This window comes from Nipponia nippon, unplaced genomic scaffold, assembly GCF_047370975.1.
Source record: "Nipponia nippon isolate SJK-2023a ecotype South Korea unplaced genomic scaffold, ASM4737097v1 scaffold_10, whole genome shotgun sequence".
Lineage (NCBI taxonomy): Eukaryota > Metazoa > Chordata > Aves > Pelecaniformes > Threskiornithidae > Nipponia > Nipponia nippon.
Window position 1 is genome coordinate 21,385,656 of NW_028262291.1, and position 144,179 is coordinate 21,529,834.

The 144,179-nt window shown below is 38.5% G+C and overlaps 2 protein-coding genes across 11 annotated transcripts; both read left to right on the top strand.

Moving 5' to 3' along the window:
• The first annotated feature begins 2,570 nt into the window (after nt 1-2,570).
• On the top strand, nt 2,571-73,226 carry PPP6R3 (protein phosphatase 6 regulatory subunit 3). 10 transcript variants are annotated; one of them, XM_087745914.1, is made up of 28 exons: nt 2,579-2,947; nt 10,249-10,377; nt 20,044-20,214; nt 20,592-20,704; nt 30,496-30,623; nt 32,853-33,085; nt 34,595-34,781; nt 35,686-35,823; nt 36,335-36,400; nt 36,726-36,838; nt 37,502-37,615; nt 38,331-38,460; nt 40,351-40,503; nt 42,514-42,663; nt 43,187-43,251; nt 45,839-45,954; nt 46,340-46,425; nt 51,522-51,608; nt 55,249-55,346; nt 56,922-56,976; nt 57,693-57,823; nt 59,027-59,145; nt 60,584-60,737; nt 62,099-62,205; nt 63,153-63,306; nt 66,410-66,427; nt 66,750-66,872; nt 70,498-73,226. In XM_087745914.1, the coding sequence occupies exons 5-28, from the start codon at nt 30,612-30,614 to the stop codon at nt 70,547-70,549; spliced, it is 2,661 nt and encodes an 886-aa protein (XP_087602040.1). In that variant the 5' UTR covers nt 2,579-2,947; nt 10,249-10,377; nt 20,044-20,214; nt 20,592-20,704; nt 30,496-30,611; the 3' UTR covers nt 70,550-73,226. The 10 variants fall into 10 exon arrangements, with proteins under 10 accessions (XP_087602047.1, XP_087602040.1, XP_087602041.1 ...); XM_087745915.1 differs by lacking the exons at nt 10,249-10,377; nt 20,592-20,704; XM_087745918.1 differs by lacking the exons at nt 10,249-10,377; nt 30,496-30,623 and having other exon boundaries at nt 2,580-2,947.
• A 53,545-nt stretch (nt 73,227-126,771) lies between these two features.
• On the top strand, nt 126,772-135,573 carry GAL (galanin and GMAP prepropeptide). Its single transcript, XM_009473903.2, has 6 exons — nt 126,772-126,951; nt 127,154-127,234; nt 127,911-127,965; nt 129,399-129,485; nt 132,806-132,883; nt 135,243-135,573. Exons 2-6 carry the CDS (start codon nt 127,154-127,156, stop codon nt 135,293-135,295), a joined length of 354 nt encoding a protein of 117 aa, XP_009472178.1. The 5' UTR covers nt 126,772-126,951; the 3' UTR covers nt 135,296-135,573.
• The last annotated feature ends 8,606 nt before the right edge of the window (nt 135,574-144,179 follow it).

Below are 144,179 nucleotides of genomic sequence, written 5' to 3' on the forward strand. Positions count from 1 at the left end.
TACCTATCCTTTAGAAGCCAGCATCTTAACCTGTCTTTCAGTATTTAAAGTGATAGAAAACCAGAGGAATCCGAAGCAGCCTATATCCTAATTCAAAGTTCATGAACACCATACCAGTGTGAAGTAGAAGATGTGGACTCCCTCTGATCTGCAGGCAAAATTCAGCCCTTACTCTGAAAAGGAGGGTACAGAGAGAGAGAGAGAAGCATGCAGCTTTACCTATTACATCTTCCCTTTGTCTACAAAACAACTTGAAGATGTTTTATGCAGACAGACTCCCATTAAGACCCTACTCTTGTAGCCCAAGATTTGAGCCCATTTCTAGCTTGACTCACTGTTTCTCTCCTGAAAGAGACGCTGCTTTCTGCAGCAGCACCCTCGATATTTATGTCTCTTTGTAATATCAATAATTTTGTTTTAATGGGAACAGATCTGCTGAGTTGGTCATTGATTTGCAGTAAGATGTAAGTACAGCTGTATTGAGCTTAACTTTGTATGTCAGATGATCATGTGAAAGATGTGAAGATACATTATTCAAAGTGGAGTTGCTTTATCCTAGACTGCTGATTCATAATGAAGTCAAAGAAATGTATTGTTTTCCCTTTCCTTTAGTATATGAAATAAACACAGCGATCTGTGCTACCCTTCAGTTTTCATGTGCTCTACATGAGGTGCTCACAAGAACTACCCTATCACTAAACTATCTTTTCAGCTCTGCTGTTTCTTCCCCCATTGTAAATAAATAAGTCCTTGCCTTAACCATAACATACCTGTTTCTTTTCTTAAACATATTATGACCAGTAACTATCAGAACGAATATATGTAAATATTTAAAAAAACACCTCATACATGATTCGCGCTTACTCGTTATAATACAGAGCTCTCTGCCACCATTCACAGAAAGCACACACTACTCTCACAATGGGCAAGGCAAATGCTAGCATGACAGAAAATTAGCTTTGGTGAGCCTGTACTGCACCATAACCCCCTTCAGCTACTTGCTTACACACATTGATGAAGAGCCGCTAACGCCATGCAAGCCTCCGAGAAAGGGAGTGCTTTTCAAGTCCATGATGGCAATTGATAAGAACAACAGGCTTTCCTGGCTCTGTTACTATATTAGGAAGAGAGGCGGAGAAGATGCGGGAGCTGGGACTTGCAGACAGGCTGTCTCCGTTCACTGTAGGAGGCGTCTCCCTCCTCTACACGGTGGTCACTCCATGCACCTTCATTCACAGATAAGCAGACATTTTACATACATAAACATCACTGCCAACCCTAAACTTTTTTAAACAACCCCAAACACACAAAACATAGAGGGCAGAACTGCCATGCTGTGTCAGGCATGGTGGCTCAGGCTCAGCAGAGCCCCCTTCAGCTGCACCTTCCCTCCTGGGAAAACCGAAGTGGGTCTGGGCAGGGGGGACCAGAAATAATTGCAGGTGGCGACCAGGCCAGTACTGCCGCCCCAGGGTGCAACCAGACATTTTTGGCACTCCCTGCCTTGCTGGTGCCACCTCCAATCAGCAGTCCCCCCCTCAGCTCTTCAAGAGCCATGCGCAGCAGAAACCAGCCAAAAACACATTGAAACCTAACAAAACCACACTGAAACCCAGCAAAACCAGTTGAAACAAGACAAGGTGGTCACCTGATGGTGGCTCTGCTGCCCACAGGCAAAGTGCCATTGACCACGGCCGGGTGGTCTCCTCCAGGGACAGGGATGTCATCCTGCCAGTGACATTTTGAAACCTGGAGGGCTGCCCTGAGGGGTGAAGGGGCAACAGCTGGAGGGGTCACTGCCATTTTGGGCAAAGGTAATGTGGGAGGTTTTGTGAGGGAAGGCTGCAGGCACCCTGGCTGCCCAGAATGCGTTCGTGCCTCTAAGACACAGGGCACAAAACACCGCATCATAGGTGTTTTTTTTGCCAGCTGTGGGGCACACAAGGCTGCCTGTTCAGCTCTTTGTCACGCAAGCTTTCAAGCAGAGGCCCTTGCCAGTGGGGTTTGGCCAACTCGGGTTGCAAAGCTGTGGTCCCAGCCAGCAACATGCAGAGAGGGTGGCCAGGGCGCAGCATCTCCCCTGGTTTTCACACACGTTTATTCTAGTCCACTTCAGTTAAAACATACTGCCGGTTCTTAGGTGGAGTTGGAAGCCCCATGAGCACCTGCATGGAGGCTCAGAAAAAGAAAAACCCTGCTTTTGGAGACTGCGGGCATCGATTCAAGTACCTCTCGCATGCTAACTGAGTGCTCTACCATTGGAGCTGACTCCTCTCCTCACTAGTGCCTACCTCCCCCCAGCCCGCCACATCGCGCCCCCTCCACGCACTCCACCGACTTGTTGTCAGGCAGCTTGTCGCCCGCGCCGCGCCCTGAGGGGCGTGGCTCCGCGCGCTGGCCAATGGCGAGGGGCAGGGGGTAAGGCTACAGGGAGATCGCCACCAGAGGCGCCCGACCCTCCCACCACGGCCTCCTGCTAGGTCTGAGCGCCTCAGCTCTGGATTGGGCGGAAAGGGTTTATTTTTAAAAGGAATCTGCTCTTTCTATTGGGCGAGAGAAACGCCTGTCAGGGTGACGTTGCCTTGTTGCTAAGTCGGGAAGGTGGGACGCGAGATGCACCCGCCCCATGCGTTGACTGGCCAACAGGAAGCCGAGAGCCCGCCCCCTTCCCTGATCGACCCTGTTGCAGTCGCGTAGCTGAGTGACTGACATCCGCCAGACTGCCAGTGAGAGGCCGAACTCCGCACACTGCCCAATAGAAAGGCGCAAGCCGAGGAGGAGGGTGGTGCCGGGGCGGTATGATTGGCAGGCGGGGCGGAGCGAAATGAGGGCTCGCAGGAGCTGATATGTCCGCCATCTTGGAGCGTCGGTGATGGTGGCAAGCGGTGGCTTTCCCGCCTGAGCGGAGGCAGCCTGGGGCCTGTGGTGGGGGGACGTGCTTGCTGAGGTATGGGCGGGATAGCAGTGAGCTCTCCCTGCCGCCGCTTCGAGCGGACCGGTGCTCCGGTGGCGGCTCTTCTGTGGCAGAGCGGGCCTGGCTCCTGCTCCCCTCCGCGCGAGGGGCTCCGGACGCTCCTCAGGTGCCGCCGGGCTGGGGCCTGCTGGGGCTGCTGGGGTCTGTCGTATGCGGCGCCCCCTCGCATACGCACCACTGGGCCCAGCGCGCCCGGGCCTGGCGCGACGGGCCACGGCGCGGCTGCGGGGTGCCGCGGGCCTGGGCGCGGTGGGGAAGGCCCGGGCCGCGCTGGAGGGACCCCTGCCCGCCCGACGCCTTTTTCTTTTCGTGGCTGTGGCGTTGGGTCCTTAGGCAGCTGCCCCGAACCTTCTTCCTGGCGTCCGTGGCACTTCATCCCGGGTGGGGAGCCGGCCGGCAGCTGCGGAGGGGCGGGGACGCCGCGGCCGTTCCATGGCAGCCTTTGGGCGCGGAGCGGGTCGTGGCGCGGTTGGGTATGGTGGGCGGTGCATTGTTCCCCGGTAGACCGGAGGAGCCCTAAACTGAGTGAAATGTTTTGTCGAAATGGAGGGAAGCTGTTTGCACTACTCCCTCCCCCGGCAGTCACTTGTGCTGTTGCTGTAACTTACAGAACTTTATCCTGACTATACTGTCATCTCTCAGATAATAAAACAGATAAGTCTTGCTGATAGCTAATTTTGCATTCACTTTCTTTCTTTAAAATCAGTGCTTCAGTTTTCCTGTGAGGACGCTGCTTTTTTTTTTTTTGGGGGGGGGGGTGTTTGTGGGGGTTTTGTTTGTTTGGTTTTGTTGGGTTTTTTTTTTAACAACGCACTGTCTTTCAATTAGAATTTTTTAAGAGCATGGCAGTGTTTGGGTAAGCTTTAACTGCTGTTAAGTACATTTTGGCAAAATCTGACTTTGAACTTGCCAGTTCTTTTGTTTTGCTTTAGTCACTAAGAACTTCTTGAACTGTAAGAGGGAATTAGTGTTATAGTCTTGTATGACATAAATACAACTGAGACTAAAGATCATCTCTGTGAGGATAAATGTTATTTAAGTTAGAACAGTAGGATGCTTTGAAATAGGTGTGTTGCTATTTTTAAAAAGTGTTCTGAGTGGAAGAGTACAGAAAACTTACAAGTGGGTGGATAGCTTTAGGAAACGTTCCTTGTGAGACGTTGACCACTTAAAAATGAAAGGTTGTGTTACTGCTAGTGATATTACTTAGGTTTAAAATCTCCTTTAGTGGAAGGAGTCTAAATGTACTCTAACAGTGTGGTGTGTTTGATTTAGGTTTGGGTTTTTTTTTTTGAATTGATGAGTGTTAAGCTGGTTTAAAGTTTCCAGGTAGTGTATAAAGTAACTTGTGAACTGCACGAATACATGTGTGCTTTTTTTTTTTTTTTTGGAATGCTGAAAAATGGGAAGTCTCCCTGTTTCAGTGTTCCAAATAGATTATTGCAGTTATTTGAACTGCAATGTATATTCTCAGTACAACATACATTCTAGTAAGAGTCTATGATTACTTAGCTCTGTGTTATTATGTTTCCAGTAGTGAGGCATGGACTAGTTGTAGTTTGCAAGAGTCTTTATTATACAAATATAAAAGAACACTACAAAATTATCTTTCAATATATAACTTGTTAATGAGATTTCATGCACATGTGGTATCCAGTCTGCATGTTTATTTCTTGACAGTTTGTAGTTCTAAGTACTTGTTTAAGTTCATTATAAGTGATTTTGTTTCTTCCATGATATTGCTTGAATATAGGTGATACTACTTATTTGCTTTCTGTGTGAAAAGCAGAATGAGTATGCAATATTGAATGCTGCACTTTGGGTTACTAAAGGAATTTATTTTCTAATACTACTAGAAGATGTTATTTTGTCCAGAACTGAAGAGGTCTGTTTACAATGAATGTCTGTTTACAGTGAAAACACTGAGTTAAAGTGAAAGTTGTAATTTAGAAATTCAGGAAAAGCAGCCTGTTTAACAGGAATGTCTTTAAGTAGGATAATGCATTATAGCTTGTTTGCAAGCAATTTCAATTTATATGTAAACTGCTGTGACTGTAATATCTTCAGATTTTTTAAAATATAAATCAAGTACCCATTATTATTCCCTTATGGAATTAAAGATACTAAATAGTTTAGATTGTGTGTCTCTTCACAATACTGCCTGCAAACTGTTCGCTCTACTTCTGTTGACTTGCTAAAGTGAAAAAATGTGACTGTTTCCCTCAGAACCCTTCTTGCACTTAGCAGAGGTGATGCTGTAGCCTGTATACAATCAGAGAATCAGATGATGTTCTAAAAGTGAAATTCAAATGAATTAATAAAACAGAATCTGAATTTAGCAGTATTAAAGGGGAAAATTATGTATGTAGTTTTGGTATTAACAGATGGTCAGAGAGTGAACTCTATTGTTAAGGCTTTGATTCTTTATTCAGCTTAAGCTTGAAATGCATGTACTATGAAATGCTAAAGAGCTGCCTCAAAAACAACCAGTATGGGATTGAAACAGTCAGAAGGGAGAAATGCTTTGAAGAACTGTCTGGTCCACTCTCCTTTCTCTCCATTCATGTCCTCTTTTGTCCAAGTGCTTAAAAAGCCTTTAAGTATTTACTTAACTCTGCAGTTAATTAAGATCACACTGTATCAGTATATTGGAATAAGACATTTTCTAGCTTCAGTGTCCCAGCATACTACACAACATCTTCATAGGTAGGAGGCTTGCATATTCACTTCTCACCTATAACTGGGTTAATTTATGGCCTTTGGAAGTTGTGATGGAAACCATGGCTTTTCTGCTTGGGCAGAAGAAGCACTAGTATGAGCATAGTGATCTGTTTCTGTAGTAAGGTAGGATGCCTTAAGCATATTGTCTGTCATCTAGATTCAGCTCTCATAGTAGCACCTTCATCTGTGACCCTTAAGATTTCTGAGTACTCTGTTATTTCATATGCCAGGTTTAGGACTATCCAAATTCTAGAAGACCAGATGTCTGATTGGATTATCCTAAGAGCAAGATGTGGAGCCATTGTTTTTAATGAAACTTTCCACAATAATAAAACAAGTAGGGTTAAATGAGAAATAATATCTTGCTTGTCTCATCTTATTTTGTCAAGTTTGAGGAGGAGAGCAAAGAACTCGGGAAACTATTTAGTGATCACATTTGAGCCTGATATTTTCGGGGTGGGAGGCAAGCCTGAAAGATCAGTCAGCAAATACACAGAGAACATGAACATAATGTTGAAAGCTTTGTGTAGCATGTTTAATTGTTTTTGTGGTGTGTCAGGGTGCCAGCATCTGTTTTAGAAACCATATGCTACTAAGCAACTGAAGTAAAATGTTTTTCTACTCTTGGATATTATATGCAGCTCTTTAGCTAGCTTGGGACACTTCTCAGGAAATGGAATAGACTGAATTGATAGGATCGGGAAAACATTTGGTATAAGCTGTTAACAGCTTGCTTGTTTATGGAATAATTCTTCACGCAATATTGGGAAAAAATATGTTACTGTAAAATACAAGACTCTTCATGACCTTTGTTTATTTAATAACTTCCATAAAGTGCTAAGAAGCATGTTCAAAGTGGTATATGTGATTTGGAGTGGGTGAAAAAGTTCCAAACTAGCCCTTTGACTGTTCTTTCTTCTTGCTGTTACTCTATATAGTCATCCTGTAATCCTGTTAAATGGATGTATCTTTTTCCTCTTCCATGGAACTTAAAAACTTGGAATGCTCAGTGACAGAATCTATGCAGTGTGGAATGCCAGAAGGACCTCAGCGTACAACTGTATGGAACTGTGAAGCTGTAATATACTCTGCTGGAGTGGTGGTATATAGAATCATAGAATTGTTTAGGTTGGAAAAGACCTATAAGATCATCAAGTCCAACTGTTAACTTAACATTGCCAAGTCCAACACTAAACCATGTCCCTAAGCACCACATCTACCCATCTTTTAAATACCTCCAGGAATGGGGACTCAACCACTTCCCTGGGCAGCCTGTTCCAGTGCTTGATAACCCTTTCAGTGAAGAAATTTTTCCTAATATCCAACCTAAACCTGCCCTGGCACAACTTGAGGCCATGTCCTTTTGTCCTGTCGCTTGTTGCTTGGGAGAAGAGACTGACCCCCATCTCACTACAACCTCCTTTCAGGTAGTTGTAGAGAGTGATAAGGTCTCCCCTGAGCCTCCTTTTCTCCAGACGAAACAACCCCAGTTCCCTCAGCTGCTGTTCGTAAGACTTGTTCTTGAGACCCTTCACCAGGTTCATTGTTCTTCTTTGGACATGCTCCAGCACCTCGATGTCCTTCTTGTAGTGAGGGGTCCAAAACTGAACACAGTATTCGAGGTGTGGCCTCACCAGTGCTGAGTACAGGGGGATGATCACTTCCCCAGTCCTGCTGGCCACACTATTCCTGATACAAGCCAGGATGCTCTTGGCCACCTGGGCACATTGCTGGCTCATATTCAGCAGCATATTTGATATGTTGTTAGGCATGTTGGCAAAATGGCTAAGAAGATCACCTATGAAATTGGTAGTGAGGATTTGGTTAAGGATGTGAAGGGAGGCAGAACTGAGTAAAGAACATGTATGTATGTACAAGGAGAAACTGCCCCATAGTGAGATTTGAGGGTTAGTTAGTTTCCTTGAAGGAACTTTTGAGAACATTCCTATTTCATTTTGAATGAGATGATTTCAAGCATTTGTACACAGTCTAAGTTATACATCTGCAAGGAGATGGAGCACATGGCCTAGTGGTCTCTACCCTGTGTCCACTCGGTCTTCTGGAAAATGAGCACTGAAAGACCATAGGTCAGCTCTTGTCACTTGTGCCAAAAGATACTTTTAGACATGGAGAAAACTCTAAAGCCTTTTTATGATGACCAAGCAGGTCCTGGGCGAGGCTTGTGAAAGGGCCATGTGATTTCCAGTTTGGTAACAAAACATGGTTGGAATTGAGGATGGAAACTTCCAATTTTTTGTGGTAAGAAAATTTTATTGAGTTTATTAAATATGTTCTAGAATATACAAATTCCAGTAGTAAAAGTATTCATTGTTACTATGTATCAAGTGTATCCTAGACCTCTTTTATCCCTGCTACACGGTGGCACAGTTCCAGCCTTCAATGCCTATAGGCAGAATTTCTAACCGGGTCCAATTATATAAAGTAAGATTCTATTTGTGCAAATTTAACTTCTGCTAGAGGTTTTTGGAGTGAATCTCATTATTTCCCAAACTAATAGTAGAGAGAAAGATGCTTTCTGTAAATGTATGTTATGCTTCTCTAGAAGAGCAAAGCATAAGACCCTAGTCCCCAGTTAGGTGATGCACATTTCTCACTTGTAGTAGTGCCCTAATTGATAGATTAATCAAAAGCAAGTTAATAGAATTTCAAGTTGCGCTTTATACAGCGGCTGCGGGCAATGCTAGTACAGATGTGATTACAACTTTTTTTTTTCGTTGTACTGTAACTCGTTTGAGCAGTTGAGTTAGACCAGAAAACAAGGGAGTAATAGACATTTCTAAAGGTTTGGCTTGCTACAAATTGATATTACTTCAATGCTACTTGCATTGTGAAAGGAGCATTAGCTGCTGCCTCCACAGGGTGGATTTTTGCATCTTTGTAGCAGAGTGGTTATACAGTTAGTGTTTCTCATATAGAAACTGTAAAAATACAATGCTATTTGCTTTTATTTTGTGTAAGTATAGTGGAAACCAAGTCTTGTTGGTTTTTTGGCAAAAATCATAGGTAAGGTCTTGGTGAAAAAACTCTTCTTTCTGTGAAACACACTGTAGCCTTACCTTGAAAGCAGATGTAGGGCTCTCTTCATATTCTGCTGTTATATGTACTACTTTGACCAGTTTCCAATAAAAGAGCTCAGCTGGAAACTTTAAGACTTATTTGAACCACAGTATTTCACATTATTTCTTCTGTTACTGCCTTGACAGACTTGCCAGATATCCAAGTATCTTTGGAAGCTAACTCTTCTAGAAAATAAGTAGCGGATTACCTTTGTTTGAAAAGTTTAGCTGCTGTCACTGAACATCTTGAAAAAGGATGGCAAGTCTAGAGACTGCTAAAACAAAGCTGTAGTGGTGGCGGGAACAGACCCACTTCTGGGTAGGTGGGTTTCCTGCTGGTGTTGTAAGTGGCTTGCATCTACAGGAGACCAACTTCCATTTCATGTTGATAATGGTCAGCAAGCATTCCAGATGGAAGTCCATTTGAAAATTGCAACAGAATAGGGGTTGTATTCCTGTCTTCCATATTTGTCTTTCTGAGTTCTTTCTGGCTGTTATGAAGGAATTTGTCACTGTTCATGGCAATTCTGAGGGCTAATTGCATTTTGGTAAGTGTTTTTTCCTGCCTGTGACTGACAGTTCTAGAAGTTAGACTGAACTGGATATGAAGTAGTCAATTCTTCCTTTTGGCTGTGATAAGCAAGTGTTCATCAAAAGATGCTTTTATTTGTGTACTTGAGGCTGACGATGGGCTCTTTGTTATAGCTTCAAGCCACATTTAATGGCAAAAAGATGTTGCATGCTGAACATTGTATTTAGATGAAGTTTGTCTGGTAAAGATAACATTAGTGAGAGGTCTGCATTTCTTAATGGTTAACATAAAAAACCTAAATGCATCTTTTCATGCTGCTTGCCCTTATTGTAGTGATTAGTGTGCTGTTTTTGTTTTAGCAAGTAGCACTTCAAAGAAGGGAAATGGAGGAAGATTTAAAGGCAATCCAGATAGAAATCCAGTAGTTGATGAAAGATGGTGTAAGACCACTGCACAACTTGTTCAGCTCTGCAGGTTGTAAGAAAAGATAATTACTGTTACGGCTGTGAGTTGATAGTAGCATTCAGTGCTTAATTTTAATCAACTGTTAGATACTTGTAAAACTTTACAATTCCTTTTGACGTTACTGAGTCCTTCCTGTTGCTTTACCAGTGGTGTTATGGGATGTCTTTCCTCATTTAAAAGAGGACTGCTTTGCCATCAGATTATGAAAGCTGTGTCTGTAACTCTGTAGCTTAATTGTTTTTTGGGCTAAGTCTCTCTTCTAGAGTCACTTATAATCCAAAATCTCATAAATTTCTCTGTGAGACCAGTAATGTGTGATTGGGGATGGAACTTCAACTTTATTCTTTCTCAACCTATTGCAAATGTTTGATTGCTTTTATTTCTCAGTAGTTGTGCCAGGTGCAGTTGTCTTATTAATATGATTTCAGTCATAGATGGCATGTACCTTTTTCTTTTTTTTCTGTGGCTTTCTGTTCCAGTATGCTCTTCTGCTGTACTTAAGTATTATTTATTTATTTTGAGAGCCAAAAAAAACCCAAAACCTCAACATGACTGAACTGAGTACCAACCACACCCGGCTTGAATGCTCTGCTTCAAAAATGCAATCTGTAAGTACAAATGAATCCCTAACTCTCCAGTTACTGAACAGGGAGTTTAGTTGCCTGGATTGGAATTGTAGAGATGGGATATCGAAGGCAGACCAAAAAAAAATTCTGAATGTCTTACGTATGTGGGTGTCTGTGATAAAAGATTCAAAGTCTGAAAAACCCATAGGTGGTTTGATATCTTTTGTAATATAGGAAGCACACATGGGTGTCCGGTATCTTTTTCATTATAGGAAATCAGCTTACTTTTAGGGCATAACAGAAATTAGTGATGTTTATTCTTGTACAATAGCTTTTTCTTTGAAATACAGTAGTCCAATCCTCCCCTTCTCTGGACTCCGGAATTCTGAAGTTTAACTCACACTCCTCAGAAAAATGTGCTAGCCATAAGGCTGGAGACTAGAATGCAGTGGGTTTGCTTTTTACCCTCCCATGTTGAAGTTGTAGCCCCATGCAGCCAAGAATGAAATTTATTAATGGATACAATAGAGAATTTGTAACTATGGTACTGATCTCATCCTCATGAGAGGGAGGGATTATAGATTATCTCAATGTCTATAATTTTTTTTAATTTATTGGAGATTGTGAAGATTATCGATGTGATGATTAAGGTCTTCTCTGGAAATGTGAATTGGTAACTGTGATGTTATGTAGTGGAACTACTAAGCAGCAGAATGCAAGTAAAAATAGTAAATGAGTTTTACTGTTAAGTGGGTTTTTGTAGAAAAAAGTGATCTCAATTTTTTTATTATTATAGGAAAAACTGCAAGCAACAGCCAGTGAATCCATCCCCTCAAAACTAAAAGCAAACTGACAAGTTAAAAATAAAGAAAGGAGATGGCAAAGAGATGTTGTCCTTTTTTTTTTTTTTTTTTTAATTGCAGGTAAACCACGTATAAAGTTTTGTTTCTAGACTTTCAAGCATTTCAAAATAATCTCATTTCTGTGTCACTTGCCACACTAGTGACTTGACTTTATGGAATGGTAATAAGACTTACTTCACAAAATCTGTGTGGAACCCTAAATGTTACTTAAAAGGATAGAAGACCCTTGTGGTTTAACCCCAGCTGGCAACTAAGCACCACACAGCCACTTGCTCACTCCCCCCAGGTGGGATGGGGGAGAGAATTGGAAGGGTAAAAGTGAGGAAGCTTGTGGGTTGAGATAAAGACAGTTTAATAGGTAAAGCAGAAGCTGTGCACACAAGCAAAGCAAAACAAGGAATTAATTCACTACTTTCCCATAGGCAGACAGGTGTTCAGCCATCTCCAGGAAAGCAGGGCTCCATCACGTGTAACGGTTACTTGGGAAGACAAACGCCATCACTCTGAATGTCCCTCCCTTCCTTCCTTCTTCCCCCAGCTTTATATGCTCAATATGATGTCATATGGTGTGGAATATCCCTTTGGTCAGTTGGGGTCAGCTGTCCCAGCTATCTCCCCTCCCAGCTTCTTATGCACTCCCAGCCTACTCACTGGCGGGGTGGTGTGAGAAGCAGAAAAGCCTTGACTCTGTGTAATCACTGCTCAGCAATAACAAAAACATCCCTGTATTATCAAGGCTGTTTCCAGCACAAATCCAAAACATAGCCCCATACTAGCTGGTATGGAGAAAATTAACTCTACCCCAGCCAAAACCAGCCCAAAACTTAAGTTCAGGTCTTAAGTACATTGACTTGTAAGTTTCTGCTCAGCAGAGTATTGCTTTTTAGGGCTATATCATATAATGCCGTTATAAATGCTTGACTATTTTAAGTTCTGAGCTAGCATTTTAAATGGCTTGCCTTCTTTGAAACTTTGTTCTTTGAAACTTTGTTCTTTAAATCCCTTGAGTAGGCATGCAGCACAGAAGTATAACTATAGAGTATCAATGCAGTTTTTGGTAACTCTTTGTCTTGGATTTGGATTAATTAAAACATTGTTATTTCAGTAATTCCTAGTAAGTAAAGTAACACTTCTTGGTTAGAGTTGAGACCTCTTCTTGCAGTGGGAGAAAACTGTTGACATATATTCCCTTCCCTTCCCTAGAGAAGGGACTGGTAGGAAGGAATGGATGCTAGAAGTATTTTGGTGAATTACTGTGTTGTAGCCCTGTCTTGAGAAGGCATGAAGAAAATGAGAGAGGAAACATAGCCAGCTGAAGTAAGGGTCATTCCAAAACAACATTATATCCCTAAACTATGGCTTGTTGCTTGAATGGCTTTTTTAAACTCCGTTTGCATGTATATATTAGTGCACTTATATTGCACAGCTGATGATCACTTCAGTGTAAAGATTTAGAACATGAAAGTAACCTTCCTTTGAAAACAGTTTTCTTAAACTCTACTAAATCTTCGAGGTAGACTTGCCCTGTAGTTTGCCACTTGCAACTATGGTAGAGTTTTGAAAGACAATGTGTAACAAATGTACTCTTCTGATGCTCCAGAGAGAAGCATTGAAGTAGAGCTTTGAAAAGATTATTTTGAAGACTACAGAGAAAACAGAGTAGGTTTATCATTTCCATACAAAACTTAGGCTTTTTCTTCGTAAGTAGGGTGTGTGTTGCAGTTGGAAGAAGGTGGCTTATTCTGTTAGCAATCTTTATTTTTCTAGTATTGTCCATTAAAATAGAAGAGTTCTGTGAGGAAGCCATAATTCTGTTCAGTGGAGGCACCAGAGGCATCTGTGCCTGAAAAATGTGGTGTAATTGCAGTGTGCATGGTTTGTGAATGCATAGCATGGCAAAACTCAGATTACTGGAGTGATTTGCTCCAAAATATAAATTGCCTGGGGGGTGGGGGAAGGAGGAAGAAAGATAGTATTAATTTAATAGCCACTTCAAACTCTTATGTGCAAAATGCCTTCTCAGTGATCTTTCATTATTTTGCTGGATTTCTAATGTCTTTTCTAGAACCTATTTTTGCATATATCCAAATAAAAATCATAATCATTTACTAAACTTAGGTAGGTGAGACTTGGTGAAATCTAATTCAAAGCAGTTTTTTTTTAGTTTTGTAAGCTAAGTCTCTCAGAAAAATAAAGCTAGTCATGCCTCTATATGGGGCAGGGGGCTTTCTAGCACTTTATATTACAAAAAATGGTAGTAAAATGCTTGCGGAGATTATTGAATCTCTATTCAGTTGTCTTAATCTTTGAGTGATAAGGTAACCCAACTGTTTGGCATCCAGCAGTTAATTGACATTTCATATGTATTAAAATATTCTTCTTTTCCAACTAATTAACTTCATCCTCGCGATATCTGCAGAGATGGGGAAACAGCAAAACAGTCTGTACAACTGAGTATACGGAGTATGTTCTGTGAAGGAAAGGAGAGTGTTTTTACTTGGTTAAAGGCTCAACTAAAGCCATAACATGGGCACTAAACTAGGGAAGATTCCAGATGGCACTAAAGAATTTCTCTAAATGCAGATACCAACATTTAGGTAAGCAAGTATGGTAAAGTAGCATCACTTCCCTTGTATCCAGGTGCTGCTGCTATATTTTATTTCTCTTGCTTGACATTGGAATAACTTTTCTACTTTTTTCCTAGAGGTTGTATTGATAAACATGAAAATTTAGGGATTGTAGAAATAAGTATAGATGGGGCTTAAGGTTTTTGGTAAGTGAAGTCAAATTAGTAATCTTTCCCCAAGAGTAAATAAAAATCAAGGATTTATTTTAACCTGCTTAAATTAAAGATTAAAAGAGGAAATATCTTCAATTTTTCTTTTCATGCAATTGGACCTGCACACTCTTTGAAGAGTGTTAGGGATTCCAACTTTCAGTTTGAAAAGCAAAACGTGTTTGTGATACTGTCGTGTTAGGGGGGTATTAGCCTGTGTATGCATGCAGGGTGGGTTGATTAGTTCTGTCAGTTTTTGCAGGATACGGTAGCACAGAAATCATAAGTAATATATTTAGTGGCTCAGTTCTTGATATCCTAATTAAAAGGGCAGTCCTGCCTGACATCTTGAAAATGTGCAGCTGTCAACTTATTTTAATGGTTCTGTAAACCTTAGTATGAAGTAAAGCAGAAGATAATCTTGCCCACAGGCTTTAACTAGTGCAGTTCAGGTAACCCGCAATGGAAGTGCGGGTTACCTGAACAAGAGGTCCAAGGAACCTTTAATGAAAGTGAAATAGTCAAGCAAGAAGTGACAAACAGCCTTGGATTTGAATTTGCTATCTTAATGCAAGAGTCCACTCTAATTCTGGCAGCAGCTATAGCTGACTGGAGCTTCAGGAGGCAAAACATTGGCAGGCTCCTAGAGGCTGCTGGCTTACACTTCTGAACTGTGGATGATCTTAAGTACTCTTTTTAACAAGACTAAGATTTTGCATGAAAAAGAAAGCTCATAACAGACTTGAATGCACTGTCTGTACAGAAAGAACACTGCTGTCCTGGTTAGAAGTTGCAGAGGTAAGCAGCTTTCTTCCACCTCCATGTATGCACCTCAAAATTTTATTTGTGTCCAACTTTCAAGGTCTAATCAGTGAGGTGAAAAGGGGATAAACTTGTTTATCCGAACAGTTAAAGGTTGTTCAGAGAAAATGGGTATGTTTACATGGTACACTACGGTGCCTTGCTAGAAATGTCCAAGCCAGTTATGCATATGCTTTTGTTTAGTGTGCCATGCTGAGTAGTGATTTGGGTTCAAAAGCTGTGTGGCCAGTTAGCATGCTGTTGTACTCAGCTTAATTAAGGAAAGTGAGAGACAGGGCTGAGTAGCTTTGGTACAGCAAAGTGTCTGATGCAGCTGTATTACCTTCTAGTAGCACTGCTTCTGGTCCTACCTTAGGGAACTCTTTATCATACTGTTGCCCAATACTGGGCATGTTCAAACAGTGGTCATCTCTAGACTGCTCTTTTTCAATAGTGTTCCATCTGGTTAGGGTGGAGTGGGGCAGATTGAGTGAAATGCTGAAAATTAAAGCTGTGGCTCAAGTCGTGCACAGCACCAGTGCAGCCATGGTAACTGTATCCCTGTGCTCTGATGGTAGTGTCTTAGACTTGAAAAAAAAAAAAAAATCCAAACCCACACACACTTTTTAAAATACTAACTGGAACAGAATAGAATAAATGCTTAAGAAAAAGAAACCTCTGCTAAAATTCATACATTTGATCTTAAGGCTGTCTCCTTAAGTTACAGTAGTTTTTCCTTAAATGTTCAAACAAAAAAGTGTACTGCTGAAGCAGTCAGTCAGCATTCCTGATTTTTACATTTCCGGAGTAGCAGTACAGGAATTCAGGACTCATTTACACTTGCAGATGCTCAGGTGTTTGAGAAAATGGTAGAAGTGATGTTGAATTGTCCAAATTCAGACTTGCGTATCTTGTTCTTATTTGTCATCAGATTCAGAAAAACTTTTACTCTGCAATGCTGCAGCAGGCCTAAGGTGATACAATTTGGGGCAAAGATGGAAGAGACAAATCCTAGTTCCTCTGTCCTTAATGGTCTGTTCCCTCTTCCTTGGCCATGCTGGCTCTGGTGATTGACAGACCCTTTGAGCTGTTTCAGCGTGTGGACTTGGCAGAAAAACTTCTTCCCTTCTGCGTTTGTCATCTCTTAAAGTACATTTTTTCACTCAGAAATGACTTGGCAGAAGTTTGACCAGTGTCAGGGAGCCAACAGAGGGAGACTGCACAGCAAGGGGTAGTGCAGAGCTTCTTTGCATAGCCAGCTTAGCCTCCTGTAGCGCTCCTGTCAGAGACTGGATGGAATTTCAGTCCTGGTCCTCATTCTGAGTGTGGATGGTAACATTTCAGCATAGAAATGTACCCTCTAAGTAGGCTGTTTGGAACTGATAGCCAAAGCATTCAAAGTTTAAGTCCTAGCATAAGTGAGCCACTTGTTATAGTGTTATCATGCAGATTTTTTTTATAAACTTCACTAGCTCACAAATTAGAATTCTGGACTAGATCAGATGCACTGAGTTCTCTGCCCTTCAGCTGTCTCCACCCTACCAAATTGATGGTGGTGGACAACATTTTAAGGCCAAGTTTCTTTTCTTTGAAGACCATCTCTTCAAGGCGTTGCTTAAATAAAAGTTCTTGGGAAGGCATGTTCGTGATTAACTTCTGTAGTAAGCCTTAAGACGTGAGTGTTCTAAGGAGGACAGGTTATTTATTTTTCCCACCAGACATTTGGAGAGGTGTGGCAAGTAACAATGATGAGTCTTAAGTGATGATTTCACAGTGCTCTGCCTTGAGCATTAACATTAAAAACAGTTTTCTATTGCTAGACTGTAACTTCACTGGGGAATCTTTCTGGGCCAATAAGCCAGTGGAAGAAGAGAGAAGAATCTACTATTTTTTACTTAAGCACAGTGTTGTATAAAAACACTTGCATTTGTTCTGAGTACAATATGGCCCAAAGAGGGAATAGAACTAAACCATGCAGTGGCCTATGCTTCCCATTATTAATTGCAGTCCAGACACCTTTATTGTTCCTGAAGAGATGCTGGTGTTCTGCTAGTGTTTTTTTCAAACTGATTGGCCCCATAATTGAGGTGTAGGGGCTACAAAATGAAACTGGAGTTTTTTCACTGAGGTTTTTTACATTGCAAAAAACCTGATCTTATATAGCAACTTTATTTCAGATACAGTAGGTTACATAAGTTACTGTTTTTAAATGCATGGAGTGAATTACTGTAAGAGCAGCACAATTCAGTAGCTTGCAGTTCTTGCACTTTTTTACCAGGATGCACAAATGTTGCACTGGTTTCTATAAGCAGAGAGACCTGTTTAGTTTCAGTGTTTGGGCCAATAGAGATGCATGGGAATGGTTTTAGAAGTAGACGTGTCCCAGTCCATGCAGCATTAATAACATTTGTTTCGTCCTGTTTATGGCAGCTGGTCACATTGTGGTTAATTTCTCTATCTAAAAAAGTGTAAATAAAGTTCATCAGGTAATACTTCAGAACAGGCTTTACCATGCTCTTGCACTTCACATGAAGATGGATGCTACTCTGAATAGTTATGCCTTGCTTTGGTTTTCAGGTATATCAGATAAACATGTGAGCATGGATATGTTCTAGTGATGATGAGTTTTCATGGTTTTATGTTTGAATGGAATATGCATCTATGACAATACTTCTATCCTGCCTTTTGCATGTTATCTTCAGGTTTAAATTTTTGATACCTTCCATCATGGCCCCACTTCTCCTTGACAGAAGTACCATGTTAATGTGGATGAACTATTGCTGGATGTGAGCCATCCCTGGATGTAGGAAAGCCAGATTTAAATAGACTTGAACCTCATCCAATCAGTTGATTCTTTTTCTTATTAAGTAAAGAACTCATGTGGTTTTTCTTTTTTTCCTTTATCCATACTACAGTCCCTTTCAATACCTAATCTGTGCTGCAGAGGGGAACAGTCTGAGTCAATAAACCATGTGTACCACTGAGTGGAAGTCATTCTTTAAACCATACTCTCTACTCTTGTAGATTCTGAGGTGGACTGAAAAAGTCCTGATTGACCAGAGCAGGCTTTTGGTGGAACACCCTTCCGAGGGTATGCTGTAGTACTGCTAGTATCTTGTTAATTTTGATTACACTAGTGTTTTTATTTTCCTGTGTAATCCTACTGTATTGAATTCAGAAGCTGACTGTTCTGGTGCTAAAGAATGGTGTTTAGACATGGAAGTTTTCTTTTCAAACAGAAAGAGGAATAGAGAAGTATCAGAAAGATATCCTTGTAAGGGGAGTAATAATAGTGAATTTCATTTGGATGGTTTTACTGGCAATTGAAATACCTGTGGACAATATCTTAAGAATTTGTAAACTCTTCTGAAAGTGCATGAAGCTAAGCAGGCTTCTTGTTTTGCTCCCACATGACATAATTGAAGAAGCGATGCTCTCTCCCTTCTTGGAGCTCTACTTCTAAACATAGGTGTGCATTTGAAATGCAGAAATGATAACCAAGGAAACTTTAGTAAAGCAAACTAAGTCCAGTAAACTTGTTTAATTTTTCTGCTCTAGTTAGTCACTTGACTCACAAGGGATTGGCAAATCTACTTGACATGTAGAGCTGAAGGTCTAAGGATGAAAAACACATGTGACCTTTGAAAGTATTATGGTCAATGTATTACATTGACCTTCAGTTCATGTGTATGTTGATTACTAAAATAGCCTTAGAGAAAGTTGTGCTTATTGTTTGTGTATGTTAAGGCTTGGAGTCTTTGTGCTGTTGTGAATAAAACCCAAATGTGTGGCTTTTGGTTCCAGAATTGTTGGAGATGATAAACAACATGGTATTTCAAGCCACAAAACTTACTAACCCTAACAAAGCTAAGAAAAAACACTTTTATTGGGTGATTGTTTAACTAGAATGCAAGAGTTTTAGTTCAAGAGGAATTTATTTCTAGTATATATCTTTAGGTTAACAGAGGCTCTCTTAAATCATCTGCAAAGATCAAGAAACAGCTTTGAAGACATAGCTTCTTATCTTTAACATATAGAAGGCGTAAAGTTAAATCATTCTTCTCTTTGACAGAATACTTGAAATGCTTGAGGTGTGTGGTTTGCTTGGTGTTTTGTTTTTTTTTTTTTTAGCTGAAGATATATTTGAAAAACTCTGATAGAGCTTTTCAGCCAAATACTAGGTAGTCACTGATATGAAGTAATGAACATGCTACTATATTTGCTAGCCTTCTTAGTTGCTAGAACTTAGAAGTTTTTTTTTCCGTGAACAATATTACCCGTGTTCCCAAAGGAAACAAAAGTCTTGTCTTGCTTGAAACCTGTGTTTTAAAAGCAAATTCAAAAAGCCCTCTGTAACTGGTGGAAAGGGAAGGAAAATTTTTGTATTAGAAATTAATCTTAGAACTGTCAGAAACAGCTACATCAGAAGGAAGCATCAATTGATAGGATGCTTTTTCTTGCCTATTTGGTCTTGACCAAAGCACAGGCAGGTAAGTGTCATCTGCAGCCAGTTATGGATATCTAATTAAGCCCTTTAATGTTACTTTGCTTTACATTGAAATAATTAAACTATCAAAAGCAGATGATGAATTTTAGGTGACTGAATGCTATCTTAAAAGAGGTGGTTACTTTGTAAGTCTGTATGTGGACTGTATTGTTTTTTTCTAAGTTAAACTGATTTCAAATTGAAACTGGCTGAATTGTTTATATAGACATGCCAAAATAACTGGCATTCTTAGTGCTTGTACATTTATTTCTGTGCAGGTTTGTGGATAAATCAGATGTTAATATAGCAAGAGAATAGTTATGAGGAGAGAAAAGTGCTGCAAAAAACATAAAACAAATAAATGGGTATTTCAGATCTTCTAGATCTGAAGATGTTACTTCATATGAAATTGCTAATAGTTTATAAAAGAAGAAAAAAGTCTGGATTTGTATTAGATTCTACAGTCAAGTGCAGATTATAAAGGCAGTTTTATTTCAGTGAGGCAATGAAGTTTCTTCCTTTGTCTCCCAAAAGTAAAGGGGGATGGTTAATTAAAGTCGGTTTAAAAATAAATAAGTCTTTCAGATGGCAGGCTGCTTTTGAATTTATTCTCAAGAGTATGCTGTACTGAACTGACACTGTTCTTCCCAGCAAGTTCTTTCCTTCTTCAGTTTGTATGTCTTATTCCCTGTAAAGCAATGCTTAGTATTCATGCAGTTATTGAGCTATTGAGTAGAACCTGTTAACAGTATTAAATTATAAATTTTTTTTTGTCGTTGTAGGAAGAAATCTGCTTCATCTAATTCAATCCTAATTCAGTCCTGCTAATCTGCTAATACTGTAGATTGAAAGATTTTTTGCTGTTACCAGGATACCCTGTAATGGGCCAGAAGCCTGAGAGAATACAAATCGTTCTGTTTTTTTAACTTTTAAAAAACTTTTGTGTTTAACAGGTAAGAAACTATTAAACTTCACCTACAGCAGTAGATTTAGCTTCTGCATCTGTAAAGCCTTATCTTAAATTTTAAGTGGTTCCTGAATGCTTTAAGTTTTTCATGTCCCTGATGTCCGCTAAAGGCTTACCTAATTTCTGTAGGTTCACATTTACCACCTTCTAAGCTGCTCTTCCTTCTGCAGTTCAGAGTTGGTGGCCATTCCTTCCCTTTCCTTGCAGCTTTTTTCTGGCTACTTTCTAGCTGGCTGTTTCTAACTTTGTCTTCTAACCCACCCTGCTGTTGCACTGTTGTCTTTCTCTGCCTGGCTTTGATCTTACAATGAGAATCAAGGGTTGTCTAGACACACTGTTGTGGTTATTCTATTTGTTTTACAGGGAACATATTTTAAAGTGTTTTGGTTTTGTGCCAGGAGGTGTATCTGCTGCCCAGCCTCCAATTCTTTGGAAGAGTTTCAAAGCAAATGTGTTCATGAACTGACATATATTAGGTATGAATGATGTTTAGCACTATAGGTTATGATACTGAAATATGGTATTACTGTCTTCTGCAATTGAATTTTTGGTATTAAACTGCATGCTTCAGTGTAAATTGTCTTCTGGGTAGCTATGCATTGTTTAGCTTGCTTTTTATAATACTATGGAACCATCTGCTTTTCTCAGTACATAGATATCTTCATTTCCATTTTGAAGATAATTGGGAGAATTCAAAATATGAAGAATCTAACTGAATTCTGTGACCAGTGAATATTTTAAATGTCTAAATGTTTGGCTACTGAAGTGGAGTTACTAGAAAATGATTAATCTTTTCTACTTGGGCAGGGGAGATCAGTGTCTAATTTGTAGTTATTGCAGGTAATTAAGATCTATAGTAACACATATTAACCCATGGTTTGAGATAGCGTGTAGGAATTGACAAGGATACACTTGTTGCTTGGTATAAAATTGCTCTTGTAACTTCACTGCAAACTGTAGATCGCAGTTGATTTTTGTACTTTTGCTGGACAGTTATGACCTCTTGAATTTTGAGGGATTGATGTCTTTGAGTAAACATTAACTAGTTTGGACTTGTTTATGTACTTCGGCATGTCAAAACACTTGATTATTGGGGCATTCAGTCATAATGGGGGGGTGTCTATATGCACATGATGGATATATATTCTCTATATATTATGTAAAAAAAATACATTTATAGTTCTGATCTAGATAGAAGTGCAGCTAGTGTGCATAAATATGGAGGCTAGCGTGATAAATAAGAGTGAAAGTGATTGCATTTCTATCTCGGTTCTTAACTATTCTGCAACCACAGCAGGCTCCCTCTTCCCTTGTCAGATAGGGGAGTGAAAGTCCCTACTTATTTGATAATTTGCCTCCTCATTAGGAGGAGGAGGAGGCGTCAGCTGTTAAAGAGGATGTTATGAAAATTACTGTGGCTTCATACAGTTTTCTGATGTGTTTCTCTCCCAGTCAAGATAAGACTGCCACATGGTGTCTTTTGCTTGCATTTCACTCAAGAGTATGTAGTTACCCTCTGAAAGTATAGTAGTTAGCTGAGGAGCACATGTGCTGTACATGAGTATAATGGCTGCAAGGAATTGTATCTGTAGTACACGCTTAAATTGTACAATAGTCAGGGAACATGCTGAAGTTTCTCTTTTATTCCAAAATATTGTTTGGTTACCCAGGAATTCTTGATGGTATTTAAAAGAAGGTGCAGTGGTTTTGTTTTTTGGTATGTAGGTGAAACTTTACTTGCAAATAGTTCAAAACACTGAAATGTTGCTAGCTTATGTACAAGGAATGCTCCCCCACAATTCCTGAATCTTACAACTTAATGATGGTAGGGTCTTACTAAGATGATTACAGAATCATACAATGGTTTGGGTTGGAAGGGACCTTTAAAGGTCGTCTAGTCCAAACCCCTGCCATGAGCAAGGGACATCTTCAACTAGATATGGTTGCTTAGAGCCCTGTCCAACCTGACCTTGAATATTTCCAGGGATGGGGCATCTACTACCTCTCTGGGCAACCTGTTCCAGTGTTTCACTACCCTCATCGTAAAAAATTTCTTCCTTATATCTAGTCTGAATCTACCCTCTTTTAGTTTAAAACCATTACCCCTTGTTGTATTGCAACAGGCCCTATTAAAAAGTCTGTCCTCATCTTTCTTATAAGCCTCCTTCAAGTATTGAAAGGCTGCAATAAGGTCTCGTTGGAGCCTTCTCTTCTCCAGGATAAACAACCACAACTCTCTCAGCCTTTCCTCATAAGAGAGGTGTTCCAGACCTCTGATCATTTTTGTGGCCCTCCTCTGGACCTGCTCCAGCAGGTCCATGTCTTTCCTCTAATGAGGACTCCAGAGCTAGATGCAGTGTTCCAGGCAGGGTCTCACCAGAGCAGAGTAGAGGGGCAGAATCGACTCCCTTGACCTGCTGGCCACGCTGCTTCTGATGCAGCCTAGGATATGGTTGGCTTTCTGGGCTGCGAGAGCACATTGTCGGCTCATGTCCAGCTTTTCATCCACCAGTACCCCCAAGTCCTTCTCTGCTGGGCTGCCCTTAATCCATTCATCCCCAGCCTGTATTGATACTGGGGGTTGCCCCAACCTAGGAGCAGGACCTTGCACTTGGCCTTGTTGAACCTCATGGGGTTCACATGAGCCTACTTCTTGAGCTTGTCCAGGTCCCTCTGAATGGCCTTCTGTCCCTCAGGTGTGTCAACCACACCACTCAGCTTGGTGTCATCTGCAAATTGCTGAGCGTGCACTCGATCCCGCCGTCTATGTCATTGATGAAGATATTGAACAGCACTGGTCCCAATACAGACCCCTGAAGGACACCATTTGTCACTGATCTCCACCTGGACATTGAGCCGCTGACCACTACTCCGGATGTGACCATCCAGCCAATTTCTTATCTATCGAATAGTCCATCCATCAAATCCATGTCTCCAATTTAGAGAGAAGGATGTTGTGGGGGATCGTGTTAAAGGCCTTACAGAAGTCCAGATAGATGACAGCCGTAGCTCTTCCCTTGTCCACTGATGTAGTCACTCCATTGTAGAAGGCCAGTGCATTGGTGAGGCAAGACTTGCCCTTGGTGAAGCCATGCTGACTGTCTGAAATCACATCCCTGTCCTCTGTGTGACTTGGAACAGATCTTCCTAGAAGCTATGCTATGATCTTCCCAGGCACAGAGGTGAGGCTGACAGGTATCTTTCACTAGATCAGGTTGCTTAAAGCCCCAGCCAACCTGACCTTGAACACTTCCAGGGATGGGGCATCCACAGCTTCTCTGGGCAACCTGCTCCAGTGTCTCACCACCCTGATGACCAGAGGCAGTTCTGTCTGTGTGCCCCAGCCCCTCACCATCTCGAAGGCTCTGTGCTGGGCCCCCACCCCATACATCAATGTCTTTCCTGGACTGGGGAGACCAGGAGGGGACAGAGGAGTCCAGATGCAGTTGCGAAAGTACCAAATAAGAGAGGGGGAAAGCGTTTTTACTGTTATTTTCTTGTTTTATTGTTTTGGGTTTTTTTTAATTGTTTATTGCCCAAACTTGAAAAGACCTCTTAATGAAGCAGCTAGATGGGACCTTAATGCTGCAGGCCAGCACTTCTTCCTGGCAGAACTGTAGTCTTCTGCTTCTCTAAAGGAACAACTGTCTCTAACTTCTTTGCTCAATCTGTTGCTTTTCTTTGTGCACTGCCGTGGAGTGTCTGGCTTCATCTTCAGCCACCCATTGGGCAGCCTTCTCATCCTAAGACTGAAGAAACCCCACCTCCAGGCCCCAGGGACCTCAGTGGCCCTCCGAGGGACTCCTCCTGTTGCCCTGGTACAGCAGCCCGGTGGAAGCCAGGTTGTCTCATCCCCTTTCTTGGGGCTTAGGGCAGAGGAGATGGCACCCCTTCAGGAGGGATGGGGAAAGAAGCAGGAAAGAGAAGGGCTCACATCACTGGTGGCAATCAACAAAATAATTGTTACTGCTGGGAGATGGAATGGGTGAGCCTGCAGGATAGCCAGGTGCAGAGGCTGGGTGCTCTCAGCTAATGCCAGGTGCAGAGGCTGGGCTGATGGTAGGGCACTGGCTGGGTGCTCCTGTGGTGCTGTACTGATGGTGTCATGGGGGGAGCCCTGGCATAGTGTAGGGGTGCCAGGGGAGCCATGCTGGAGGTGGATCTACTTCCATTAGTTCTTCTTGATCTTTGAGTGGATCCACCTCCATGGGCTCCACACCATCAGCCACATGAGTGATGGCATTGCTACCATGTGGCTGATGGTGCCCCCCCTCTGGCACTACCTCCTCTTCCTCCATGTCTCCTGCAACCACCTATCTGCCTTCCCATGCAAAAGTGGTGTTGTGGTTTAACCCCAACCAGCAACCAAGCACTACGCAGCCGCTCGCTCACTCCTCCCTTGGTGGGATGGGGGAGAGAATCAGAAGGGTAAAAGGGAGAAAACTCATGGGTTGAGATAAGAACAATTTAATAATTGAAGTAAAACAAAATAGAACAGTTTAATAGGAAAAGCAAAAGCCATGCATGCAAACAAAGCAAAACAAGGAATTCATTCACTGCTTCCCATCGGCAGGCAGGTGTTCAGCCATCTCCAGGAAAGCAGGGCTCCGTCACGCATAACAGTTACTTGGGAAGACAAACGCCATCATGCCCAATGTCCCCCCCTTCCTTCCTTCTTCCCCCACCTTATATACGGAGCATGATGTCATATGGTACGGCATAGCCCCTTGGCCAGTCTGGGTCAGCCCCCCCTGGCTGTGCTCCCTCCCAGATTCTTACGCACCTGGCAGAGCATGGGAAGCTGAAAAGTCCTTGACCAGTGTGAGCCCCACTTAGCAACTACTTAGCACTACTTACACTGATGTTTTGGTTCTTGCTATCATCGACATTGTTCTCATCCTAAACCCAAAACACAGCCCCATACTGGCTATCAAGAAGAAAATTAACTCTATCCCAGCTGAAATCAGGACAAGTGGGCAGCCACTTGCCTTCCTGCTGTGGGACCTCTTTGTTCCAATCATCCTTGGAATCTGAGAGCCTTGAAGCTCAGCGAATTGTGGGCCAGCTGCTGGTGTCCCTTTATTTATAGGGCCCAGAACAAAAGGCTCATGCGGTGGCTCGTGACATCAGGAGGCCACTGTGATGGCAATGTATGTGGCCAAATATGGCTGTTCTGGGAGCTGGGGGGGCTGTGGCCTGAAAGATGCCCTCATGTGGGAGAAGGAGGAGGGTCGGGGCAGGGCTGAGGGCCCCTTTCCTGGGGATTGCTACCATGTGCCATTCCGCTGCCCCTTAGGCACAGGGACTGCCCTCCACTTCTCCTCGTGTGCCTGGGCTCCAGCCCCCTCCTCATCCTGTGCCTAGGGTCCCCTGGACGAGATGGTGGCAAGGGTGTTCCAGGAGGGTTGGAGGTCCTCAGTGCCCTTCCACTGACCCAGCTCCCTGTGCCTGACAGTGGCTGAAAGGAGGCGAAGCATCCAGATATCCCACAGGTGGGAAAGGGAGGTGCAGCCAGCCTGCACAAGGTCTCCCAGCACTCTGTAGAAGAATTGTTTGTTTTGTTTCCCTTTCAGTATCTTTTCTAGTTTGCTGTGTCCTTTTGGAAATGGGAGGACTAGGTCTGTGCACAGTATTTGAAATATGGGTGCAATATGTATTGAATTGTTGAGGTAAAGGTGTTTGTATTTTGTGTTCTATTTCATTCCTTTTAATTTCAAACCATCTATTGGCTCCCTCCTCCGCAAAGTTTCTTTGAAACTTCACTAGCTTATAATCATAAAAATCCAATTGTTACTGTAAATAATGGAGTATTTCTCAAAAACAAATTTCCACTAGGGTTTGCATTCGTGGCCTGAACAAGCTGTTCTGATGCTGGAGAGACTGCTACATCTTACTTTGTGTTCACATGAGATTTTTATTCTGTCAAACTGATATTTTGTTTAAGAAATGTAGAAACTGTACCATAAAAACTCTCCTGTATTACTGCTCTTATTTTTTTATTTCTGATTGCTGGATGTAATGTGAAGTAATATAGTTAAATCTAGGGACTTGGAACAGTAACTTATATCTTTCTAGCTAGTAACACACTGAACCTCACTGCTTTAATTGAAAATAATTTTTTTTTCAAATAGTTTATTGGGTAGGTATGGTCTCTATTGTATTATTTGAAGTATTTAGAAATAAAACTAAGGAATAATTAAGAGCAGAGTTTTTATACTACTTAAAAACCATACTATTTTAATGGGATAGAAGATAAAGAATTCCTTATTTGTCCTGTGAACTCTCAATGCAGAAGCAGCAATGTAAGCATGTTGCTGTATATGAGAGATTCTTTCTTGCACTCATCAAGTAGAAAAAGTGTGGAATTCAGTTACAGCATAACTGTATTACTATAAATTACCGTTACTTTATGGAAAAGAACTGGTTTGGTCCAGTTCTTCAAGCTAGAAGGCAGGTGTCTTGGTTTTTTGGTATTATTTTGTTCAAATTGCCCTCGATTCCAGAGTATGCAGATGCATAAGTGCTTAATTTTCCGACGTAACAAGTCTTGGGATATTTAATGCTTTGAGGAATTGTGACGCAGCCTGCAAGGGACAGGCAGTTGTAGACAGCAGGTTTACAATGGGTGGTGCTCTCACTGAGTGAAACAGGCAGTTTAAAAAGTAGCCGCTACAGTGTCTTCTCTGTCAGTTTGAGTGACTGGTAATTCTGTTTAGCTCTAAAATTTTTCCAGACATGCACTGGTGCTTAGCTTTGTTTTGAACAGATGGTCCATTTCCAGTGTCAAAATAAGCACTTTATAAATGTTAGTATGGTGTCTAATTACTGTCCATCCTTTGGAGAAAGGAGATAAAACAAAACTGGTAACTAATTAAATATACCTAGGGATTAACTGGTTGAGGTTATCTGAAGCTGGCAGGAGGGCATGCTTAGCATTTTAAAGGAATCACTTAATGCATTTAAAGGTCTTAAAAATGTTGGTAAATTCTCTTCTAATAATAAAAGCATAAGAATTTATCTTCATCGTTACTTTGTCCTTCCCCAAACCTACCTACCTATTTGGTTTTCAGAAGGCAATGGATTGTTTGCATTGGAAATGCTTTTATCGCTAAGAATCATGGAATTGTTTAGGTTGGAAAAGACCTATAAGATCATCAAGTCCAACTGTTAACTTAACATTGCCAAGTCCAACACTAAACCATGTCCCTAAGCACCACATCTACCCATCTTTTAAATACCTCCAGGAATGGGGACTCAACCACTTCCCTGGGCAGCCTGTTCCAGTGCTTGATAACCCTTTCAGTGAAGAAATTTTTCCTAATATCAAACCTAAACCTGCCCTGGCACAACTTGAGGCCATGTCCTCTTGTCCTGTCGCTTGTTGCTTGGGAGAAGAGACTGACCCTCACCTCACTACAACCTCCTTTCAGGTAGTTGTAGAGAGTGATAAGGTCTCCCCTGAGCCTCCTTTTCTCCAGACAAAACAACCCCAGTTCCCTCAGCTCCTCCTCATAAGACTTGTGCTCTAGATCCTTCACCAGCTTCATTATTGTTCTTTGGATATGCTCCAGCATCTCAGTGTCCTTCTTGTAGTGAGGGGTCCAAAACTGAACACAGTATTCGAGGTGTGGCCTCACCAGTGCTGAGTACAGGGGGATGATCACTTCCCCAGTCCTGCTGGCCACACTATTCCTGATACAAGCCAGGATGCTCTTGGCCTTCTTGGCCACCTGGGCACATTGCTGGCTCATATTCAGGTGGGCTTCTGACCAATGTTCCTAGGTCCTTTTCTGCCAGGCAGCTCTCTAGCCACTCTTCCCCAAGCCTGTAGCGTTGCATGGGGTTGTTGTGACCCAAGTGCAGGACCTGACACTTAACCTTGTTGAACCTCATACAGTTGGCCTTGGGCCATCAATCCAGCCTGTCTAGATCCCTCTGTAGAGCCTTTCTACCCTCCAGCAATTAACACTCCCACCGAACCTGGTGTCGCCTGCAAACTTACTGAGGGTGCACTCAATCCCCTCGGCCAGATCATTGATAACGATATTGAACAGAACTGGCTTCAGTACCAAGCCCTGGGAAACACCACTTGTGACTGGCTGCCAACTGAATTTAACTCTGTTAGCACCACAATTCTTTGGGCCCAGCCATCCAGTTAGTTTTTTACCCAGCAAAGAGTACGCCCATCCAAGCCATGAGCAGCCAGTTTCTCCAGGAGAATGTTGTGGGAAACCATGTCAAAGGCTTTACTAAAGTCCAGGCAGACAAAAGAAATGCAAGACCTTGAAAGCCTGTGGTGGCACCAAGGACTCCTTTGATGGTTGCTGTCCTTGCATCCAACAGTTAAGTTGTCCTTGGCTAGTTGCTACACAAGAGTTGTAAAAACTTGTTTTGCTGAAGTAGGCTACATAATTTAGGATGTGTTTCAATCATGGAAAAGTTTGTTGGTGCAAAATAACTGATTTTTTTTTGTGTGTCTGTGCACTTGAACCCTATAGTAAGAAAATATGATACATAACAAAAATTGATGGTTACATTCTGAGTTTATTTTTTTATAATGCAATCCTTGTTATAACTCTCTGTGTAGCATTTCTCAGACTTTCATATATTACAGAATCTTCAGCTTGACACTGATACTGTTTTTTTTTTGAAAAAAAGTTTCTCTTGCTTGAAAAATGAAACTGGGTATTGCTGTAAAATCTGTGAACTTCCTACTGGAAGCTCTGTGTATATGCTTTTAACATCCGGTTGTCAGGTAAAAGAGCTTTCAGTTGGCTAGCTGCGGTACTTTTACTTTTCTTTCTGCACTGGTCTAGATCCCTATGTCTGCTTGTATCTACCAATACTCAACTGTTAGGTAGAAGTATGAGGTACCAAATTGGAAGTAACTCCTTGCAAAGTATGTTTCTCATGTTTTATCTAAGTATGATTCTTAAAAGTTTAACTTAAACGAGCAGCTTGCTTTAATAGTTTTCTTGCATCCAGAAGTCCCTTCAGTAAATTTTTAAAGTAACAAGTCTGTTTTGCAAAAGGTTCAATATAGGAGACATTGCAAAAATTAAACTTATATGCTTCTCTGACTGGAATTCACGTCTTTGCCCTGTAGCTTGAAGACAGGAATGTCTGTATTCAGGAGAGGTGTTTGACAGCTATGTCAACTCAAAGCTACAGAGAAACTTACTGATACAATTGTTACCAGCTTTTTTTGATGGAGATGCTAATTAAGCATTTGGCCTCTCGGAAAGAAGGGCGGACTGGTTACTGTTAAACAACATACACACAGTGTGGTTTTCTTCAGCTGTAGTAGGCAGAGGACTTCAATTTTTTTTTTCTGGTCTGAAAGAATTGCTTCTAAGCTTTATTTCTTCCCTTTCACAAACAATTCAAGTGAGAATTTCAGTTACCTGTATCTCAGAGCAGTTGCCAGGCTTTCTTCATTTTGGTGAACTGCTTTCTTTCATCTCGGATTTAAGTCAGGTGTTTACTACATAGAATATTATTTCAGCATTCGTTCAGAGAAGAATCTTAACAATATTAACTAAGAAAACAAAGTAATATTTTTCTGAATGCTTGGTGTTCCTTAGGATCTTGAATCGTCATAATTTGTGCATCAGCAAGTTGATGTAAACTTTCAGAAGTACTGTTTTCATGAATTGGAAGTCTGTTGGTCTTGTTTGCTGGGAACTTTCAGAGATTATGGCAAGTTAACTCAAGTTACAAAAGATAGTCAAATATCTGCAGCAGCATTACTGTCTGTAACACAATTTTTCTTTCCACATCTGAGAGCTGAGAGTTTTTAGTCTAATCTTGAGCATGTCTCGTGTTTGGTAGTCTTTTGCATCTTGCATTGACTCCATATGTTGTGACTTTTCTGCTCATATTGGCAATGGAGCTGAACATTGGGAGTAACACAACCCAGTTGACCTGTGGAGTTTATTGTAAATTTTCAGATAGTGAAATTTTCGGAGGAGCACTCCTGATTTGTGGACATGAGGCCTAATTCTGACTCTGTTAATAGGACTGAAATTTGAAAAAGCATGAAGATAATTCAAAATTTCAGAATTGGTAGGTTTTGGGAGGGGTGGTAGAACAGTAGGCTGTGGGAAGAATAACAATAACTTTGTTTTTAAAACTTCCATTCAGAACTATGGTAGGCTGATTCTGGATTATCACCAGTGATAACGCCTAAGAAAATTCTCTTCTCTTCAGGGTTCCTGGACTTCCTTTCTGGCACATTTTATGTTGTTTATTTTTCCTTATTTCAAAGGACCTGGGCTCCTGTTGAAAAGTGATGGAATAATCTGTGGCCGGCACCTGACATGTTGAGGGAGCACCCCCTAAAAGAGCTTGCCTGGGAGACAGTTTGTGAAATAACACAGTAACATGTTTGCAGTAGTATGCCTCTTTTTTTGTTGTTGCTATTTTCTGTTGTTGAATTTCTCCTGAAATAAGTAACACAGAAATACATTGAAGCTACTGAAATGAGCTTTAATCACTGCAGAGAGATTGACGTCTGGAATTAGCATTGATAGTGGTTACTTGCAAAGATGCTCTTTCACTGATTGGGGCAAGGGAGGGATTTGATCTACTTTCTAGATGCTTAAAAAAAAAAAACAAACAAAAAATATGCGGTGACTTTAATAATGCACTAGTTTAATTTGTCACTGTAAGTCTGTGTGTAGCCTGAATACCCACAAGCTAGTGTTTTTAATAACAACTTTGTATAACTAGATTTAAGCTAATTTGTGAGATCAGGTGTTTTGAACTCTGCTTTTAAGTTTACTAATACTTTTAGTAGAAAAGAACTTTTTTCTGTTTTTTAACTACTTAATCCTTGCATGGGATCTCAGATGATTATAAGTACCAATACTGCAATTGAAATTATCTATACCTTTTCCTGATTGATTTTGCTTGACTCCCATATCTTTAAACAGAAAGCTATGTAATCTATGAGCAGTTCTGTATGCTTACAACTTCTGACAAAAGGCTAAGCAAAGTGGTATTAAGTGATCTGTGTGTAATGGTTAAAGCAACAATGAAAACTCTAAAAGCAATTAAAACTTCTCCATAGTGAGTATACCAGGCTTTTCAATATTTAGGCCAAATACTGAAAGTCTTGCTAATGAAGAGAGTCATAAGGGTTTTGCCTGGATCCTTGGACTTGTATCTGTTTTCTAAACTGCTCAAGTACTAAATTTGACACTTTACTGTTCTAAGTAGCTGTAGTGTGCATGCTGAATCCATTTTAACTTGAAAATAAATGCTTAAAGCTGTCTACCTCTTAGTTTGTGTAAGAATTAGATATATCTGTTTTAGTTTTTGTAGGTTTTTATGAATGTATGACAAGTATAGTTTGATTATTGTCTTTAAGCTTACTCCTGCATACAGCCTGCAGCTTACAGAAGTGTTCTCGCTAAAATAGTACTATTCACCTACATTCTCTGCGGTAACTACATGTCCTCGCAGCTGATGATGCCACTAATGCACAGCAGTAATTAACATTGGATTAATCCTTCGCACTTGGAAAGCAGTTACTAAAGGAGCAAAAGGAGTGTTTCTTTCCTTATTTAAATGAGTACTCCTCAAAACCATGGTGCTTCCAACTGTGAGGAAAGAAAAGTTTCTCTTACTGTTCTCTATTATCTGTAAGATCTCTTTCAATCCACTTAAATTCTGCATTCACATAAGACCAACTGATACTGTGTCAGAGGTTAAATGTCATGTAAAAGCCCTGTTTTGGAGAGAGGGGAATGGAGTGAATGCTTGTAGTGAGCTTAATGAGAGGTGAAAGCAGGAGTTTATTGGATCTATCATAGACTGAAATGTTCGTTTCTAACACCACAGTTGTCTCAGTTGCAACTGCTTGCAAGGTGTTGCTTCTTAGAGCAACAGAATTAACATGGAGGTGCCAAAGGTTAAGTTGCTCATCCTTATACATTTCTGTTATGACCTTTTACAATGTTTCAGTGGTTAGGGCCACGGCCATTTCACATGTTTGCGTAAGATATTTTATTGTCCCTTGTTCTTCCTCCCATGTCTAGTTTGTGGAGGGAGGTACAGTGTGAGAGTAGGTCCTGTGTTAGAACACTTTGATGTGTGCTGCCTGAAAGTTAAAATTACTATAATTCCTCCACCTTTATAAGTGTTTTCTCTAGTGCATTTATGCAGTGCCCACTTTTATCTTCTCCCAGCTCTATTAATTGCTGAGCAAGTTGTTTTTAATCTGAGACTTGGTGCATAGATTAAAAACAAAGGTTGGGAAGAGCAAATTCAATAAATTGAAAAACAAAGTTATCCTTTTTTCTTTAATGCAGATTAGCATGTTCCCTTCATGTAAGTAAAACCCTGGAGCTGACTGACTTTATCTTTGGATGTTAGAATATTGGCTATTGCTAAAGGTACAAAAATTACTACGGAGTATTCAGTCATCTTTAATCAAGCCTGATTTTGTAGCTTTTGGTCGTCGGCATCTACTATTGTGTCTCATTTGAGTTCTAGAAAGTTTCTATGCATGCAGGTACCTTTGGGGTTAAAAGGTATGAAATACCACTATGAAGTGTTACTACAAATACTGCTTAAATAGATTTGTAAACTTAGTGCTTTGTGTATATTCTTCTTATCCAGACCAGCATGTTTTGGAAATTTGATCTCCATTCGTCATCCCACATAGATACACTTCTAGAGAGAGAAGATGTAACACTGAAGGAATTGATGGATGAAGAGGATGTTCTGCAAGAGTGCAAGGCTCAGAATCGCAAACTTATCGAGTTTCTGCTGAAGTCAGAATGTTTGGAAGACTTAGTTTCATTTATTATCGAAGAGCCACCTCAAGACATGGATGAAAAAATTCGATATAAGTAGGAAAACTTTTGGGGGTGGGGGAGACTTGGGAAGGTGGAAAGAGGGGTAACTTAATCCAGTTAATTTTATAGTGTGTTTTGAATCCCTGCATGCTGGTGTGTAGTACAATACTGGTATCTTTAGAGAAAGTTTGTTTTCAAGGGGCTTTGTAGAACTTTAAAATAAATCATTCTGATATTTGCATATTTTTTCAAATGGAAGCCTCTTATCCACAAATGCTTCCAAAACCAAAGGAGGCTTACAAAAAAAATTCAGAGCTCATATGAAGAATCTTGTAGTTGTGACTGTTAAGAAAATAGTTGAATGAAAAACCCTGTTTACGTAGTATAGTTAACTGTTTAGCTTTGTTTTATTGATGATTGATAAGATGTTTTGAAGATGCTTCTTAGAAGGTCTGTAGCATTCCTTGGAAGAATGTACTTACCATCTAATTGCTGGTGTTTTCCTTTGCAGAGCTAGAACTGTAAGAACTGGGTATGGCCATGACTTCAGCTAGTTTGCTGAGAAAGTTCAAACTCAAAAGTCAACCTAGCAATTTGTATAAAAGCACTTCTACCATTTTTGGCCTATTTTAGAATTGTCTATGCAGAAAGCCGCCTTTTTTCTTAAAACAGTGTGTAAAAAAAAAAATAATGTGAAATAAGCTACACTTGTAGTTGCAGCACTTCACCATTTCTGGTAAACCAAGCCTCCTGTAAGTGTTTCTAGTAGTTTGAAATTGAAGCATCTTTCACGTAGAAACCTTAAGCTGCTGATGCTGTCAAAATTACCTTTAGTGTGAGTGGGTGATAGTACTGTCAAATGCAGGAAATTACTGGTCTTGATGGTCTTTTAGTTTAATTACTCAATGTTCTGAACTGTACTGTTGTACACAGACTCTGTGTCATGAAGCAGTACTAGCTAGTTTTGCGGGCTTTGTCAGACTTTGACTAGTTTGCTGAGTTTCTACATAATTGATATATTTGTATATATGAAAAATATATAAAAATCCTGAAGCTATTCCTTTTGACCTTTTTAATATAATCCCTGTTATATTAGAAAGAGGCAAACACACTGCTCCCTCCCCAGTATCAGTCCAGTACTGTCAGTCTGCTTAACTTCTTGGTAACTAATTTTTTTCCCGTCAAAAAAAGAAGTGGCTTCTGAAATGAGAGATCAGTAGTGAACAGATGGGTTTAACGATAGAACAGATGAGTTTAATGATGGAACAGATGGGTTTAACGATAGATCTTAAAATAAAAGCTTGCCCTTTCCTTTCCCCACTTCCCCAGTGTTGTCCTATCGCTACTGAAGAATGGAGTAGTCCATTTCTTAAATGAAAGAAGAGAGCTTGTAGGCTTGCATGTGCAGTTATGTTACCTTGCAGTGGTTTGCTGCTTTGATTAGTGCAGACCAACCCTGCTTGAAAACTTGGTCAGAAGCCTTACCAGGTTCTGAATTCAGAGCTGGAAGTATGACAACTTTGAAGTATGAGTGATGGATAATTTTTTTTGCCTTTTTCCCAGATACCCAAACATATCGTGTGAGCTGCTTACATCAGATGTCTCACAGATCAATGATAGGCTGGGAGAAGAAGAATCCTTACTTATGAAACTGTACAGCTTCCTCTTAAATGAATCTCCTCTAAACCCTTTACTGGCCAGTTTCTTCAGCAAGGTGCTAAGTATTCTTATAAGCAGAAAACCAGAACAGGTAAATATTTACAAGCTCTCCAATTTAACAAGTGCTCTAATAAGGTTGTAGTACTCAGCAATGCTGCTTTAAGACTGCACATTTGAGGGATAGCAGTGGAGTCAAAAAAGAGCATTCAACTTCTATATTAGCTGAAGACACTAAATTTTTTATGGTATGCACAGGGTTAAAAAATATATCTGGATGAGTAAGATGTATTTGATTCAGATTTGCCTGAGCTATTTGTGCAACCAGTGTGTGAGTGCTTACCTTTCGGCTTAGCTTAGTTCAGTATTTTATATGGTGACGCTTGCATTAATTGTTGTTAGAGGTGAAGGTAAGTGAATTGAGTCAGTGGGAGTGGGTCTGATTTGTTGTCAAGAATTGTCATAGAACAAGGTGAAGAGACATTTGGAGTTGTTGTTCAGAAATAATGTTCAGTACAACATGTGTTCATGTGGCCCAATACTGCAAACAGCTGCAATGACTGGCTCTCGTACCTGAGCAAATTAAGTTTGTGACTCTGTTCTGTGTCTTTAATTTAGCAAGCTCTGTATTTGTATTATGTTAAGGTTTTACTGTGTTTATCTTTGCTCACTAAACAGGGATGAGAGTAATTCATACCAAAATGGAAAGCTGACTGTGCATTGGATTATAAGTAGTTTATGGTCAGCAAGTTGGGCTTGAGAGGAGGCCCAGGACACACTGCACATCGTATGGATCTGTCCTGTGTCACTTCTGCTACTCTATACATGTGTATTATTTTATCTTGCCTTGTACTGCAAGCTTTAAGTGGCAAAAGTGTTTAAGAAGTTCTCGTTTATTTTCTTCATTTGGTAGGAGAGAGACATGAAAACTGGTTGGTGTAATTTACCATGTAAAATACAGATAAGCAAATGTAAGCTTACTTCTTTTTAATTTCTAGATTGTGGATTTTTTAAAGAGGAAACATGATTTTGTAGACCTCATTATTAAGCACATAGGGACCTCTGCTATCATGGACTTGTTGCTCAGGCTACTGACTTGCATAGAGCCTCCACAGCCCCGGCAAGAAGTGTTAAATGTAAGTAAAATGTCTCAAAGGATTTTTGTTTGAAGTGTGAACTGTAAGATGACTTATCTTCTGCTGGTTTTATTAAGTTTATTTCTTACATGTGCCGAAATTAGATGTGTGGGGGTTTTTTTGCTTGGAGCTGCCAATACTTTTCCAGTGGAGCCACAGTGCTGGTGGAGACAACTTAGAACCTGAGTGGCTGGACTCTTCCCCTGGTCTTTAATATCTAGCTTACAGCTGCCAGATGCAGTTTTAAAAATATTTTGAACCTTACTTTAACACTTTTTTTGGCATCAGAAAGTTTATCTAAAAATTATACCTAAGACTGTTCTTTACATTTGCTCAGAAACACTGATTTTACTATTTTCCTTTTTTCTGAAGTGTTAGTTCTTGTTTAGAAATATTGACAGTATGACTCATGGCAATTGTCAAATGACTTCTTTTAATTTCATTAATTATAACTCATTTAATTCATTCACTTGGATAACATTCTTACTAACAACCACAAATACTTTTACAGTGGCTAAATGAGGAGAGAATTATCCAGCGGCTTGTGGAAATTGTACATCCATCTCAAGATGAAGATGTAAGTATTGGTCCGTTGCTCTTCTGGGTCTATCTGTTCAGCAAATTGCTGTATGACATAGTGTTAAACTTTGTTTTACTGCTTTCTGCTTGCTTTTTTAAAGTAAGCTGATTTCAGTATTTAAGTATATATTATAGGTTATAATTACATATATATATATTTTTATATTATATACATAGGTTCCCAACCCCTGCCCCTGGTTCTCCGCCCCTGCCTCCTTATTCTCTCCCCCCTCTTCCCCCCAGTTCTGTCACCTTTTTTAATTGAAGAATTACTGGCCAGCATGTTACTACTCTTACAGTAAAAAGCTGTTTTTCTGTTACAGAGGCATTCAAATGCATCACAGTCACTCTGTGAAATTATTCGTCTAAGCAGAGACCAGATGTTACAAGTGCAGAACAGTTCAGAACCAGATCCACTGCTTGCAAGTCTAGAGAAGTAAGTTAGTTTGCTGAATTTGTGATTTTATTTTCAGTTCATAAAAAACACAGTTTTTTACTTTTGACCTTGCAAACCTTTAGAATTTTCTTGGCTACCTGTCATCTGTCTGTATAATCTAAAATAACTCAGAAGTAACCAGAGCCCACCTGGAGGACTTTCTTGGAGAGGGGTTGTCTCATTAAAATATTTCCTGTGCTGGCAAAGTTAGTGGGATCAGACATGTGGAGGTCAGTTTGCTATTGTGCAGAGTACACATGGGAGACATTGACTTTCATCTGTTATTTGTTTTAAGTTAATCTAAGTGTGTGTTTCTGCTAGAGAAGATTCTTCTGTATTCCCTTCTTCATTTTGCTGGTTATAGGTTTAGGTTTGTGTGGCTGTTATGGCAAGCTGGATCAGGTGTTAGATCTGACTCAAAACTCCCTTTTTGTAGTGTTGGTGGTCAGATCAAGAAACTATATCAGTGGAGGGAATAGGAAAATATGATTGGGGCAGTGAGGATGGGAGTGATTGTCCTAGTGGTACCTGCTAGCTTGAAATAGGTACTAGTTTTCTTTGTATTATCCCCTTATTAATTTTACATGGGCAAATGGTAGCTACTTCTGTTAACAGCTGTATCCTGAAGTAGTGTTACATCTGATGCCAATACTTTCTTTTCAGACAAGAAATCATAGAGCAGCTGCTGTCTAATATTTTTCATAAAGAAAAAAATGAATCTGCAATAGTCAGTGCAATCCAAATACTATTGACCTTACTTGAGACAAGACGACAGACGTAAGTGGTGTTCTTTCACTTAAATTATGCCTGCATAATTTAACTAGACTACTGTTCAGCAATAGCAAGTGTCTTCCATGTATTAATGGCTGAACCATTTTTGTGACCTGTTGTCGCTGAAGAAGTAAAAGAGCAAACCAAGTGATTGCGATTGGCATTACTACACTTTCACCGAATGACTAGTCTTTCTGCATTGTTTTCTAGAAGCTAGTTTAAGTGCCACTTGACAGATCGGACTAATTACAGTTCATCAGTTTGTTTCTGGATACAGGGAATAGAGTAAATATGTACAGCACAGTGAGTGGGTATTGACTTCTTTTTAAAAAGTTATTTGGAATTTTATTACAACTTCACTTGGACAAACGGCTGAACAGATCTCTGGTACATTGAACTTGTTTATGTTGTTCCAGATAGATGAGTGAAGCACTTGGTCTGCCTCAAAAGAGGAAATAGAACAGCTGTAATGTTTAATCTCAAAACCATACTGGAGATTTCAAGCACAATAAATCGAAAAATACTAGGGCTCTAGTGTTTGGAAAAATCTGGTTCAACCATTACTTCACCTTTAATTTATATTCGTAACCTTGTGTTTTTACTTGCCTCTTCATTCTTTTCACGTGCCTTCAGAACTGTGATATTGTCAAAATCATACCTTAAGGATGTTTTACAACTAGTTTTGATATTAATTATCGGATTTTGCATGTGTGTGTTTTAGATTTGAAGGCCATATAGAGATCTGTCCTCCAGGCATGAGCAATTCAACATATTCGGTCAACAAAAGTGTTTTAGAAGCCATAAAAGCACGACTTTCATCCTTCCATGAACTCCTACTTGAGCCTCCAAAAGTAAGTGAAGCATTGTGTCACCAAATTAATTGGAACAAGACTATCACTGTGTGACTGTATTTTAGGCAGGTTATAATAACAAAAGAAAACACAGTTTGACAACTTTGAGGCAAGTGCCCAGGCTTCTTCCCAGCCTGTTGTGAGCTTTGCTGTTCATTATTGTTCTCCAGCCAATGTGTTGTGCTAATTGATATGCTTCTCCAGCTTAAACTTTGTTTAATTGGCAGAATAGCCTTGATGCAATTACTTCTTTCTGAAAGCAATGAAGAGATTTGCTATATATTCTCAAGGTGGGTCCTGTTTTCTGCTTGGAAATCCTGTCTGCATAGGAAACATGGACTGTGGATGCTTCAATTGTTTGGAACTTTGGCATGGCCCACATGAGGCCTGCACAATTCCTCTAGACTTGCCCAGGACCCAAGTAGACCAGCTCCACGGCATGCACCCTGCACTCTAGGCATGTTAAATTCTTTGGGCTTTTTAACTGATTTAAGCAACTTATCTATGTCATGCTGTTGCAAAAGATAAGTACAAGATGTATAAATAGGGAGTTTACCTATGATCCATTTATATTTTTCCACTCAAATTTTCACTGGCAAAATTTCAGCTGGAGCACTGCACACTGAACTGGGTGCCACAGTCCACAAGAGAGACCTGTGGGCCAAAGTGAAAATAAAGACCAGAGGTTTATAAAATACCAGATGGGGGGTGTCAAGGTAGTGTTAAAGTTTATTTTATCTTGGAGAAGATGAGACCTCAAGATTTCCAAATGCAGAAGAGGTAATAAAATGCAAAGAAACTGTCTTCTCTTTATTGCAACAACATGGCAAGATACAGGTTTATATTACAGTAAAAGCAGGGTCACATAAGATACTTGAGTATTTTCTGATGATTGGACATACTTAGCATTTGAATAAGTCATCTAGTGAAGTTATTGAATCTGTTGCTCATTTTGAGCACTAGTTAAATGAGCATCCTTAGATTTTTGCCTTATGTAAGGAATGGACTAAATGAACTAGCAGGATGTCAGTATTCTTTTTACTGATGCAAGGGTGGTGCTGGCCAGGCAAAAATGACATCCAGTGTTACAGAAGGCAGTAGTGGTCTCCTTGTCAAAATGTATTTGTGCCTTAAGATAGGAAGACATTTTCATTATGAATTCCCCTGCTCACTGCATATTTGGTACTAGATTTTTAGTTCTTATGGTAGCTAATACCAAATTTTTCTTATTGCCACTTAGTTTTTCGACAAGAGTTCTGGTTTGTTAACCAGCTAAAATTTCAATGTAAGAACCACGAAGCTTATGATTGTATTATAAGGACCTAGTAGTGGACGGAAAGAGATTCTCTCTGTGTTGGAAGTAACTCTTTCAAAGACTACAGATGGTGCTTTTTTCATGTATAACATTAGAATAAGACACCAGAGAAGCTTGTTGCTTAATGATATTGTTTTCAAGTATATGAAGTTAGGGTTGTTGAGGCATTATAATATATTCAGAGACTGTCCACCTAGCTGTTTTGTGTACATTGTAACAATGTAGACTATAGCTGTACATGGATTAACCAGTGAGAAGCATTTCCTAGGAAGTATCTCCTAATTCCTTTCAAGGTTGGGTAGAATGCATCTACTTTGAGATCCTGTCTGTAGTTAACAATCAATTTTTACAATGTTGATGGTTTCATGTGGCTATTTTTAGTGCTTATGTCTATGGAGTTAAAATAAGCTATAGTGTTCAGAACTAAGAATTGCTTTTTTCCAGGGTGAAGGTAAGACTGCTCAAGGACTGATTGTATATTTTTAAGTACTACTCTGTCATTGTGCATAGGAATGATGAGCTGGCTTTTTAAAGATATTTTAATGTGTTTTTATGTATGTACCTTTTTTTTCTAGAAAAGTGTCATGAAGACAACCTGGGGTGTATTGGATCCACCTGTGGGAAACACGCGTTTAAATGTGATTAGATTAATATCTAGCCTTTTACAGACAAATACAAGCAGTGTGAATCAGGAGCTTATAGAGCTTAACAGTATAGCAGTAATACTGGTAAGAAATATGCTGCCTTCTTTATCTTTATGGATTGCTATTAAGATCTTGTCTGTTTTTTTCTGTCACTGCAGATAATTTGTAGTGTATTTTCCAGCCTAACTTTTCAGCCTGTTTGTGTTGTGGCTTCTACTGTACCATTTAAGAACTTTTAATATTGGATTTTACTGTTAAATTCATCTGCCTGAAGTCAGCATTTTCCTCTAATCACTTGAATGGTTCTTATTGTCTATGCCTTCATAAATATATGAAGTGGTTTGTTAAAACTTATTTTTTCATCTGTATGTTCTCACGTTTTCAGCCATGTTCAAGGCTTTCCCTGCTGTTTTCATTCTTTTCCTAAGTTGTTCCCTCAAAACCCCCTTTCATCTCTTAATAATATATGGCACACCAAATAGTATCTCAGCACTGTCCTATAAAGGGACAGTTATTTTTCGTAGCTCATACACCTTCAAACCTCTGAGAGCAAGATGTTGCACAGCAAACTCAGTCAGTTAACTCACTGCTTTTTGCCAATGTGGAATGTGTACTTCGAGTACTTCCTACCTCATACTTCAACTATAGCAGGACATATTCTTTGTGTTTAGGTTTACCAAAAAATTCAGATGTTGGTATCACTTAAAAAATAATCAGCAGAACATGCTAGAACTTACAGTATAATTTCTCAATATAGTATGTAAACTTCTGCTTCTAAGCAGGCAGTTGCAAACTTGAAGTGTAAGTATTTTCTCTGCCTCAAATTGTTTTAGTATAAAATCCCTTTTTCCTTGAACTAATTAATACAGCTATGGTTGTAATGTCTTCATCTCAATTTCTGTGCACAACTTTGGTTTGCGGACAGGTGTTAACTTGTATACAAATAGCTAACTTCACTGTAACTGAAGTTTTTCCTAGATGTGTTGTCCAAGGGAACGTACATGCTATGAACACTTGCGTGTTCTTATAAGTAGATTATTTTGTAAACTAAATTCGGTGAGGTTTGAACATGCTTTTCTGTTGGAGGTTTTACATAAAGAAAAAAGTAATTGTAGCCATATAAACTTCTTGGTGCTTAATGCTGTTTGCTGAAACAGCATATGCTTTACTGTGCAGATTTCACTGTTAGGAAAAGTAATTGTCTAGTTCCAGTAGCATATCTTTATGAGAAGCTGTCATTAGTTTAGGAAGACTGAAGGAAAATTAGAGATCTTTAGCTGTATTTTGAATGAGGCTTACTTTAATACTGTTCCAGTCACTGCACATATTTCCATAACTAATTTCATTTTACCAGTAGCAGCAATCATTTGAGTTTTGCAGTAAGAAGTAGTCTAAAATAACTGGACAAAAAGCTTGAAAAAATCTTGCCCATGTTTAAGAGGAAAAATGTGGAGAACCAGGAACATGACTGAATGAACACTGTTTATTGTATCTCAACATCAATATTTGTCTGTGTCTTGTGTAAGGCGTTTAATAATCTTAAACTGCATCTAGATTATCTGAGGTAGCTTTCTGTAATAGAAGAATAAAATTAGTAGATGACAGGTTCAAAACAGGTAGATACGATTTTGTAAGGGATCTCGCTGAAGTGAGGAGCACATTATAAACGGTATTGTAGATGGTAGAAGGTTAAGTCAACTCAAAAAAGAGAAATCCGTCAAGGGCTACTAGGGTCATAAATAGCACTTCAGCCCAGAGAGCTCCACAGTCAGAAGCTAGCAGAAAGAATGTAAGTGGGGAGTGTCATTCCTCCCTGTCTTTGTTCTCTGAAAGTGCAAAGAGTTACCCCTGGGATAAATCCAGTTACAGTTGAGGTTTTGTTCTGATGCAGTATGATAGTCCTTGTGTTCAGATAATAGCAAGCACAAGAATTAACTTATTTGTAGGTCACAAATTTTCTCTTGCATAATAATACTTACTGTAAAACTTCAAGAATTTGTTCCAGTGTAGCCATTCAGATGACTTGCTGGGGTGAGACTATTGGTTATGTTTAATGAAAAGACTTTAGTAAACCTTGTTGAATTTGTTTTTCAGGACATGTTCTTTAAGTATACATGGAATAACTTCTTGCATACTCAAGTAGAAATCTGTATTGCATTGATTCTTGCAAGTCCTCTTGAAAGCACAGAAAATAGCACAATTACAGATCAGGATTCCACTGGGGACAATCTCTTACTGAAACATGTAAGTTGTGTTTTTTTGGGAATCTCTTGAATTTTCCTGTCTCCAGACTATTGTAGCAGTTACTCTTACATAAAATATACCCCAGTTTTACTTTATTTATGTATAGAATGAACAGGAATATTTTTCTGTTTTACTTAAAATGTCAGTTCAGGGTGTTAAACCTGAAAGTGCCATAGAGTAGATTTTTGCTGCCCCAAAGTGAGCATGTGTGCAGAGCTGCAAGTATTTATTTTCCTTGAAGAAGAAATTTCTCTTATTTTTAAGAATTAAAATTGCTATTTCAATAGCTTTATGCTACTACAACTCAGCAGCTCTAAAGAGAAGCAGGATTAACGTAAATTTAGCTTTTAGGTTTCTGGTTGGGATCTGACTGCTGCTTCTGAACTTTAAACCCTTTAATAAAGTACTTATCCTGAACCTGAAATTAGTTCTCTTGTAAGACTTCAGTATTTGTTAAAATCAACTGTAAAATGCATAATAGTTCCACTTTACTGCTACTAAGTGTATTTTGTTTTTTTGATAGCTCTTCCTTAAGTGCCAATTAATAGAACGAATACTTGAAGCATGGGAGATGAATGAGAAGAAACAGTGAGTAACCAGTTTTCTTATTCCCTGCAATTGTCTACATAAGACTTGAATTGTGAAATGAAAGTATGACCAGTTCATAACTGATCTGCCCAGTTCTAATGTTAATGTATGTTAATAATGTATGTTAAGTATGTTAATATTTGGATTAAAGCTTTCTCTTGTACTACTTTTTGGTAGCATTCTAATGCTTTTTCCCATGACCACTTGAGAATACAATAGTTTGTCTTTCTTAATATGTATAAGATATTACTATGATCTTTGAAATCTACCCATCTTCAAGTACAGAAACATACCATAAGTTTTGAGAGGACAGGAAATACTTTTCTCCAGTAAGCAATTGAAAATTATTTATAAACACATCAAAGCATATTACATATTGGGGAGCAACAGACTCCTAAGTAGTAAAAGCGGAGTCCTCAGCAATGGAATACCTTCTAAAAGTACATGTTTGTGAAAGGATGGAAGTTTCAAGTAGCTAACGTTGTCTGAAACTGTGTTCCTAAGCAGGAGAAAAAACCCTTAATCTTCACCTGAGGTGGTAGAATAGCTCTCTGAAGGCTCATAAGTTTGGCTCAGGAGATACTGAACAATAAATATTAGGTCTAACTTGTCAAAATACTGAACTAGATGACAGGGATAGTGTTGCTGGTTTGCTGGTGTATTACTTGAGACAGTTCTACTCCCCAAAATATTCCTGTTCCTATTTGATGTGAATTAGATAGTGAATATATGGCTAATATAACTGATGTGAAAATAAGGATGTTGAAGTAGGTGAGGAGGGTGGTACAAAGAAAGGGATTGTGACTTAATTTAACTGTAGAAAACATGCTCTCCCAAATGTCTTCGATTTTATATTGTATTCTCTTGACGTCATAGAGAACTGCCAACTTTATCAGCAAATAGATTCTCATAGGAGAGAAGTATGGAAAGTTATTTCCATAGATCCAACCTAAAACCATTATTTGGTTGGATAAGAATGTTCTTGACCCAGTGCTTACCATATGGATGAATTAATTAAATTTTTAGTCTCATGATTGCAAATACTAATGTGGAAAATATTGTTGTAAACCACAGATTATGCTTTTATATGGAAAGAATTGATTTTTATTTGCGAGAAACAAGTAGACTGTTGTAAGTAATCCACCCTTTTATCCAGTTTTATACAGGTATGACTCCAAATAAAAAAGATAAGTCTTTAAAATAATCTAAAGGTATTTTTAGCTTAGCTGCTTCAGGAAATGGATTTTTCGCTTTTTTATGCTTTTGTATTCTGTCACTTACTATTATTTCGAGCAGCTCTAGAAGCTTGAGGGTGACTGCTTTCTGCTGGTAAAAATCTGACATCTGACAAAGTAAAAAGCTTTTTGATTCACTGGGATGATTAAGCCTTTGCTAATAGAAAATACAATCGCATTCTAGACATTTTGGCTAGGCAATTACCAGTCAGTCCACTTTGTCAAATACGAGCGCTCTTTATGGCATATCCTGTATTGGAAATGATAACCTTTGCCATCATCACATGTTGCTTGTTTTGAATGTACGTGTTACCTAAGCAGTCAAGGAAATAAGACAGGACTCTCTCTCTCAAGTTGTTCCTGTGAACAATGTGATACTGTTTCATTCATGACGTCTTGCATTGACGTAACATAATCTCAGTTATTACCTCATGTGTTAGATGATGATGGTGGAAAATCAGGTAATGTGATTTGTGTTTGCATAACGTAAGCTACTTCCTGAACTGCTGTTACTTTACAAAGATTTCAGTCAGTCAAGTTTAAGGCTTGGGTCTTTCTTGATTTTTTTTTTTTTTTCATTTTAAAAAGCACAAAACCTTAAAAAGCTGACACAGCAAATGTCTGGTTAGCTTGCAGCTAAATTCTAGAAATGCAGTCCAAGTTGGAGCTCTCACTTTAGCTCTTTGGTCACATCTAGAACACTTTCAGCTGACCATAGCTACTCAAAGCACTACTCTAAAACCTGGTAATTCCTGTTTCTACAAAGCAGTTCTGTCACATAAAAAATATTCGAACCGCCTTTTAATTGTACCTGTCATTCCTAAACTTCAGGAAAGCAACGATCCTAACTTAAATTTCAGTTGGTCATACCATTCCAGCTCTGTATGCTAAATGCAATGTTAAGAAACTCTGCTATACTAGAGCACGCTTAGGATTTAAGAATTTTTTGTTCATCGACTCAGAGCTCTGAGAGAATGTTCAGTGTATTGGGGTTTTGAAAAATACTCTCAGCAACAGAAATTTCCTAAAAACTGTAGATTGGTTGTTAATTTTGTCTTTATCTTGATAACGCTGTACATTTTTCTTCACACACGCAAACATGAAAGCAGAAATAGTCCGTTCAGATACTGCACATCCTTCTTGGTAGTTTACAGGCTTGTTAAGTCTTCTAAACTGGCTCAGTGTAGTCAAACCAGCTGGTATCTTAAATTCTTGAGTATTTTTGTGAACCTTTGGTTTTAGGATGCAACTCTTCTGCTTAAGAACTCCTACGCTATTTGTCCTGTGTAGTATAAATATAGTAGCACAGGTTCTCTGAGTGTGGGCAGCTGAATTCCTTTTGTCTCTTGCAGGGCTGAAGGAGGAAGACGGCATGGCTATATGGGTCATCTGACAAGGATAGCAAACTGTATTGTGCATAGTACAGATAAGGGGCCAAACAGTACACTAGTCCAACAGCTCATTAAAGGTAACGTTAATCATCTGAAGTTTGTCTTCATGACTTTCATTATCAAATTTTGAGAAAATGAGTCAAACTTAAATTAAAAGTCAGCTGTTGGATAAAAGAAGAAAATATTGATTATTTCTGACTCATTCAATTTAAAACCAGCCATCCTTAAACATATGTTTAAGTCTTTTTTTCAAACAGTATCAAAGCTCCCTGAAATAAATGTGAAGAGATACTGACCTGCTTAATTTGGACTTGTTTGCTAGATGGAGTAATCCTTACTGATTTAGGAGGATGTATATGTTCCTTTCAGTATTTCTGGTAGAGCAGAAAAGAACAATTAAAAATTAAGTGGTGCTCCATTGTTGATAGTATCAAATTTTTTTTTTCCTGTTTCCTATGGTAGAGCTTCCAGAGGAGGTCAGAGAGCGATGGGAGACATTCTGCACAAGCTCTTTAGGAGAAACTAACAAGAGGAATACAGTGGACCTGGTAAGTAGTGATGGGTAAGGTATCAACATTCCTGCTGTTTACTTGGGCCCCAGTTTCTTTTTGTCAGCAGCACAACCAGTCTTCCCAACTACCATGTACTTGTGTCAACAAATATATCTAGTTGCTGAGCTATGGAACTGATAATTCATTAGTTTATTTTTCAACTAAAGCCATATCGTTAATATTTTGTATGGGAATCTTGCAGTAGCTCAGTTTCTATAGCTCATCCCAGACAATTGCCAAGAAGGAAGATTTCTTTACAGCTTCAAGTTAGTGTCCTTGAAAGCTCCTGTGTGCTTGAAGAGTACAAACTAAAACTGTCGGAGCTGGTGTTAATTGCTTTATCTGCAGTATGTAAATGAGCCTATGTAAGTTTAATGGGAAGATGCGATCTGCATCCCACTGCATGTGTTACTGACCTTGCTTAAGTAACTTTTTGCATACTTTTGTTGTGCTCCTGTCATATATTTTCTGCACACAGCAGTAGTGGTTACCGTTCCAGAAAAAAGCTAAACTTAAGTAGAAGTATGAAGAGGTTTTGTGTAATCATGTTAAACATACAGTTTAAGAATAATCACTTGGAGACTTTAATAAGCATGTCATTTCCAATGTCAACACACCAGTTAATGAATTTTAATATACCTGACTTCTCCAGGAATGCAGTGCTTTGCATGTGGCTTCATTAACTTGTAGTGGTGCTATATTAATTGAGCTATAAGACTGTTAAATTTGCTATTTCAACATAATAATATAGCAATGGGAACATAATGCTAACATGATGTGTGTGGCAATAGAAGCAATAGGAAATTCATCTGAAACTGTGCAACTTGTGGACAGGACCAAATGATGTACAGATTATATTTTTTCCATGAGCCTGTGAATGCAAACAAGTTCATAGTGTTTGTAGAATAATGATATTTTCCTCTTGTTAGAAACTACTTGTTGGGCAAGGCCAAGAGAAGAGTCATGTAAAGAGGCAGAATTTTAAGCTGATTTATAATTAATAACATTGTAGTTAGATCTTTAGATATGTAAACATTTACTTGGTTGTACTTGATGTAACAACAGTAAAACCTCATTTAAAACATATCTCCAAACTCCACAATACTCATTTGAATAGAAATATGAAGCATTAAAACAAATTCTTGTATCTGAAATGCCATCTGGAAAATACTGTGTCTTTGAATTTCTAAAGTTATACGCTTTGTTTCTGCTTGCGTGATCAATTCTCTGAGCCTTGGATTATCATTTAATTCAAAGATAAGCAGTAATGGACAATACAGTGTGGTGTAGGAGATATTAAAAGACAGATCTCATTGAAAACTCAGCTTGTTGTTTTACTGAGTCAAATTTAAGTTACGGTTATTGTATGGGTGTATCCGGAAAGCACAGCCCCGTACTATTTCTTCTCAGTCATACTGTCCCCTAATATCCATACTTTTGATCTGTGCTTTGGTCTCCATACACCTGTCCTCTCCATCTATAAACCTGGACAATTTGGTATGTCTGAGTGTTTGAGGTCCTCTGTAAGTCGATGACAGCATCCTTGGTTAAAACAACAGCTTATCAGAACTAATGTAATGAAAAATTATACACCTGATTTAAAGTGCAGATTTTCAGTGTCCCTGGAGCAAGATCTTAAGCACACCTTTCTTAATTTTCTATGGAATAGCCTTAAATTTATTGCTGGGTAGATGAGTAGACTTATTTACTTGGTTCAAGGTTTTCCTGTCCTAAGCAAGCTGTTGAGCAGAATCTAGTCATGGGTGATATAATAGTTAGGCACACAGTTCCTAACCTGAATGATGGAACTGTGGTTTACCGTTATACTACTACTTCAGGCAATTTACTGGATTTACTAAGCTCAGATGATCTGATCTTTATGTGTATGCATACTCTTATGATGTGAAGTTCATTAAAAAATACGTAAATAAGTTAGCTGTGTGAAGGCTGTGGAAATAACTGATCTTGTGAGTACTTTCAATGCTTCAGTTATTTGGTGCTCAACAAAGACAGCTCTTACTATAATGGAACAAGGTGTGTGGTCCTGGGGTCCCATGGGTAATGAACTGCTGCTGCAGCCATGAGACTATTCTTTTTCAGTTGTTTTACATCAGGGATGTTGATTGTAAATTATAGAATCGTTTAGGTTGGAAAAGACCCTTAAGATCATCAAGTCCAACTGTTAACTTAACATTGCCGAGTCCAACACTAAACCATGTCCCTAAGCACTGCGTCTACATGTCTTGTAAATACCTCCAGGGATGGGGACTCAACCACTTCCCTGGGCAGCCTGTTCCAGTGCCTGACTTCCCTTTCAGTGAAGACATTTTTCCTAATATCCAATCTAAACCTCTCCTGGTACAACTTGAGGCCATTTCCTCTTGTCCTATCACTTGCTGCTTGGCAGAACAGACCAACCCCCACCTCACTACAACCTCCTTTCAGGTAGTTGTAGAGAGCGATAAGGTCTCCCCTCAGCCTCCTTTTCTCCAGACTAAACAACCCCAGTTCCCTCAGCTGCTACTCCTGAGACTTGTTCTCTGGACCCTTCAGCAGTGTCCTTGCCCTTCTTTGGACATGCTCTATCTATCAACACTTTATCCCTCTTTAGGCTTTTCTGTCTTTCAAACAAGTTCTTGTTATGTTTTCTAAAACAACAGTAACTGCAGACTTAGAAGTGCGCATGTAGCAGAACTATCTCAGAGTTTCCCCAGAACACTTTACAGACATTACAGGACGTTTATTTTTGTTTCTCCACTGCTAATTGTCCTTTGGTAGAAGGTAGGCAGTACTTCACTAAGCTTACCTACTTACACTTACCTAGCTGAAGATTAAACAAATGTGTAATTGATCATTTTCTCTTTAGACAAGGTGCATTAATGATGCTGGTATGGTGAAGAATGCTATACGATTTGTAATACTAGGTTTGTACAAGACACTTTGTATAACTTCAGATGTGTCTCTTATGGCATTATTCCAGTATTAGTCATGATACGGAATGATTGTGAGGTACACTTAAAGACTCGATGAGGAGAATATACCTCCTCTAAGCCTAAAAATAACAGTCTACAGGACAAGTTGTTCATGGTTGTCTTAAAAATCACCATGTAGTTCCTTTCTCTTAAGGAAAATCCTTCTCAATATTACCAGGAAATGAGGCAAAAAATGTCACACGTTACAATGAATTATTTGCAAAAAGTGCCTGTGCTGTGTGTTAGCATTAGAAAGCAACTAGTCTGAATAGTGAGGAGCTTTCTTAAGTAAATAATTAATTGCTGAAATTTGCAGTGGTCATTTCCAATCCCTTCCCTGGCATAATTTTGCCATTTACTTATTAGGGTGGAGTAATGCTTGTTTCTTCTTTCAGGTTTATGCTTCAACTACAGCAGCTGTCAGAAAACAAGAGAAGTAACTCATGTATCTTAGGCCTTAGGTCCTGTTCGTTCCCAAGGGGAGAGTTTGGGGGAGAAGACACTATGTCTAGCTAAGAGTCCTGAGCTTGTTTCTGTTACAGCAGTAAGGGCAGGATTTCTACTGGGGATTAACTCATTCATTAGTAGTAACTAAAACTAAATAAAGAGCTTCTTACTTGCTTTTGGGTGTCTTTGTGCCCAAAAAGTTGCAGTTGTAGGCGGAGTAGGTATATTATCTCTTGTCCTTTCAGAATGTGCCCACATGACGGGGATGGTATCTAGGGCAGCTCAGGTTGTGGTATGGAATGCCATATAATTACCTTGAAGTATGCAGACTTTGCAATAATATTTTCATAAATATACAGTGAGTGCTAATGTTCAATGGACTTGGTCTGTCATTTGATGTAACAGTTCTTCTCCAGACACAACAAGCCCAGAGATCATTTGGTACATTATTCGTCTTCACACTTACTGACAGTTTTAGTGTTGATAGGTCAGGTTTCCTTCAGAAATTCACTAACTTGAAGTCAGGGTACTTCTAGTACCTAGCAAATTGCAGTGCAGGGCTGGATGGTAGATGTGCCAGAATAAAGCACTCCCAATTATTTTTTTAAGTGTTATACTGACAGAGGGAAATGCATAAAAGCACAATATACTTCAGATGGTAACTTCCTTCATTTCTCTCTTGCACGTGTGTCCTGACTGTAGCATTGTCCTGTGATATTTGTGGGAGCATAGAAAGGTGTCTGTCTTGTATGTGTTTCGATATTCCTTTTGTATAGACTTGTATTTTCTTCAAAAAATAAAAAGAATCCGTGAACCACCTGACTTCACTTGAGAATCTGTGACATGGAGTTCTAGGGGTGTGTAGAATAATGCAATATATTATAGTGCAGTATAAATTTTGTCATCTGTAAATTTTCTTTATACTAGTGATCCTTCATAGAGTATGTCTTAAGGGTCAACTGTCGCTATTGTTACTTTAGCTAATTGCTGTCACAGCTAAAATTACTTTTGGAGTCCTGTTCTGATTGAAGAGGAGTACTTCCAAGAATGTGCTGGTTAGATAGCAGTGTCGCTGAACAAACTATTCCCGCTAATTCTATGTCAGATCATCAAAAAAATCCCTTCTTTCAAGGGTAACATTTAAAACAGCAGCTGCTGTGGCAACCGCTCCATGTTTGTTTCTGCAAGTACACATTGGTTACGAATTTCTGAAGTTTAATTCTTTTGTCTTTTTGCAGATACTGTAGATACATAAAAATTAAAGGGAAACTGTATTAGGTATTTTATATATAGGAAGGGAGGAGGATCTCTGTATATAATCTAGTATTTTGGTGACTACTAATTCACTTGCTGTTCAATGTATTTCGTGCAGTACAAAGGCAAGATGCAAGTTTTGTCTCATTTTGTTTTAGATAACTGTCAATTGTAGGACTGACTTTTTATGTTAAATAATCATTCCAAAGTAGTCAAAAGCTTTGGCTTTTTTGGGGTATCTAATATCATGTATGTGTTAATGCTATATTTCAGGGACTGTTTTATGTGGTATAGCAGTTGGGAAAACTAAAAATAATTCCGTTTCTTGTTTTGATACGGAACTGAAGATTCAGCCAGATAGCATGAGTATACTTCAGTGGCTGTCACATACTATACAAATGACTAAATTCCTTTGTATAGGTTACTACCTGCCACATTCATTCTTCCAGTGATGATGAAATTGACTTTAAAGAAACTGGCTTCTCACAGGATTCTTCTTTGCAGCAGGTGAGTTGAATTCTTTTAACAGCATAAATTGCTTTTTCTGTAAAAATAAATAAGAAATTTTTAAAAAGCAGTGGAACTTGTATTTCTATTTCTATCACAAGCAAATAGAACAAAGAAATGCACACATCTGTGTTTTATTAAACCCAGAGCTATGGTTTTTAACATAAGTCACAATATCTTGGTGTGCCTTCCACTTTTTAGTCTTTGATCATGCTGTGTATTCAGATCTCTGCTCATTATGCCTAAGAACACATTTTATATGCCAACTGTCTGGCTAAGTTGAACACAGTTTCTATGTTTACTTTAGTTCTTACTAGATATAGAAGTTTGAAATGGAGGCTTCTAATTGTGTTTTCTGGCAAGCGTGAATTGCTATGAAAGCAAATATGGGTTTCTGTTTGGTTTTGCTAATAGATTAATTTTTAAACGTTGACGCTTATTTTGATGAGGAAATAAGGAGGATTGGCTATTTGTTGTTACATGCTTTTAGTTTTTGGCAAAATGTCAAACTTGGCAGCTGTCACAATATAAATGAAGACCTAAGTATGCTCCTGTGACAGGTTGTATCTAGCAGCTTGAATGTTTTTAACCTTGTAGACCCTTGATACCGAGAAAGTGTATATAGCCAAATCTTTCCTGAACTAAATTTCCGGTGAAATTGATCACTTATTTTTAAATTCAGTATATGCTTTTGACAACTCATCTGAGAGTATTTCAAAGATAATTATTTATAATTTGGTTTAATGAAAAAAAAAAAAAATTGAGAATGCCTAGGGAATTTTCAGATCAACCAGACTGAAAACTTAAGTCAAATCTGTGTCCACCTTGAAGTTTTAATGCTTTCATAGCTGACTAATTGATAATGATACAGTGTTTAATATGGTTATGGTATTAGAGTATTTTTGTGATGAGTGATTATGGAGATCATTGGTGCCATTTTGATGAAGAACGACAGCATTTCTGTAATAGTACTGTCCTATCTGCAATATGCATCTCTATGTCTTTCACTGGTGGTGAAAGAGTGGAGCCGTGTGGCATAAGACTGCCGATAGATTGCTTATACAGAACACATTACTTATCTGGGTTATTAACCAAAATCTTTCAGCTCGCACTAACAGCTATATAGTAACTACCTGGTCTAAGACTGGTGTCAGTACTTTATGCATCTTCTACAGTTTTTATAATAAGTAATTGCTTATCTAAGTTTGAATTGTGGGTGGTGGCTCAAGTTTTAAGAATCTGATGCGTTTTTATCTGATTCAGTGATTTTGTGCATGTAAGGTGCACCTGAGTACAAACTTGGTAAGTTGGGTGCTATCTGTAGCAGCTCTAGTGAGAAAGTAAGATCTTCAAATATCTCTGGGCTTTTCATGCATTCCCTTAGTGACCTGCTGTGCCTAGGCAAACCCAGCAGTTCCAGGTAGTTAATCTGGAGAAATGCAAATGGTCCAGTGCTGTTTCTTTCAAGTTTGTCACCATTTTCTTAATCTTTTTCCTAAGCTAAGCTAGTGAAATGTACTTTCTAAAGTGGTCTTGTGAGGAAAGCATGATACTACACAAGATAAATCACTGATGGGAAATGCATTGAAATTACTTAAAGCGTTCTCCAGCTGCACGAATTTGTTCATTGAGGTGTCTCTGGCTTCAGCTAGAATACCCTATTCTAGACCAATAGTTAAAGGAGGAAACAGGAGGCAAATTTCCAAAATTGAAGTGGACCCATTAGGAATTGGATAAGGGAGGAATATACTAAGGAACCTATTCATCTTTGGTTTATTTTTGTCAAATTTAACTTCTGCCTGTGCAGAATTACTTTTGCTATGACTTCTTTCTTCTGGCATCCAAATCTAGTTCGAAATCCAAGTCTAATGAAGACCCTTTGTTCCAGAGGGGAAGGTTTCCTTTTTCACCCTTTTTCTCAGAAACACTTTTTATGTAAGTTTCTGAATAACACTTCAAAACTGACATCTTTGAAAGAGTATTCCATCACCTAGTTCTGGGTTGTAAGGTTTCTCATGCCAACAGTATTTAATGTGCTGTCTTGCTGTGGCTCTGGAAACTTTTACTCCAGGAAGGCATTGCTGTTCTGTTCTCCACCAGCTTAGTACCACTTTTTGTCTCTTTTAAGCATACTGGAAATATATTAGAGAATGGGGTAGAACTGTCTAGGGTCTGAGATACACTAGCAGTTTATAACTGCATTTTATGTAATTGTTGTAGACAATTTTGATGTAGTGATAAGATTTCACACTAGTTTCATAACTAGCTGATGTCATAAACTTCATGTCTTAATTTTCTGCTTATCCTGATGAGTGGTGTTCTTAATGGTTGCACCTTTTATAAAACAGAACAAGTCTGGTTAGCTGCTTGGTTTTTTTTTCTTCCCATAGAGGTAATTCACTAATGTCTTTCAGTCAGATGCACTTTTTAATATCCATAATAGTGAAAATACTTTACAAGAAAGGAGATTTCAGTAACCAGTGTAAAGCAGAGTAATTGTTTTACAGTCAGTAATTAATTGTCTACCTGTGTAATATTGATATACTAATTGTGTTAGTATCAAATCCTGAAACTACAGATTTTAAAATTTAGGATCAACATGTAAAAGAGTTCTTGTTTTGGCCTGGCTTAGCATAGTGACCCTACCAGTCATGAGGGTTTTTTTCAGACCCACTGCCAGCCCTGATAGTGTCTTGTATACCTCATCCTTCTATATCTCCTTGCTTTTTCCTCCAGTTTTCATAATGCCTTAATCCAAACTTGCTTCTTTTGACCATTCTCTTGTTTTCTTTCCATATTCACTTTGTTCAGCTTTACTACCGTCTTCAAAGGTTTTGTCTGTATACTGTGTCCTTTTAGTTACCTGGGCAAGAAACCAAGACAGTTGACATGACAGCTGTATTTCCTAGAATGTCTTAGCATTGGCTGACTTTACACATGGAAATAACACTATTGAAATTCCCTAGAGAATGTGTCATAATATAATTATAGTCCTGGGAAATAAGGCACAAAACCTCTTATGTTTTGTATAGGACAAAACATGCATGTGTACCTTTAATGTGTATATACCCATCTGCTGGCAGTTGACACTGGCATATTTATTTAAAAAAATAATAATAAAGCACAGTTGAGTCAGTGACACTGCATTGAGATGTAAAATGTTCAATAGTTCCCTTCTTCTAGATGTTGGTGTGTGTGCCTGAGAGATATTTCTAGTGATAACTACATGATAAATATGCAACTGTGCTTTAGTATCTATATATAATGTACTTTTCTGGATCTTACTATTTATAACTTCATGTTATTTTGAACAAAGACAACTTTTTCTTTTATCTAGTATACTGTGGTGTTTCACTGTTTCTTTGGGGTGCATTTGGAAAGGTGCTGATTAACATGTGGTTAAACTAGAGACTTAACTTCCTTATTGAGAGCTGCCATTAGGCTGGCTTTCAAGTCAGTAAATGTAACTAGGTGTGTAGTCAGTGTTACCATTTAAAATTCAAAGGTTAAGACAAATCCTTTTCCTGTCCTTTATGTTTAGATTAGAGAGACATTTATTTCTTTGGAGCAAAGTGGGCAAATAGGATTTAGAGTATTATTAGAATCATTATATCACTGTCGTTGGTCCTGGGGTTGCCAGGCCTTTTCTGATTATCAGATGCAACAAATGACGTCCAATTTTATTGACCAGTTTGGCTTCAACGATGAGAAGTTTGCTGATCAAGATGACATCGGGAAGTGAGTATAACGTTATACTGGCTTTGACTATAGTCCCGGGAATTTCCTTTCTTATTGTGTATTTGGCTGTGGTTTTGCTGATGATAACTACAAGCCTTTACTGATGTGAGGCAGTTGTCAATCAGTCCTGTCTTTTTGTACCATATGTGTGCATTGATAGAAGCCTCACTGAACAGTTTACAGAGGAAAGCAACAGCTTATCTTCCATTTCTAATGTCCTGGTTGTGCCAACATGAGAACACAGTGCTTGTGAATAAATAACTAAATTATAACACTGCTTTTGAAAGCTATGTCTGTCCAATGACATGGCATTGTTGGGGGCACTTTCACTTTCTCTGTGCCTCAATGGTGATTTTTTCCCCTGCTGAATCTATGTACCAGACCAGATCAATACCTCTACTTTTAAGTTTTCCTGGAAAAGATAACAGGAACAACACATCTGTGAGTGTGCTTTTCTGTAGGGGACAGGCAGATTTACGATGCCCTTTCTTACTTTGTTTTCATGGTCAAGACAGTTAATGCTCATTTCTACAAATAGGGTAAGTGATGAGGAAATGAGAACAATCTTGGTCAGGTTAAAAAAACAAACAAAACAAAACAAAAAAACCCACACAACAAAAACACCCCCCACAAAAACTGATCTCTGTCTTCAGGTCTAAGTAAACTGATGCCATAATGGGAAAGGGAAAGAATGGAGGTTCTTGCTGAAAATAGCGCTCGTCTTGATTTTTATAAGAATTCATGGTTTGGGATGCAAGAACATGCAGATAAGAGTAAAAAGCATTACTTGAAGATGGTTTCTGGAAGAGTAAAATACAATAAAATGTCTCAGTGCTCTTCTGTAAGACATGTTTAGTGCGTGGTGGTTGACTGAAGCTTGCACATGTATTGTTGCCTTTTTACACCACATAATCTGCTGAAATTATAGATTAAGATGTGATGGGAGAGGAAGCAACTCAGGAAACCCTTTAACTTTGTTAGAAGCAAGTGGATTTTGGCAAGGATAGGAGTTGGAATTCCTTTAAGATCCTTAAGATTTTTTTTAAAAAAAAAGAGGTTCATTTTTTTCTTTAGGAAACAGAAGTTGATATTACATTTTTTTAACTTTGTCTCTTCCTGTTGAGAAGGCCCTTCTATAGAGTGGTGAAATCAGTTAGAAGGTATAAGAACTGCTAACACAGATCTTTGCAGGATGTTGAGCTGTATCATGGTAGACCATAGTCAGATTAGGCATTCTTTAGGCCTACTTTTTTTCCAGTGCATAACAGTACAGTATTTGAGATTTGCATATATCATTTCAGTTATGCTTGCTTAGGCTTGTTGCATCTTCACAGCTAACTATAGGGTAAAGACGACATTGTTTTGTGTTTTTGTTTGAAATATTTCACAGTTAGAAAAATCACATGAATGCCAGGCCTCCTCAATGAGGAATTTGACTATTCTGTATTGGAAACTACTTTGTCTTTAATCTTATATTTTTAGATTATTGGAAAATGAGAAACCTAAGAGAAATGACATGTCTTCATGTCATAATACAACATCTTGTTTTATTGCATACATCTGTTTTTTTTGTAGTGTTTCTTTTGATCGGGTCTCAGACATCAACTTTACCCTCAATACAAATGAAAGTGTAAGTATGTGTTCCTGTACTGTCAGGAAAACTACTGTCTTTTAAACTTCGGTGTGACCTCAAAGTTTTGGTGGTAGTTATATTTACTCTTTAGATGTGTAATCTTTGGAAAATAGCTACCCTACCTTGTTCCTGTATCATGAGATTTTCTACTTGGAAGACACTATTGTTCTTTGTGATCAGTATTAGACAGAATTGCTTCTAATTTCTCTGGCCAGGTTCAAGAACAGGCTTGAATCCGATTTGTGCATATTGCACATGGTGTGTTATGGGTAGAAGCTATTTCAGTCTTCCAGTGGGATTGTGGTGACAGAAAAGTAAGGGCAGAGACTTTAACCCTAGATATTAATTGTCAGTTGGGCTGAAATGAACCCCACTACAGAAAATAAAGCTGGAGTACTTGGTGGTCTGGTTATCTGAAAAGCTCTTCAATGTCATTCCTGCATGCCATTCTTAAACATGATGGAAACTCCTAGCTGTTCTTTGACAGTCCACTCAACTTGTTAGTCGCTGAGTAAAACAAGCACCACTGAATATTTTCTTAACAAGCTTTAAGTTGTTAAAGACATTCTGGTTTTCTGCTGCTTTTAGAGAAATGTGTTTTTCCCTACTGGTTTAAGATTCTCTTCAGAATAGTCATTTATTTCCAAAATGTTTACTAATGTAAGTAGAATGATTAATCATAAATACAGATTTTGTACTTTTGCTGTGTTTAGGGCAATATAGCCTTGTTTGAGGCATGCTGTAAGGAGCGGATACAGCAGTTTGATGATGGTGGCTCTGATGAAGAAGATATTTGGGAAGAAAAACATATTGCGTTCACACCAGAGTCCCAGAGGCGTTCCAGGTAAGAAATGTGTTTTTCATCCAAATAGCAGTATAGTGAGCCCTCAATAGTGAGCATGTCTTTTGGTTCAGGCTGACTTGCTAGCAGAGGCTGTCCAGCATAACTAGCGATTTCCATTCTGTGAAGAAATGAGTAGAGGGATGGCTCTAGTGTCTATCTTCTAGCCATAATTTGCAGAAGATGGCAACAGCTGCCCTGCCTACTCAGCTCTTGCTGCACTTCAGCTTTTGTAGCTTGTTTTTTTCCTGCTGCTTATTCTTTCCTTCTGCCTTTAAACCTGCTCAGCCAGTCTTGCCTTGGACAAGGCAGTCCAGCTCCACATCTCTGTAGACCTTACTGTCCTCTCTACAGTACCAGTGTGGTTGTGGTCAAAACTGCATAGGAAGCTGCATTGAGGGGAAGGAGTATCTGGCCCTAGAAACACTCAGGATTGTGCAGCCTCCCTTGATATCTACTGAATTTTGTCCCAGGGTAGTCTTGGCTTTTCTGACCTTCTTGTGGCTTGAGTCACAAACCTGATTTCTTCTTCCCTTGCAGCCTTCGAAATGCATGTTGCTGATACCTTCTGTACAAAATCAATTATTTTGTCTGGTGGCATTGTGGTTACTTAATGTGATGTGTTTCAGGGACATCCTCACCTTCTCACATTACCTTGCTTTTTGTGTTAGTTGTGCTCACCAGGAAGGGAGAGATGCCCATAAGGTTTCAAGTGTGTATGTAGTCAAAGAGGATGGACTGAATACAGTTAGTTAGATTTTAAAATAGCTTTGTTGGATTATTTGTTAGGTTTGCAAATAAATTGACTTATATCTTGTTACATTGGTGTTGAAGAGTTTTGCATTTCAGTGCTTCTGTTTAGTGTGAAGAAACCAAATAAACCAACAATCTCTGTACACAGATCTAATTCCTTACTTTTGTTTTCTGCTCCCTTTTGCATGGCAGGAGTAAAATCAATCTTTGTCTTTTACTTGCAAATATTGGGGAAAAAGATAGCCTCTTTACATGATCAAGTGAAAAACCTTAAACCTTGGTATTTTGAGAGAGATATGAGGGGAATACTAACAGGTAACAAATTATACCTCAGTTAATCTATCAGAAATGATAGCTGTTGTAATTCTCTTTAGCCTCAAACTCTCCAGTATTTCATTGTGCCCAGGGTCTGACACTAAATACAGACTGTAAACTGTCTTTTTGTATTGTAAGTTCGGGCAGTACGGACAGTGAAGAAAGTACAGATTCTGAAGAAGAAGATGGAACAAAACCAGACTTGTTTGAATCGCACACCAATACAGAGGACAAAATGGAAGTAGACTTAAGTGAACGTACGTAGCTTTTCTCCCAGCTGCTTTGAGTTATAGGAAAGCGTTAGATCTAGCAATCTTATTTTGTGGGAGTATTCCTCATTTAACATTTTTATTCCAACTATCTTAATAAAGTAGTCTTTCCTACTGTAAAGACTGCTTGCAACAGAGCATGCAAATGTTGGGAAGTTTGAATTCTTTACATGTCTTGAGTCAAGTTATTTAATCTCTCTAAAATTCATGTTTCTGCTTTTCAAGAGGAAAAAAAGAAGGAGGAATCAGAAAGGGAAGGATGAAATGTAATCATTTATACATCTTGAATGCCTGCAAAACGAATAGGTTGTTGATCTCCAAACCTAAAATATGGTTATTTTTAGTGGAAGCCTTTCAGAACAACTTTTCAGCTAACAATGCTCTTTTAAAAGACTTCCTACAGAAGCCAGGTGAATTTGCATTGGTCTGGTTTCATGTGTGAATGAAAGATGCTCATCAGTAGGCTCTTATGTGGAAACAACTAATGTAATTGGTTTAAAAGTTTTCACGTTCAAGTCACAGTAGACTAAACTGGCTTTAGTTAAACTGGCAATATCTGTAGGTAAAAGCCCTGTGTTTATCTAGACTGTAAGGAATTAAATTAAAATAGAAGGAAAAGTTAAGGGTTTTCTTTTCTTTTGTCAGATTGGTGTCGTTGGCATCTGTGTGTCAAACAAGTTTTGATCCATGTGGGTCTCCTCCCATATCTGCCTGGGTTGGAATTTCTAATTGCTAGTCAGAGCTTCCTTTTCAGCCTGTTTTTTTGTATGTAAGTGTTAATGAAAAACATGTTTCCCTTGGGTAGGTGAAGTATTTTGAATTGACCTATCCTAAATTAGATGCTGTTAAGTCACAGTTGCTCCAAAATTTAAAATCCCAATAAATATTCTAAGTTATAAAAAGCCTTAAACTTTTCTGAAACTTAGCAGTGGTGTTAGTGCATGAGAAATTATTTAGAGACTGCCCATACCTAAGTTGACATGCTCATTTTTTATGTTCAAGAAAATGTTGCATAGGAAACTGAAAAAGGGATGAAAACTCTTTAAGATTTTTTTTTAATTATAGAAATCAGTTTTGAAAAATTATAACAAATGTTGATGTTAGTTTAAAGAATAAAGTGGGATTATACTTGTGATTTAGTATGGCTTATTGTTTTTGTTCTTTAGATAAGCTATATTGATTTTTAGCAGAATGCTATGAGTTACTGGTTTTAAAATTCTGCCTTACTAGCAGAATTTCCCTTTTAGGGAATGTATTCATTTTTTAACAATACATAGAGGATTCTTCTGCATGTGCTTTAAAGTCTAGTTATGAATTTTGCTGCTCTTTTTGGAATGTACATATAGAGAATCAGTGTGTTAGGCATATGTGCATTCATGTTCTTTATTTAAATTTGTTCCTAATGAACTTGTTGATGGTTTTTCAGCACCAAACTGGTCAGCTAACTTTGATGTACCCATGGAGACTGCACATGGTGCCAGTCTGGATTCTGTTGGGTCTGATGTGTGGAGTACAGAAGAACCTATGCCAGCAAAAGAAACTGGCTGGGCTTCCTTTTCAGAGTTCACATCCTCTTTGAGGTAAGAGTATTAGTGGTTCAGGGCAGGTTCTTGACTACTAAATGTAATGACAGCTGCCATTTGGTTTCCTTGGGGTGTCCATCTCTACCCAAGCCTGTGTTGGTAGTGTTCTGGTGGAATACAAGGTGCATAGTGTCTGAAGGGCCCCATGCGTTATAACGTCTTTGTATGATCTACCTCATAGCAGGCTTTTGTAGGATGGGTGGATCCTAGTGTGTCATTGTTTTAGAGGGTTTTTAAAGAATATTTGGGTCTCTGACCAGAATTTGAGCAGTGATATTTTTATTTTTTGGTGTAGACTGAACCCAGTGAAGGGTTGAATGTGAACTGTTGAATGTAAAGGTCATAAAATGTCTGTGATGATTCTGTTTCATGGATATTATAAAACAAGTAGGTTTGGTTTGTTGTCTTGTTTTTTTGTTTTGTTTTGTTTTTTTTCCTGAAAACTCATGTGGTTATGCAGCTGTGCTATCTAGGTTAGGCAGTTCTGCACTATTTTGAGAATGCCTGAGATACACTTTTACTTTCTTGGCTTGAACTCTACGTAGAAAAATAACTGAAGTCCTCTAATCATATAGATGTAAATTTTGAGTTCCCAATACTAGCAGTCAAGAACTGATTCTTTCTCCAGTCAGAAGACTCTTCCTTTTATCTATCTGGCTCTCAATTGTCTGTCTGGGCATTGAACAGCTCGGATATAAAAGTACGATTTTTCCAGCATAAAACAGTGTATTGTTTCATGCTTGAGGCAGGTAAGTTGATAACAACATAATTATGGGTTTAGAAAATGAAGACTTGGAGTTCCCACATTTGTGGATAGAAAAGACATTATTCTATAAGTGATGGGAAGTGTTTCAAGTGACCAAATCTTGTCTTTTGAGTTCCTTCAGAATGAAAAACTTGTAGCTATACCGTATATGTGATTAAGTAGTAAAATCACTTCCGTAGTGGATGATGAGGACTGCATTGGCAGTCTCAGCAGAGAACCATCTTTCAAGTTGCAAAGAGTGCATTTAGAAAGTCGTTTAAAAATGGAAATACTACAAGGAGCCAGGGATACTTGTGTGCCTTATTTGCCAGGAACATGTCCACTACTGCTTGTAATCAAACTAAATAAAACAAGTAGAAATAAACTCACCACCAAACATGTACTCAGTCAGGTCAGTTCTGGTGGATTTTGCATTACTAAACTTCTGTTTAGCATGTCTTCCCAAGACTCTTACAAAAAAACTTGTTGTCATTCAGTTTCAATAGAGCTCTAGGCCTCATAGCTTTGATACAGATCTAGAAATACTGTTTTAAGAACATTACATTCTGCTGTTCAGAAATATTTCTAAAGCTTTTTTACTTTGTATTTGAAGCTCAAAAGATTCCTTAAGAAGTAATTCTCCTGTGGAAATGGAAACAAACACAGACCCAATTGATCCCTTGAGTGCAAATGTAACTGCTCTTGGAACACAGCTAGAGAGTAAGTACACAGCATTCGGAAATGCAAACAGATTGATTTTAAGAGTTGTACCGGAGAAAGATCTCCCTGAACTTTAAAATTTAGGTTTCCAGAGACCTCTCATCTGCCTCTGCTGCTGTTCTGCTGGGTAATGAAAATGACTTGTCAATTTCTGAATGATTTAAAATAGTTGACTGTTTGAAACAGGAGCCAGTGTTACTGTTACCTCTAAAAAGCCTGCACATCAGGAAGAGACAAGCATTACAACGAAGCTAAGTGTGTTCTTTCAGAGAATCCTCACTGGTGTCAGCTCTTAGTTAGCTGAGCTGATGCCCGAGAAGAGTGGTAGCCTCTAGTTTCTTCCTATGTGGCGATAGGCCAGTAGCCTCAACATGTTCAAATTTCCCCTTTCTGCTCATTCGTTTCCAAGTTACCTTTACTGTGCATGCACTAATTCTTTCTTCTACATGTATGAACTGGTTAAAGGCCAAACATGTGCTAATTAGCTTTTTGTATGTATTATTAACAGACAGAACAAGAAGTGCAGATGAGAAGTCCAAGGGGACTGGACTTCCCAAAAGCTTGTCTGTACTTGGAAACTTACTGTCAAATTTGTACTGTGTGGGCTTGTGTAATGAATTTGACTGTACAGAAAAATAATACATGACTGTAATCCTACTAAAGTCTCGTTCAGGCAAACCTGTTTCAGTAACCATTGTCAGTCTAAATCACTAAGTGGCTTGCAAAATGGGAAAAAAATAGTTATGGAATGTGATTTTTCCTTAAGCTATGTGTAAGAAGCACTTATGTGTATAGTGGGGGTTGCAGAAAGGTGACTTTCTCTGTAAGGAAGAATTCAAGAAGTGTACAAAACTGCAAAAATATCATTCTGGTTATATTGGCTTATATGCTTGCTCATGAAATAAAGACATAACCAGTCATATACTAAATTACTTCTATATATCTAGCCCCAGGAAGTGTTGCTATGGAGGCCAGCTCAGATGGAGAAGATGATGATGTAGAAAATGCAGACAAGGTAACTGAAACAGTAATGAACGGCAGCATGAAGGAGACACTGAGCCTTACTGTAGATGCTAAAACTGAAACGGCTGTTTTCAAAAGGTGAGAATACCTATTTATTGGCTTCCCACCCTTGTAAAATAAACACTGTTGATGCGACACTACATGTAATCAAAAAAAGTTCTTTGCAAGTGATAATTCCTGAGGCTTTAACTAGAAACCTTCTTCCAAAGCAATTGTTTTGACATTTTACTTGCAGTTAGTTACTATAACACATGTCTTTCCATATCAAGCCTTAATTTTAGTGGAAGATTATTAGTGGAAGACTGACTCAATAACTTTTGACCCTGATGCACATTATTGTGCATTTTTTTATGTACAATTATTCTTTTAACATACAGTTAATTGCACGTCAAAGCTAAGCTTTTTAAATTTTGTACAGAATTGTTAGATTTGGATTGGAGTTCCATCCTTCTAATCCAGGAGGATGGAGGACAGAAGTTGAAGGCCAGCCAGGCACTCCTCTTGAGAGTAACTCATAAGATATTTGGGGTGATCACTGTTGGTGGTATGGATGATAGTGTGAAATCTGTTCTGGACTACAGGTGGCACACAGAATTCTAGAATAACTGGAAGAACAAACTCCTTAATTTTGGTATTTGCTGATACAAAGTGTTTGATTCAGGAATAACTGTCTTACAATATGGTTATATGCCATATTACATATATCCACATGGCATCCTTTTATGGGAGTAAAGCACACTTCCATTTTGTCTACTTGAGATCTCTTCTACTAAGATCTTGTGATCTTAGATTTAATGATCAAGTGTTTTTTATTTAGTATCAAATCTTTATGTAGGGAAACAGAGGCTACAAAGAGTGTGACCTGCAAAAATAATTTTGCCTTTGTTAATTGAAGCTGCTTTTATAAATTGAAGCTCCCCTGTCCCCATCTTGGCAAATCAGAACATAGTGCTAGCATTTTGGCATGCAAACCTCTTATTCTTTTAGAATAATTTTCTAGTATCTGTCCCTATTCTAGCTTTAAATTCTGAAAATAAATTGTCTGTATGTCTTGGAAGTTGCTTAAAAAAATCCCAGTCCATTTCAGTAGAAAAAAACTTCCCAGCCCTTCTTTTAAATTCACTTTACTGTGTCCTGTTAGTGGTAGTAGATAAGTGCTATATTCATTTTGGGTGGTTCAGGAATTGAAATGTAGCAGCTTTCAGTCACTCCTTCTTCCATCCTTTTGATTATTGAAGCAATAAATAACTCTAATCTCTTTTGGCACCTGACTTAACTTCTGATGTTTTTCAGTATGGAGGAGGGAGCATTTATGGCTGCACAGCACTTCTAAATCAAATGGCATTGTTAGAAGAATTGAACCAAAGCAGTTTAGAGGAGGATTGTGACTCAGTGCGGACTGATGTGGCATGGAACCATAGTGCCTTGCTGACTTAGTAAATGATGCATCTGCTCTCCAGTTTATTCTGTATTTTGGGGAATGATTTTATATGGTCTGCACTCCTATTGTGTTAGATGTTTGCAGTTGGATTTAGTTATCCATGGTGTGTATAGGCTTCTCCTTAAACTGCTTTAGTTCACACACACTTTATAGTTCTGTGACTTCTGGTACTGGTGCAAAAACTAACATGAGGAGGCAGCATGCGGTGGCAGTTGCCACCTGCCTTCATGGAATTACCTGCTTGAGTTGTGGAGTAAATACTTCAATTCTTGTAGTTAAAAGGACAGGGGTGCAAAAGGAGGCAATATCATAGAACCGCCCAGGTCAGAAGAGACCTCAAAAGATCATTTGGTCCAACCTTTAGTGAGAAAGGGAGCCTAGATGAGATTATGTAGCACTCTGTCCAATCACATCTTGAAAACCTCTAGCAATGGGGACTCTGGGATCTTGATTTGGAAAGGGGAGATTAAGGAAATGTAGGAGGAGGCTGAAAGGTGAGGTCTTAAATATGGAGACTGTTGTACTCTGGTAGAGGTATGTGGCCTCATACTGAGTCAATGCTCACGTGGCTTTCTTTAAGCCAACTTTTAAATATGCCAGAACAACAAATGGGAGAGAAAAGTAGTACTTCCTTTGGAATAAATATCTAAAACAATGCTAAAAAAAAAAAGTCTAGATTTAAGGGACAATTAGAGTAACAAGAGGAGGTCGTACTCTGGCCTGTGTACCTGGCAAAGTGGGTGCTTGAGCACCCAGGTTTTATACAGGTCTCTGCTAAGAGAAAATTGATGGTGTTGAAGGCAATGTTGAGGGGAGGAGCAGCATCATAAGAATAGTAGTTAATTTGTGGAAAGCTGCAAAGGACAAAAATGTCGTTTCTGGATTTAGTTCAAAATGGAGAATGAGAAGGGAAGAATGATAGCAGAGACTACCCCTTTTTAAAAAATAAAAAAATTAGGAGGCCAGTTGTGATGGTGACAAGTATTTTATTTTGAACAAATACAAAGAGTTTCAAGGCAAATGAGATGGCGAGATCAGATGGGGAAATCTGGATCTTGATGAGAGACTGCAATGCAAAAGACTATTTTTACAGGCTTTGCAGATATCAGGAGGCATGGGGGGAAAGAGAAAGATCCGTTGAAATTTAAAGGATCCATTGAAAGGAGAACTATAAGAATAGGAAGAAAAATCAGCAGAGGAGAGTGGCTTTAAAATGTTCCTGACTTCTTGCATGAATAGATTTGTTGCCACAGAGGTATAAGATTGATGTTTGTGTCTACTTCAGAGCTACCTTATAACTCTCTCTTGCAGGTATATGGTCAAATTAGTATTTTAGTGCACTCATATTGGTGTGGCTGAGGTGGGAGAGGATGGAATAGAGAGGCAGAAAAGCTTTTACTTAGAGGCAAAACACAAGTATTTGTTTGCTAATGACTTTTGAGGCTGCCGAGTTACATGGTAACGTCTTGTATAGTGTAAGCATACTGCTTTTTCACTGAACTGTTTGGTTTTGTCTCTGAGAGGAAGTTCATGAAACAGATTGGGCTGCAGTCTTAGTACTTCATAACCCATACATGGTATTTCACTGTGGAGCTTTTAGGGAGTTTATTAAAGATGGTGATGAGTTAATGATTCTGTTTGTATGTTTCATGGACAGACTTTATTAATGCCAGTTTCTGAGGGAATCTTGAATTTCTTTTATACTTTCTTCCTTCCATTTTTGCATACTTCTGGCTTCAGAGTGTTGAAATCGTATCGGTATGTATAGTAAAGGATCATGACTGTGATTGTTACTGCTTCAGGAATCACACACATTCTTTATTTCCTTTTTGGTCTTATTTGTAATCCTGCCTGTATTTCCTGCCCTTTTATCCAAGTTTTAATAGACATAAACACCGGTGTGTTATTAGGTGTTCATAAAGTCTAGAGCCATGTGCTTGATATTCATGTTGCAATCATAACTTAAAATCCATTTGCATGTGAAATATGGACCTGCCTCCCAGTTTTCTCCTGTTGCCTGAAATTTCCCTATAAGTAAACTTAAAAATTAAATAACTTTTTTCTTTTTTTTTTTTTTAAGTGAGGAAGGGAAATTGTCCACCTCACAGGATGCTTCTTGTAAATATGTAGTAGAAGAGAATGCAGAGGTTGCAGAAGAGGCTCCTTCAGCTCTGCAGCCTCCTAACAGCAGTCCAGAACAGAGGTAACTGCATTCATGGATGTTTTCAATTCTCTAAATAGCAATTTGTATATGTTTTTCTAATAGGATTGATCTGAAGAGATTCATGAATTCCTGTTAGTTATTACCTCTGAGTTTAGCTCCATCTAAACATGTGCTTGCATCTATTTTATAAAATTCTCACAAATTGTATTTTCTGTTGATTCTAAGACTCTTGAGTTGTCAAAAATATTTTTTCCTTGTACTATTTGTCTTGCAGGGTGTTGCAAGACCCCATTCTGTTTTGTGATATGTTACCAAGTTAGAATAGTGAATTGATACACTTAGAAAATGATGATTAAAAAAAATATATTAGGGGAATAAGTTTGAGTTTGTCCTGAAAATTTATGTAAGTTAGGTCTACCAGGTTTTCATTCTGTATTCTATACTGCAGAACAGTTTGGGGGGAGTCCAGTAGTGCAGCTGTATGGAAAGGAAATGGTGCCTTAAATCATGCTTGTTTGATTGTGAGTCAGTTGTTATTTGCACCCTTGTCTTCATCGGGTATTAATCTGAATACTTGTAGATTTGGAGAAGATTTTTCAAAGTACATAAATTATTTGTTTCAAATAAAACTTGTCTGAAATATGGAGCAGCCTGGATTGCTCAGCATACTTATTGGAGGAAAGTAAAAAAAAGACATTTTTCTTCGGCAGCTTGGCTACTATTGCAGTCTTGGAGAATAGTAATTCTGGATACAATTCTGGGGGGACCACCACCAAACAGAGAAAGTTGCTCTTGCATAAATTTGTTTCTCTTAAATTGCCAGATAGTACTGCTTTCTCCAAAAAAAAAAAAAAAGGCATTTGACAGTATTTCTTCTGTTTCATTTCCTGTTGAAGTACTTGTTTGCGGGGCGGGGGGGGGGGGGTGCCTCCCAAGTTACAAAGGTATGGAAACATACACAATCAACTTGTAAGTCTAGTATGGCTTCACCAAAATCAAATGCATGTAGGGTGACATTGATCACCAAATGTTAGAAATGCTTAATGCAGATGTTTCATATCTGAGCTAGTTTCTAGACTAGTCAGAGCAGGATTCATCTTTCTCTTAAAAGCCTAAAACAATGAAGAGTTTAAAGTACGTGAGAAGATTTCCACCCTTGAAGGCAGTATTCAGTGAAGACGTTGCTCTGGAACTTGGGTATTGATAAGTACTTTAAAATTCATATCTAGGCAAGAGTTTACTGGTTTCCTAGCAGAGCTAATGGCTTGTTGAACATCATGTGCAATCCCACAGGCTTGATTCTTGGTGTTAAGGCAAAGGGCAATAAGCTGCCATTTCCTGTTTTAGATATAATTCAAGGGTGCCCAGAAGAACTGTGCTGTCTCCAAGAAAACCCTTGTAAAAGGAAAACCTAAATGTGTATTTACTAAACCCTGAGTATTCCATAGGGTCTGCTCCTCTTCCTGCAGGGCAGGGCTTGGGGGGTCAGAGGCATGCTGCCTTATTGTTGGGGAGCTGAGGATGTTCTGAATGGGAGCATGTCCTCAAGGGAGAGAGGATTTTGCTTAATTAAAAACAATTCCAGGAGTCACTTTTGCCTTGCAGTATAAATAGGGGTATGATTCTGAAAATCAGAATTCAGAAAAAAAAAAAAAAATATATATATACACACACACACATATTTTCTGAATGTGTGTTTAACTAGTTGTTTTAGTAGTTTAAAAGCTGTTGTGTTTCTTGACTTTAATAGATTTTAAACTATTACTAGAGAAACGTGGTGTTTCTCACACAAATCCTGTGAAAGAAGTAATCATTTTTAAGACTCTGTGGATGCTATATTATATATTTAGCTTTCTAGTGAAGACAAATTGCTTTTGGAAGCAAAGATTTAGAGTATAGCTCTACATACAACACAACTCTACTGCATGTTCTGATTATACTGTTTGCGGACTAAGAAAGGTGCAAGCATGTTTGACAAATTTAGATTCTGGTTTTTAGACTTGTTTATGACTTCGTATGTCTTACATCGAAGTGTTATGCTAAAACACTGCTACTTACCTTTTCCTGTAAGCCAGAACTTTCTACTCTGCATAAATTCCATAAATTTAATCAAGAAATGGATTCTAATCAGAAAAAAACTAACCCTGTATACTTAGTTGAAGTGGGAAACCCAGAAACTGTCTTTCATAGCTTCTTCTATATCTGGAATTAGTTTTTATCAAGACAATATTTTTAATGCTGATAAGCATTAAATTGTAGGTCTTTGGGTACTAGGTGATTGCCTTTTGAGTAAAGATGCTTGTCTAAACCAACAGAGGGCTCTCAGAGCTAGCAGTTCGCTGGATTGCTTTTGAGTTGCAGGAAATCTCGAGCTGTTTTCACTGAATCCAGCTGGCTTAAGCGAAGCTCAGTACTTTCTCTAAAGGTGGCTGTCACAGCAGATCCTCATATAAGCGCAGTATAATATCAAGATAAACATAATTGTGCTTTTGGGGCTCCATGCATGTATGACTAGTGGGAGGAGTCCCCTAGGTAGGTCTTTGGCTGGTGGCCAGCAGTAATCTCTGCTAGGAGCCCTGTTCTGTTATGGACTTTTTTCCAGTTAGTAAGTTACTTACTGCTGTGCAGACTATCAGACTTCCTGTCCATGCAGCACTTGTTTCTTACCTTCCAGGTTTCTCTAAAACGTGTTTACTTTTGTCTAGTGCTGTCTGTCTTTTGTCTAATGTGTACATATTTTTTTTAAAAAGTGTTTTTAGAGCTTAGCAGCCAAAGACTTAGCTAGGGGACTCCTGCTGGTCATGTGCATGTAGAGCACGGACCCAAGAGTGGCTTCTCTGTGATGTACACCATCAGAGAACAGGAGTTACAGGTAACTTTTCTCGTGTGTAGTTCCAAATGGTGTTTATGTTCTTTAAGGGAATCTTCAAATGTGTTCAGTAGACTTGCACTGAATGGAAGTTGAGATTTTTTGCCTTTGCTTGCAATTCTTAATGTTCTCATGCGCCACTGATTTGATCTCTTTGTTAGTCCAGAGCAATTGAGCCCACGTTTACACTAAACTTTTTATCTAGAAATGTGTATACTGTTATTGTTTTCACTTTTGCAGGTTTGCTCCTTATTTTCCTCTATACTTCCTGAGCTTTTTATGCTAATGGACTGACATTCAAAGTATTTGTGAAATGGCAGTTTGTAGATTAGATTAGTAACTAAAGCAGTTTTTTTAAGACACTGTTGTTTGTTCTGTTGTCTTAGCTGCTTACTTTCAAATGCAACCTTAAATAGCTCTGCTATCACAGTTCACCTTACAGAATAAGATTTGGAGAAGAAATGTGCTTTTTATTAGTGATTCTCTTGGGGAGATATCACATCTCTAGAGATCACTTAGTAGCTCAGTTAATAAAGATCAAACACTCTTCAATGGTGTGCTCAGTTAATTAAAGTGCTATGCTTAATTAGGCAATAAGGACTCCAGAAATGCTGGACTCCAGAAAATAAATGGGATGAGCATGTTATTAGCTAGTGTTTCCTCTGTTCAACTCGGGGGTCACACTACACATGATCTGGGGTTGTTGGTTTTGGGGGGGCTTTTTTGCACCTATCTGAATTTGTTTTGGACCCTTCTTGTTTCTTGTATACTTACATCTTTTTTTTGGCCTCTTAGGACTGATCAACCCAGCCATTTAGGAGAGGCATCTGTTAATGGCCCTGTATGATGCGTGATGTCTGCTACCTTGGCTGAAGAAAATGAACTGATATCCAGGTGTTTGAGTGTTTCTTGAGGATTTCATCTAGACTCTGTTGAAGCCAGTCACTGCTGCACTAATTTCGCAAGGGATCAGGACCAGCAACGTTTATATTCTAGATTTTAAGACATTGTACAGAAATTCATAAGTGTAAAAATATTGCACATTGAGAAATACCAATAATTTTTGCGTATGTTTATATTGTATTGTTCTAAATAATGGGTGGCCTGTGAAATAAGATCCTGCTACCCATATAATGATGACAGTAGTGTTACTATAGTTAAAATGGCTGTAAGAATAGTTTTATAAAAAAGTGAATACACAAATCTAATGTATTTGAGACATAACTATTTGACGATTAGTGTGACCAAAGTATTTAGCAGTTTTCATACATTTTTTTCACCTTGTAAAAAGAAAAGAAAAAAATGAATTCATGTTTCTTCTGAAACTGAAATGCCCTATAAATGTTATTTTGGTTGTTTTAGCTTACAAAAGTGATTTAAATAAGAATTTTTTGGTGTTCAACATTTTACAACAAGTTTTTTAATTGGTAATTGTTTTCTGTATTGTTTAAAACAGATCAAAAATGTAAGTCTATTGGTAGAGATTTTAAGTATTTATTGCTACTACTTAGTTGACAAATTGATGTTACTGTAAAGCCATATGTTCTGTTAAGTCTTGTTTGCTTGAAACAATACCTTACAGGTGAAACACTAGAATATTTGAAGTGCACATGGCTTGTTGTGTTTAAGTGATTCACCTGCCTTTTAACCCATTCACCAAGATTTAGTTTGATACCAAGCATTATACAATGGAACATTTCAGAACAATCTGCGTATTTAAAACGCTATAATCCTTTCAGACAAGTCAAGTAAATGAAATGCCCGTGCTGCTAATGTAATTACAGTACATGCATTTTAAAAGTATATAGTGTTTTTAATACAAATTTTGGCAGCGGAGCATGTTAATTGTTACTTTCACTGTACTGATCTGTGTGAGGCTTTCATTTGTATGTTCTAAACCAGTTTTTTTTCACAGCTGGTTTGTGTATATATATATAGTGATTATGGAAACTAATTCTGTGTAATTTATAATTTTCTATGTCAGTGTAAAATTCCAACAGCCTTTTCAAACAAACAGAAGCAATATACCATATATTGCCACATTGTCTGGTGAAAGGGTTAAAGTACTTCACCTCCTGCACTTTTAGATGCAAATCCATTTTTGTTTCTGTAATAGTTATATTCATTTATTTTTTACATCATTTGTTTTCCTGACCAGTATTGAAAGCCAAAAGGATACTCTAAACAATGGCCAATGATTTATTTTAGAAGGCGTCCCAAGCAACGTGCCTAAACATTACATTGCATACAGAAATAAAAAAAAAAAAAAAAAAAAACACAAATATGGATAATGGCATTGCCCTTATTGCTTCCTCTTGCATTTTCTGCAGCAGATTCCAGTGGCACTCATCATTGTAAATTGTTAAAAACTGATCAGTTGTGTGAAAATGGAGGGAAAAAACATCATAGGTGGACTTGGTAACTATGGTTGCCCTTTTATTTGTACTTTATAAATGATGGAATCAAGTCAGTTTCTAAATTGTTTCTTCTTCAGTTCAGATTTACTTCCAGATCAGCTTGACCAAAAATGTTTTGTATATTAGCTTTAAGGTTGGCAGCTGTCCTTTTATCGCTTTCTGATCTGTTATTGAACAAGCAGTTTTGGAAACAGAACCGCTCATTTCAACACATGAATTGCAATCCAAGTGGAAATTCCAAATACAGGAGAGCAGTGTGTTAACTTACGTAAGTTTGACGCTTATAAGGGATAAAACTTCTGTCCTTTCCAGTGGAGCTATTTGTCCCTTGCGAACAAGTTGAATTAACTAGCTACATAGCCATGAAACCTGAAGGAGATACTGGCAGCAAATTGGTTGAAACTGTATTTCAGCCCTGTTGACTGCAGTTCAGCGAAGTCTTCTAGTATGCTGGCCTTCCTTGTGTTAATGAATTGTCATATCAGTCCACTATCCAGCTCATACTGAGCTCAAAATTGAAAAGGGGAAATATTTTGTCCCCCTTCCCTCCATTCCTGATAGGTACTATCAGTTGAGTGGAGGTGTGAGAAGTGGTGGTGAGTGGAATTCACCCTTCAGTGTAGTTTGCCTTCTAATTAAAGGGTGCAATAGAGGTAAACTAGGTTGGTTTACCTGATGCTGATTCCAGTGGTCTTGAGGGTTCTTTCTTACTATTGCATTTATTGCTAGTTTTAACAGCTTGTGTGGGAGGTAAGTTAAGCCTTGGTTTTAACCTAGATTTGATGTAGTGTGAGCTTGTTCTGAGGAGGTGTAGGGTGTTTTACCCACTAACTGTATTACTTGTACAAGGAATCCTGTACTTGAAGGGAAAGCTTTGGAGGTGTGTGTTTGGGGGGGTATATGGGTTTGTGTACACACACCCACACACACCTTTTGCCATCTTTTGCCAACACTTTATGCTGCTCACATAGGCTTACGAAGGTTTGAAGAGTTCTTCAAGTTTGGAGAGTTCTTCTGAATGGCTGTGTTACCCAACCTGTTTAATCAAATTTGACTTGCATGCAATGGAATTTATGAGTTATCTTTATTAAAAGATATTTTAATGCATTTGTGAGATGGACTAATGTCTAATACATTTGTACAAGTTTGACTTCCTACATTTTATTTAGCAGCAGTTAGGATGAAATAAGCTTGCTTTGAATGGCTCGTACTGAATATATGCATTGCCACATTTCACAATGCTCTTTGAAATGGCTAGATGCTTGTTCACTTGAAACTGAAGAATAATGATGTCGGTTGATATCAAAGGGCAATGGATTTAACCCTCAGGACTTCTCTGGTAAAGTATTTTTACTCAAGCAAGAGCGTGTTGCAAAAGTGGCTAGACCAGCAATATATGCAGTAGCTCATTGCCTCTTCAGACCTGTGTTTCTGTTACCTGGCAGAGTGGATGAATCATGCCTTCTTGACCAGTTAAACCATTATTTTTAAGTATAAGCTTTGTACTAGATTTTGTAGTAAGATTATTCCATTGAAGTAAAAGTGTAAGCCGTCATTTTGACTAACATTATTATTAATTAAGCAGGCGTTCCCCCTCTTCAGTGAGTTGACAGGTAGTCACTGAGAAGACAAACAGTATAGTTGAAACAATCTCATTATATCATTGTAAACGCAACCCAGTGTGACCATGCTCTTGAGTGAAACCTACCTTCTTTCTCCTGTTAAGCCTTGTATCTACCTCTTGAAAACAGAGTTATGTATTGTCATCTGCATACTCCTGTGGAGACTTACTGTGACATTCATTCTTTGTGTGAGATCCACTGGGGAGTTACGAAAGACTTACGAGGAAGATGAATCAGGTTGTTACTATCATTAATTATAAACTTGTCTTACTGTTTAAATTAGCTTTAATTTCCTTGGAGATTTGTTTTGTTTTCTGACATACGTCTTATACAGTAAAAGCAGGAAGTATTTATTGTACATAACTGATGGCTCTACTAACATACTTAAACAATCACTTCTGACTGTCTCATAATAAATAGTGCTTTGTCTAGTGTAGTATAAGTGCTTCAAGTTTTGTTATAAAAGTGTCTGTATTGTTTCCCAAACCAGGATGGAAAATGGAAGTTAGTGCAGCAGCAACAAGCCTTGTTTGTGAAGTTTTTAACTTCTGTCTTTTAGTTTCTGCATCTTACTTCCTAACAGGTAAGGATTTGGCATCCTTCTGTTCCATTATTGTTTGAATATGTAAGGTCACAGCATGGAGAAAGACTAAGGCAATAAAATTAAAATAAAAAAATACTCTTAGCATAAAAATAGAGGCATCTTCCTGCCTGTTTCAGCTAGGACAGTTCATGAAATCTTCTGGACTTGCCCAGACCTGGCTTGGCTTTCTGTTCAAATTGTTCCAAGCCTGTGATTTGCCCTGTGCTTAGTCTTGGTTAATGACTTGTGTGTAATTATGCTTCTCTTAATGACATCACAGGGGAGTCAGTGTGTGCTTCTTACTCTTCTGCCACAAGCTGAAGCAGTAATGAGAACTGAACTTTTACATTGTGTTTTGATAGTAGTATCTTTCAGAATTTCTCTCTCATAGATGAGTCTGGGCTTAGTGTTTGACGCGTCTTTTTCCATTGGAGAGGGGAACTTTTCCTGCTTTTTTATTTTCTCTAGATTGGTGAGTACCTTGCAAAATGAGGTAGGATTCCCTTTAGTTCATCTTTAAGTAGCTTAAGTACTGTAATTCTGATTCTAGGACCTTCTTCAGAAGGAATGTTCTCCCTTCTCATTCTGGATCTCTTCTGCATGGTGTGGGTGCTTTCCTGTGATCTATGCTCTCTGCATCTCAAAACATGGATTCTGAAGACTGTCACTTAGATGATGATTGTCTGTTGTCATACAGTTATTCAGAGTAAGAGAACCAAATTTTGCCTAGGTGTGGTTGAGTAATTTTGTCACTCGTGTCTCATGAGATTCAACTTACCCATTTGCTCACGTAAAGTTTATCTGGTTGTCTCACTACTTTAGTCTGTGGATGATAATTAGGTAGGTTGGTGGTTGATTCTCAAGGGTGTAATAGAGATACTTCATTTTTTTCAGATGGAACCTGAACCTGTTAGTTACAGATCTGTTGGGACTGCTTTTGAACTCCACTGTGTGCTACACTTCCTGTCTTTCTTAGGGACGTTCTTCCCTTCCCTTCTTATCTACACCAGTTATCTGTCAAAGCTTGTCACAATTTCATCTTGGTGTCGTGGTTTAACCCCAGCCAGCAGCTAAGCACCACCCAGCCACTCGCTCACTCGCCCTCCCAGTGGGATGGGGGAGAGAATCGGAAGAGTAAAAGTGAGAAAACTCATGGGTTGAGATAAAGACAGTTTAATAGGTAAGGCAAAAGCCGCACACGCAAGCAAAGCAAAACAAGGAATTCATTCACTACTTCCCATCGGCAGGCAGGTGTTCAGCCATCTCCAGGAAAGCAGGGCTCCATCACATGTAACGGTTACTTGGGAAGACAAACGCCATCACGCCCAATGTCCCCCCCTTCCTTCCTTCTTCCCCCAGCTTATGTACTGAGCATGATGTCCTATGGTATGGAATAGCCCTTTGGCCAGTCTGAGTCAGCTGTCCTGGCTGTGCTCCCTCTCAGCTTCTTATGCACCTGGCAGAGCATGGGAAGCGGAAAAGTCCTTGACTAGTGTAAACTCTACTCAGCAAGAACCAAAACATCAGTGTGTTATCAACATTATTCTCATCCTAAATCCAAAACACAGCACTGTACCAGCTAATAAGAAGAAAATTAACTCTATCCCAGCTGAAACTAGGACACTTGGGTAATAGATTAACCTGGTTCTTTTGCCCAGGGCACTCAAGTCTGGCTGCATACATTGCAAATAAAATCTGCTTTTCCTTACATCAAACAAAATGAAGTGTTTGGAAAATCTCTGTGCTATTTTTTCAAAGGAAAGATGCAAAGCGTTGACTGTCTTCTGGTTCTTGTATCAGAGAATGGCACAAGATTGCGAAGATAAGCCTGCTGTCTCTGCTAAAACTCAAGTGACCTTGTTTCTGTTGTTGGGGTTCTCCAGAGCACCTTTCCTGCTATATCCTTATGGAAACACTTGCTGTTAATGCTGTATTTGTTAAAAAGGGTTGTTGTTCTGTAGTCACAGCTAAACCATCATTCTGAAGTGTGCTTTGGAATGAGAAGGGTTCTGCTTTGGAGTGAGCCATAGTGGACTGTGCATATTGATCAGCCAGCTTTCAAATGAGGAAAGGTAGACTAGGAATTGTGAGATGTTCATGGGACTATGGGGTCCTGTTCTTTTTTTGTAGTCCCTTCAGAATTAAGTAGCTTGAAAAGATAAAAGGGCTGAGGAAGTGTGCAGCTCTTTTTTTTTTTAATGCTGGTACTGTGCATGTCTAGTTTGAAATACTCTAAAGACAAGTCTCTGAACTTGGGAAGTGGTGGGTGACTTCCTGATAACTAATTTGTTTCCAGTGTGTTATTTACATGATTCATACATAATTCATATTGACTGCTATGTCCAAGCACTTAAGACAATTTTTAACTAAGCTGTATAAATAAATAGAGAGATACACACTGGTGTGCGCACACATCAATGGATGGGATATATTCTCTTACCACAGCCAGCTGCAGTGTGCATGGTGCGTTTCCTAAATGCACTGAACTGTAGAATGCTAGGAAGAAGAAAGAGGTACTTGTGCATATGGTACAGCATATTCTGAAGCACTTCAGTAAATAAAATGTTTTTAAGCTCCTGTGTCTGCACATGTAGGCGCTATCAGTGGTTTCCGGCCAGACTGAGTGTAATTTGACAGGAGGAGCAACCGGTGCCTCTGGTTTTTGAGGCCAACTTCAACTTTTGTCAAAGAGGATTTCTCTGCTTTTCTCATAGTCCAGCTACTTGATATATTTGAGCCCTTTTGCTGACATGTTTATAACTTCACAGAAACTGAGGCAAGAATTTGTATTTGCGATTACTGAATCGACACTTCAGCCAAAAGTGGTTCATCTGTAAACTTGTACTGATGCTGTTAATAGATCAACTGCTATGCTTCTGCATGCTGCATTAAATTCTTCTCGATACAATGGTGAGATCTAGCTGCTTCAGCAACTGTCACCGATACTATCCTCAAGAACACACTGACAGGTTGACTGCAGCTTTGAATTTGGTGTTGCACAGATGTAAACCATCATAATACCCTGTGTGAGAAAGTTAGGGTCTCTGATGTGGTGGAACAAGCCTCTAGCTGCTCTACGGAGTGGTCTAATGCATCCTGAAAACAGTCCAAAGAAAGTAAACTCACCTAGGTTGTTACCTGCTGTTCATTAGGAGCTTCCTGGTCTCTGCTGGAGGAACAAATTGCCCTTGACTTCGCATTAAGTCCAGAGAACAGTGGCTCCAGATAGTGCATGCAGGACCTCCTGCCCCCAGCCATCCCCATGTCTGAGCTGAGCAGGCTGCACAGAAGGGTCTTTGCAGATGACTCAGCTCTGAAGGAAGCTTTCTTCATATGGTAAGTCTCCAAGTATGACGTAGAACAGAGTATCTCAGAAAAAGGCTTTCATTGTAAAACTAGGTGCAGGTTAATGGTTGTGTTAAGCTTGAATTTGCATATGAAGCTGCTTGGTGCTCTTTCATCTGAGCTACTCTCCAACATCGTATTCTGTCAGATGAGGAAGTATGGACTATGTTCTAAATTATTAAGTGACCAGTTCCTTCAGTGGGAGGGGTAGCTGCTACTTCCAAATGCATTCTTGTGCCAAGTGTCTGGAGAGGAATAAGGGAAGTGGTGTTGGGGTAGTCTGACAGATACATACAGAAACTAGATCCCCCAGTTACACTGAAATGTATTTATTAGGAGTAAGAAATTCTTCATGTTCACAAACGCGTAAAGTCTGTCACCAAAAGGTTATAGGTAGGCAACAGAATCAAATGGGAAGATCATCTCTGTTGCACACGTCAAGGTACTGGCTTGAAAGAAAGCAAGCAGATAAATGATTAAGTTAAGCTTTGAGGGTAGGGGAAGGGGATTCAGAGTTTGTAATCTCAAGCAAGGTCTTGTTTCTCTTTAGTCATTGCAACACTTAAGTGAGCTAGAAAAAGAAGGTTAAATCTTTCTGGCTGGCTAACTGCCTGTAAAATAAAGAACTGCTGTAAAAAAGAACCTCTAAATGGCCTTCTGCTGCTGGGAGAATTTTTTTCAAATAGTTCATGGCCACAATGCCTGTGTCAAGTCAATTGTGAGGGAAAAAGATGAAGTTGTGAATTGCACTAGAAGAAAGAAGTAGGATGCACAGTAACTGAATCCTCTGAATAAGTTGTTAATAGGAAGTCACAATTTATACTGATGGTGTGAGCTGAGTAGCATGTATTGAAACCTGACCCTTTGGAATGTGAAGATTCAGAAATGCAAATGATTGCTGCTGCTAGACAAAAATTACAAGGTGGTTAGTTTTCTGTTGACATCAGTTGTCTTAAGAGACTTATTCTTCTGTCTGGACTTGCTATGAGGACTGCAGATTTAGTCTTCACTTACATGTAACAAAAGATATGGACTCTGATAATATAGCATGTTTGAAAGGTTAATTAGTTTTTAGGAGTATTTTTTAGACTGTCATAACACCCAACCATATATATTGTCAGAGTATTCCACAGGCTCTTATCCGACTGTAGGACTTAATGGCCTCTGGACTTTTGATTGGCTCTAGCTTTGATCCAAACTAGTATGTCTCTGCTTGAATACTGTTACCTTTGACAGTCTTCACTGTATGTTCTCATGACAAAAAAGCTTTTTTTGACCTGAGAGCAGAAAGGGTAATGGGGCAAGAATGATTTTTTTATAAACAATGTATGGCCTTGATATACAAACCTTTAAGAATGTTTTAGAAACTCAAAAATAAGCTTTTCTGTTAGCTATAGCTTTTCTGTTGAGGAGAAATAAAGTTAATGATATTTACTACTAAGCTGACATGCATGTATTAGGTCTTCAGCTTACTGAATATATGTGTAAGGATTGCTCACTGCTTTTCTGCTGCCATAGCAGCTTCTATAGTGGCTGCAGATGGAATTGATGAAACACTGCAGTAACTGTATTTCATGTATAGTACTTGAACTTTGAAACAAACTGCTCTTACTCTAAGAAGTGAAGGAGAGTGCAGAATCTATGTCAATACTGCCTAATACTCTTCATTATAAGAAACTTGTATCCTTTTTGCAGAAGAGCTTTACCATCAGGATAATTTCTTGCAGAACTTGAGGAAAAGGAACAGTGCTAGAGATGAGGGTTTTTTCTACACTCAAAAGGCAACAATTACAAATAGGGTGACAGATAAATTATTCCAGCTTTGAATTATTTTTACAGTACATGTAGCTCTCACTTTCTATGCATTAAGAATACTGGCAGCATTGTGTTTGGCATTCTCTTTTGCCTCATGTCTCCTGGAAGATTTCACAGAACTAAGATTTGGGACTGTGCAAAGATAGAACGAACTGTCATTAGAACTGCAAAAATCACATACTCAAGACATAGGTATGTATGAAGTAAATATTCCTTTTTCATAGATGTTACAAGCTTAATAGAGATGAAGGCTGAGAAGTAAAAGCGTGTATATCTAAAGCTGAAAGAGGCAATTCAAAACATCTCTTCTGGCAATTCAAAATATCTTCAGCTTTGAGTTCAGTAATTTGCCTCTGACTGGTGAACGTTAGTTATATTAATTGATGGCTTTTAATAGATCCGGATAAAGTAACTTGCTAGTAGCAATCAAAAAAGCACACCATTTTAGTAGCCTAGTTTGTAATTGATAATAGGTCTAAAATTCAGAAGTGGCATATACTATATAAATCAAGGCAGTAGATCTAACTGAAATAAAAAAGCTGTTCTTACCCATATCTGAAGAATTAAATGATGCAGAAAAAAGGGTTTACATCTGTCTTCAGCTTACTAGCTACCCATACAACTGCAGTGCCTTGCATCTGAAAGCAAATTTTTGCAAAAGCAAGAATTAAGTACATCACATCTACAGTACGATACATCACACTTGCTTACCTTTTTCTTGGATATCAGTTAGTATACTGCAATTTTAATTGTTTTGTTTGCCACAATGAGTAACTAGGTCATAACTGCTTAGTTTATTTCTAGTAGTAATGTGAAATATAAGTAACTTACAGGCACTGACTGGGAGTCTTCTAGCAACCCAAAACTCATGCGCTTCTGAGCCTTTAGACTCAAACTTCTTGTAGCCTTGTTTCCCTAGTTGGTTTTTTTTTTTCTCTTTTCACCCCCTCTTAACCCACTTAAGCGTGCTAGATAGCTTGAACTCTGGTTCTGTCACGTGCTATGTGAATAGCTCAGTTTGAGTTATGTACAATGTAATTCCAGATCATCTATGCTTAAATTCTTGTTCTATTTCTCCTCCCTCCCCTTGCCCACTTCTTGAGAACTAGCCAAATGGTGGAAATCCAAATAGGATGTATTTTTCCTCTCTGGGACACCGAAGCCTGCCTTTTTAAGGAGAGGAAAAGAACCTGTTCTGCTGCAAGAGGAGTAAGAACTGACAGCTAGGCAGTGAAAAGAGGCTTGCTTGAGATCTGATGCTCAAGGTGTTGCAGAACACTTAAAGGGCAGCAAAGTCTCCAGATTTCCAGCCCCCATGGCTGTCAATGCTCAGCATGAGTCTTAATTTGCAGGGTCCTCATGTCCTGCAGAAGTTAAGGCTCAGCAAAGTTCAATATCTCCCTTTGGTAGCAGCCGACACTTCAAAACCTTCTGAGCTGCACAGCCAAGTTGCATTGTAACCAGAAGGGAAAATATGACCACTCATTCCATCCCATGTCATTTGGTTTTCTCCACTATGCATTTCTACCCACTTTTTAAGGATTTAAAAGATTCTAAAGCATTTCCTATAATATGTTTTTTACTACTGTCACTAAAGGAAGACATTTGTTCATTTTAAAGATAGATTAACATGAGCCAGCTATTTGAGCCAGACATTTGTTCAGTTTAAAGATAGATTATCAGATTAATTTAAATAGATTACAGGTGTTAAAAATATGAATGCTTAAATGAGTTTGAGATTAAAGCTATTTTCATCAAGTTTTACAACTGTTTATGATTTCAGAGAATCAATAGTGGTGGCATATTCTCAAACAGCTGTTAATGTGATATTAAAAGATATAGCTGCCCTTTCAAAAGCAGTACAGGGAAAAAATGCCCCCTTTTCATAGATATGAGCACAGCTAATTTACAGCATAGTAAAACTCCGCAATTACACATATCGTTCATCACACTGTAATCACTAATATTAATCTGACTGTTGTGGCCATAAAAGAATAAGGAAGGAAAAGCTGGGCAGTTTTGTCTTATAGGGAAAGTTTTTAAATTCTTAATGATGAAGTACACCGGAATCACCTTACTAGTGTGGACTAACTCCATATTAAAAAAAAAAAGGTAGAAAAAACCCCAATAAAAACAAAAATCAGCAGTCTTGGCTGTAGTACTGGAAGTCTGTCAGGGAATTTGTAATGCTCCCCATGCAATTAAAATAAATAAAGACTCTAACAAGTCATTAGACTGAGATTTAGTCAGAATTGGGCATTTTTGTATTGGTGAAACATTTGCTGTAGAAAATGCATTTGAATGATGACTAGGATAACACTTTTTTTATAAATTACTGGTATTGTGTTGTTGACATAAGACTAGCATTATTAGTTGATGTAAGACTGGCTTGCATTTTTAACATCTAAAACTTAGATTGGCTGTACCTATCTATTAATACCTTCTCATATTTATTTGGTCTGAAAGAAGTGACTGAATTGTTTTTTATATTTGAGAAAGCAGCATTCCTGAGCTGCAGTAGGTAGATCCAGAGTGTTCCTCTAGAAGAACCTGCCTCTCCAATGATTATTAGGAAGGCCTAGGGAAATAGCTGGCTCATGTAGCCATATAGTTACGTTAACTAAAATTCAGTGATACAGGTAGTCCTTTATCAAAAATGGTTTGGGTTTTCTTTCCCTAAAATGCTCCTTACTCCCATTCCACCAGCCTTTTGATGATAGACTGACTTAGTATCTCTGTTGGGGAAGGCAAGAGAGAGACCAGCTTCATAGTTACACTTCCAAATTTCTTGCTTGCTAGTCAGAAGAACAATAAATACAAATAAAATTTAAGTGATATTCTTTGACATTTGACAGCAGTTACATAGGTAGCAGTGTATTGCATTTCTTTCTCAGGTAGGTCAACTTGGCCCTTACTGCTCTACTTATCCGTTAGACCAGTAAATGATAACTTTGTAGGATGTAAAATCCAAAGTGATGGCAAGAACTATAAAGCTTTTAAATGACCAAAAAGACAAAACTTCAAACCAAGAAGGGTAACGTGAAGAAGCAGTGACAAGAAAAATGCTAAGGAATTAAGTAACTAGCCTATGACTTCTTCAAGTAGCACCATACAAATGAAGTGCCTCAGATGCGTATCAATTCCGATCAATAATTTTAAAAACCTGAATTTAAAAGTATGTTCCATTTCTGTTATTAGGATTAGCTTTCCAGGACACAACCCCATTTGTAACACTGTCTCATAGACTTGTGAGGCACAACTTCCCTTTAACTTTCCATGTTTGCCAAAAAGATCACATTTATCTACTTATTTTCTATTTTTATTCCTTATTACAATCTATGCTTGCTTGTTATTAGCTTGGTCTCCTTAAAAACACCTAAAAATAAGCCCTGTGTTTATGATTTTCCACTCTTCTAGTACAAAGTAGCATTTATCATCTTGTACCAAGAATTCTCTATTCTGCCCTTGAGAGGCAGGACTGATGTCAGAGGACTTCTCCCTTGCGTGAACCTCTTGGAGGCAAATACAACAATGTAAGCATCACTATGCTAACCGCTGCAGAGTCTCCACTCAAAATCCCTGAGGGCGAACATGAGAAACTTATACTTTTTCCTTTCATTGCTGTCCCTCCTTTGGTTACAAGCTAAATAGTTTCTCCTCATAATCACTCCATGATGTCTCAATGTCATTTTTTTGTGGTTGCATCATATTTCATCATGCCCACTCTCTTTAATCTCTTTTCAGAAACATTTTCTGTGGATCTTATGGCAGGAAATGATCCACCTGTTGGCTGCACTGACCATGTAGTGATAGTATAGTTCTGTAACTGAGATGAAAGAGCGTTGAAATTTGGGTCCTGAAGTCTTCAGTAATGAAACATTCTTGCAAAGCTTTTATGCCCAGTTATCCACAAGACTAGGAGTCTTAACTGCTCCCTGGGCAGGGTTTGCAAGTATCTGAGTTCACCATATTGGATAGAAAGGAAGAACTGTTTTTTAGTGGTGGTGATGAACTCTAGAAACAAATACATAGTACTCTTGGGTATACACAGGTAAAAGCTTGGGGCTTTTTTAGAGATTCCAGAGGTGTGTTACGGATTTTATGTGCCCAAGCAAACAGGATGACTATTTCTTATAAACACAAGTACTGCTGCTATTATAAAGGAGTTGGGTACTTGTAAAGTTATCCAAGCTGGCAAAAATTTGAAATCTCCAGAGTCTATTTGGACCACTTTGGCTTCTCAGAAATGGGGAGGTTTTACCAACTAAGCCATCTAAAAGTTAAAGAATATTTTTTGAAATCTAGAAGCATAGGTAAAAGTGAGCCAATATGATAATTGTCCTCTGAGCTCACAAATAAGTTGCTCAGATCTTTTGAACAAGATATCATGAAGTTTGTGTTGTCAGCTGATAAAATGAAAGTTAATACAAGGGTGAAGTTAAAAGAAGGGTAATTGTTGTAGGTGACTCCCTTCTGAGGGGAACCGAGGGCCCGATATGCCGACCGGACCCATCCCATAGGGAAGTCTGCTGCCTCCCTGGGGCAAGGATAAGAAACATTACCAGGAAGCTCCCCAGGCTGGTGAAAGCTTCTGATTATTATCCACTAGTGGTTGTTCAAGTCGGCAGTGATGAGGTAGCTGATAGTGGTATCAAGACAATCAAAAGGGACTTTAGAGAACTAGGGCGATTGCTTGAAGGATCAGGAGCACAGGTGGTGTTTTCTTCCATCCCTTCAGTAGCCAGGAGGCATATGGAAAGGAACAGGAAGACCCACCTCATCAACACGTGGCTCGGAGGCTGGTGCCAGCGGTGGAATTTTAGGTTTTTTGACCATGGGGCAGTTTACATGGCACCAGGCCTGCTGGAGACAGATGGGGTTCACCTGTCGCAAAGGGGAAAAAGGATCCTGGCCCAGGAGTTAGCTGGCCTAGTTGAGAGAGCTTTAAACTAGATGCGAAGGGGGAAGGGGATAAAACCAGGCTTGCTAGGGATGAACCTAGGGGTAGCATGCCTGTGTTGGTGAAGAGATCAATAGCCCAACTGAAGTGCATTTACACCAATGCACACAGCATGGGCAATAAACAGGAGGAGCTGGAAGCCACTGTGCGGCAGGAAAACTATGATGTGGTCGCCATCACGGAAACATGGTGGGATGACTCACACAACTGGAGTGCTGCAATGGATGGCTACAAGCTCTTTAGGAGGGACAGGCTAGGAAGGAGAGGTGGAGGCGTAGCCCTGTATGTTAAGGAGTGTTTTGACTGTCTAGAGCTCAACGACAGTAATGATAAGGTTGAGTGCTTATGGGTTAAGATCAGGGGGAAGGCTAACAAGGCAGACATCTTGGTGGGAGTCTGTTACAGACCACCCAACTAGGATGAGGAAACAGATGAAGTATTCTACAAGCGGTTGGCTGAAGTCTCACAATCCCTAGCCCTTGTTCTCATGGGAGACTTCAACTTACCAGATACCTGCTGGAAATACAACACAGCAGAGAGAAAGCAGTCTCGGAGGTTCCTGGAGTGTGTGGAAGATACCAGCTGTGTCAGGAAGTTAAGCGAGCCAACCAGGGGAGGTGCCCCGCTGGACCTGCTGTTTACAAACAGAGAAGGACTGGTGGGTGATGTGGTGGTCGGAGACCGTCTTGGGCACAGCGACCACGACATGATAGAGTTTTCAATTCTAGGAGAAGTAAGGAAGGGGGTCAGCAAGACCACTACCCTGAACTTTAGAAGGTTTGGATTTCTTTGGATTTGTTTGTTGGATTGTTTAGGAGTCTGGTTAACAGAGTCCCTTGGGAGGCAGTCCTAAAGGGCAAAGGAGTCCAGGAAGGCTGGACGCTATTCAAGGAGGAAGTCTCAAAGGCGCAGGAGCAGGCCGTCCCCATGTGCCGCAAGTCAAGCAGGCGGGGGAGAAGACCGGCCTGGCTGAACAGGGAGCTTTCGCTAGAACTCAAGAAAAAAAGGAGAGCTTACTGCCTTTGGAAGAAGGGGCAGGCGACTCAGGACGATTACAAGGATGTTGTGAGGATATGCAGGGAGAAGATCAGAAAGGCGAAGGCACAGGTGGAACTTAAACTGGCCACTGCTGTTAAAGACAACAAAAAAAGTTTTTATAAACATATCAGTGACAAAAGGAGGGCCAGGGAGAATCTCCCTCCTTTTTTGGATGCAGAAGGTAACCTTGCCATGAAGGATGAGGAGAAGGCAGAAGTACTTAATGCCTTCGTTGCCTCAGTCTTTAATAGTCAAGCTAGTCATCCCTGGGTTTTTCAGGCCCCTGAGCTGGGAGATGGAGATAGGATGCAGAGTGAAGTCCCAGTTATTGAAGAGGTGGCAGTCACTGACCTGCTCCTCCACCTGGATGCGCACAAGTCCATAGGGCCAGATGGGATCCACCCGAGGATACTGAGGGAGATGGCAGAGGAGCTTGCCAAGCCACTCTCCATTATTTATCAGTAGTCCTGGTCAACCAGGGAGGTCCCAGATGACTGGAAGCTAGCAAATGTGACGCCCCTCTACAAGAAGGGTCAGAGGAGGATCCGGGGAACTACAGGCCTGTCAGCCTGACCTCGGTGCCAGGGAAGGTCATGGAGCAGATCATCTTCAGTGCCATTACGCTGCACGCGCGGGACAACCGGGGCATCAGGCTCAGCCAGCATGGGTTTATGAAAGGGAGGTCTTGCTTCACTAACCTGGTCTCCTTCTATGACAAGGTGACCCACTTAGTGGATGAGGGGAAGGCTGTGGATGTTGTCTACTTGGACTTTAGTAAGGCCTTTGACACAGTCTCCCACAGCATTCTCCTGGAGAAGCCGGCTGCTCATGGCTTGGATGGGTGCACTCTGCGCTGGGTTAAAAACCGGCTGGACGGCTGAGCCCAGAGAGTGGTGGTAAATGGAGTCAAATCCAGTTGGCGGCCGGTCACGAGTGGTGTTCCCCAGGGCTCAGTACTGGGGCTGGTCCTGTTCAACATCTTCATTGATGATCTGGATGAGGGGATTGAGTGCACCCCTCAGTAAGTCTGCAGATGACACCAAGTTGGGTGGAAGTGTCGATCTGCTGGAGGATAGGAAGGCCCTGCAGAGGGACCTGGACAGGCTGGATCGTTGGGCCAGGGCCAACTGTATGAGATTCAACAAGGCTAAGTGCCGGGTCCTGCACTTGGGTCACAACAACCCCATGCAACACTGCAGGCTTGGGGAGGAGTGGCTGGAGAGCTGTCTGGCAGAAAAGGACCTGGGGGTGTTGGTTGAGAGCCGCCTGAACATGAGCCAGCAGTGTGCTCAGGTGGCCAAGAGGGCCAATGGCATCCTAGCTTGTATCAGGAATAGTGTGGCCAGCAGGACCAGGGAGGTGATAGTGCCCCTGTACTCGGCATTGGTGAGGCCGCACCTCGAGTACTGTGTTTAGTTTTGGACCCCTCACTACAAGAAGGGCATTGAAGTGCTGGAGCATGTCCAAAGAAGGGCAACGAAGCTGGTGAAGGGTCTAGAGCACACGTCTTATGAGGAGGAGCTGAGGGAACTGGGGTTGTTTAGCCTGGAGGAGAGGAGGCTGAGGGGAGACCTTGTTGCTCTGTACAACTACCTGAAAGGAGGTTGTAGTGAGGTGGGGGTCAGTCTCTTCTCCCAAGTAACAAGTGATAGGACGAGAGGAAATGGCCTCAAGCTGCGCCAGGGGAAGTTTAGGTTAGATATTAGGAAAAACTTCTTCACTGAAAGGGTTATCAAGCACTGGAACAGGCTGCCCAGGGAAGTGGTTTAGTCTTCATCCCTGGAGGTATTTAAAGGACAGATAGACGTGGTGCTCTAGGATATGGTTTAGTGGTGGACTTGGCAGTGATAGGTTAACAGTTGGAGTCGATGATCTTAAGGGTCTTTTCCAACCTTAACTATTCTATGATTCTATGAATATCTGCAGTTCTAGATGTGATTTCAGATTTGTATCTTTGATTTCTACTGGATCTCTCAAAAAACCCAACAAAACAAAACCATTTGTGATCTATATAGGCAAAAACAATCCAAGAAATTGAATCTGATTAAGAATTTGATGCTTTGATATGGGTAATGATCAGGTTCCTTATATCTTTACAATTAAGTTATTTGGTGAAACTTAAGACTCTTCTATGAAAGAGTGAGGGTACTGACATGTCACATTAACCACAGAAGCAGGTCATAGTGATGCATAGAATTCGTATGAGTAATATCCTGGCAAATTCTAAAATTATGAGGATTTTTATGAGTAGATCTGGAACTTAGTCTTAGAAAATGAAGAATGGTGAACAAAAGTCACGACCTGATCGTACTCTGAAATGGGCTAAAAAAAAAATCGCAAGCAACTAGGTGACTTTTCGAGTAATGGACATATACCTGAAATCTGAAGTGGAAAAAGACAGCTAAATTGCTATAAAACAAAAAGGGATCACCAGAGCTGTTCAAAGAGCAAATGTGCCCTTTACTTTTATCTATGCACATCTCTGTTGAGATCAGTTAGTTTGGCTTTACTGATCCTGAGATAATATGATAGCTTTACATTTTTACATAGTCAATGAAGCTGTGAGGTATAAGGCCAAACATCAGCTGAACATAAATTAGTTAATTCCAAGCAGCTGGATAAAAGCAAACTAAGAAGTATAGCAAACAGAGTAACACATGAAATAGCTCCTCCATCCAGCACAGGCAAAAAGCCTCAGCTGGAGAATTTCAGAACACCTTTGTGTTTTTAGAAAAATGTACCCATTGGGACAGAGAACGTAGAAAGCTATGTGAATTAGAGAGGTCTAGTAAATGTCACGTATGAAAAACACTTGTAGAAATTATTGGTTAGCTGTTAGAAAACTGAAAGGAGAAGGAAATCTTCAAATACGAAAAAAGACTGCTGCAAAAAAAGTAAGTAAATTTCAGTCTCTAAAGCTGCATTTTTAGCCACCCGATTCTTGATAATTTAACATCTGCCCTTTTGGATTGACACAGCAAATAATTATTGTTCTACTTACAGCTAAGAGTTTGTCTATAATAAACAGTGCAAAAGCCTGAAGTTTGTCTTCCAGATAAGGATTTCTTGCAAATTTCCAAAACAAATACAAAATGGATCTTTTGATTCATCTGTTTTACTGTGAAATACAGCTTGTGGTCTAAATTGATTAGATGAATGTTCTGTTGGAAATAATCTACATCCTGTAAGAAGGGGATAACAGACTATATGCAAAAGAAGGAAAAACGCAGATTTATTAATTTAGCTGAAATCAAACACTTATTTCAGAATAAGTGACTTGGAAATGCTTCATATCTTGTTCTCTAGTGTGCAGTTCTTTGTTTGAAAAAGACAATAAACTTTTATATTATCTGTTGTAGTCAAAAAATCTTTGATACAATAATATAGGAAAGAACACCAATGCAGACAAGAGACAAGTGATTTAAACCAGATGTGAAATTCCCTCTATGTAGAAAATTATAGGCACTGGTGATGACATTAGATGCATATGACTAATCACAGTTAATGCTTGCTGTTGCCAATTAGCTTTGTTAGCACTAGCAATTTGAGCACAGGATGACATTACTTTAATTACTGTAAGCAGCTTGTTCATTTATTGAGTAGTGTGCATTTAGAAAAGGGTTATTCTATCTGCAAATTAATCATAACCCTCTTTATCATTAGAAATTCAGGAACACTGAGTGAGGAAAAAAGACTTTACCATGCAAATAGAAAAAATTGGGTGATGAAAGTCTGGCAGTAATTTTAGTATTTTACTACTATTTTATTTTTTGATAAAAAGACAAAAGCTATTGTATGTTTTCTGTCTGAAAGCTGTACATGAGTGAGACAAAATTTCTGCCATTAGAGTTAAGGCAAGACGTTATGACCATTAGGTGGTAGCAATGCAAAAAAAATCTTGTGAAGTCGTACAGCAAAAATAAGGCTAAAGGTATCTAGGAAAAAAATACCAACCCACACTCTAAGCTGCACAAGAAACACAGAACTTTTCTCCTTTTTTATGATATGAAGATATGTTCATTGATCTGTGGCACAGATTATATTTTTCATACAAATTTGCATATGAGAATACAATCTTCACAGTGGAATATGCATAATTTCATTAGCAAAATGCAAAGAGTAATTCTGCAAGTATGTTTACTCAGAAATGCTATAGCAAATGAAACAGAGCTGCAACTGTGAGATGATTTCATTTGCACCACCATGCTGGCTCACAAAACTCTTACTGCAGAAATGTCAAAATCGTGTTCATGTTTTGGAAACAAGAACTCAAAATAAGATTTATTTTTTTGTGGGTTTCTCCTAAGTCTTTATCATATACCAGAAATTGTTAGTTCTTAATTCAAAAGGTAATAGATTCAAAAGACAAAACTTACCTTTCCTATATTTTAAGTCTGTAAATAATTTGAGCTTGAATAAGGAATCATATTCTCCATGTGCTGAAAGATGAGCCAGTGGGGGAGAAGACTGGCCTGGCTGAAAAAAAGAGCTTTGGCTGCAACTCAGGAATAAAAGGAGAGTTTACGACCTTTGGAAGAAGGGGCAGACAACTCAGGGGGACTACAAGGATGTCCTGAGGTTATTCAGGGAGATTAGAAGGGCTAAAGCCCAACTGGGACTTAATCTGGCAACTGCCATAAAAGACAACAAAAAATGTTTCTACATAATACATTAGTAACCAAAGGAGAGCTAAGGAGCATATCCATCCTTTATTGGATATGGGGGGAAGCATAGTGACAAAGGATAAGGAAAAGGCTGAGGTACTTAATGCCTTCTTTGCCTTAGTCTTTAATAGTCAGACTAGTTGTTCTAAGGGTACCCAGCTCCCTGAGCTGAAGGCAGGGATGGGGAGCAGGATGAAGCTCTCAAAATCCAAGGGGAAATGGTCACCAATCTGCTACCCCACTTAGACACACACAAGTCTATGGGGCCAAATGGGATCCCCCCCAAGGGTACTGAGGGAGCTGCCAGAAGTGCCAGAAGCCACCCACTTTCAATTAACTATCAACAGTCCTGGCTAACCAAGGAGGTCCCAGTTGACTGGAGGTTAGCAGATGTGATGCCCATCTACAAGAAGGGTCGGAAGGAGGATCCAGGGAACTACAGGCCTGTCAGCCTGACCTCGGTGCCAGGGAAGGCTATGGAACAGATCATCCTGAGTGCCATCACACAGCACATATGAGACAATCAGGGGATCAGGCCCAGCCAGCATGGGTTTATGAAAGGCAGGTCCTGCTTGACTAACCTAATCTTTTTCTATGACAAGGTGACCTGCTTAGTGGATGAGGGAAATTGAATTAATGTGGATGTTGTCTACCCGGACTTTAGTAAAGCCTTTGACATGGTTTCCCACAGCATTCTCCTGGAGAAACTGGCTGCTCATGGCTTGGATGGGCGTACTCTTTGCTGGGTAAAAAACTAACTGGATGGCTGGGCCCAAAGAATTGTGGTGCTAACAGAGTTAAATTCAGTTGGCAGCCAGTCACAAGTGGTGTTTCCCAGGGCTTGGTACTGAAGCCAGTTCTGTTCAATATCGTTATCAATGATCTGGCCGAGGGGATTGAGTGCACCCTCAGTAAGTTTGCAGGCGACACCAGGTTCGGTGGGAGTGTTAATTGCTGGAGGGTAGAAAGGCTCTACAGAGGGATCTAGACAGGCTGGATTGATGGCCCAAGGCCAACTGTATGAGGTTCAACAAGGTTAAGTGTCAGGTCCTGCACTTGGGTCACAACAACCCCATGCAACGCTACAGGCTTGGGGAAGAGTGGCTAGAGAGCTGCCTGGCAGAAAAGGACCTAGGAACGTTGGTCAGAAGCCCACCTGAATATGAGCCAGCAATGTGCCCAGGTGGCCAAGAAGGCCAAGAGCATCCTGGCTTGTATCAGGAATAGTGTGGCCAGCAGGACTGGGGAAGTGATCATCCCCCTGTACTCAGCACTGGTGAGGCCACACCTCGAATACTGTGTTCAGTTTTGGACCCCTCACTACAAGAAGGACACTGAGATGCTGGAGCATATCCAAAGAACAATAATGAAGCTGGTGAAGGATCTAGAGCACAAGTCTTATGAGGAGGAGCTGAGGGAACTGGGGTTGTTTTGTCTGGAGAAAAGGAGGCTGAGGGGAGACCTTATCACTCTCTACAACTACCTGAAAGGAGGTTGTAGTGAGGTGAGGGTCAGTCTCTTCTCCCAAGCAACAAGCGACAGGACAAGAGGACATGGCCTCAAGTTGCGCCAGAGCAGGTTTAGATTAGATATTAGGAAAAACTTCTTCACTGAAAGGGTTATCAAGCACTGGAGCAGTCCCCAATCCTGGAGGTATTTAAAAGATAGGTAGATGTGGTGCTTAGGGACATGGTTTAGTGTTGGGCTTGGCAGTGTTAGGTTAACGTTGGACTTGATGATCTTATAGGTCTTTTCCAACCTAAACGATTCTATGATTCTATGTTTTACAATAACTATTTGCAATTTTTCTTTTAAGCCGTCTGTTGCAAATCTTGTTTCGGCCAAGATATCCACTGTTCAAAACTGAATTTTGATGGATCTTAAAGAATGACAGTCTTTAGCAGTTGTTGGCTTCTGCCCTGCTGTTATTCTTCTCTTTTGTTCATCCACAATTCCTGTAGAAGCAGTACTGCTAGAGAAAGTAGCCAGTCTGTGGCTTGGGTTATATGGGCTCCTATGGCAAGGCCACATCACATCATCAGCTGTGGACTCTGCTATATGCAGGCTGCTGGGGCATGTGAATCCCTGCTGTGGGATAAAAAAAGAGTGAGTTACTAAAGGCCAGCGAGGCTGATAACACTGGCTTGCCCTGGGTGGCGCAACCAGCTAAGACTGGTCAGACACTGGAAGAGGTTGCAGAGATGTGGAAGTCTCAGGTTGGATGGAGCTTTGAGGAACCTGATCTAGTGGAAGATGTCCATGCCCACTATAGGGGGGTGAAGCTAGGTGTTCACTAAAGGTCCCTTCCAACCCAAACCATTCTGTGATTCTATGAGTCAAAGGTGTGGAGGAACTCCTTAGGAGCCACTGTCTCCTTTTGCATGTAAGCTGCTTCTAGAAGTCTCCTTCTCCTCAAGGTAATACATGTGCCTTACAGGCCTCTAAATAACTTTAATGCTAAATGGTTTTAGTAAGCACAATGTTGGGTAAGGAAGGCTGGGTGACTTACACTTCGGTTTCTCTGTTGCCTGTGTCCACAAACCTCCTGTGAACTGTCCTTAAAATGAAAGCATACACTCAGGTTACATCACTGTTTTCCACTGCATCAGCTGTCTGCAGTGTCCCATGTCTGTCTGTCTGTCCCAGGACACCTGCAACTCAAAATTTCCACCGACTTTTGGCAAAACTGGTTTTACCAGCCTAAGTTTATTTCCAGTAGTATAGATGGCTTTATTAGACTGGGATGAAGGTTTGACTCTTCTGATATACCCATGTCGACAGAAGAAGAATTTTGCTGGTAGAGCATACTGATACTGTATACTGCTACCCTTCCTTACAAGCCATTACATTAAGCAGTGTGATTGATCCTCAGCCTAAAGGATCTAGCCTTCAAGCCTACCTTTGGCAATAGTCATCAATGATAGAACGTGAAGTGTTTAAAGTGCACTTCAAACAGTGTTTTCAAAGTCAGCTTAGTTGAAAAATAACTGATCTTTTCTCCATAACCTTAATATCACTTTCCATGCATGATTTGATTCAAGTAGAAGTCTCCAGCTTGCTTGAACTCCTATAAAGTATCTCCCTGAAAAGCAACAAATCCTTAGTTCTCTTCTAGCTTTACATCCATTTTCAACTTGTCTGAATGCATTCAGCATTCAAAAGCTTTGTAAATACAGAGTTATAGTTGTCTGGACAACACACTCTGAACTTCCAGAATGCCAAGGGTATAGTTGAAACTGCTGAAAACAGAGTCAGTAGGTTTGAAGTGTAGTCTTCATAGCAAGCAACTTAAAGTAGCCCCAGGAACAGAATCAACAGAAGAAGATATAATGCAAGCATAATTCAGATATGCTGCCCAAAAATGAATACAAGAAAATAATCTAAATTATGTAATGGTGATATGAACGTTTAGCTTTGTGATGTGTTTGGTCTCACACTACGTTTTGTTAGTCATCTGCCCGTGCTCCAGTTTCTTCTTGGCACATGATGAGCTTTTTTCCTCCTTTCTGGAGCAACAGTTGTGTGTGTCGGACTATCACAACTTATTCCCAGGATGAGTACATTGCTATTCAGAATGGAGGCTCCCTTCTTATTTCTGTGCTGAAGATTCTGTTGTGGAGCTCTCCAGCAATACATACAAATGTTAAAGGGCAGGGGTATATATATACACACAGCAATGATCCAAGGGAAATCATAGGATTTCAAAAAATTATAGCATTTGGCAACTTGTGTCTGGCTTGTCAGGTGCTTTCTGATTTTTTTAGGTTTGTTCTGGGGAGGGAGGATTTTTTTTGTTTGTTTGTTGTTGTTCATTAGGGTCACAATTTGAAAGTTTCCTTCCTCTGGGTGCACACAGTGTGCAACATCGCCTGAAAGGTTATGGTGCTTGTCAAAGACTGGGATCACAGCACCATTCTATGAGAACAGCATTTAAATAGAAGGGAGACAAGGATGAGGTTGAAAGAGAAAAAGCTCTATCTTCCTGGCTACAGAGAGTCATTTTTATTATTCACAAATTCTTTGAATTAGTTGGTACTTAAAAAAATGAAAACAATACTGTGTTGTAAACATAATACCATGTTTGCATCCTGAAGGATACAAAAAATGCAAGGCATATTTAGCAATGACACACCTATATTAGGAAACATTGATGGGCAGTAAATTTTCCATTGTTGTTTTGGTTTTTTTGAGAAGCAACGAGGATACCATTGCATTGATACTGAGCAATTCTGATCTTGTTCTGGACTTTCCACATTTCTTCTGGGCCACAGGAATTATTGCAAAAAGACAGAGGACTTTGTCAACGTTCTTTGAGAGCAAAGCCCGAAGGAGAATGAAGTAGCATTTCAGGCTCAGTAGCGTACAAGGCATTTTAATAGGAAAGGGCAGCCATTCTCTGCAGAGAAGAGAAACATGGAACAGCACATTCATTTCAACAGATGTTCCTCACTGACTATGAGCATCCCAAACTGATGAAACACAGCTTGGCACAATAGCTCTGAGAGGATAAAACAGTTCTGATCCGTAGAAAAATATTCCTCTTCCCTCCTCCCATTCTTGTGACATACCACCGTTCAAAGCAATCGCATTCACATAGGGATTTACAGCTTGTTAATGACTCGTGAAGATGCAATACTGTGTGTGAGGAACCCAGTGAACCCATGATGCTGAATTTGCGTAACTGCAGCATTCCCCACCCTTCCCCCATAGACTAAGCAATATTATTTTGATCAGTTGTGGGGGGAAGCAAGAAAGGAAGGGGCAATTATGCCAGAATAGTTAAAGACCTACCAATGTTTTTGATATTTTGTGAGGAAGTACAATTAAAAACGCATTTACTATTGTCCTAGTTTCAGCTGGGATAGAGTTAATTTTCTTCTTGGTAGCCGGTATGGGGCTGTGTTTTGGGTTTCGGATGAGAACAATGTCGATGATACACTGATGCTTTGGTTCTTGCTAAGTAGTGCTAAGCTGTTGCTAAATAGGTGCTAAGTGGCGGTCACACTGGTCAAGGACTTTTCAGCTTCCCCTGCTCTGCCGGGTGCACAAGAAGCTGGGAGGGAGCACAGCCAGGACAGCTGACCCAGACTGGCCAAAGGGCTATTGACCATATGACGTCATGCTCAGTATATAAACTGCGGGAAGAAGGAGGAAGGGGGGGACACTGGGTATGATGGCGTTTGTTTTCCCAATGAAAGGGTTAAAGCCAAGATAGACAAAGCCACTGCATCAAAATGCCTCCTGAAAAGCCTAGGGGCAAGGAGTATATTTAAATATCTTAGTCACTTAACTGAACAAAAGAAATTGTGATTTAGGGAGTAGTTAGAATGGTTGTAAGATAAGGGGGCTCCGGGATAATCCCATCTCAGACAACTGGGCCTTGGGAGAGCAAATGCATGGAAGATAGGATGTCACAAAAGAATGACAACAGCCTTGAAGGACACCGTTTACGTGATCCTAGGACTGAGTTTGCGCAGAAGCAAAGGTCAATCAGTGAACACAGTGAAGAAGACTACGAGCCTTCATCTGAAGACCCCCAAAGACCACCTGAAGACCACCACGGGAGACGAGTGCGCATGCGGATCGGACATTTGCATATGTTAATAAGTTCCAGGAAATCTCATGTTTATGTAAATGATTTCTCGGAAATCCTGTGAATATGTAGGATTTTATAGTATATAATCTCTGAAAGTCTACCGAATCGGTGGAGCACTTACGGTGGAGAATACCCAGTGCTGCCCAGCGCTGCAATAAAGAATACCTGCTTAATAGTAACTTCGTTGCTATTGAGTTTCATTTCAGGGACTCTCTGAATACTCCGTTTCTCCCTTGGGGGGATTCAGACTGTGAGGAGAAGCATCCGTGAATTTTTGTATCACCAAGTAACCGTTACGCATGATGGAGCCCTGCTTTCCTGGAGATGGCTGAACACCTGCCTGTAGTGAATGAATTCCTTGTTTTGCTTTGCTTGCGTGCACGGGGTTTTTTTTTGCTTTGCCTATTTAACTGTTCTAATTTATTTTACTTCAATTATTAAACTGTTCTTATCTCAACCCACGAGTTTTCTCCCTTTTACTCTTCCGATTCTCTCCCCCATCCCACTGGTGGGAAGTAAGCGAGCGGCTGCATGGTGCTTAGTTGCTGGCTGGGGTTAAACCACGACAACTATGCAACTGGTATTTTGTTCTTATATGGCCAAAACTAGCTATTGGAACTATTCCAAGCAAAATTTACTCTCTGCCCCTGCTGATGGCTCTTCCAGTAATGCTGCCAGCTACTGTATTCAGGTTGGTGGTTGGGCCCTCCCCCTGCATTTGGCTAGTTTTCGATTTAGATACCTGTGTTACCTAAGTATGGGGAACAGACTCAAATCCTGGCCTTATCCCATAACTATTTCGTATGCCCCTGGTAAACTTCTAATTCTTATCAGATTGCATTTGCACAGGCTATAGGGTTCTTTCAAAGACAGCAGTCAAAGTTTGATCTCCAGGTTTAGGCTCACAGAAAGAAATAATGTAGAAAAATAGAATTGTTTTCTGTGTTTGTTTCCTGATCTGAGGTATTATTTTGGCTGACAAAAGTAGTCAGCAGCATCCTAGTCAATACAGACCATATGCAAATCTTATTTCTATAATGGATATATTTTCTGATGCTGAACTACCCACCATACTCACATTAGAGAGTCACAAATGCATTTTACTCTATCACACCTAGCCATATTGCTTATGGAACCAATATGGAGCATTAAGCGTAAGTATAATTTTAGTAGGGCCTGTAGTGATAGGACAAGGGGTAATGGTTTTAAACTAAAAGAGACTAGATATAAGGAAGAAACTTTTTACGATGATGGAGCAGGTTGCCCAGAGAGGTGATAGATGCCCCATCCCTGGACATTCAAGGTCAGGTTAGACAGGGCTCTGAGCAACCTGAGGTAGTTGAAGATGTCCCTGCTTATGGCAGGGGGGAGTTGGACTAGATGACCTTTAAAGGTCATTTCCAAGCCAAACTCTTCTATGATTCTATATTTCCTTAATACTGCTGATTCTTATATTTCCTTAATGCTGATCTTTCCAGAGTCTTCTACCATCCTCTATTTTATTAATACAATTTTCTTTGGCTACATTCTTAAAGTAAAAATCTAAATAAGCTTGTAAGATTCAGAACACTCTGAAAACAGACTTACCCCAGCTTTCGTGCAGAGCAGCAGGAACACTTGCAAAATGCAAGCACAGAGTAAACAAAACTGTGTAACTCTCAGTCTCAAAATGTTGTGAAGAAGAGAGCTTTAAACTCAAAGCATGTAGGTATTGTTTAGAAAAACTGAGTTATTCTGAGCCAAGTACTGAATCATTCTCTTACATTTCTGTGTCAAGCTATTTGCAAATATGTTGGCTCACAACAGAGTCCAAGCCCTGTTCACATACACGTTCAACTTTGGTTTGTTAGTATGCAGAGCTTTAACTATTGCTCCTCCAAGGGAAAGCAGGTACTAGCTGAGTCTGTAGAGTACAGGGGCAGCCTGATCACCACCCAGTATGAGATTTTTCTAACTGTAGTGTTTAGACATCTTACTGTTCCATGAGATTGTATTGGTCTAAATAGCGATCCTCTTTTTCTCTCATTCCCCCTGTTTTTTTACTGTCCTGATGTAATTACTTAAGCTGATTATAGTCCCCTCTTAAGACACTTAAAAAGTTTATCATTGTTAGAACATTTGGATATGTGGCTGTAACCTAAACTATGTTTCGGAGCATCTCAAGCTACTATCACCCTGGTGAAGCGCATCCCACCTAGGCTATGTCTCCACTGACTTTTAAAACACGGTTAGCAATTAGTGGAAACCCATACAGAGCTATGATGAAACTGTGTTTTAGCATACTCATAAGTGATGTGGAAAAGGACATACATGGAAAGTTTGTCCTCTAAACTTAAATAGGGGAGCAAAAATGAAAGTAACGTGCAGTGTTGCAAAATAATTTCACAGTACTGAATAAAAACAGGCAATAAAATGGCAGATAAAAGTCTATGTTGATAATTTCAAAGTGATATGCTTGGGATTAAAGCAACTGACAACATATAGAGAGAATCTTATAATAGACCCTAATCTAGCTACTCTACTGGGGAAAAAGTCTTGGGATTACTCTTAAATTTTTTCTAAAATCTCAACTTTATGCTAGGGGGTAGTTAAAAAAGCTAGAAGAACTTTAGGAATTACTAGAAACAAAATAAGGAACTTAACTCTTATAAATCCAATTTACACTTGCATCTAGACTACTGCTTCCCCCACAAATACATAAACAATATAAGATAACAATAAAAGGTGCTGACAACAACAGCAGAGAAGATCAGAAGTCAGAAACAGCGTATATGGAATTGGAGCCTTCTGCCCTGAAAAAAGTGAGTAAGAACATGATAAAGATATATAAAGTCATTAATAGAAAATGATCAGTTTTCTGTACCACAAGAAAATCATTGAGCTAAATTATGAAATGACAAATTTAAGAAAAGGAACTATATAACTAAATGTGGAACTCACTGATACAAGTTACTGTGGAGCAAAAAGCTTGGACAGGTTCAAAAGTGATTAGAGAAATTAATGACAGAGAATAAAAAAATCAGGACTATTCAGTATACACTCCTCTACTCAGGAAGTCCAGGTGCCAGAGACTGAGGTAAATGGGGGGATACCAGGTGTGGTACCACTGCATTTGTCCTTTTCTTTTTTCTTTCCCTAGCCATCTATTATTGTCTCTCTAAGTCAGAGCAGCAGTAGATGCCTTCTTGAAAGAGTAAGCTCTGAACCAAATTTTTACTAAAAGGAGGTATTAAAGTAAAACGTTTCTCATTCATGTAAACACGCTTGCATGTTAACTGTGGAAATACTGGCATAAGCAGACATCTTAAAGTACAAATGAAAATTTTCTATCAGTAGTTTCAGATTTATTAGATGAGATATTAATAGCACTCCAGCGGCACCTCCAGCTAAGGTGAACGAGTCTCAAAGCAATCTGCCTAATCATTATTGTGTTTTCATATAGTACATCTACAGCGATAAAAAGTGTCTTGAAAGTGAAGGCTGACTTTAGATGCACCAAATTGATGACTGAGATACAGTCCTTTTTTATCAATTCGTTGATTTTGTCAACTACAGCTGAAGAAATATTTTAGTTTGAAAGTTAGAGCTTGCTAACACTTCATACCCTTTCCTTACACTTGAGCTTAATAGCTACTTAGACTAAATCATACCATTGTGATAGTAAGTTAACTGTGGCAAAATTTGGTTAAATCGGTGTAAAAGCTATTTTTAAAACACTGCTTCTTACCCTTAAGAAAGTTTCCTCATGCTTTATGTCCTCTCTGAGACTCCAAATACTGGTTAGAATTTGGAATAAATATTACAATATACTTCTTTATAATACAGTTCGGCTTTATAGCAAACCACACAGCAAAAGCCATTTTTTTTCCTATTGACAAGTTCTGTATTAGAACAAGACTTACACAAGGCTGATCTTACATAACAATAATTTTTATGCTTTTTCTCAATGCATATTCCCTTTAACATGCAAATATCTATGTTTCCATTCAATAAAAAATTTTCCCATTAAAAATACTTTTAACATTTCCATCTATGTGATGAAACAACTATAGAAGTATTATATATTGATGTTCAATGAACATGAAATATTTCTTTATTATTCTGATATGCTAAATTGCCAGACATTGTTACAGAGAGTACCCTGATATTCTGCTGTAATTAATGTTTACCTAAGTCATAGGAATAGCAAAGTTTGTGAAGATGAACCCACAGAGTAGTGGAAAGAATTTTATTTAAGTAGTTTTATTTTATTGAAGAAGTTTTATTTAAGTATTCTATCCCTTTTTCTAGAAGGTATGTATCTGGGGAGTAGGAATTATTTTTAGGGTTAAGGACTAGGCAGTAGGCCTAGTTCTTTGATACCCAGCCTGCATTCAGCACATCAAAAAAATCAACATTCCTGTTAATTAAATTATTGGCCCTCTTTTTTTGTATTGCATTTATACATACTGTGTAACTTTGAGTAAGTGAAAGTGTAATCATAAATAAAAAAAATGTTTGTAGAAAACTTAGCATCATTCATTAAAATGTCTGTAATTCTTTAAGACATACCTACAGAATAAAATGAGAACTACAGCTATGACTGAGAAGGAAATACGCTATCAAGAACAGGTATAATAACAGAGGATAGCTAAACAAAAAGGCAGAACAGGTCAGGATCTGACTGGAAAGTGCTGGAATCAGCTGAGGAAAAAGAAGGCAGGCAGGCAGGAATGAAGGAAAGAGGGAAAGGAAGAAGAGAGGAATGGAGAAAGCCACTTGTGTCATCCTGTAGTCAGGGATGGTAATCTGCCAGATTCTGGCAATCTCTTTAAAAAAAAAGGTAGTACCACTAGCATCCACATTTTTTTTCTGAAGAATTGTCTGAGCCCAAGATACTGTAATTTCACCTAGACAGGTGATCAAAGTACACTTATTTTATAAACTATTTCAAGAACTTTTAGTATTATATTATATTATATTATATTATATTATATTATATTATATTATATTATATTATATTATATTATATTATATTATATTATATTATATTATATTATATTATATTATATTATATTATATTTAGTATTTACTGAAAGGCAACAGACACGGTCTGTTTACCAGTTTTACAGAACCTGAATAGAGATAGCCAGGCCCTTTGGTCTCTAAGCAGTCATCACACACAAAGACAGGGGAATCATTGCCTGATTCTGTGGACCCAGTTCTGCTAAAAGAGGTTAATTGTAAATGCTAGTGAAAAGCTCTAGCAGCAATTAGGTTGCTAAGCATTTAAGAACTGTCCTGGGGGGTGGGGGTAGTGCTGAAAATCAAATATACATCACATAGGGTCTCCAACTGGAGGAAAGAGTCTCACCAGACTTCTAAAAAAAAATCAGGGTTGAAGAGGGAATAAACACCAACTAGCCATCAATAGAATGGAAATGATCGCAGCTGATCCTTCACTGGGCAACTACTCATCATGAGATACAAGAAGTAACTCAGGATCAGAGCCACAAACATTTTCTCTAATTGCATAAGCCATCCAACAGGCATGCCATGGAATGGAGGATACTGAGAATGGAATAATTGCATTTCCAGATTTCTGTGTGAATGGATCTGGGAATAGGAGCAACAGTGTTGGGGACTGGAGATAATAAAGCTAAGCCTTAAAGCCGTCATCTGTTATTTTTTATGTGCCTGAATGGCAGACATACGTCATGGAACAGTACCAAGATTGTAGATTTTTCTCTCTGATGAGGCTTACTCATGGAAACCAGAGGTCAAGATCTTGTCATAAGCCACCACCTTTGTCAGTATTATCTCTTACAGGCTAATGTGGATGGACAATATTGCCTCTCACAACTTATAGCAGTGAGGAATGTCAGCCTGTTTTGGGTTACAAGCTGCAGGATGTCACTCAGATAAAAATGAAGAAGGGTTCAGTACTGGTGCTAAGGCTTGTTGACTTGTACATCCCAAGATATTTCTCAAAAGGTATTTCTGGATGTGTACCAAAAACATTTCAGTTTTCTGGGATTTACAGCACCTAAAGGAGATCTGACTCCAAATCCTCACTTATACAATACAAAGAGTAAAAATGAACCTCTATGATAGGAATATGCCATAACAGAATGGGCAAAGTTTTAAGACATATATAGGAAATGGAAAAGCCATCAAGCAAAAGACAAAATGAAAAAATAAAGAAAAAGAAAACTGCAAAAGGAAATATATCAAGCAAAAAATGATAGAGTAGGAGAAAACTGGCATAGAAGACGAGCTAGAGGCTCGCTGTCAATTTTGCAGGAGAAAAGATGGTAAAAATAAAAGGTGTAGAGTAAAGGCAGTTTTAAGGGAAAGTCTGCAATACAGCTGAATGACTGGAGGGAACTCAGGACAATATAGTCTGCACAATGGCTGTATTCAGGGTACATGGAGAGGCATAGCTTCATACCTAACACCACTGCTCAGGTAAACAAGCTACAGCTTGACTGCCTGCTAGAGGGTGGATAAGCATACAGCAGACATTTAAAGAGGAGTAGCTCATGTGGCTGTGTTCCTGAATGAGCTGTTCTGTGTGCCTGCACTCATCAGCACCTCATAATACTCATCACATGAATACACCACAGATTTCTGTGTCATGTTCAAAGGCCAGTCTGGGTAATTATCGTTTATCCCAATTTTCCTGTGGAGTTTCTACTCTGATATGGTTGTCAATAGCCTAACAAAGATATATTATGAAATGATGTGCTTTTATGCATGTGCTGCGTCAAAGTGAATGTCATGGTTGAAAAAGCAACACCAGTGAATGCAATTTATAACATATAACTACGTGGGGAACTGAATCCCCACCTGATTTGCCATCTTAAAAATCCCTGCAGGAGGGGAAAGTGAGGAAGAATAGGAGTTTCTTATGATGGCTTTTCTTCCAAAGCCATATTTAGGGAAGGAACAGCATTCATATGTTTTTACTTAGATCTGACTGTAACAGTTTTAAATTACATGAATTATAAATGCTTGATAAGTGTTACAAGGTAAAACTGCTTGGAGAGGTTTCCTAAATAACGTTGGATATATGTTGAAGGTTTGGATTTTTTTTTAGTCTGATCCCAACTAAATATAGAACCACAAACAATAAGCATCACAAATTTATGAAGACTTAATATTATAGGCAAATAGATGCAGAAAAGGCTAATTAGAATTTACAGGCAATCAAATAATATATTAAAGTATCCAAATACAGAGTTAGAACCCTAAATTTAGGGATTTTTTTTTTTAATTCAAAAATATTTAAACACTGCTTAATAAGGAAGCTTGGTGGTTAACACCTCCACATACTGCATTTGGTCTAAGGGTAATGCTTATTTAAAAAAAAGTGATGTATGACTGGGACAACAGTTCCACACCTCCCACCCCTAACCAGTGTTAATACAGTCATAAGCTAAGTCCTGCTCAATTCCCTCAAGCTTTATGAACAATTTCATTGGCAGGGTGGGGTTGGGGAGTGGAGAGGGAAAAGTTCAGAACAAATAAAAAAGAAAAGGCAAAGGGTGAGAACTATTTCAGCAAAATTCAGTATGGGGAATATTCAAGTAATCAGACTGAGCAATAAGACAGTATCTAGAAAACAGAATTATAAGGATACATGGAAGTGCACACAAACGAATGTAATTCACATTGCTTACAGTGGAATTATTTTGCCAATGAGAGGCCTATTTTACTATTTAATGTTTTCTGAATGGTCTATGAATTAGTACTTTGTTTTAAAAATGCTGTCTTGAGAAAAGATGAGTGTGCTTCTTAATAGCCCAGAATGACTCACAAGGCTTCATGGTTGATACCAATTGCATTTTAAAGGTCTTCGTTTACAGAAGTCTAATAAAATATATTTTAGACACCTCTAAATATTGAAATGGCTTTCAAAGCATTACAATTTCCCTAAATATCACATACATTCTTCAAATAGGAGTTAATGCAGGAATAAAATGCAAATAAAATAAGCAAGCTAACCATAAATATACACAAAATGTGTAAATTTCATTTATATAAACTATGAATGTCATTTTCTAACTGTAGGCCATACAGTGATAACTGACAGAAAAATGTGATGCTCTTTAAAGATATGGTAACAATTTCTGAAACCTAGAGTAGGATCTCTGTGGTGACAGAAATCATGGAAAAGAAAATTATCTAGCTATTTCTAATATCTGAGGTTCAGATTAGAAAAAAGCAGAACTGCCACTTCAAAGGGTAAGTTTTTTCTTAGTCTTCAAAAACTGCAGTAATTACTAGTATTATGCACACAGGATCTATAGGACCTTTGTGATAAAAGAAACTAGCTATAATATGCGGCAAGTTGTGCTGTTTCATGCAGTCAATGAATCTTCCAGCATTTTTTTTCATTCACTTACTTTTTCGTACCTGGGTTACAAGTGAAAAGGAAAACATCACATTTTAACAAGCACAGTTCGAAATTTGAAACCACATTAATCAATTGAAACAATTCAATGAAACCTTAGGACATCACAAAATGAGGTTTTTCAACTTCATGGTTAGTTTTTTTTGTTAACAAGCCCGTTTTCTTCAGGTTGAAGTCTGTAACAGAAGTAGGATTTAGTCAATAGTAACATTCTCCAGAATGATTTCTCAAAGATATTATTGTTGCAGATTCAGTTAACTTGCGTGGTAAAAGAATAAAATAAGGAAAAAATGATCACTCAAAAAATGATCAATCAAAGACATACATGCCATCTAACAGATGGGACAGTGATCATTCTTCCATTCTGTTCCTCTTCTTGAAGTGTTTATTTTTCTCAGTGAAAACCTGGAGTGACATAATTCAAAACTGAAGCATCTCAGTTTATCTGAAGGGGAGCAAATGAAAAGTGCGTTGTCTCATTTTTACCTTGCAGCAAGGTCAAAGAAAGTTCTCTGATACATTCAGAAGATGGCTGCTGCTAAATAAGGCAGCAAAAGCATTTGCATTGTTTCCCCACACTATACAATGAAATCTTCCAACCACTTATGCTCCAAGTTCAGCTCTTACAATACCAACGATTTCAGCAAGTCCTTACCAGCTGTCTGCCAGTTGGACTCTAGATACTGTTTTCATGTTAATACACAAAACTTGAAAGATTATAAACTAAATTGTGAAAATATCCTTTTCAGATGTCTTATTTCATCATGTTTCATCCACCATCTTTCTCCACATTCAGCTGAAGTCCAATATCACCTCAGTCTTGAATTAATCAGTGAGAATAAATGCCTACTAACAAAACATATAGAGTGTACTTCCTATAGCAGTTGACTGCTGTACTAATTCTACTTACAAGGGTAAGTATATTACCAACAGGGTAAATACAGGACCAGAATATCAATTACCAGCAGAAATTTTTGAAAGGAGTCTACATTTACATGAACTAAACAAACTTTCTGACAAAGTCATTCAGGAAGCCGGTGCAGACAGTCTGCCACACCAGTCAGATATTAAGAATATTGAAATACATTGAACATACATTGAAACTGGGGACAACTGTCCTGGCTGTGTCCCTTCCTGACTTCTTCTACACACCCATGGGGCAACATGAGAAATAGAGAAAGCCTTGATGCTGTGCAAGCACTGTTCAGCAATAGCTGAACCACTGGTATGTTATATCAACCATATGAGCTGTTATGAAGAAAATTAAATCTATCCCAGCCAAAACCAGTACACCTATAAATATGAAAACAAGTCAGAATAGACAACTAAAAGCTGATGGAGCACAAAAGTCCTCCCCTTATAAACAAGCATTTTATTCTCAGTTTCCATGAAGTAACTAGATTTGGCATGTTGCAAGATATAACTTTGACCACTTGGTAAGTAACTAACTTTCCATGTCCACAGTGTAGGTGTTTACATAAGAACTAGTTATTCAAGGTGCCATTATAGTTGAAAGACAGCTAGTCAACGGAGTCCAGAAAGTGACCTATCTCACCTTAGAGTACACAGTTATCTACAGTTAGATGTATTTGCACACTAAGTTCCAATGACCGTATTGAAAAGGTGTCTTAACTCTAATGGGGCTAAGATAACTGACTTACATCATATGCAGCTGCCTAAAAGTAGGTAGGCGAAATACACCATACCCCCATTTTTTCCAGATTTTGACAAAGGAAATTTTTAATATGTTTTTCTTTAGCCTAGAGAGATGTCTACAAGTAAAAAGACAACTTTTTTCCTTTTTTTTTTCCCTTGAACCCACCTTTGCTCAGCTACCTGTTGTTCCTAATTCAAAATACCAGATACAATCTTTAAAATCCTCAGTAATTTAATACCTTCTATTGGGAAAACACTCTCATTCCCACAAAATATAATCTTGTAACTGAGACACCTGCCAAAACGTGTAGTTTTTCAGAATTGTATTAGGGCTTTGATTATGAAACACTTCCTTTTAACCTTTGCCAGAGTCTGTATTTGCTGACTTTCAAGGGCTAGAGTAAGCCATTTTGGTTAGCAAATGACAGATGGGAAAGCAAGGGTCTGTTTTTATGTATGTGTGCATATCTTTGCCCAATAGTGGAGGCAGTCCTTTTGGCCACCCATGCTATTTCATTTACTTGTTAAATTGTAATATGTGGGTCATGCCAGATTCTGCAGCTACTGACATAAATTCTTTTCAGAAAGACTTATTAATGATACCCAGGACATATACAGAAAAATAAACTAGAACTGGATTAAGCGTAATTATTCCTGTTTTTATCACGCTAGCAAAATCTACCTTGATACAAGTGTTTACTACAGAAACATTTATGAAATTGCTTGTTTTCTTCTTGAAGTGCTAATGCACACCATTTACCTTTTCAAGACAGTAGATATCTAATGAAAAACAGGCATAACTATTTTAACAGTCTGTAATATTTCTTGTTTTTTCAGTATATACAAGGCTTATTTGATAAATATTATTCAATTATACAAGAAAACTAGTAAGCTAGCTGTCTGCCAGGCATATTTCTGCTTTTTTTTTTTGTTGTTTATTTAATTTGCTTTATTTGATTATTTAGGGGAAAAGGAGCCTGTAAATTTTCAGTAATAACTGAACTGCTGTGCTGTAAGAAAGAAAGAAAGAAGGAAAGAATAAATACACAGAGAAGTATCTAACCATTGAAATAATCTGAAGAAAAACTACCCACTTGTTTTACTTCAGCATTTATATATTTAGAGAATTAAAATTTCAGATGAAGAATTAACTTTTTATATTTTAAGTACAATCTTACAGTGAAGACTGGCTTATAAAGTCAGGCATTTGTGGCTGAAGTTCTGAAGAACAAACCTATACTTTTGTAAAATATTTAAATCTTTTTTTAAAGGCTTCTACGTAATGTAGGCAGGTGTAATTTTATTTTTTTTTAATAAAGAGGTATTCACACCATCTACCTTTAGCATCTAACTAAGACTCTTAAGACAAGATCTTAGCTGCTCATATTTTCAGCAGAGAGAGAGAAATTACTAACAAATATTCAGAATCACTTTCTTGAAGCCTCACAGATTCCTAATTTAGGTACTTATACACCTGAAGCTAGATGGTGTGAAAAATGCAATGTTATGGTTCTGAATACAGCCATCAAGACGTGCAGTGATGTCTTCTTGAACCTATAAATAGCTTGAAATAATAGTTGCGAAAGAGGTATGAATCATTCTAATTTTAGTTTTATTGCCAAATGAATATAATATCATAGACTAAGATGGTAATAATTTTCTCTGAGTTGCAACATACAAAAAGGTGATCCAGTAGGGGTGACTTGGAAAGTACTAAATTCAGCATTTTTTCCTGTTACATTTCTAAGCAAGATAAATTAAAAATGAAACTGCTAGTTCAAACTCTGCAAAAGCATGAATCCCCAAACCTTCTGATGGCATTCCTACACTGATAATAAAGAGGTGAAAGTTGATTAAAATATGCCCATAGAACAGTACTTCTAAACTTTACAATCCAGCTGAAGTGTTCAACCAAGTAATGATTTCCTCTACTTGACAAATAAATGTTTCTTTCTCCCATGTAAAAACAAAAAATCCCGAAATAACTCCTAGGAAACACAGAATGAAGATAGTAAACAGATTATGGTAACATATTCCCCTGGTACACCTGGATTTGAAAATGTTGTATATTTATTTCTGTTTGCCCAAAGAACAGACAAAATTAAATGGATATGGATGGGGAAAATAGAAGAAATAAAATGCAGGCAAGGTAGAAGATAGGGGACTATGACAAACTCATTTGCCCATGAATGCTTTTTAAGCATTCCTATTCTTCCCTTCTTTCAGAAGTACAAAGCTGGGAGAGGTAGCAGATCCAATACCAAAACAAGAAACTAATCAGAAACACAGTTTGAGAATTTTGTGTGTGGTATTTGCCTTTGTTGAGCTATCTGGATTTGCTTGGTGCTATGTAATAAAATTGTGAGGTAATTCCAAAGATGGCAATCCAGTCCTCATGAGATACTGCATTTATTTTTTTTATCTTGAATAGTTTGCAATTGAATCTCTGCTGGTAATTGATAGAAACTGTTAGCTAACTTTCACTCAAAACGAATTAGTCATCTTGTTCTTCTGTAAGTTCAAGTCCTTTGAAGTAATATTTGATAAGATTGTATATAGTTAACATAACTTTTCCTCAGATAAAAGTGGGAAGAAACAATTGATTTGAAGTCTGCAAATTCATGTTTGGCTACCAGCAATAACAGCTGGTTTTCAAAATGGCATAGAATCAAGATGCTCATGTAACGTTGCTTCACTAGGATAAAGCTCTAATATTCCTCCAATATCCGAGAAATTTTCCTCTTTATAAAATACTGCAAGACACAGAGCATACAGTTTCTGTGCACAAAAGGCCAGATAACCCTGGAAGAGCCATCTTAAGCCTCTCCTTGATCAGATATTGCATCAGGTCCCAGAATAAGTCTAGGATATCCTCTGCTTTGGCTTTTGGGAGGATAGGTAGAACGAAATCACTTCCCTCATTTGTTTTGCAAACCAGGACTTTGAATGGGGGCCTGTTACTGGGAAGACAGAACTGATTTTTTTTAGCCTACATTCTTTTTTCAAGTACTGAGGAGGCTCCAGGCTTTTTTTATGGGAGTGTTTTGGCAGCAGTTCTCCAGAGATACTGGATTTTTTGGTTTTGCCTTTTACATTCAGATATTTTAACCCCTACCAAGCAGTTCACTCCCGTTCTATTTGACAGATGTGTCTTAGTGCTATCATAAAATAGACACTCTCAGTCTTTTTTTTCTGTATAGTTTCTGAGAGACTACTGGCAGAGGTAAGATTGCTCAATACTTTCAGCAGCTTCTCTACTTTTTATGCTTACTGAAAAAGAATGTAAGGATTCTTCAGTTTTTGCTCCCTTTCAAAAGAGGGTTAACAGAAAACCCTGAATATAAATATCTGCATGAAAAGCAGCCCGGGGTGGGGGGGTGGGGGGAGAATTATTATTACTAACTTTAGTCATCTTGCTACCAATGCCATTAAGGCAAATATGAATAAGTACCAAGTCTGAGGTCTGAATGAGCTCTGGCAACCTTTCTGTAGTGTCTCAGATTGCAACTCCTGGTAAATAGCACAACCTTCTGAACAGGAGGTCAGATCATTATGTGGATGCATCTCCTTAGGAAGAATTTGACAACTAGTTCATTTTTATGTTTCTTCTTGAGTTGTCCTGTGAACATTGGACTCTGTTCTTTCTCTTTGCCAGGACACTATACAGATTATTGGTGGGCAGCAAGTTAGCACAAAATTAGTGAGCACATGTGCTCCCTTTCCTGTGGAGTACCTACATCATTCTCCGTGAAGTTTCAGCTTTTTCTGTCTGCTCCTCTTCATGGTCTCCACATGTGTAATCCTGCTGGTTGACCAGCATTTGCTGTATATTTACAGACTCTGTTATGACAGGCCATGACAAGTAGGGACTACTGATTCACAATCCATCTAATTTCCCTTGACATTAGACTTAAAGCTATCCACGAACTTAGGATTTCAGGCCTAGAAAGACAGGAATCAAAACCTGAAATCTCAGTGATTGCCGCTCTATAAAAAGAAATCTTTGAATGTCAATTTCATACTAAAAGTCCTGTTCAGAATTCCTGCTGGAAAAGAATAAAAATTTCTACTTTGTATGCAACAATGACATTGACTTGGATACCTAAGTTTCAGGTTTTCTACAATGTGCTTTCCAAAAATGGCATGATGGAAATACATAGCTTAAACAGCTAATGTACACAAGCATTTTCTGAATTTTTATTATCATCTGTACTCTGGCAACAACTCCTCCTGATCTGAGTAAGAATTTTTGTGACTGCTTAGAATGGCTTGGTTTCCTCATCAGTAACAGTATCAAGATAATAACAGTGCAATAAACATAAAGTAAGAAAATGCTTTGAGTTTACCACTTTAAAAATATGACTGCTTGCCCAAAGTGTCTAATCTTTCATTGTCCCTTTCATAAACCAAGATCTGCTGCCTGGCTTCCCTACAGCTCCAGAACTACCAAAGATACCAAAGTTTGGATATTAATACATTTTCATTTATCTTTCCAGATGACAGCTGCCATGATTAATGCTTCCCACAATAAATTTCAGAATAGTTTCTTTAATGTCCACTCATTATTATTAGGTGGCTATAACATGTGCTTTAAGGATTGTGAGAGATTTTCTATTTTGTCTAGTGGAATGTGTTGAAAAGGAATTGCTCTTTTTAAAACATCATGACAAACTTTGAAGGCACTCTGCCATGTCTGGGGAAATCTCATGCTGGGAAAGATACTTAGATCTCTGAAGGGACTGAAAATTATTTGTAGGGTCCATACTGAGAGCAAGGCATGTGACATGAAGATGGACTGAGTAGCCATGTTTTTTGTAATAAAAGTGTTCTGTAAACATATGTAGATTGGCCATGTCCAGCTTAAAGCAACAGCAACCACCTTTCTTCTGATTCAGAGGCTGCTAATTGTCTCATCAGAACAAGACTATATTTGCAAAAAAATTCAAGTTATACAAAAATCCAGCAAAAAGATATTAGGTATGAATGCTCTGAAAATCAGGATAAACCTGTGAAGACAAGTAGAACAAAAGGCTTTGTGGAAAAAAGAGAGGAAGTGCTCCTGGAAGAAGAATGAGAGTGTTTAAGAACACCATTTTGAGAACAGAAAAAGCACAATAAATAATCATAAGCAAATTGAAATTGTTAATAACTGTATTGAAAAGCAAAGGCTCACCAAAAGTGATCTCAATCAACAACAACAAAAAATGTTAATTGTAGGAGTAGGGACTGAATGATCGATAATTGTAAACTATCTTATCTGGCTAATGAAACTGGTGGTGCCCACAGTGTTGTGCTTTCCCAAGTAAAACACAGCTCCATGGGGATCCCAACCCCTGGTATAAGGCTAGCTTTTCAAAGGTTCTGTTTTCACAAGCTGTGAAGAACAAGGTGCTACTGGTAAGCCATCAAACTCAACAAGGCAAGAGAACTTAAAGATAAAAAGAAGTCAGGCATCTCCACAGTTAGGTGATAGCTGGGGAAGGGATTTCAAAATTTGAAACTGGAAAAGTTTGAAATTTGGAGCAGGACATTCCAAACTCTCTCTACATCAAGCTTTAAGTATCTAAGCAATTTCCTGAGTCTGGCCTCTAAGGAATAGCCTTGGTGATAGCCCAGCAGGTTGAATTTTTTACTAGAAACAAAGCTAGTCCTACTGAATCTTAAATGCAGCAGGCGATTCCCATGTCTTCTAAATGATAATTAGTAACAATTCTTTTACTGGCTGTTTCCCTCTTATCTGTAGAATTAATTGTGATTTTGCAGTAAGGAGAGAGGAGTAGAGAAACTGGGCTCAAAATGCTAATGGAAACCAAGTCCTCCACACCATTCTATCTTTTTTTTGCTTATTTCTAGTCACACAAATGTGTTAATGCCTTTCATTCCTCCTCCCCAGTCATCAAGGGTGCAGTACTGGTGCCCACACCATTTGTATTCCATGAATGATAGAATAAATTTACCAAGTCTGACAAGACTTATGCCAAATATTTAAAAATATTTTTAAAAATTATCCACTATTTTATTTTAAGGCAAATCACATACCCTTTTTTACTATTTTTATAGACATGATATGTGAGTTTGGAAGACATATTTTAGTAGATTCCTATTGTATTTTGGCCCATTTATCTATATTAGAATTAGCTCTTACAAACTTTATTTGCAACACGTATTATTGGTGAATTGTGAAGTTACTACATATTCACCTTTCATACTCACATCTAAGCTATTTACCCATATTTGATAAATTTAACTTTAAAAAAATTTCAATGAACGATGTGCTTACTTCCCTTCAATAACAGCAAATGTTTCTGCTGCATTTATGAATTATGAATTTTATGGACAGCATGTCTGGCAAGTACTACTTTGCTTTTGACAGCTGGCCTAGATAAAAATGTTCTATTCCACCCAACTGCTCCAAACACAGAGTTCCAGCTAAAGGTCAGGGTATGCTATCAGCTACACTAGCCACCTATTATCATCAAAAGCAATCACAGTAGCAGATGGACAGTAGAAGTGTACGGTCTCACTGGCCTTGGTGGTAAGATGGAACCGTACCTGATGAATTTTTTTGTGTTTTGTGGAAAGAGAGATGGACTAACAATGGGCAGAAGTGCAGCCACAAGGAATCAGATCAAACATAAATAAATCAGTTCATAAATCAGAATCCATGTGAAACATAGCTACATTTTTCATGAACAGAGAATGATATGAAGGGACATCTCCTGTAGAGATCTCTCAGAAGACATCTTTCATTATGTTTATGGTCCAAATTATATCAGCCCAAATTTTAGCAACTGTAGGTGCATGCCATCTGAGAACAGGAACCAAGACAAAGGAATATCACATCTAGCATGATCAGTCTTTCCAGATCTGCAACTTCATATGTCATCAAGGTATGTGTTTTGTGGTTTTTTTTTTAATTTTGCTCTGTGTTGAGGTGTTCCTTGAAATCATTATTCAGTAAGTTCCTGGAAGCTTTTTTCAGGTGAACCAGAAGAAAATTAAATTGCATACAAGAAGATGATCACAATCTCTATAGAGCGAAGAACAGTTGAGACAAAGAGCTAGCTTTTGCAGTTTATGTGCAGAGAGATTTAGCTGACTCAGGAACCAGTTTAGTTGTTGTAATACAATTAGCCTAGTAAGAAATAATTTACTCTGCCAAGAAATTATTCTTGTTCTGAAAGTTTGCAAGTTCTGTCAAAGCATTTCATCCATACCTTATGAAGATAAACGTGATACACTGATCTCATATTTTTTTGCACACTGAAGTTTAAAGTAAATTTTTAAAATTACCTTTTGCCTGACAAAATAAATTTTGAAATATAAACAAATAAATTTAAAAAACAGAAATAAAGATTGAAAGAGGTGTGAAGGTATGAATAAAGAAGTCAGGCTCACTTGTGGTGGTTCTATTAAAATCGGAAAAAGAGTGCATGGTACTCTTACATCACTTTTTACATAAATCCCTTTATAAGTGGGAATTGAAATAATCATAAAATCAGAAGACATTCACTTATATATACACAATAATATATACAACAACCTAGACTAATAGGCTTTCTTCTCATGTCCAAACTTGAAACTTGGTGTGATAAATTCCAGAAATTGTTTAACTTCATCTACAAAGCAGTGTTTCTTCTGTTCTTATTTAAATAATTTCAACAAGGATTCTCTAAAGACTGGGTCATAAAGGGTTATATATCTGGGGAGAAAACAACCTTTAAAGAATGATAGTGAACTGTACCACCTATTAAAGACATCTACTGAGGTCAAAGAAGTTGTGACTTATATATACAAGATTGCTAGAATAGTGGTCCTTCATAACTCTGACTGAATGGCCTTTTTTCATTGCCTAGTAAGAGGAGAGCCAGGAGAGAAAATCTAGCAGTTTCATATGCAGAAAGTCTATGGAACTTAATCCAGTTAGTTAACCTTTGTAAACTTTTGAGGCTATTACAGTTAACAAAAAGTTTGATTTTATTGATTTTCTGTATATAAAAAAAGAAATCAGCTCTTTAATCACAGTCAATGCTCTTCTAAAGTTCTTCTGGGGAATTTAAAAGAAGGCAAAAAAAAAAAAAACTGACAGGGATAATTTTCTGAGGAATGTATCAAGAAAATCTTAACGTGAGAATACACTTATCTCTGCTTTCTTTCTCCTTCATGAAACTCAGGTATTTACAGAAGTCACCTCTATAACCTGTCATCTGTCCAAAACAATCAGAAGAAAAGTTAGCAAAGTGGAGTGAAAAACAAGAGTCTAGAGAAACAGGGGCTGTACGGCAAGAGGTGCACAATGTGTCAACCTACAAACTATGTGATCTTGAACAGAATAATCCGTTAAATTCAGAACATAAAACGACACTGCAAGGCCCTGTAAATGGATGTAATATCAGCACTTTTCTATGACCTCAAAAGGAAGCTTCTCTTTATTTTCATTCAACTTCAATAGGAAAATGTAGGAAATGTACTGACATAAATCCATTACTGACATGGTCTTTATAAAAGCTCTTGGGATTTCCCGAAAACATGAAGTTTAACCAGCCATTCTAAATGTCCCTGATCCAAAGCAGGGCATAAGTACTTTCTGTATAACATATACATGTAGTTTGAGTCTTTTATCCCCCTAGGAGGCCTTTAATCCCCCAGGTACAATAAACTCCCAAGATTTGGTTATCAAACTGGGTTACTTCTTTCTCTAATTTCTTTTTGATGAAAGAAGAGTCACGGCACATCTAAGACTAGACTTAAATCTCTCATCTCTTTCACACTAGAAAGCAGGCACAAGTAGACTCCTGGAAACTCTTTCTTATTTAATACTAAAGTGTTGACATCTAATACTCAAATTTGATGCCTAGAAGCAGGTAGAGGGCCTCTTTCACTTCTGTTTCTTGGGATGATGAAGTAAACTGAACAAACCTGTGAGAACCTGTAAGCCAAAGAAGAAAGAGTATGATTTTTCCTGGATTGCATAACAGAAAGTGGACCACTGTGATCTGCCTTGTCTGTACTGCTAATAGAAAAACAGACCCTTGATACTGTGTAACCCTCAGAACAATGAGTTACTAGTTAAAAAGTACAAGTGGAAGTTGAAAGAAAGTAAGCGAGCATACTTACTCTCATATGAGCATATGAAATCCATTCAGAACTGACCTATAGACTTAATGCAAGTATTATAGAACTTTTAATACCAAAAATTTTGCAAATATAGATTATAAAAAAGGATAACATTAGCAATCGTCTTGTATATGATACCGATAGTTTTCAACCACACATGAGAAAATATGCATACTTAAATGTAACATAATAGATCTTAACAATGTAGACCCAGGAAACATGTATATTCACTTGCAACATGCAGCTATTAAAAACTTTCAAGAAAGGACATAATAAGGATTTCTTTCTGTTTCTTGTGTGCTTCTGAATTATCCATACTGTTAGTTGGTTTGATAACTTGGCTGAGAATGTTAAAGGCTGAGTGAATATTCACTGTGTATCTGACTGGATCAGTAGGACTTAATTGCTTTTTGTAAGTGACAGCAGTGACCACCCTTCCCAGAGAAGGAAATGGGGTTACTTTCATTAAAAACACCCCTTAAAACAACTTGAGTCTGTTTCTTTGGGTTTTTCTTTGTAGAATCTTCTCATACTGAAGCCAGGATTGATTGGTAAGCAAACAATATTTCTCAGAAGAAAATACTACACAGGACATCTTTTTGTCCTAAACAATTAGGTGGATTAGTGTTGCAAGTACAAGAAATTGTAAATATTCTGTGTTAAAGAGGAAAGATGGACTCCAGTGAGGAAAAGTTTAGAAAAGAGATAAGGGAAGAGCTAGAAACATAAGTTCATCTCATTAAATATATGATTATCAGAGGTTTAAACTATAACTTCTGCAATTTTATTAGTAATGATAAGCAAACTCAAAAAAATATAGAATCTAAGATGCTAATACAGATAATCGAGCTGCACATGAAGCAGTGAGACTTCTGGTAAACTATGACCAGATTCCGTAATCAGATAGTTCTTAATAGTGCCTTGCTTTTGGTGATCTTTTTCATTTTTACCTTGTATTACACTGGGAAAAACCCTCTTCAAAAATATTTTCAACTAAATATGTAGATCTTACTCTGCAGCTAACAGGGACTTTTTTTCAATTTATGATGATAAGGTATAAGGCAAAATAATGCACATGATGACAGACCATTCTGTGAAATTCTGCATGTAGTTTAGGATATGCACAATGGTAGGATGAAAGGCAACAGATACAGGTTGGAACACAGGAAATCCCAACTAGATAAAAGAAAGAAAAAAAAAATCACCTTGAAGATGGTCAAACACTGGAGCAGGGGCCCACAGAGGTGGGGGAATATCTCCACCTTTGGAGCTACTCAGAAATGACTGGTTAAGGCCCTGAGGAACCAGATCTAGTTGAACATGCTACCAGCAGGAGGCTGAACTAGATGACCTCTAGAGGATTTTTTCCAATTTAATTACTGTATGACTCCATGAAAATGAAAAGAAATGCAGTAATTCAGGCATCAATAAAGTTAATGAAACATGGTTTGCTACAGATTATGCCTTGTGATTGATGGCATGCTTTATTTTAAGCTTTTTTTCCCAAAATAATGTGTGGGAAAAGGACAAAAGAGAAGACAGCGGAGTAATACTATCAGCTCTATTTCTTTAGGAAAACAGACTAAAAAAAGAGTGGAAACAAAATGAGACACGGACAGACAGAATATGAAAAGGAATGATGATCCTACAGCAAAGCAGAAGAAGGACAGAGGAAGTAATAAGGGAGATAATAAAATGTGACAACATGTGAGGGAAGCTAGGTAGTAAAGATGATGACTGTGCTGGGAGAGTACCTGAAGTTAAACTGTGCAATCAGTCACAACAGTAAAAACATCCAGATTATGTTACAGCATAAATAGGTCTGAAATAATTATAAGAAACGCACTGTCCCTGAGTTTTGCTGACACAGACAGAGACATACAGGTAGAATGGAGACCTCATACAGTTGAAGTGCTACTCTTCTGGAGTATTAAGTGTACCTGTATTATTCCTGACACATTCACTGAACCTGTTCTCTAGAGAAGCCTCCGCATAAATCCTCTACCATTATATTTCTTATGACATTCTTTTTCTAATCATATAGTTAGAAAGTTTTTCCTAATAACTAACCTCAACATTTTTTCTTGCAGATTAATACAGCTCTGCCATCTTCTGCTCCCCATTACACATAGATAACAACTGATCACTGTTTTCTAACTTTTTTTCTGTTGTTTGAAAGATTGTCATCATGGCTGGAATTATTTGCCGTTAATTTAGGTCCCTACAGGTAAGCTACATGTCAAAGCTTCCATAACAGACAATGGATGTATGAGCATGGCCTCCCTCTGTAGCCAGTAGAAAGAATAGGCACTTTACAGGGCAAAAATCCGCACACAAACAGCATGTAAATACTTTTTTTAATATTGAATTCATAAACATACCTTTTTCAGCAATACAACACCATTGCACAGGCATCTTATTTAACCTATCTTGTACATGACATCATTGGCATTTTTATTCTGCAAAGCCATGGAAAAGGTCACATGCAGCACAGACATACTGACTTTTCTCCCCCTTATTCCACTGAAAATACTAAAATGTATTAACAGAAGATTTTCAAGTACAAAAAAAAGGCCAATATGTCCACCTTTATATGTCAAAAAGTATCAGTGGAAGCTAGGATTTTGAAAGATGTTAAGCACTTCTGTTCCCACTGAGAATCAGAAATGTTGTGAGTGTTCAGCACACATGAGGATCTCAGTATATATCCTACCAAATATAACAGAAGTTTTGCCTCCATATGAATCACAGGTATGAGAAAAAAATAACTTTAAAGTAACTTTTAGCTTTGCACAATTTCTTTTGAACTATATGTCTCAACATGCCATAAAATTCTTGTTTTCTGCCAGAGCTGAAATTCCACATTTGAAATCTGGACCACTGAGAACTGTTTTTAGCCTGAGATCAAATTATTTTGGTTTTGGAGCTTTTTTTGCTTGTTTTGTTTTTTGGAAGTTTTTTTTGTTGGGAAGAACAACTTCTGCCTCATAGTTACTACTAGTGTATTCTTATCACCAAGGCATCAGGTGAAAAGCCTTCTAGAGAAGAATAGAAGAAAGTTTTTTCCCTACTTATTTTTCCATTGGGAAGATGTGGGAGAACAGTCTGTTCAGCTATCACTTTCAATCTTCCTTGCAAGAGATCAAATGTGCTCAAGCCTTTCAACTTCTGGAATACAATGTAAACCACCAAATTTTCCCTAACCTGTTTTCAAATTAGACAGTGGGCTTGTAAGATGGAATTGGCTATTTCTTATCAAAGCAGAAAAAGACTAATTGGGTGCATTTACAGTAGGACAATGAAGGCTGTGTAATATCATCCTGCTAATTCCATTTTGTGCTTTAACAAAATAAAACCCAGTAACAACAAAGATACAAAATTGTATTTTGTAACTGAATATCTGTCTTTTAACATTCTGCCTAATTTTCTTATACTTAAATGAACTTAATATAAAAATATTTGATGTAATTATTATTCTGTAGCTCCTTTTTGCATTACTGTGAATGTACTTCATGTCTGAAATGCCTACTTGTGAGACTTTTTTTGTATTATAATATTGCAGCATAATTGTTAAAGAAGAAATTGGCATTGTGTCCTGTTAAAAAATAAAAGCAATGAAAGCACTGACCTGTTTTCCTATCGGTCCTTATTTTAGTACACATAATTTGATAACTCACTTACTGTAATTTAGAAATAATATTTTAAGAGGATAATAGAACATAGAACAGCTAAGGTTGGAAGGGACCTCAAAAGATCATCTGGTTCAAACTACTATCTAGCACCCTGTCCACTAGAGTCTTTAAAACCTCAGTGATGGGGAATCCACTAAGCCCCTGGGAGATTGTTTTCACTGTGTAAAAAATATTTCTTATATCAAGATGAAACCTCTCCCAGTGTAGCTTGTACCCTTTGCCCTTTGTCCTTTCCATGTGGCTCCTTGTGAAGAGAGAGCCTCCATCCTCTTTGTACCTGCCTTTTAGATACTGGAAAACTGCGATGAGATACCCCCAAGCCTTCTCTTCTCCAGGGTGAAAAGACCTAACTCCCTCCTTCAGTTTTTCCTCATAGACTAGGTTTTCCAGCCCTTCAATCATCTTTCTGGCCCTCCTTTGGACCCTCTCCAGTCTGTATATGTCTTTTTTTGAATTGTGTGGATCAGGACTGGACACAGTACTCCAGATGTGGCCTGACAAGTGGTGACTAGACTGAGATGATGACAACTCTATCATCTCTGCTAGTAATGGCCCTGTGGATGCAGCCCAGGATCCAGTTTGCCTTCCTTGCTGCTGCACTGCACTGCTGACTCATGTTTAACTTGCCCACCAGGATCTCCAGCTCCCTTTCAGCAAGGCTACTCCCCAGCCAAGCAGATCCTAGCCTGTACTGGGTTCTTTGGTTATGTCATCCCAGGTGCAGGACCTTGCACTTGTCTTTGTTAAACTTCATACAGTTCTTGCTAGACCACTCTTTCAGCCTGTCCAGGTCTCTCTGTAAGATGGCTCACCCTTCTGACATTTTACCTCACCACCCAGTTTGGTGTCAGCACCAAACTTGGTGAGGGTACTTTGAATCCCATCATTCAGACCATTGATGAACATGTTAAACAGTTGTGTGGGGGACAATATTGATCCCTGGGGACCCCCATTTGTGACAGGCTGCCAGCCTGAGTAAAAAACATTGATCATCAACCTTTGATTGCATCCTGTTAGTCAATTTCCTACCCATCTTGCAGACTACCCATCAAGGAGGAGACTGTGGGGAATACTGTTAAACTCTTTGCTGAAGTCCAGATCTCCCCATGTCAACAGAAGATGTTATTTTGTTGTAGAAGGTGGTCTCCCCATGTCAACAGAAGATGTTATTTTGTTGCAGGAGGTGATCAGGTTAGTCAGGCATGATTTGCCTTTGGTAAATCTGTGTTGGCTTTTCCCAATCACCTGCTTCATTTGGCTTGTAATAGTTTCCAAGAAAACCCATTCCATTATTTTCCCAGGGATTAAAGTAAGACTAATGGGCCTGTAATTTCCTGCTTCCTCTTCTGAGCCCTTCTTGTAGATGAGTGTCATGTTTGTTCTCTTCCAGTCATCAGGGATATCCCCTGATCTTCATAACTTCTCAAAGATTATAGACAGTGGCCTTGCAACAATTTCAACCACTTCTCTTAACACCCTGGAGTGGATTCTGTCTGGTCCCATAGATTTTACGTAGGTTGAGCCTTTGCAAGGGGCCTCAGATCAGCCCTTCCTCCACCACTGGTAGGTCAACATATGTGTTGTCTTATCTGTTTGATCCTATGAGCTGGGGTCCAGCTATGCCAGTAAAAACAGAGGCAAAGAAGGTATTGAGAACCTCTGCCTTGTCAGCATTATTAGTGACTAGTTTCCCTGACGTGTTTAGTAATGGGCCTATGTCTTTCCTGTACTTCTGCTTACTGCTCACATATCTGAAGAATCCTTTCTTGTTCTTGACATCTTTGGCCAATTTCAGTTCCAATTTAGCTTTAGCCTTCCTGACTGCTTCTCTTGTCCTAGCAAGGCTCTTGTAGTCTTCAATGGGTATTTTGCCACCTTTCCATAGCTGGTATGCTTCTTTTTTGCTTTTAAGCACACCCACAAGCTCATTGTTAAGCCAGGGTTGTCTTTTGTTCTGCCTTCTTCCTTTCCCTTTGTAGGGGGTGGAATGTTTTTGTGCTTCCAGGAGGTTGCTCTTAAATAACTCCCAGGACTCGCTCCTTTCCCCTCCATGGATGCTTCCCATGGAATACCTCACAGCAGACTCTGAGCGTATTGGAGTTGGCTCTCCTAAAATCCAGAGTCTTTGTCCTACTACTGGTCTTTAGTGTGCTCGACTGGATCTTAAACTTGACAATGTTATGATAGCTGTATCCAAGGCTATCATTAGTAGTCATATTGTCAAGTAAGAATTCCTGGTTTGTGAGCACTAAATGTAGCAATGCATTGTTCTGAGTTAGCATGTCCAGCATCTGTAGCACAAAGCAGTCCTCAATGCATTCCAGGAACCTGATGGATCACTTGTGCGCCACTGTGTTATTTTCCCAACAAACGTTCAGGTAATTGAAGCCACCCATGAGGACCAGGTTTTGTTGGCCCAATACTTCCTTGAGCAGATGAAGTGAGGTTTTGTCAGCCTTGTCATCCTGATTGGAAGGTTACCTAATCTAAGATCACCTTTGGTGAACAGCCCCTCTAATCTTGATCCAAAAGTATTCTATAGAACTTTCATGGTCTCCATAGCTCACAGCCATATACTACAATTTCCCTTTTACATATAGTGCAACTCCACTTCCTCTTCTTCCCTTCCTATTTTTCTGAAAGAGCTTGCAGCCATTCATTGTGGTCTTAGTCATGTGACTATAATTTAGTAATAGGAACCTTTTGCATCATGCCTCATAAGCACATTTTAAGAACTTTCAAAGCCACTACAGAAATTCTACTTGAGTTATGTTGGCGTTTTTTGCAAATAAGGAACTAATATTTTTAACAAAGGCAAGATTTTTTTAAAAGCAGTGAATCTTCAGATTGTTTAACCTCAGTAATTAAAATGAGAAACAATACAACAGGCATATGATTTTACACTGAGCAGGAGGTTGAGACAGGACTCTCTGATCTCTGGTGCCTCTAAATACGAAAAGCTTCTCAACTTTTGGTGACCTTAGAAGGTCTAGCTCCTAGCTCTCACTAGGAGACAGGTTGCTGTCATCAGCTGCTCCTCACATCATTTCTCATCAGTGGATAGGCAGTAATTCCTCCTGAGATCTTGCAGGAGCAGGAACAGCTCCCATGTGTTTGGTAGGTGTGAGCTTCCACTGAATTTACTGTTCAAAGGAGGAGGAAATCATTGGTGAGTTAGGAATTAAATGGAAACTTAAGCCAAGAACCACTTCCTTCAGGCAAGCACTGGAATTCAGAACTTTGGACAGGAGCCTCTGCATCTAGAAGAACCTGCCCTCTGAGTCAGAGGTTCCCAGCTGTTGCAGGACTCAGCCAGAGTTGCTGCCTCCCAAAAAGCTAAGCTCTAACCTTAGCAGGAGCTGAAAGCCAAGCTCTGTTGCCTCTTACAGAGTTGGGATATTGTATTTTTTTTCTGAGAGAGGCAGTGGCTCTGAAGCCATCCTCCTCTTTGGCCTACAAAGAAAATTGCTGGAGCAGTGGGTCTCCTGGAATTTCAATGAGACTTCTGCATATAGCCACTTTGCCCAAATAGCAGTGATCTGGGGATGCATAAGACCAGAAATGGCAGTAGGGTGTGCAATCTGTAGTGATCCACTACTATCAGAACTGGAAACCATTGCAAATGATATTTCTTAGAATATTTCAAATTCTTAGTGCTTTTCTCAGATAAACCCTCATCAAGAGAGCCTCTGGCTTAGTCTGACTTCTTTAGGATATGAAGCTTATGTGATTGTGCTGGCTAGCAACCTGTCCTTGGTAGATTTGAACCCATTGGCTAATTTTAACCAAATGGGACAGACACATTATTCTCCTCTAAGTTTTATGAAGCAGGAGTCAAGACTAAGTGTTTTTTATAATTTCTCACAATGTTATTGATGTGTATAGTAATTAACTTTTAGAATTTTTCTCTGAAGTTTTTATTCTGTTGTTTCTTTTTTTATGCACAATTAGTCTAAAATCAATGTGCTTCTTGAACCAAAAATCACTTTTAAAAGATATAAGATGATCTAACATGCGGTAGTCACAGTTTTGTTGCAATGATCTATGTTGTGTGAATAACAGCTCTGGTAGCACACTGATTGATGTAATAACAGGAAATTATTACTTGGTATCAGTGTAATTCAGAACAGAAAATAGCCCTTCATTCAGAAGGTATCTATAATATTTAGTTCTATTTGACACTGGTAAAGGTGGTAAAAAGGGCAAAAGATTCACTCAGTGAAAATTGCCTCCTTTTACAGAAATTACAAAATGGGAAAACGGGAAGAAAACAATAGCAAAGGTTTTGGAAGGATGAAGAAAATGACCTTTCTCTTATTACTACTTAAAAAAAAAAACAACAAAACAAAACAAACAAAAAAACCCCAAAAACATGTTCTCTGTTCTACGTCTGTTAAGGAAGAAACAAGTTCTATACATGTGAGGGGAAAAAATAATCAAGAGGCTTCTCAAAGACTTAAAGAGCAAACTACTTTCAAAATGATAGTTGCATATTAAAGTTCTATGTGATCTTCAGATAAATGCAAACAGTGTCATCTTCAACCTGTCTCTGTTAGGTTAACAATGAACAGCTGAGATGCAAATATTGAAGGGTGAGGTACTGCTGTTGAACACAAAGAAAAACTCTAAATAACTTTTCAGCTCTGTGACAGTGTCCTCATTTACCACCAAAACAGCATTAAATCTTTAGCTCAGTGAAGCAATTCACAGCCTTGTTGGCAACTGGAATGCCTCATTGCTTCTGGATACTCAGACCTGTCAGTGTCCATACTCTGTTGGAAAGAAATTTGTGCCTTTCCCACTCAGAATTAGATTTAGCCGCAGAAAGCCTTGCATTTGTGATCTTCATTCTCAGTTACGGCAAATCTCTGTATTCAGGGTTGAAACACTGATCTCAAAAACCTAAAATTGTTTCCAATACAGAAAAATCAGTAACAGAAGTTACTGGTGTTACTGCATGTTAGTGGTTCCCTGGCAAATATTGAATTAGATTCAAAGACAGACATCTTCTAACTTCTGCAAAGAATCATTTCTAGTCAGCTGGATCATGACACTCCCCCAACAAAGCGTTTGCTTTCTGTAATGTCAGAGTTTCACTGGAATTAGTCCAGTGTAAGGGAGATAAATTTTTCTGGTAACTTATCTCCTAAGCCTAGAATTCAATGCCATTGCTCATATAATATTACAGATTTTGTGTACGTACTTGAAGATGGTCTTAAACAGTATGTTCATGCTTGATGTTACCTGGGAAGCAGGAAAAAAGCTCACTCATTTTTCATGCAGATGGACATCAATCTGTGAATGCAGTGGTTTTTAATATTTGATTTTATTATTCATTAGTGAGTTGCTGAAACCAAACCTGGCTATACAGCTTCAACACAGAAATAGCAGACACACTTTTTCCTGCTTCATTCATTATCTCTCAGTAAACTTGACAGTGAAGGGAGCCACTGCAACTCCAGACCGTTCCAAAATACACTGCAAAATCCACTTTTATTCAGTGTTTTTCCTGATTATACAGAATAACCATTCTTGATGGTTTACGGGTTTTGTTAATTAAAAATAAAATGGGTCATCCTACCTCCTCAATTGTATATAAGGGAAATTTTTACCATTAAACACATAGTAGAATCCTTAGGATTTACCACTTGTTCTCAAAATGAAATCTCCAGTGACAAAAAAGCAATTAATTTTTTTCCCAAGCCCAATGTTTCAATACTCTCATTTGTTTAATCCATATTACCATTTCCTTAAAAATTCAAAGCTTTTTATTCTGGTTGAGAACAGTATTGTCCCCTGTGTTTTCATTTAATTATTATGAAATGCAGTTACAATTATAGAACAGAGTACATGTCGTCGTGTGAGACAGCCAGTGGTAATCCTGTGTCTCATGTATCAATTCAGAGACATTAGAGACAGTTTTGTTATCAATGCTATTGACTTGAGTACATTTTAGATGAGCTTCATTGTGAGTTTTTCTGATGGTGAATCTCTGGTGAGGACTAGGCATAACCTAACAGCTACTACAAATTACATTAAGCCTTTACAATTAACCAAACAACAAATAAATCAATGGAGGAATTAGTATGTTGAAGGGTCACCTCAGTAAGAAAATAAACCATGTAGTCACAGAGATGGCCATTTTTCAAGCTAAGCTAGAAAAGGCAGGCTTCAGACTAATTCTAATTCTTCTGGCTGAGCAGTGAGATTTAAAATTCCTACGGAATAAAAAAAGACTAATAACATTCTTGACAAGGAAAATTGGGAGAATGAGAACATCAATTGTAGGAATGACTGATAAAATCATTTAATTGACACTAACCTAAAGATAGATTTAGACAAAAAGTATGATGGGCAAGTGATGGATTAAGCCTTTGAGTATACAAAGAGGCTTTCTTTTGCATCTGACTCTAGTGGAGATGAAGAGATCATTTTACTCTGTAATTTGACAAGAAGATGCAAGTATTGTGAAGAAAAAATGGAATCAAAATTACAGGTTAAAATACATTGTTTCAAATACTTTTTACAGCAACCTGAAGAACAAACTGCAGTCAAAGATAACAGAATTAACACATTTTTGTAATATTGCTTGAATGCAAATTTTGACATCTCTTGATATAACTTCTGTGGTTTTATTCAAATAACACCAAGAAAACATTTTCTGTTGCAGAGAAGCTTTAAGTTTCAGAAATTACTTTTGGGAAGTTAACAGTTGAAAGCTAGGAAATTTCAGCCAGAAGAGCATTTTTGATAAGGTAAAGGAAAACAACACTTTGCAAAACTTATATTGCTATTTTCCAGATCTAGCTAGTCTAAATTGTGAGGATCATGTAATGGCTGACAGAACATCCTCAGCAAATGATAAAAAGCATCAAATGAAATCTGCAAAGTTGAGCTTCCCATTTATATACATTAGCATTTAAGAATTGTGTAAAATAAACTTTATTCAAACAGTTTTAGATCAGTGATCCAATGACATGGCTAGACTATTATAACCCTACTGCTCCTGACAAAAGAGGGTAGGAAACAGAACTACAAGACACAGCTGCTGTTTCTAGCCTGTATTATGAACATTATGCTATACTGAAGTAAAAAAAATTGTTTGCTTTTAAAATGGTGAACAATATGTGTATTGCATTGTTCGATAGCAGTCTCAGCTCCACATTCAAGTTCACACACACACTGTATAAAAGTTTGCAACGAATCTTAAGCAGCTTCAGAAAAAGGAGCTGGAAATATAACTTATTCTGTGCAACATCTGTGATGCTTTTCTTGCTGAAAGATGAATTTGAGGGACGTAGTGAATAAACTCATCTGTTGCAGAGAAAATATGATTTGGCAGAGAAAAAAAAGGGAACTAACATTGGAATCTCTGCCTTATAATTCAATTTTGCACATCCTGATGCCAGCTGTAACCACAACTAATAAAGGCAAACTGGTGAAACTTCACTGGTTATAAATTACCAGGCTGGGGCTAGTAGGGAAGAGCTACATCCCTAGCCTTTCACATGTAACCTTAAAAAAAAAAAAAAAAAAAAAAAGTGATAGATACAAAGCTTTTGACTCAGCTCCTTTTGCTCTGATGCTAGAGCAAAGGGCTTGAGTCCAAGGGATTTTAAGGGACCACAAGTGGCCTCTATCACAGGGAGCTCCAGGGATCGCAAGTGGAACGGGGGTGGGGGCGGGGGTGGGGGGTGCTTGTGTGCGTGTGCGTGTGCGTGTGTGTGAAGTCCTCGGTATTCCCAAACACAAAGCCCAAACACTGTGAATCTTGTTAGCCAGCATCACACACAGACGTTTGTATTCAGCTCTGCTTCCATACCTGAGTCTCTGAAAAGTGATCTGTATTCACTTTATGCTTTCTTTTTCCCCACGACCAACCAAGTCTTTGTGAAGTTGCAGCGGGTGACAGGCGCAGGCCAGGCTGCCCAGACCAGAGCTCCTCTCGCTGCTCACCAGCCTGCCCAAGGCCGCCGTAATCAGAGGTAATTGTCCAGGCTGTTATCTCCCTGCAGCCTGCGTCGTGCTTCCAAATACCTCTAATTGAATTGCTATAATTTTTGCCCTTCCTAATGCAGTGGGTAGGCGAGGGGGAAATGACCCAGGAGAGGCGGAGGAGAGGGGAGTGGGCGGCTCTCGGCTCTCCTCCTCCCCGCGCCCCTCCTGCGCGCTCGCGCTGCCGCCCATAAAGGGCAGAGGCAGTAGTGGGTGGGCGTGCAGGCTTGCATCCGCGCGCCGTGGCCATGCAGTGAGTGCCCGCCGGCAGGACTGCAGCCGTGGGACAAGCCGCCCCGCCGCCAGCACCAGGTGAAACGCTGTGAGGGAGAGGTCGTTGCGCCCCAGCTCAAGGTACTCCTCTCCCCACCTCTCTGCCTCTCTCCCAGTGGGAATTTGGGTGCCAAACCGGCAACCACAGCTGCCCTGCCCCACGGGAAAAAGGTTCACCCCCACTTCCCACCCGCGGTGGGGATGCTCACATGCCCTGGGGGTTCTGTAATTGGAAGGCAAAGCGATAACTCGGAGCATTTACCCTAGTATGGTTTCTTTCCAGATGCAGAGGTGTACTAGTTTCGTGTTTCTGTCTTTAATCCTTTGTGCCACCCTGTCAGAAACGTTTGGGCTGGTTTTCTCAGTAAGTACTAATTTCACTGTTGGAGGCCCTGTCCATTGGGCAGCATCCATGTCTCAGCTGGCAAGAAACAGTAAGCTTTGTAGCGATATACACTATATTTAGATATGGGGGTTGGACAAGATGCAGGACTCAAAACATTTTGGGGAGTAAACAGGTTTTTAGTTAAGAATTTGAGGCTTTTGGCTCCCTTGTAACAAATAAGACTAAAGGGAAAAAAGAGTGTCTAGTTTATGGGCCAAAATTGAATGGATGTCCCATCTGACTCAGAAAAGGTGGTGTACATATGGACTTTTTTTTTTTTTTAAAGAGGCTGTCATGTAAATCTAAACAATTAAAAGAAAACATTGCTGTTTGTTAAGGTGATTATCAGGTGATAATATAAACTTGGGAGTATAAAGTCAAAATTTCTGCCTCCAAAGTGTGATTTGCAGTTTTACTTATGTGGTGTTTCACACCACATGGATGTCAATAGCAAAACTACTGACTTAGATGGGGAGGGGGCAAGAGTTCACTATTAATATTTGCTTCAAGATTATTGGCTTTTAATTTTTACAATATTTCTTCATTTCAAGCCTTCAGAAGACACTTTCTTCTGAAGTCCATTTGGGTGCTGTTTGCTTTGTCTTCAGAAAGCACTGTGTAGTTCATGCAATAATATACTTTGTTTTTCTTTAAGGCAAAAGAAAAAAGGGGCTGGACTTTGAATAGTGCTGGTTACCTACTTGGGCCACGTAAGTCAAGCACTTTTTTGTATTATTTCAAAATGCAGAAGTTTTCCTTGTAAACCAGTTTGCTGTAGTGTGCTACTCACTTTTCTGATGAATACGGTAATTTTGTCTAAACCTGCAAGACTGAAGAAACTCATTTGGGAGATTACTTGTTTAGATATTTGTTGTATGCCTATTACAGAATTGAGACAAAACCTGTTATTTTCTAAAGCAGAGTTGTGCTGTGAGGCTTTATATCTAGAAGCACATCTGGTCACTCTTTGTGCTTCTGAACTGTAATTGTCATATGACAAATACTTCTCCCCCACCCCTGAAATGTTACAAAATCTTGTAGCATCTTAGATGTCAAGGAAAGAATAACAAAATATGACTTTTTGGCACTTCTCAATGTATTTCAGATCTCACCTTTAAATCTATTTGAAAATGGCTTTACTACCTGGATGTATTATACTACTTTTTTTTTTTTCAATTAAAGCAAAACATATTAAACAATAACATGTAAAGTCATGACTGTAAATATTAACAGTTCACTATGTGAAAAATATTTATTGTTTAAAATATAGGAACACAATGGTTTACAAAGATGGAGAATAACAAATGTAGATTATAAGAAAAATGAAATGCAGTGCTAAGCTGTCTCAAATATCTATCCTTTTACCATTACTTCTTGTTAATGTAATAACACTCATTACCAACGGTTCTGTATTTTCAGTCTCAGTAACACGTGACAAGTACTACAGATACTTACCATGACTCTCTTAATTCTTTTTAACTAACCTTAAGGATACCTTAAAAAGAAAAGATTAATGCATCTTAAACATATTAACTGGTTCTGTAAATGTCTGGCAGTATATTTGCCCTGAAGCAGATCTAACCAAATTGGCAGAGATACTATGGGGAAACATACTTGTCAAAGTGCCATTTATCTAAGACTGCATAATAGGAATCATCCTTTGTTGCAGGTCGTATTGATCAGCTTTTACTGATACAGGAAATGTCCATTGCAAGGGGGAGAGAAGAGGCACCAGGGGCATGTAAGATAGTTCACATGAATAACCTTCAAAAACTATCTGCAGTTTTGTTTTAAGCAAACTCATCAGCAACATTTTCTAAAAATAGAGGAAAGCATAGCAAAAACAACTTCCCAGATTACACATGAATGTACAAACTTACATTTTCTTTACAACTTCCTCTGAATTCAGTAATAGCTTCAGCAAGTGTGTAGTACAGGACTGGGTCTATAAATGATATAAATCATAAGCACATATTCAGAAGAAAGGTTATTTTATTTAGTGACACATTAATTGCTTCTTTGTCATTTTGTACATCAAAAGTGCCCATTCATGATCTTTTCTTTGAAATCCATGAAAAGCAAACAATATAGCAAAGGTTGTTATTAAGTCAATTAACTCTTCTGATTTCAATTTATTTACCAGATGCAGTAGATAACCACAGATCTTTTAATGACAAACATGGTTTCACTGGTAAACGTGAAATACAGCCTGATGAAGATATCAAAGCAGGTAACAAAATTCTGAAAGCCAGTATTGTTGATTTGGTCTTTTTATGTTTAGTAATTTATTTACTGTTCTTGAGTTAACTAATTACCTAGATACAAGGCTATTCCTGCACTTTAACAAAAATCCTAATAAACATATGAAAGGAAGAAAAATGAAATTTGGCCATTTGGCTCTTTGTACATGGTCATAGTTTAAAACGTCTTGGTGCCTAGGGAAAAGTACCATAATTGTGTTGCTTTTAAAGTATAATAGATTATATTACCTTGAATAAACCTAGTGCATAATGGAATCTTTCAGTAGGGAAAGCTATAGAAACTGTCAAATGTTTTTTTAGTTGTTTTTGTTGTTTTGGTTTGTGGGGTTTTTGTTTTATACTGATATTCCAGAGCTGAAACCAGACCTCAGAACTGCATGGCACTGTTTACATTGTAAGAGTCTTCACTATTTAAAAAAACCAAAAAAATTTAAAAAATTCCATGTGAAGTCTCACAGTATTTCCTATATTTAAGCAAAATGGATTATCTTCATTAAAAGATTGAGAACCTGGTCAAAACCGAAGTCAAGTCAACATATTGTTTTGAGGTTGCATGTATCAGAATTTAGTAAATGGCAATGAAAAGGGTACAACCTTGTTCTGGATTCATCATCCAAAGCTGGGCCTCTACAATATATGTCTAAACTCTCTTTACAAAGAGAAGTTGGCACTTTTAGGATTAATTTTCAACACTTACTTCAGGACAAGAGGTAGTAACTTCTAGAAAAACCTGTTTCTTTCTCCTGAGCAGAAACTAAATCTGCTGCAGGCATCTAAAGTGAGCTGGGATATGAATCTCATTTTTAGCCTGTCAAAGAGTGATCTGTTCCTCACTGCAACCAAAGCAAGCAGTATGTACTTGAGTACTATTGCGTTCATCACTGCAGTAATGGAGGAAGAGAGTCCCAGCCCCAGAGCTCTTGCAGGCTCTTTTAAATCCACCCAACACAAACCAAATGTAGCTAACACTAAATATGTTCATAAATAAAGGAAATGTGCTTAATTACAATTTCATGGGCATAATTACTTTGTAAACAGAAGAGTAACATTAATGCATTTCTTAGCTGTTACATTCTCAGAATGACTTCCAGTTTAGTTCTGGTACACAGTTACGTAGTGGGGTTTTGTGTGTGTGGTGTTTTTCAGTTGGGTGGTTTGTGTGGTTTTGGTGGGTTTGTTTGTTTGTTTTGGTGGTTTGTTTTTAAGAAAAAAAAAGGGGGGGGGGGGAAGAACCTACTTCCTCAAACACAGGTGTAAAAATATTTTTGCCAGTCAGAAACAATGTGAAAGGAAGGCTTTTGTAATGCAGCTCATGTCACAACATGTTGCCATTTGTGGATATACTACCAGCTCCTTTACAGGAACATGATCTTTAAGAGTTATGGAACCCTGTTGCCAGGGACTGCTGTACCTCCACAATTACAAATAAACCCGACCAAACTTGTCTGGATGGGACCTGAAAATTATGTAACTGCCTCTGTTATGAATGTCATTTTAGATTCTCTTCTCTCATCAAAAGTTTTCTTTGAAGCTGAAGTTTATTATAGAGTTCCCATCCAAAGGAGATTTGAATATAAAAAATGGATAAGGTAGTCAGAGTTCTTATTTTAATTGAAAAGGATTTTTTTTTTTGTTAAATCCTGCTGATTATTTACAGAAGTATCTTAAAATGGCATTACATTATTACTGTAAAAGAATTCATGCAAAGGACTGCTCTCTCTCCTTGAAGGAATGCTGCAAAATTCACAAGCTCTCCAGATAACCTAGAAGAACTTTTAAGCTCTATTAGTTACATAACACCAGGTCCAGAAAAACAAAACCAAAAAAAAACCCCCAAAAACCAAGTCTATGAGCATAATTAGGAAAATCTTTAATTTCCAAGAGCATAACTGTTCCTTTACTAGAGTCTGCAAGTAATTGGCTATACAGAATTAAGGTCAATAGCAGAGTATATAGAAATGCATATGTACAATATGTGCAAGTCACTAAAGAAAAATATTTATCCAATAAATATTGCATTGGAAATAAAATCTGGGTCAATAAACTAGTAATAATGATTAATCATAACAAAAGTAACAGGTTAGGTGGGAATAAAAATTAAATTAAGGAAAACTTAAAAAAATACAAGTATTATAAATGTAAGCAATAACATCTTTGTGTCGGTTCAAAGACTGGAAGATAAAACTTTTAGACGCAAATTTCTTAAATGCATTCTTAAATGCTGACTCTCTATATATCAGAAACCTGTGTTGCTTACAACTACCCATCAATATTTATTTGTGCTACAGAGCTCAGTCTGCCTTCTGACCTGTATGTCACTAGAGGCCTAAATCTCTTCCATCATGGAAGAAGTCCCCCAACATTCACCTGCTGCAAAGCTAGTCTTTCAGACTATTTTCTGAGATTAAACACATCCATTATGATAAGATGAAGGGACAGCATTTTCAGTAATGTAATAATGGACTGTCAGTCAGATACTGACATTCAGGTACCCATCTGTTCTGTATGCAGAGAACTAAAAATCTTAGAGAACAAATGGTAGGTAATTTCCCTAATATAGAACACTTCTCCATCCTGTTGATAAAAAGCAAGATGTCTCCCCCCCTTTTGTTTTCCTAGTAGACACAGAAAGCATGCTTCTCAACCTCCCAAAGTGCAATAACAAGCTGCCAGAAAGCCTGATAAATTGGGCCATTTAAAAAGCATCAAAAAGCCTACTTCCACAAGATCAGAGATGTATGTTCTATTAGATACATATGCAGAAACATACCTTTCTGAGCTTTTAGTAAAATCCCAGGCCTAGCTTTTGGGCTACAAATCACTTCTATAGCACTTGTGTGGCTTATTGGGAACAAAGTCAAACTACATGAAGAACAAAAGTTCTTCAACAGTTAAACTGTTTTGCAAAGCTGATTAATTTGTTTCTTAAATTTACTTTTCCCTTCAATCTCAGGCTAGCTAACACAAAGGAGGGAGTTGAGAACAGAGGATAACTCTCTTCTGCAACAGAACTCATAAGGCCTTAAAACCCATGACCATTAAGGTATCAAAGCAGTTCCTATGCAGCAATAGCATACAAAGCTGGGCAATTTTGATTCTGAGAATTGCAGTTACCTACCTTGAAGTGGCTTTGCTCTTCCATGAAATGAGGTTTTCCATTAAGGATTTTAAGGAAAAAGAAATTTCGGATAGCTTTTTTTTCAGAATACTCATAAACCTAGCCACAATGTCACATACGATAGATCTTTATACCATGTTAACATTAAGTAACAACCAACTTGTTTTACAGGAAATCTTGGAAGACCACTGGCTGATGAAAACATTGTGCGCGCAGTAATTGAATTTTTGACTTACTTACATCTTAAAGGTTAGTGAATACCTTTTTAATCTTTCACGCTTTCTGGTGTGAAATTTACTGAGAAGATAGGACTGTCCCTGAATGTACAAGTCTACCACAGATTTGAGTGTGCAAGACTTTGAACAGCATCTCTGGTTGTGGTGGGAACTGTCAATTCCATTTTGGTGCACTTAGGAATAGGCCTGATTTAAAGAGCACAGGTAGTCCTGCCAAACTGCAGGTCAATGAATATCCAACATAGCAGGGTTCTAATACCATTTGATTACTCTGGGCACTGTGAAAATAATAACAGCTCCTACTAAAATTGTGTGGACCCAGCTTTTAGAAGAGTTGAAAACAAACAAATACAGTCTGATTACATGGGAGTTAGTATAAAACAATTCAATCACACATTAAATAAGACCTCAGTTTAATGGCAAGAACAGTTCATTGAAATTCTGAAACACTTGTTAGTGACAAATGAAATACACTTCCCTTTCTGTCTGTATTCTACAATAAAGTCACATCATAAAATTGCAACAACACTAAGCTGAATGTTGGCAAACAGCTCAAAATGCTGTGGAGTCTCAAAACTGTAGAAGAATTGTAAAACTGAGCTTACAGCTGATTCTATAAGAATGGTAACTTTATTATAACATTAGGTGAAGAAATCTGGCTGCTTCTAAGTTTTCATTAGTTTGCTTTTAACCCTCCCCCCCGCCCCCCAATTCTGACCTTTTAAAAACCTCTTCAGCCCTTCTAAAACTGTCTACAAAGTGTTCAAAAATATAATGTATACTTGCAAAGAAAACGACAGGAAGGAAAAAAGTTATTTTTACTGCAAATGTTTGAGGAATTCTCTGTCTCAGCAGACAATTCAATAAATCTGTAAATTCTATATTCTTACCTTTGTATACAACAAATTATAATTTTGTGGCAACTGTATGCTGTGGGATAGTAACAAAGAACTGTGTGTTACATTTGTATTTTAATTTCATTATTAAAAAAGACTTTCAAGAGATATGTTCATTTTCTGCATATCTAGGAAACAAAATTCCAGACCTCTTTGGCATAATTTTCTAAATGATTTGCATCCACTCAAGCGAAATAATTCTCACTACTGAAAATATCAGCCAGTGTTTATTGAATCAACTTTGCATTTGAAACAAAAACTCTTTATGGTTAGTACTAAGGGCCTGAGATAATTCAAATATATATTTAAAGTATACTATTAGCATGTATATTTACTGTGGACAAACTAGTAGCTTGTTTGTTGTGCCACTGTGAAGAAGAAGGAGCCCTAAACACTCCTTTACCCTGCTATGTGAGCCTAGGAAGTAAAACCAATAACTGGACACAACAGAAAGGGTGTGAAACATGTTGAGCTTAAGCATGCAATCTCTGATGAGCAGGCTAAGAGCTGCTAAGTTGGGCAAGAAAATAAAATACATCTCATAGAAATACAAATTACTTTTTCCCTGGGATGAATGAGCGAAAAAGGCTGTATTATAACGCTAAGTAACAATTCCTTGTTTAGGACAGTGATGACAAACTGCCTTTTTTATTCAGAAAAGATGGTTTTATTATCTGTCCTCATGAAAAAAAAAAAAAAAGGAATGTCCAGATCATATAAAATGGCTTTTCCCTGAGATAGTTCTTGCATTCCCAGGTTTCAAGACATGGAATGTTATTGTATTATCCCTTAACAACATTTGTTGGCAAGACCTAGTACAAACTCTTACACAAAATCAGAACTGTAGATTTAGGAGATGAAAAACACACTGTATTATGGTAGAGATGCTTTAAGCTTTTTGCTCCCAATAAACTTTACTACATTAAATATATTGGTTTAGATATGGTCCTTTGCAGGGAGGGGGAAAATTCCCCCTCACAGGATTCAGATTCAGGGAATGGTTATCCAGATCAGACATACATTTCGATCTGCAAGATAAAGTGAATATTTTAACTGCTAAGAAGTATCTTGGTGATAACTAAAAGTGGCCTTCAGCTTTCTCTTGAAAATTGCTCCCTCCAGCTTTAAAGGCTTTCCATATAGAGCAGGCTGCGTAGGATGGCAGCCATAATTGGATAATAAAACTTTTGAGATGCTGGGATCCAGTAATATCAATTGACATAATTTCATTGTCATTCTGTCACTGTTGTTTCTAAAAAGGTGAAATTATAGCAGGATTATTAACATTCAAAAGAAAAAAACAATTTATAAATTATAATATGAGAAGTTCAAGGATTTGCCTCTTATAGTTGAGAGAAGAAAATTATAGAAGTGTACTACTGAAATTGGATTTCATTATTTAATTGCTAAGATTATTATGCATACTTACATATGTGTTAATTATCTTCCCCCTTCCCCCCCCCCCCCTTTTTTCAGAGGTGGGAGCACTTGACAAACTACCTTCACCAGAGAAAACAAACCAGTCTTGAAGAAGAATGCATTTTTGTTTTGTTGTAGTGTAGATTTAGGTTGAATTCTAAACAAAAGATCTAAATGAGCTGAAGATGAGAAGTATTGTTTGCATTAATCTGATAAATGGTAAACAGCATTCTGCCCTCTTTTCTTTGTTTGTCTGGATTTTTTTGTTTGCTTTTTCCCTCCTTTCCCCCCCTCTTGTGATGTTATAGTGTAAAATTTTTGCCTTGGTAAAATTTTTCTGTAGGTAAATGATAAAATAAAAATGAAGAGCAACTACATTGTTTCATTTTAAAATTAAATACATACCAGCACACAGTACATCATATACAAAACCCAGGTTAAATTGTAAGATTACACTGCATCTATACTCAGTAAAATTACAGTGAAATAAAACATAAATACTACACGTTGGGTGCTTTAGCTAACTGAGAAAAAGAATAGTGACTTCAATTTGCTGCCATACAGAGCCCTTTTAGGTCACAAATCTGTCTGTACTCCTACACTTCATGGATGCCTTACTTCCTGTTCATATTTTCATAGACGTGAAATAAACTTGTGTTCATTTTAAATTTTATATTCTTCACCTGTAATACACTAGCCCATTGACCAAAGCATACTTTCATGCAACACAAATTTAACTGTTCTGTACAGGTAACAGGTTTACACAAAGTCTATCTGTAGGATTCCTATGTCCTCAAGAATACTGGATCTGTATTCTTTAATGAAGAAACGCTTCTGTCCACTCCAAGATAAAAAAAATATTTTATGAGATGCTTTAGTCTGAGTCCAGCAAAGCACTTGAATACATGCTTAATCCCTATGAATGAGCTTTGATGTACTGGGACCAGAATGTTAGGCCCATACACAATAAATATATCAAGAATGAGGAAATGTTTGAGAGGATACAGAATCTTAGAAAAGTTTTTTCACATTCAGATGACTTCCACTCTCTGCATAGTGCAAGGAAATATCATCCTTTCAAATGCTGTGCACTAGAGTGCAGAGACTGACAGAAATTTTGCAGGACACTATTATGTAATCTGTTTTTCACTTTTAGCATGGCAGAATACATTCTAGATGTCAAGCCACTACTGTCTAATTTGAACCCACAAGGTTATCTCACGTTGTCAGTCAGCCTGTGCTCTTCCTCTGATAATCACTCAGCCTTTGATCTAATGTCTGATGTTCACTTTCCAAAGTGTACAAAGTACACTTTTTATGAAGTCCAATGAGCTATTGAGCAAGCCCTTCAGACAACAGTTTACTGTTTTGTTAGTGTATTAGTTAGTGTTAGTGCATTAGTGTACATTAATACAGTACATTATTTGGTAAATTTATGGGCTTCCAAAAATGTGAAAAAAGAATAGAGTGAAATGTAACTTCTGTACATTAGTATAGTTCAGTAATTCCAAACTCTTATTTGCACTAGTAATGTCCATGTTTCCCATCATAAACTTGAAGCAGAGCTCACTAAAATTGAGAGGCATTCTCTTCATTGACTTCCATGGACTTTGGTTCATTGACTGCTAAGAACTAGTATCCATTTTCAGAACTCAGTAACAAGTAAGTCATCTTTCTGTGGCAAAGCAGCTGAATCTATGATCTAATAAAAAGAACATAATCTTAACATTGAGTTTCTTTTATTTTGAAATAGGATAAGAAATTGAGTTTAAAATTAGAAAACAGTTATTACTTAAATCAAATTAGCAAACTGTCAGCTAGTTAAAGTTGGAATGGTCTTGTTAGAATGTTTATTTGAAATTCTGAAATTTGAGATTATTTGAAATACTGAAAGACTCATAGGATCATGTTCCTTGGAAGATTTACATCACTGTCTAAGCAGGGAGTCTCACAAGTTCTTACTCATTATGCTGTACTACTATATGCATATATTATAAAAGCCACAAAGGATCACTATAATCTAATTGCCAAAAGCAGTCCACATACTTTCACTTAATAATTACTGCATTCAAACACATACTGGTAATATTCCAAAATACAGAGCAAGCAGACTGTTTCTTCACCCTCTACAGCTCTTTGCAAAAACAAAGGGGCATTCTTCTGGATCAATTTCAGTAACATTATTATTTTATTAACATTCTTATTTTATTTAAAGCATGTCTTACATCGCTACACCTCAGACATAAATTCTGCAAATATTTGGAATGACATCTCCATAATCAGCCTCTCAGACAAACACCTTATAAAAGATGGCCTTTAATCCACAGTTTGAAAGCAATTAGTTTCAACAGGGCAAAGCGACAATAAAAAGATGTGGCAAGTTTCAGTAGAAAATAAAAAACATCCCTACGCCACTTCCTGCTCATTTCATTTATTTGCTCATTTGCATACTTTGTATCCCACTTTTGTGTAGGATTAGATCAAACACATATCTGCACTGAAGACAAAAGCCAAAGTCTAAAAAAATGAGTAGAACTTTGTTGTAATGTTTGCCAGTGATATGAAATTACCCAGCATGCAAATTTAACTCTGATAATGAACAGAAGGCTTGCATGATGCTGAATGACTGGACAATAAAATGGCAGATGAAATTAAATGCTGATGCAAGCAAAGTAAAATACAGAGAGAAAAACAACTCTAATTTTGCATACACATAATGATGGTCTAAATTATCTCCGGAAAAATAGCTTAGACCCATTGTACATAGTCCTCTAAAAATGTCATTTTAAACCTCAGCAGCCGTTAGAAAGGCAAATGGAATGTTAGGAATTATAATGAAAGTAGCCAAAACCAAACCAGAAAACATCAGTATGCCACCATTCCCAACTTTGACACCAGGTGCAGTTCTGGTCAGCTCATTGCAAAAAAAGGCACTGTAGAAGCAGAAAAGCTATAGAGAAAAGTGATTAATATCTTCAGCAACAGGGAACTACTTTTATACACAGACTAAACAGGTGGTGACTTTAGCTAGGGAAACAGACTAGTAAGGAGAGAGATGAGAGATTCTTAAATGTTGTCGTAAAAGCGCTTAGCGAATTCACTACTTCTTGTAACCCAGGATTTAATGATAAGTAACATTTTTAAACCCCACCTCCAGAAAAAGAAGTCCTTTTCCATACAGCTCATGGTGAAATTGTGGCACTGACAGGCACAGGACATTGTGGAGGCCATAAGTTCTGAAAGGAAACCGTTATATTCATGGAAGAGAAGTCCTTCAAGGTCCAAATGAAACCACTACCTCAAAAAGTGTAATTAAATTGTTTCTTAGAACAATTATGGACATGTGTGCACAAAGCTATAAAACAACCCTTAGAACTTGATCAGGGTTTAAACAGGGCTTCTTCATCAGCACAGCATCTGATGCCAGCTTACAAAAGAAACTTGGAAAATACACATTTTTGGCTAAAAATGCTTCAGAAATGAATACTACCTATAACCAAAAAGGTGTAGTTTTATACAGTGCTTCATGTGTCAGGTAGTCTCACTAAGACTTATTTAAATGCAGATCAGTTCAGTGTAAAAGAGGGAATTGGCACAGCTGCCATAAAACAGCTTTTTCTGGTGGCACAGCTGACATAAAACTTTCTGGTGGCACAGCTGACATAAAACAGTCTATTCAGATTAGGAAGTCATTAGGCAGCTGACAGGATACATGTATTTTCCCACCTGTCTACTCATGTAAAGGTCAGACTGCAAAATTAGCATAGAAAAATTAGATGGGACTCAGAATACTAAGGATGTTTGAGGGGCTTGATACTGGCGTTAACATAATTCTGCTTTCAAGTTTAATGGTACCATAGTTAAAATCAAACTACAGCCCTTTTTGCCTGACTAGTGCATTAACATTGTAACATAAGAGAAGCTTGGTGTTAGTTTACAAAAGATTCTGACAATTTCTTAGCTATTCTTTTGCCTTTCAAACAAGATGAGATATGAGATAGCATGTGAAGCAACACATTAATAACTCACAGAAAAAGCGATTGAAGTATTTTTACATTATTTCAGAATATATGATACAAAAAAGCAACAAGTTAGAAATGGACACCAGGACATACTTTGTAATTTGGCCAGGATATAAATTACCTCAGGAGATTTCTAAGGCAAATATGAGGATTAAAAGAAAGTTTAGAGCTGGGTGTTAATAGCAGAACAAATGATTTTTCACCAATTAACAAAGTACATTAACAGAGTGCAGTACTTCTGTCACTGTTTTGTGTTCTATCATTTATTTTTAAATAAATGCAAATAATAATTCTGATACTTAATTTTGTAAGGACTGAGCATGGCACGGACCAACCATAGAAAACTGCAACTCACAGATCGCTCTACTACTCAGATGCAGTAGCTGGGTATAAAAATGTCAGTTGCTAAGATTTTTAATACCTCAGAGCATAGGGTATTTGTCAGTTCATGTGCAACACTCAGCACATCCCAGAAACAAGCTTTAAAAAGATAGAGTTCAGCTGCAGATGCAAATTATTTTATCTCCTTACTTGTAAAGCACTACATTATTCCCAAATACTTGATCATATTCTGTTGAGATTCAATTTGTGTGTGTTCCATCATTTGCGGTATTTCTAATTGAATTGATCTCCACAGATTTTCCACTAATTAAGTATATATAAATCATACAGCCTTTCTGAGTGCTGGGAGACATGAGTCTCATATGGAATGTCTGTCTGAGGAGAAATTCTAAAATACCAAAATATAATCTATCATCTCAAATCAGGATAAAATGTTACCATTCAGTTTGTAATTTTTTTTTTTTTTGCCTTTGGTACAGTTTCTAATATAAATGTTGACTATTTATCATTTACAAACACTTAAATAATTAATTCAGAATGGATTGCTTCCATAATCTCCCCTTCAGGATGTTTACAAGGTCGTATGTTTCCTTGAAATGATTCTATTTCATTAAAAATCATTCTATCAGAAAATAATTGATCTGATTTATGAACATTATGGCTATTATTTACATTTATCAATATTAAAGGTGGTATTTCTTGACAAGATTTAAAACTGAGGCTCTGATCATTTATGTCAATATAAATTCCTATGCCATATTTGTAGAATGAGTATTCTTTGCTTACTATTTATTCAGCTGTCAGTATAGGGGAATCACACCCTGCTTCCCTAAGCTCTTTCTGCAATTTCATAGGGTTGTCCTATTCCTCTTGAACTCCTAATCTAAAAGATAGCAGATTTAGGAATCATTAACTTTGTGGTAGTTTTCATATCTATTGTTCTCTGCAGCTATTAAAACCCTACTCCAAGTAGTCTCCAAAGATTAGCATGAGAATTTTATACACTACTTCTGCAAATCAGTGTTTGGGGTCACTTATATTGGATAACTTCTTTCAGGACTCTTCACAGGAGCTTTAGGCACTTGAATTAAAGAGGGCAGCTCTGCTAAGTGAAGATCTGAATCAACTTCTGCTCTCTGCCAGCTAGTGAGTGAGCCCGGGCTCTGAATCCAGAGTAACCTTTTAATTTAGACATTTTGGTTTGCTGCTTCAAATCAAGCGGAATGAACCCAGGCCCTAAGACTTACAGAACCAGTAGGAGCAGACAGGAAAAATAACCATGTTCTTACAGCTAACTGTTACATGTTTGCACCACTTTTCAAAACACAGTTTTGCAAATCATGCCTGCTTGGCTTTCATGCTGGTTACCTACTTAGTCACTGTTTAAAAATACAGCTCTTCAAAGACAACATATGAGGGCTGAATCCTGACCTATGAAACTCAGTATAGTGGTACTGATAACCTTGAAAGTAGGTTTATTTGTATCAGTTAAGATATGACCTTATCCAGTGGAGCAACATTATTAACAAAATCTCATTTTAATAAATTTCAGATATTATGTTGAATATAATTTCAGAAATAAAAACTATAGTCACCCTCATTCCATAAACAATACTCCTCCTTTCCACCTGCTGCAAAGTACATTGTTCATTAAATCCTTCTGTCACTTTGGGCTTTCAGAACCATCTACTGATTGTAGGCATTAAAGAAATGATTTAGAAACGTCCCCACATCTGTGAAATCTTAATTCATTTTATGTAGTTCAAACTATTTTTTCCAAAACATTTACATTTTTCTCTGTCTTTTGGTCTATTTTTCTTGAATTCCTTTTTTAGTGTATGTTATAGACAGTATTTTATCTCTCACCACAGCCCTCAAACATCTGTTTCCAAAACTCAGTTTGATTAAACATAACAGTTTTGTTGTGTTAATCATTATTTTGGTATTATTCTCCCCACTCTAGCTATCTATTAGCATAAAACACAGTAATTACCAATTATTCATATTAGTGACAGTGTTGACAAGCCACATATTCTTGGCTGGGTAGAGGGAAGCACATGTAACACATTTTTTCCTTCTATGATCTGTAGTAGCTATTATGCATATGCATTATTCTTTGCCTCAGCCACATAGAAAGGATGTTTTTTACCACACTACCTTTTGTGAATTTGGAGTGGAATCACATCTGTGGACAGACTTGAGATATATTTTTCAGAAGAATAAAAGCAATAAAGGATTCTAAGCCCCTCTTTTCAAAAGTGATTTAAGGACAGTTTTTCTGGAGGCATTAATTTATTTTGAGATGCAGAAACACACTTGACTGGATTTATGGGAGCATGCAAGGAGGTGAGGTGTTGAATTACCAACAAGATTTGAAATTTTAATTATTTATATGCAATCTGAACCATTATTAAAGTAAGAACTTGTGTGTACTTATAAATCCAACTTGATACTAATCTGAATTTTAGGATGCCAAAATACATTCAAAAGCCTGACCCTTTACAGATTGAAGCCTGGAGAACACTACTAACTAACTTGTACTATCAAAAGCTGGTCTTTGTTACTATTGGTTTACAAATATCTAAGCACAAATGTGATGTTAGCCAGCAAATAAAATGATCTCACCAACATCTCAATGCCAAAAAAACCTGCTAAAATTGTCAAGGTAAATACATAGTAACATTGTAATTACATGCTCTGGGCCGACATGGGCCATATCTTTTGCTTATGCAATACAGAACACCCTGCACTGGCAAATACAGTCAGTCAAGTGTGCGTATGCTATGACAGTGCCTGGGTCCCCACAGCTAAAACCTGAGAAATGCTTGGCTGGATCAAGTTTATGAGGCAAACATCACCTAAATCTCCTCAGAAAGATCGTAAGACTTTGGTACCATAATGCTTAAAATTGTGCTAGAAACTGGGACTTGCATCTCCTTCTGAAAACTTACACTACACAATCTGGGAAAAATTCTTGCAGACCTTCTGTTGTGGTTTAACCCAGCAGGCAACGAAATGCCATGCAGCCATTCACTCACTCCCCCCGGTTGGTGTGATATTGCCACCAGTGCACCATTGCAGTAACGATTGCCACCTGTTGTTCTTTGACCCTCAGCAACCCCACAACAGAAGGGTCCTCCAAGAGACCAGGCACGGTAGACAGCTGTTTAATTTCTTCCGTCTCCAAGGCAGCTATACCAAAAGCCCACCAGTACCTTTTTGGGACCTTGAAATACCCTCTCCTCAATGGGGTGCTTTTGCCACTCATTCCCAGTTAGGCTCACTTTGGCCTCCAATACAGCTGTTGGGATTCCCCTGTAATTCCAGAAATACAGATGGGTTCTGCCCCTTTATAGCTTGATGGCATTAGGGTAATTGTGCACCGGTGTCCACTAGAGCCTTATACTCCTGTGGGGCTGATATGTCAGGCTGCTGAATCCACACGGTCTAGTAAACCTGGTTGTCCCTTTCCTCCAGCTGGCTGGAGGCAAGGCCCCTCTAGTCCTGGTCATAGTATTTGTTACTCACTTCTTGTAGATATGAGTCTGGAGTCCCTTCATTTAGATCAGAAGTAAGATCAGCCCTCCTACTCTGTAAGGGGAACTGCCCACTGGAAGCTGAAGCAGCAATTTTCCTGGAAGAAGCCCCTTTTGTGATTGTTTTTCCTTGCAACTCACATACTCGTGCCTCTAGGGTCGGGGTATATTTTCCATTCCACTTCCTCATGTCCTCTCCATGGTCACGCAGGTAAAACCACAGGGTGGCCCATGGTGTATACCTGCTGTATCCTCCCGCTTGAGCAGAGGAACGCTTACTCCTAATAGCTGAGATACTGGTTCATACAGTTGGGGAGAAGGACATAACCTCTTTGAATCGTTGGAACTCCCACGGCTGTTTTTCCACAGCTGAGATGCAGGCCCGTAGGGAGTAAGAGAGACTTTCTTCATATTGCTGGAGTTGGCCAGCCAATTCATCCACCATCTGTTCCTCTCCATCTTTCCATGTCATTACTGCCAATGAGTTTGCATGTGACGATGGTGCACTCCATACAAACTTCCCCCACATGGTCATGTGCAGCTAACTTCATCTGGATCTTTGGATAACTGCTCGTTGTCCAGGTCATTATAAATCACCTCCAGCACGGCTAATTCCCTCAGGTACTGGATACCTCTCTCCATGGTGGCCCACTTGCCCGAGTGACATATAATGTCTTCCTTGAAGGGATACCTTTCCTTCACACCTGACAGGAGTTGCCTCCAGAGGCTGAGGGCTTGTGCCCCTTTTCCAATTGCTTTGTTAATTCCCCCTTCCCTAGAACAGGATCGCAGCTGCTTGGCTTCCCTACCCTCTAATTCCAGGCTACTGGTCCTGTTATCCCAGCATTGGAGCAGCCAGGTAACAATGTGCTCGCCTGGATGATGACTGAAATCTTTTTGCATATCTCACAGCTCACTCAGGGATAGGAATCAGGTGGTTACCATCTCATTTATAGGTTCTGCCTCTTCCTCCTCATGTTCTCGTGATGGCCCTGGTTCATCTTCATCCCTTACTACATGAGCTGATTTTCTTGTGTATTTCTTCTTGTGTATAGGGGCAACTTATACTGGGATGGGTTGGTTCTCTGGTTCAG

Coding starts and splice junctions, on each gene's coding strand:
- GAL (XM_009473903.2), top strand. CDS start 127,154: ATGCAGAGGTGTACTAGTTTCGTGTTTCTGTCTTTAATCCTTTGTGCC. Junction 127,235..127,910: donor CGTTTGGGCTGGTTTTCTCA/GTAAGTACTAAT, acceptor TTTTTCTTTAAG/GCAAAAGAAAAAAGGGGCTG. Junction 127,966..129,398: donor TGGTTACCTACTTGGGCCAC/GTAAGTCAAGCA, acceptor TTTATTTACCAG/ATGCAGTAGATAACCACAGA.
- PPP6R3 (XM_087745914.1), top strand. Junction 36,401..36,725: donor ATCCATCTCAAGATGAAGAT/GTAAGTATTGGT, acceptor TTTCTGTTACAG/AGGCATTCAAATGCATCACA. Junction 46,426..51,521: donor AGAGGAATACAGTGGACCTG/GTAAGTAGTGAT, acceptor TCCTTTGTATAG/GTTACTACCTGCCACATTCA.